This window comes from Mesocricetus auratus, unplaced genomic scaffold, assembly GCF_017639785.1.
Source record: "Mesocricetus auratus isolate SY011 unplaced genomic scaffold, BCM_Maur_2.0 Super-Scaffold_2245, whole genome shotgun sequence".
Classification (NCBI taxonomy): Eukaryota; Metazoa; Chordata; class Mammalia; order Rodentia; family Cricetidae; genus Mesocricetus; species Mesocricetus auratus.
This window is the reverse complement of record NW_024429180.1, coordinates 37316389-37460567: the sequence shown is the minus strand read 5'-3', so window position 1 is coordinate 37460567 and position 144179 is coordinate 37316389. Positions and strand designations below refer to the sequence as shown.

Genomic DNA, 144179 nt, shown 5'->3' with positions numbered 1-144179 from the left:
AACAACTTGCATATTAGTTCCATTTTCTTAGGCTATCTTTTCTATATTTTTAATCTGAGGTGATGTCTAGCCTTGATTTTAAGGTATGTTTCTTAGATACAACAGAAGGATGGACCCAGTTTCCACATACATTCTGTTAGTGTATTTGTCTGATGCTGTTGGAGATGAAAATGATGAAATGAATGTCTTGGAAAGGAGGGGGATGTGAAGGTCTTCAGCTAGCCTAACCGCTTCTCTTGCTGGGGTGGCCTGAAGTTCCCAGAAAGCCTGATAGAGTTGGTGGCTGAGAATTTAGGATAGTTTTGAAGATCAGCTGGAGTTAGGGGCTGAGAAGAAGGGGAGTTCTCAACATATGGTCAGATACAGTCTTGGGGAGGAAAATGAGGGAATGGGTTTGGGTAAGAGGAGGAAGAGGTGAAGATGTACATGTAGTGTACCTGCTCCCCAGACAGAAGTCCAGAAAGCACTTCCACAAAGTCCCAAATGTCCCAAAGCCATAATGTCCCAAAACACAAATTATATTAACAGCAAAATTGCACTTACCTGTGGAAAATTTCCCTTATTTCTAACTTGTTTATTTACTTATTTATACATTTTTATTTACTTACCAGTATGGTATGTATGTGAGTGTGAGTATGCATTGTTCTTTAGTGATAAGTGCTCCTTGCTTGTTGGCATATGAGCTTCCAGACAATTTCCCTGTCCTCTCCCCCCATTGTGCTACAGGGTGCTCAGGATACAGATGCACACTGTCACAGCTAACTTTTTACATAGATTCTGAGGGTGCAATCCTGGCTCATCAGGTTAGCATCGCTAGTGTTTTGACCAGTTGTCTACCTGCTCACTACAAACTTTATGTTCCTAATTTACATACCATCATCATAGAGATAAGGTTCTCAAACTTTTATTGTAGCTTTTGAACCTATATTTTTCTTAAATTGTTCCTCATATTTCGTGGAAAATATTGTAATAAGAAAAAAGTTCTACCAATTTAATATTTATATTTTCATGAAATAATTTGTTTAAAAATCTCCTGCTGTGACAAAGTTGAAATTCATTTAAGTATAATAACCAAAAGGTAGATACTTTTTGCCTTTCAATATTGTAAAGAAGGCATTATCATTCAATGAAGTATGTTAAGGGAATAGCTTCCTGAAAATTATTAAACATGTGAAAATAATAGATGAAATTTTAAATGTTAATGAATATAGTTATTAAAAAGCAGTGTTATTAGACACAAAAACATAAATTATAATGTTGACTGTTTTTAATTTTTAACTTCTTGAATTTACAAACTGTTGCTGAATTATTAATAAACCTCAAAGAAGACAATTGGTCCATGCACATTTAACTGTATTAAATTGTTAAAACATGTAATATTATCAGTGTAAACTTGAGACATAAGTATACATCAGTTAAAATAAGTACCCTACTTACAAAACATTCATTTTAAAATATATAATACTTTCATATTTTGCTATTTGTTCCATAAGTGGTTATAAATCGTCATATACATACATACATTCATAGACACACACATACACACACACACACATGAATATATCATTCTGGACAATTTCAGATTAGAATCTTGGAAACTGAATTTATATCTAGAAAGGTAATTGCCCTATTTCTGCAGTAACATTTCAAAATTATTTGCTTGTAGTCAACTGCTTAGGCTCTCATGGCAGAACACCATATACTTTGTGATTTAAGAAAAGAACACAATTTCCCAGGGATCTATAGACTAGAACACAATATGGAGGTGACAATTGTAGGGGTTTTAGACAGTAGAATCTGATATGGAGGAGCCAGTGTAAGTAGGGTCTCTTTCTACTAGACTTCTCATTGTCCTAAAAACAAAAACTTTTATCTCTTCATGTGGCAATTAATCTTATTGTTAGTCTGTCAAAGTTTAGAATAATTTAGGATACTGAAACACACTTCTGAGTGTGTCTGTAAAGGCATTTCTAGGGAGAACTGCTTAAAGGGAGAAGACATGCTTCCAATGAGGGCAGCAACATCAGTTGAACTGAACATCTAGACTAAATAAACAGGGTTGTGTAAAGAAGGAATACACATGGCTAGGAGACACTTTCAAAATGTCCAAAATTCTTTGCCATCAGGGAAATGCAGATTGATACTAGTTTAAAATTCCATGATTTTCTTTCTTTTTCTTTCTCATGCAAATTGTTTTCAAATGAAAATGAAGATTGCAGAATATCACTGGAATTATATAGTATTGCTTGAATGATGACTATTAAAGTAGTAGCTCTTCAGTGTCCCAATAATAATAATAATGATGATAATAATATAATAAATAATGATGTGCTGAAATGATGAAATAATTTCATTTAACATAAATATACACAGTGTATTCTAGTAATTAAAAAAGAAAAAATAAGTAATGGTTGCATGACAAGTAGACAAATCAGGAAATTAGATAATATACATACCAGAAACCTTTGGGGACCCATTGGTGACCACTAATACTCTGTTACATCAATAAGACTGATAAGAACCTAAAAATACTGAGAAGTGCTCAACCACAAGTAATAGTTACTATGAAGAATAAATCCTGGAGAGGGTAAAACTTCTCTCCGTATTGTGAAAAACCTCTACAAGGATGTCATAGATGTGGGAAAGTATATCTAAATAAAACAGGCTGGTCAATTTCCACAGAAATAACTAATTAAACATATATATATATATGTATTTAATATTCATGTAAAGTACACTATTAAGTGATACAAAACTAAATTTTCAAAAGTGAATTAAAGTTTAATTAGCTATCAGGTAAAGGACCTTCTAAGTTTGAACCTGTTCTATGTCAAGTCAAAAAACTGCATTTTCTTTGCACATCTGAGCAGTTTCATTACTGTATAGTTAACATGCAATTCTGCTGCAAATACTGTCTAAACACTGGCCTTTAGAAACACAACCTTAAAACAAATAAATTGAAAAAAATGAAATAAAACAGTACAAAGAAGGAAAATTCCTAAAGCGTGAAATACGTTTGTCACCAAATGAAACTTCCAGTTCTGGGAGTGAGTAACATTAAATAGTTGGACAAGGGGACCCCACAGGAACACCCCCAGCACCCCCTTTAAAACCATGTTATTGCCAATGATATTGGTTAATTTCCACAAATTAATGAAAAGATCTTATTGCTGAAGACAACACCTATACAACTAATTGAGCATGACGAATTAAGTTGGTGCCTACGTAGAGCCTGCACCACCTACTGACTAATGCTCACGGCACTGGAAGGTATTGTGCGCTTACTACAGAAGAAACATAAACAACAACCCTACTACAAACTCCTCTACCTACAAAGTGATCTGTCTGCAAGATATGCTGATGCAGTAGTGGCACAAAGATTTTGTGACTAAGTAACCAAATCGCATTGGATTTAAGGCTCACTCCATGATATGGAACCCATCCCTGGCACTGAACACTATGCCAAAAACTTGAAATTAGACAGGTCAAGGACCTAACTTAAAATCAATCACTCTTTCTCTACTAAAGGACTATAGCAATAAAAAGACTCCTAAAGGACAGTTATGTCAGTAGATCAGTGCCTCAGTAACCCATCATCAGAGAAGCTTCCTCCTGCAACAGATAAGAAATAGTACAGAGACCCACAAGTAGAAAATATGCAGGGAGTGAGACATCTTAGAACACTCAACCAAATGGGTTATCGCCATCATCAAATCCCTCACTTTGGGTCTCAGGAAATTCTGCAGAATAGGAGGCAAAAAGATGGGAAGATCCAGGATGACATCTTAGAAACAAGGGTTTCTAAATATAACAGGATTGATGAACATATTAACTCACAGAGACTGTGGAAGCATGCACCTGGTCTGAACAGCTAAGGTCCTCTGGGGTCACAGTATTGTGAGGAGAGGCAAATTCAAGCCTGCATCCATAACTCAGAAGAAATCTGCAACTGAAGTCCGCTTGTAAATGAAAAGTTACTTTTTACCTTCCAAAGGATTTTCACTAAGCGTACAAAACAGTTTTACTTAAGTCCAGGTCCCGTGCCCAATGGTAAATTACTAAATTTAAACAAATTCATTGGCATTTTTGAAAATTCTTTGTCTAATAATGCTTTTCCTAGGATTATTTTATTTTGTTACTTTTTTAGCCATCAAGATCCTTTATGTATATAGTACATAATGTGGTTTCTTGTCTAATGTTTCTACGGGACTTCTGCATGTAAGAACTTGTGTTTCTCTGTGTCTGGGGGTTTTTTTAGCTTTTTTCTTAGCTTTGTTTCTTCTCTTTATTTGTTTCTTTTGTCCTATCCTAGTACAGTTGTTTTTATTTTATCTAATTGTTTTTAGATACAAGTTTGTGTTTCAATGAGAGAGAGAAAGAGTGTACATTTGGTGAGGGGGATGTGGAAGATCTAGAATAGTTTCAGGGAGTATAAATAATAATCAGAAAATGCCATATTAAATTAAAATGTACCTCACATAAAAAAGAGATTGACACAATAAGAAAGAGTCTATGCTGAAAACATGATCCAATAAATGTAACACAAAGATGGATGGAAAAAAAGAACTATCCTTTATTTTTTATATTTAGAAGACTTTAGTATAGGATCAAAAAGTAATGAATATGTGATTCATGAAATGCTCTTAATTACATTAATATTCATTCCTTAAAAACACGAATATGAAAGTGCTATAGTACTTTCATTGACAATATTTTTAATTTCTTGGCTACATAATCTGAAATGTGAATTGATATGAATATTATACTATATTTAGCTGTCTATATACTGCCCTGCTTGTTGGTAGTTGAGGCAGAGAGAGAAGCTGGGAACAAAATATAAATTTTATAGAAAATTTACAAATAATATCATTAAACAAATATTAAATAGCTTAGGCTAAGAATGCTGAGCACTTACTTAAACGTCTCTTAGCCATTTTAGACTCCTTTACTGAGAATTCTCAATTTAGTTCTGAACCTCACTTTTTAATTGGGTCCTTTTGTGTTTTGGAGACTTGCTTCTTTGTAAATTTTTAAATCAGCCCTCTGTCAGATGTGGGGTTAGTGAATACCTTTTCCCATTGTGTTGGCTGCCTTTTTGTCTTGCTGACTGTGTCCTTTGCCTTACAGAAGCTTCTCAGTTTCAGGAGGTCCTATTTATTAATTGTCAATCTCAGTGTCTATACTATTGGTGTTATGTTCATGAAGTAGTCTCCTGTACTAATTCGTTCAAAGGTACCTCCCACTTTCTCTTCTAAGAGGTTCAGTGTGACTGGATTTCTGTTGAGGTCTTTGATCCATTTGGACTTAAGTTTTGTGCATGGCGATAGACATTGATCTATCTGGAGTCTTCTACATGCATGTATCCATTTCTGCCAGCACCATTTGTTGAAGATGCTTTTTTTTCCATTGTATAATTTTAGCTCCTTTGTCTAAGGTCAGGTGTTCATACATGTATGGGTTAATACCTGGGTGTTCAATTTGATTCCATTGGTCTACCTGTCTATTTTTGTGCCACTATCAAGCTGTTTTCAGGACTATAGCTCTATAGAAGAGCTTGAAGTCAGGGATGGTGATGCCTCTAGACATTGCTTTGTTGAACAGGGTTGTTTTAGCTATCTTGGGTCTTTTGTTTTTCTATATAAAGTTGAGAATCTTTCTTTCAAGTTCTGTGAAGAATTGTCTATTTTTGCATTAATGTTCATGAGGGATATTGTCCCAAATTTCTCTTTCTTAACTTTGTCTTTGTGTGACTTGGGTATCAAGGTTATTGAAGCCTTGTAAAAAGAGCTTGGAAATGATCCTTCTGCTTCTATTGTGTGGAATACTTTGAGGAGAATTGGTATAAGCTGTTCTTTGAAGTTCTAGTAGACTTCTGCATTGAGACCATCTAGTTCTGTTTTTCTTTTTTTTTTTTGGTTATGAGATTTTTGATGATTTCTTCTATTTCATTATGGGTTATATTTCTGTTTAAATTGCCTATCTGTTCTTGATTTAATTTTGGTAAGTGATACCTATCCAGAAACGTGTCCACTTCCTTTAAATTTTTGAATTTTGGGAAGTACAGGGTTTCAAAGTATGACCTGATGATTCTCTGGATTTCCTTACTGTCTGTTGTTATGTCCCCCTTTTCATTTCTGATTTTGTTAATTTTCATGTTTACACTCTGCTGTTTCATAATTTTGGATAAAGGTTTGTCTATCTTATTGATTTTCTCAAAGAACCAACTCTTTGTTATATTGATTCTTTGTATCGTTTTCCTACTTTCTACTTTATTGATTTCAGCCCTCAATTTGATTATTTCCTAGTGTCTACTCCTCTGGGGTGAGTTTGCTTCTTTTTGTTCTAGAGATTTCAGTTGTGCTGTTAATTTTCTAGTGTGACTATTCTCTAGTTTCTTCATATGGGCACTTAATGCTATGAACTTTCCTCTTAGCACTGCTTTCAAAGTGTTGCATAATTTTGGGTATGTTGAGTCTTCATTCTCATTGAATTCTATGAAGTCTTTAATTTCTAGAATGCTGGGGTGCATTGACTCCTGCCTAGATATGAACTGCAGTGGTAGTCCCCAGGTAAAAAAAAGGACAGTGTATTTTAATTATGTGTTTTACAAAACTAAAGGTGCATATACCAGTTACAGAGGCAAATCTTGTAAAGTACATTAGTTAATGATTAGACAATTTCAAATTTTAAAGTCTGAAAAAGCAGCTAATTTTTGCAATGGGGAACAATCTCCCTGACAGGGTTTTCATTTTCCTTATATAGTATAATCATCTCCATGATGCAGTTTCATAGTTAACCTTAGAGGAATTGAAACCAGTTATGTTTTTGCACCAGTATTTTTTTATAACTATTCATCACTTAGGGTTGATTGTTTTTAAGGTTGAATAAATGTAGCATGAGAAAAGGGTAAAAATATTTAAAACTAGTAATGAAGAAATGTCACTATTTTTGTGTTAATGCTCTTATCAATTTCTAATGTATCTTTGAACTATTGAGTTTCTGTCTTCCAGGCTTTAACTTTAGGCAGTACTAGACTCTGTCCAAAAATGGATGTAAAGGTAGCTGCCCTAAATTGAGTATGAAATTGTCCACACTGTATATATAAAATCAACCAAGTAGTTACAGGAGAGATTCATGAATTCACTTGTAAAAACCAAGACTGTCCCTTTGCATCCAAGTCATCAAAAAAATCAATCATTAGGAAAAGGAAAATAATGAAAATTACTGGCAGTCCTGAAATACTATGTCTTTACCAAGCACCTTAAGCATGCCCATACTTCACAGTTGCTCTCCTTTCTTCTGAACAAATGAACTAAAATTAAATATAAAAAGAAACTCAGACAGACATACAGAATATATCATACTGCACATGAAGTTCTTGAACTGAAATAACTTTAGAAATTTTTCTTGAGAAGATTGGTATACTAATGACTGCTTCCTTCATTTTCTTGCATGGAAGAACACTGAAATACCTATAAAATATTTGCTCTACATTATGTGGAAATGTCAAATATCAAATAGCACAGTCATATGTGCTGTAGTTTGTCTTTATTAAATTGTATTTCTGTAGCACTATGAAGTTGAAACCTCTCCTAAAGAAATGCTACAATAACAATTTGTACTCTAACTACAACAGGGAAATCATAATTCTTAAAGTAAATGGTTATAAAGCTGGCACTGCAGTTCGTGATTTTCAAAAACCTATCAGATATCTTAACTCCCCCAGATAACAAAAGAGCAACAACAACTACAAAAACTGGCTATGGAATGAAAATCCGAGTTAATCTCATTTAAGTATAAATGCTAACATCCCCTGTAGTCTGCTGTTGCTGAACGTTTTAGGAAGCTCTGTGACTGCCACTGTTGTAAAGTGGATGTACCCACTCAAAGCAGACTTTCTCTGCTGATTCTGCAAGTGCTGTATGTGGAATGGCAGGGATAAACACCATGAAAGCACAGCAGTATTTTAGAAGACAGAGTATTAATCAACCACCAGGGAACTCACCCTATATTAGACCCCCTGAGGATTCTGAAAGTATTTTCTGTAGTGTAATGCTAATGCCTCTGGCAGTCACAGGGTTTGAGTATGTTAAACTTGTCTGCAAGTTTCACTGAGTGGGAGTCAGGATGGTTTGAAATGAATGTGGCCATGTGTAGCTATTAGGAAGGTGTGAGTTCTCTTGGTTTTTCTACATTTATTTCCTCTGACAGAATCCTAGTTATGTCAAGTGTTTTAAGGGTTGGATAAGAAGGATTACCTGTTTCTGACAGTTGAATAAATGTAAATTTGCAAACAGAACTGGAAATGAAGAACAGCCAAAGATGCCACAATTGTCAGATTATTTTGTTATAAATTGGCTTTGACCATAGCCATGGTTTTTCTTTTATTTCCCTTTCATTGTCTTTTAATTTCTTAAATAACTCACTTTATTTTATCATCATTTAAGCTTCCACTCCTATACATGTCCTTCAGCTAGAGAAAAGTCTCTTAAAAATATTTTCACAAAAAGCTGTGCATTAAAATAGAAAGAGAATTTCACAATTTGAATATTTGCATTAAATTTGAAAAATTGAAGGTAGTTAAGATCATGTAATAATTTACTCAGTAAACCAACAGAACATTCTCTGCTGACTCATTCTTACACATGGCTTTTGTTTCTTTGTTTTAATCTATCTTACACTATGGAGATGGGTGCAAGATGGAAAGTATGAGTAGAAAATGCAGACAAGAAAAGGCTTCTTATTTATAGCAAAAGCAATTCCAAATGAATGAACATGCACAAACGTTAAACTGAATACAGGTTTGGTTCTTTCCAGCCCCTGCTTTTTAAAGGCTTCAATATCAAGATGTTGAAAAATAATATTATACTCAACAAATATGTAACAAAAAGAACAGACATGATAAGTATTTTTTAGGAACTACTGCATCAATATACAAGAAAATGGTAAATTAAATCCATGAAATCTGAAATCACATATGAATATTGAAAGGCACTGAACCCTAATCTAAGGGAACTCTCATTTAAATAACATAGTAGTCAACAATGCCTGGGCGTCTGAGCTTGGCACCATCACCAAAGCAAAGAAACTTTATTCTTTGACTGCAGGACTTCAGTGAACAGCATTATTACCAAGAAAAACAGTCCTCTAACCTTACTTTTTTGTGTTCTCTAAAAAGCACCGAGTCTTTTACCTTGGCCCTAAATTTGCTTTAAGCATTTCCTGTCTTATCTATCATTAACTAGGAGAGTGGCTTGTAGTTTTAAATCTAAGTACAAGATATCCAGCATACACTTTAACCAGCATTCAGTTTAGTGGATGAGAGGAGGGCAGTGCAGGCTGCCTCAGATGTCTTAATTAAGGTTCTTTAATGAATTAGCCAGGCATGTTCTGTTTTGCACAGTTACTGACGTGAGCTTAGAACTTTCCTGAGGGCACTGTGGAAGTAACTATTTTCAGTGTTCTTGGTTATTTGCTCATCCTCTGGTGTCCAAATCCAGGATTCTCTGACCAATATGTTTTATCATGGTCTGTAGTTATTTGGGAATAAAGTAAATAAAGTTATTCAAGTAAATTTACATGCAACAGAGAATATCTATATAGAAAATACATGATAACATTTAGTAAATTATCTCCTTATTGCTAGATTTGCATATGATGCAGCAATTTCTAGTTCCTAATATTATTCTCCTTAGGCATAAAAAAACTCAAATATTGTGTTGAAAATGTGAATTAAGTTTATATTTCATTGTGGTTGCTTGCAATAAAGAATCCTGAAAGGCTGAACAGTTGACACAAATTTAATGATAAATAAGAAAGCAGATAAAAATGCAACTCTATGTCCAATGTAAAAAAATAAACAAATAAACTCTCCTCTGTCCAGGAGTAAACCTTTGCCAATCTATAAAGCATAATCAGATGTTTTAAATTATCTGCACTGATGTTAACAATTGATCATGAGCAAAGAGTAAGACTTAAAATAACTCTATGATTAAAATTGCATTAGTGGATTGAAAATTGTCTTTGTTAAGTGTAGCCTATATACATACATAGATTATGGAATAAAAAGGATAGTTAGCTTCATTTTTTAGAAAATTCTAGTTTGACATTGTTCATTTTTTTCAGAAGACGAGGAAGAAATGAAACAAGTCTTATTAACTAGGATGAGAAAATGATTGATTGATTGCTTAATATTTAAACTGTTCTTCCATGTACACTAAATTAACTCCACTGATGATGATAGGGTAGCTGCCATGTATAACACTTAAACAGCATAAATAATGAATTATTACATTAGAATGAACTGCAGTATCATTATTGTTATTTGCTATTCATATGAATTATGCTAATGATGAGCAAGGGACATTTTAGGAAATTTAAATTGAAGCCCTTAAAATTAGGCAGTGCTTTTAGAATATTAAGTTATATACTAGAATATATAATTTACAAGATAAATGTTTTATAATGTATTATTTTGGAAGATTGTTTTAAATTCATAACCTCTACCATGTATTTTATGTATTATTAACATATTTTAACTTATTTGACACCAGTCATTGTGTGATGATTCATAAATGATGAAATAGACATTTTTATCTTTATCAATTTATAACATAAAAGATTACACAAACTGGTCCATTTTTTGACTCAATTCTGGCAAACTAGATATAGTCCTACTACCTGGAATAGTTTTGTGGATCTTCTCATCAAAATAGGCACTGAGATAGCTGGAGAGTCATTTTGTAAGTACTCAGATGTTCAACTCAACACTCTTATCTAAAGGTATATAAAACTGGTCAAGATATTCACAGAAGAGTAGGGCAGCTTAATTCATGTTTTACTGCATGTTATTTGCAACACAATCTGTTAGATGCTGTGGTATAACAAGGAATGCAATTGCGATCTTTGTCTCTCAAATCTTTAGATTTGAGGATCGACAGAATTGATATAAGACATTTTGAAAAAACATAAAAAATAAAATATGGGCCTGAACCAGCAGAGGACACATCTGCCCCACCCTCCACCCCACCCCTGACCTCTTGGTCTAGGCAGGGCACAATCACCCACAAGAACCATCATACCAAGTGCCACCTGTAGTTTGGTCCTGGCATGCAAGAGAAGAAAAGCAACATCTCTGCCTTACCTTGCTGTTGAGGTGGGCAGGACTCAAACAAGCTCCATCTATGAGTCAATCAGGAGTCCTGGCACCAGACAGTCTAGTGCCATTATTATGAGCTAGTACAGGGTGGGGAAATGGAAGAGAGAAAGAAGCAGAATGGCTCATGGGCTGGGGACAGATGCAGATAAGAAGAGGTGAGTGTGGTGCGGAACAGGCTGACCTGAATGGCGTGCTAATGACCCGAGTCCAAGGTGATGTCAGGGCCCCTTATATTGCCAAGGGCCAGGTCTTGATTTGAGACCCTGAATCAGACAAAAGGGCTTGTGTCGATGTCTGGAGCTATTGTGGCCACTGAGAACCGTGCAGAGGCCAGTAGTCTGAGTCACCATCTCGGGCCATTTTAATATCCTTGGGTCCCAAAGCCATGGGCAGACATGACAATCTTAGTGGCCTGAGAACTTGAGATCAGGAGAACTGACCCCCACCCCATCCCACCCCATATACTCGTATGTCCCCTACAACAAGTGGGAGGGAGTATGTTGCATCTTACCCGGGCAAACAGAAGAGCTGGCCCTGCTGCTAAGTGTGGGTGAGCTAGATATGAGGGCCTGAGAGCAGGAGCACAGGCCTTGCTCCTAGCCTAATGATATTCTACTATATCAGAGATTGGTGCTTAGTCCATATGTCATCAGAGAGGGTTCATGAAGCAACTGATATAAACAGATGCAGATTCACAGTCAAACATTACAGGATCTCTGGGAATCCTATAAGGAGGTGTGAATGGATTGTGGGAGCCAGATGGTTCAAGGACACCACAAGAAGACCCACAGAATCAACTAACCACGGCTCACAGAGACTGAACCATCAACCAGGGAGACTGCATGAGACTGACCTAGGCATTCTGCATATATGTCACAGCTGTGTAGCTTGGTCCTCTTGTGGTATTCCTTACAGTGGGAGCAGGGTCTGTCTATTACTCTTTTACTGGCATTTGAGACACTACTCCTCATGCTGGGTTGCCTTGCCCAAACTTAATACTTGGGAAAGTACTTATTTTTACTGCAACCTAATATGCTATGTTTGTGGCTATCCATGGGACACCTGTCCTTTCCTGAAAAATAAAACAGAGGAGGGGATTTGGGGGGATGGAAAAAGAGAAGGGTGAAGTAGAGGGAGGAACTTGGAGGAGAGGAGGGAAGGGATACTGGCTGGGATGGAAAAATAAGCACATTTAAAAATATTTAATCAATCTTCAATACCTGTATTATAGGTATTTGGTTTTATAAATTTTATAGATATTTTTAAATGAATTATTAGTTAATTTAGCAAAAAATGACAAAAACAACGAAAAGGCACAGAAAGGAATATATAAGATGAAGCACATATCATCCGATCAGGCCTTATTTCTCTCTTTGATTCTTCCTCACACTCACCCCTAGAGAAGCAAAAGCAGGTCTCGATGAATTAAGTTGGCATGTTTCTTCTAAAATGTTGTAGCAACACTCTTCTACATTTAATATACATTTATGGTAATAATCCTAAATGCAAAGTATACATTGTAAAGTACTAAATAACTACCTAATATTCAAGTCAAACTTCCATGCTGAGAAGTAATGTGATACAGATATATTTCTATTTATTCACAAATTCTAAAACAGGAGATAATACATAGAAATGAAATGATGAAACCTATTACACATAATATAGAGACTTCCAGAAATATCTACTGGATAAAATGAATGAAAGACTGAATTAATTCACAGCTTCTTTTTCTTTACAGCACCATCACCATCACTGAAGAGAGGTCACTAACAGATAGTAATGACATGAGACTTCCATCTTCTTGTTAGAATTGTGTGTGTGTGTGTGTGTGTGTGTACGTGAGCTATAAGACAGTGATTGACTTTGCATATCTTTCTTTATTGCTGTCTAACTCCTTTTTGTCAATGTCTCTTACTAAACTGGACATCAATGATTGGACAGTTGGCCCTCGTGTGCTCAATGATTGGACAGAAAGGCTGGCTAGTGAGCCCCTGAGGATCACCTGTCTCTACGCCATCCTACCACTGCCCAAGACTGAGTTTTCAGATATATACCTGCATGTTTAACTTTTCAAGTGGATGCTGGGGATCTGAAGTCAAGTAAGTGCTCATGCTTGCACAACAATCACTACATCTATTGAACCATCTCTCCAACATCTCTCCCCCTATTCATATCATCAGTAGAATCGGGACAAAAGTCAGGGTGTGGGCCTACAGGCAGCCTCTAAGTGTTAAAATCCTCAGATATACTACTTGCAAAGTATGAAATATTTGGACAAAGGTAAGTCTTAGTAATCCCATGCACCTGACATTTTCATGTTAGTATATTAAACACAAATGTCTTAAGTGCCATGGGTAAAGAGCAGAAGTTTGACCTGCTGCACCTAAACACACTCTTTGCCCACTAATCACTTCCTGAAGACCACTAGAGTTTTAAATTGGCCTTCACTTGAATCACTGACTCTGAAATATCAGTGACAGAAAGGTTGAGATCAAATTTTAATGAAGTTCAAATATAAAGTATTATAAATATTGCTTGTGAAACTTAATGTTTATACTAAGGAAATTTCATTAAAGATTTTATGTTCATTTGTAAAATTAATGAATACATTTTGCCAACAGCAAAGAGAAAAATATCTTCAATCCTGTTTTTTTATCACAGTTCTTTTCATGCTCTTGACTACAAATAGTTAATATTATTAAAGTCGGAATAATTTAAAATTTCTTAACTTACATTTTCAATTTATAAATTTGCCTCAGAAAATTGTGTTCATGATTTTATTTTAAACAACATTTAGTCTTTTATAACAGTCACATAATAGAGTGATTTAGAAAAATAAAACAATTGAGATAATTTGGTCAAATTAAAATACATACCATACATATAAAATCTAGGGCAAAGAGTTTTGAAGATATTGTCTATTTCTGTTTTCATTGTTGTGTCAAAATACCTGGAAAGACACAAAGGGATTAATTTAGATGAGAACTAGAGAAGAAACTGTCTGTAGTGGAAGCACAAGGCAACAGGAAGACTAGACTGTTGATCACACCACTTCCTCAGTCAAGAAGCAAGCATAAACAGAAAGTGGGATCATTCTGTAAAACTTTAAAGACAGCCATAGTGATCCACTATCTCACTAAGCCTCCACCTCCTAAAGCTTCCCCTAGCTATATAAACCGTGCCAATATCTGTCGCTGTAACAATAAACGGCACACTTGTTGAGGGTATAGGTAACTGTTTATTGTAGAAATTACTTACAAGAGAAAATGGGCAACCCAGAACCGGAAGTCGAAAAGAGAGCGAATGTGGTTCTTTCTGCTGCAGTCTTTTATAAGAACCTCTCCATACATGCCTCTAGCCAAGCCCAAAAGTGGGCCTGGCTAGCGGTGTAGTTCATCACCTTGTCTCTAGTCATGCCCAAAGGTGGTGTGGTTAGTGGCACGGTTCCGCCTTTTCGTTACCACATCCATATGTGCCTCTAGAACGCCATGTGGTTAATAGCGCAGTCCTCCTACAAATATCTGATTAGTAAACATTCAAATACATAAGCATATAGAGGGGGGCATTTCACATTCAAACACAGCAGTGATATTTCTGACTCAACATCTTTGACCAGAACTGATTTGAAGTCTTTCAGACTAATTTTACCCCATAAAGTGTACACGCATCTTTGTAGGGTACTGTTCATGGACAACTGCCACATTGCAGTACTTCATGACAAACGAGTCAACATATTCTAAGAAGTATCTTTCAAAGCCTGTCACTGTAAAAAGAAGTCAAGAATTTGTTCTTAATTACAGGATTTTGTATGTATTTCCAGATAATTAATGTTCAGAACATTATTATTTAACTAATGATTTCTGAAAATAGCAGATTTCAACATATAGCATAATGCTGTCCTTTCTTGGAGTCACAGAACACTAGAAAATCAACTGAATAAACTGCGTTTCTTGAACAGTTTTGAAAATAATCATTTTGAAAAGAACAAAATTGGGACACAGAGCAAAAAGACATTTTTATGCAGGACACTTTTGATCCATTAGCATTCTAGTTCTTGATCCTACTATTCTTAGACACTATGACCTTTTTATTTCCTATTCATCACATACATTGTATTGAATATAATATATTATGACTTAATTCAAATTCATTAAGCTGCACAATTAACTGTATAATTTAATGAATTTGTCTTCTCTCCATTTTTTTCCAAAAGATTCTCTGAGTTTTACAGATTAAAAGTAAAGTAAATGTCCTTGAAGAAGGTTCAGTAACTCGGCCTTAGTAAATATTATAAAAACAATAATTTCTTCATCAGTATGAGGAGCCAGCTGCAACAAGCCTGAAGAATATGAATTATATCTTGTCTGGGAGAAATGGAAAAGGTTAAAATTCATCATTTTAACTGATAGGCTCTCTACAGAAAAATAAGCAAGGCAAGGAATACCAAATGCTGTTTTAATTTTTAAGGTCTCCTAACTATATTTTCTAGGAGAAAAAATGGCTGAATTATTTGTATTGTAAACAAGATTTTTGTGGTAATCATTGATTTTAGGTTTAATTATCCTTAATGAGATATAGTTCTGAGTTGAAAAATGTATTCAATGAAGCAGTTTTGTGACTTTACTATTTTAAACACACTGTAACCTGTGAATAGCAGTTTTAACTCCTTCGTGACAAGTATACTGTGTTTCATGATTAGATTAGGCCTGAGTCTGCCCTTCTTGGGTCTTCCAAAATACAATTTCTGTCTCAATAATACAAAATCAATCAGAATAAAAGAATATTTTTCCCTTTTATTTTTCTTCGTGGGCAAGTGAAGAAAGTAGAAAAGGTGGCAGGCAGGCTATCAGCACTCCCTTGATTTCATTGGGAAAAAGGAGGGAAGTTCGTAGCCATAAAATTTGCTATTGACATAAATCATTTTCCTTAGTTTCTAAGTTTTACCTAACCATGCCAAGTCAGAGTTACTCTCATGGAATGCTATGAAATCATTCACCTTTACCTAGAAGGAAAGGTTCTCAGAGAAAGCCTTATACCAAACTATATGTTATCTACATATATCAGGGGCTAGAATCTAGCTACATTGCATGAGCATTCCAGAAAGCTTTTTTAAGCTCCTTTTTATTTGCTTAAATCTGTATTAGTATTGACTCTCTCCAGGGAAAAAATAATCAGTAGAATGGATATTTATTAAATATTAAAAGGGATGTATTAGATTACCTTACAAAACTACAATACTGATTGTCCAACAATGGCTGTCTCATATCCCAGAGGCCAAGAACCCAGTAGTTTCTCAATCCAAGAGACTTGATGTCTCAATAGTCCTAATCTGGAACTGAAGGTGGGAAGGATTTCTTGAGAGGTGTTCGTCTTCCTTCCATCCCAACTGGAACCCTAAGCTGAGTACTGATATTAATAAAATAATGCGGCAGGAGCAGTATCAGGTAGAAGAACAAGCCAGTCAGATTGAACTCAAACAAGCAAAAAGCAAACCTTTATGTGGGCTCCCACTGAAAGCAGTTGTCCGTTCACATTTAGGATGGGTCTTCCTACTTCAAATAATTTGTTCATGAAATTCACAGTCCACACAGCTTGAATATAGTTGATTCCAGATCTGGTCAGGTTGACAAATAACCTTAACTAATCAAAAGTCTACCTGCTCCTTGTCAATTTGGCTCAATTCTTATGATTACTCAATTTCTGAATAAAAACAATAACCATAACTGGCAAAGCTCTTCTTGGGAATATCCACAAACTGTTATACTAGCTTAGAATAAGAATCCAATATTCCTAAAAGTAGTTACAAAAAGGAGCAAGAATATCTTAAGGTACAATAATGAAAATAAGAGTTTGAAAACAGGGAACTTCAGACTGATGCCTGGGAACCCAGCATGGGACTGATCAAGAGCCCCTGAATGTGGGTGTCAGTGAGGAGGCCTAGGTAATCTATTGAGCCTTGGGTAGTAGATCAGTATTTATCCCAGGTATACAAATGGACTTTGGGCTCCCATCCAACAACGAGAGATGCACTCTCACCCTGGACTCTTGGGGGAGGGTCTAGGCCCTGCCCTGAATGAAATGACAGACTATGGACACCCCCATGGAGGGCCTCACCCTCCCTGGGGAAATGAGGGGATATTGGATAGATTGATGGGAGGGTGCGGGAGGAGGGGAGGGAAATGGAGAGGGACCTGGAATTGACATATGAAGCAACCTCGTTTCTAATTTAAATTTAAATTTAAAAATAAAATTAAGCCGGGTGTTGGTGGCACACGCCTTTAATCCCAGCACTCAGGAGGCAGAGGCAGGCGGATCTCTGTGAGTTTGAGACCAGCCTGGACTACCAAGCGAGTTCCAGGACAGCCTCCAAAGCCACAGAGAAACCCTGTCTCGAAAAACCAAAAAATAAATAAATAAATAAATAAATAAATAAATAAATAAATAAAAAGAAAACAGGGAACTTTTAAATATCGTGTCAAGTGTACCATGGAGAATCTGGTGGGGAAATTTAGGCAAATCAAAAGGGAGATGAGTAATTAAAAATTTCCTTCCACATGGGGATTTAGATTAAATGAGCATGGATGTGGATTTCTTTTGTGACGCAAGGGTTATGATCTAGTTTTTTTTTCAGTCATTTATTCTGTATATTAGTGATTGCAAGCCACAGAAAAAGAGCTTACATCATCAATTTAATACCAGATGAAAAACAAAATAGATTCCAATGGCCTGGGTAGGAAGTATTATGTTAAAGGTGCAAATGGATAGGTAATGATTGTATTCACAGATGAATACTGAGGAAAGGAACCAACACTTTGTCTATATTTACAAGGTTTACTGTACAAATTCATGTCTAACATTCATCTCCATTTTAGTTTCTTTTTCAAAAAATGTTTAAATTTTTTATTTGCTTAAATATTTTGTTCATTTTCCATCCCTTATATGTTATGCTATTAAAACAAATGTCATCTTATTAAAATACTAAGCAAAAAATATAATGGTCTACCAATATTCTTTCAATGTTAATTGCTTCATTATTATATGATGCTGATTTAAAATTTTGTTCATTAATGATAGAGCCGTCTTAGAATTTTGGTTGCCCTTTTGAATTTTCTCAAGCTTAACCTTAGGTAATTATTCTTGAAAGTGTAGTTGAGAGTACTAAAAGATAGAATCATTTTTACGTTGTCTAGCAGTAAGCATAAACTTTAATGTTAGGAGTGGTACAGCCCTTTTCTAAAAAGTATAATGCCAAGGTTTTGGTACCTACCAACAACAGTACTATCGACTATCTATATACCTGTCTGTCTGTCTGTCTCTCTGTCTATCACTTGTCTATCTATGCATTGGCATATATGTGCTATATATATGTAGATATGTAGATATATTAATCCATTGTATAATAATCTACCCTCAATTCATCCATATCACATATTTATCTGTCTATGAAAATGTGTAAATTATGATCACTCTAATATTATGACTTGTTCCTTAATTTTATACATCTTTCTTCACCTGGTATAATTAAATTTTGTTTAATTATATCATGGATATTTTAGCTTGGTACAGACTATATTCAGATATTCCATCTGAAAGTTTGGCAAGTGTTCGTTATAGTTCCAGCGTGTTTGCTCCTAAACCAGAGAAGACAGGGGCCAGGTTTGGACAATTTCCTCAGTAGTCTCTATATTCTCACCATAATGAACAATTCATTTCCTGTCTTTCATATAAAATCCTCATTGGATATGAAAATATTATAAAGCACAAGTTTAACACATTTGATAAGAAAGTTATAAATGCACATATGTCTGGAGATAACACAATCCTTCCTTTAAAATTTTGTGTTTAAATTTTTTTCAGTAACAGTAAAAGAGCCTCAGTTTCTAATATAAGTTAAGTGTTTACTGCTATTTCTGGAAATTATTTTCTTTAATACATTTGGGAAAATATAAAAATAAAATTAAAAATTTAAAGGACATTTTTATATGAAAAAGAGTTTATAGATTCCTGTAGGGATTACACCAGTTTAGTAAATTAGTGGTTATACATTCTCCTCCAAAAACTGTGATTTCACTGACACTGAGTAGTTAGCTGGATTTCCAGTACCAGGAATGGTTTCCCTCTTTTTGAGTGAGACTTAAATCCAATTAGAGAGCTGTTACCCACAAGGAAGTGTAGTCTTCACGCATCATCAAATAAAAATTCTCATTGCAGATGGAGACCACTACAAAACAAAACAACAACAACAAAAAATACAACCAAACAAAATGCAGAGTTCTGGAACCTTGTCCCAGTGGATACATCTAAAAACACTCTGGTATCTAAGTTTTCTGTGAGAATAGGTTTCCAAGTAGCATCAGAAGATGCACTCATAAAGTTTCACCAACACCACCCAAGCATGAGCCAGACTCTAAGAACTGTAGGCAACTGATGAAAGCTGGGAATGGGAAAGATGGTCTTTTCCCAAGGACAAAGATATCAATTGGTTGTATAGTGACAAATGGGAATCCCTGAATATATATATAAGTAACATATAGACCGAACAAGTATATTTTGGAATATATATATACATATGTATATTTGTGTGTAGGTATATAGGTATGAATTAATATTAGTTTAAAATCAGGCCATGCCACTAATTTCAAGGAAGGTGGGAAGGATATGTGTGAGTGTTTGGAGGGAGAAAAGGGAAACAACAGATATTTTAATAATTCATAATCTCAAATTTTTTCAAAGAAGAAGTTTTGCTACAACTATACCAGCACATTTTTAGCTAAATGGAGTCTACATGTGGTACAATGATGAGAAAATTAATTTCAACATGTTCCATTTTTCCGTGCTTCATATTATCTGTTCATACAATCAAGTGTTTTGAAATTCGTTTTGTTACTTCTATGTCTATACATTCAGCTCAGCTACATAGTGTCCACTGCTAATGAAGTCATGGGAATGGTGACATCTGTTTTCAGGCCAATTACTTTTATTCTTTTCACAGACCATAACCCTAACCTAAGACAAATTGCACTAAAATTAAATGTCTTCTCTTATAAGGGAGTCAGCATTGGGATATATGTGATTCTTTTGTCAACACTAAAGAAAATTTCAATATCCATGTTAGTGAAGATCTAGTAACTGCAGTATCTAAATGCTCGACTTATATAAATGCAGCATAACAGAATAAAATACACATTGGTACATAGCCATATATTTTCTCAGATTACGTTTTAGGAGAATTAGTTCACTGATATCAAAACAGTCTGAATCATTTTAATTTATTTTATTGTTTTAATGTAAATAACACTTGTATAAATTCTAGTCACAGAAATGAATGGCAGCTTTTACTCTTGATAAGTTACCTTTGCCATCTTAAAAAGTGTTAATTTCCATTTTATTCTCCATGACTCCACAAATGAAAACATTGTTTGAACTCCTGGGTCAGTTTCTCTTTAGCATTGAGTTTGATGGATGATCTCAAGCTTCAGCCATGGTGTGAGCTAGGTTTATGATTCCCACTGGGTGCAGAGTCTTTTAGAACAGCATGTATACCTTTCACCATTAGTTAGCCCCTAAAAGTGTGACTGCACATTTGAAAACACCTTATAAATCATCACAATTAACAACCTTCAAACTGCCCATCCAAAGCAACTGGCTTAACATGCCATCTGTTATTTTAACTTCAAAACCCTCTAGTCGATTTATCGAAGGCAGCCATTAACATGTGAAATGATGCTCCTTTTTAAGATGTGTGATGGGCTGATGCAGTAAAGCTTTTGTTTTAATTATCAACAATTTCTATGATGCAATATAATTTAGTGATACTCAGGGCTCTTTATAAATCAAAAGTAATCCAACTAAAACAGTAATTAATGTCAAATGATGAGTCACAAAAGACCCTATTTAATTAAAAAAGTTCTAATCTTTGATTACATCTCATCATTCATTCTACTGATTTCAAACTCTTGTCTGAAGAAAGGAATATAATTGGGGACATAGTCTATTGTCTCTCTAAAATAACACCTGAAAATGACATGAAATGGCTCTAGTGTGCTTAGAAGTTGCATATATTTCATTAGTTATTTTCTCCTTTGCCATTAAATTTAAGATCATTACTTTGATTGAGTAATATCTGAGGTGTGAAATAACAGATGAAATAAAATGCACTAAAAAGTCAGTCTATTATCAAAAATATTGTTTAAGCATTGTATTTCTTACAGGTGAATTTAAAGAATAATTGTATCCTTACAAACTCAGTAAAAATATCTGTCATTAAAAATGCAACATTGAGCCAGTTCATTATTATATATATTGGGCTTATACTTAGAAATGCTAGCTGGGTGTGGTGGCACATGCCTCTAATTCTAGCGCTTAGCTGACAGAGACTGGCAGATCCCTGTGTTCTCAAGGCCAACCTGGTCTACAGAGTGAGTCCTAGGACAGCCAGAGCTACACACATAAACCCTCTTTTGAAAATCCAAGTAATATTACTAAATAAGAAGAAAATTAAATAAATACTTTAAAACATTTTAATTGCATTTTTTAAAGTCAGTGGTGGTTCGTGCCTTTAATCTCAGCACTCAGGATGTGGAAGCAGGTGAATCTCTCAATTTGAAGCCAGCTAGATCTACAGAGAGGGTTCCAGGTCAGCCAGGAATACACAGAGAGATCTTGTCTTGAAAAATAAACTAACTAACTAAATAAATAAACACATTTTCCTTAAATATCATATTCCATTGTGTATAGGTTATACTACATATGAAGGCCACTATCTGGTTCCATTGTATTTATTTTAAGTCACTATGAGAATTTAATATTTAATTGAAAGAATGTTAAACTTAACCACCAAGAATGTCTTATTTTCAGTGGATTTTCAAGATTGGTATATTCCTAAATGGACATGACAGCAGAAACTTGTTGTGGTATTCCTGGAAGTCCATACTGTCATGTGGTATTCCGTGTTTCAGTGACAAGGGTCTAAACCAGACATGGTGCAGCAACATGACACTCAAATGTTAATGTTACTAACAGGAAGGTTAATACATTTTGTTAAGTCAGTGCAGCACACTCTGGAAATATCTTTTTTTATCCATAACGAACAATTTCAGCCTTATCTCAGTTACTGTTCTAGCCTCACCTGTTAATCTGACCACAATTTCAAGAGCAAAATAAAGACTTAAGAAAAGCTAGAGGAGAAGATTGACAGCACTCGTTCAATGCCATCTATTTCCTGTGTGAGTACTGGATGGGACATCATTGCCCATAATGTACCAAATAGATCATTCACTGTATTGTAATTTAAATGAAACACTTATGCAGCAAACATAAAAGAAAATGTCAGTAAAATAGAATAGGTAAATATTGCTTTTATACTGACTAAAACCACATGAAGTGCAAGTAAAACATTTTAACAGCAAATACATTTGGTTAATACAATTTAATGTCCCATGCACTGATTTTAATATTAAGATAAAGCTAATGAATACAGAAATAATGTTTTCCTCAATACATTTAAAATAAGAAAAGTACTTGATTAACTGATACAGCACATCTTTAAACATCTTAAACACAGCCTCAAGTCATTTGCATGTATGACTAAAGCACTGTGCTAAAATTGGTGGGTCTCAGTATTCAGTAACAAATGGAATTGACTTCACGAGGATAATTGAAACAATAAAACAAGTTAAAAGTCATATCACAATATAATTCTAATTTTTTATTTAATAATCAATATGAAATTAAGTTTTATTTGATCTAGCTATGTCCTTGTATTAGATATCCTTTTTTTGTCACTATATCTAGCTAACACAACAAAAATCTCTTGGAGGAGGAAAGGTTTATTGGGGTTCACCATTAGAATTGTTGCAATGCATCAAGACAAGGAAGACAGGGTAGCTGAAGCTTGTCTAGGATATGGCAATAGGAAGATGTTTTATCTGCTACATACCAGCTGGAACTCTAGTGACCCACCAGAGTCCACTCTGCCACCAAAACCCACCTTTCAGGGATCCACTTTCAGTGAGGTCTGACCCTCTATTTCTTCCATAGTTTCCAAATGGTGCCACTAACTTGGTGCAAAGTTTTCAAACACATGAGATTGTGGATGATAAGTACTTAATGCTAAACCATAATTGTCCTTCGTAATACTTTTTAAATTAAGTATTCTTATAAATCTTAAGTACTACAGTTAATTTTTATCTGCTGCTGTCTCTTCAATCTTAAATATGTCTGTGGTTGTTTATGATTTATTAAAGCTTGCCTGAAGGTTCAGAAAGCAAACTCAACCCCAGGGTATAGAGATCAGGCAGTGGTGGCACATACCTTTAATCCCAGAACTCGGGAGAAAAGCAGATGTATCTCTGAGTCCAAGACCATGTTGGGCTACCAGAGTGAATCAGAGCTCATGCCTTTATTCCTGAAAGACCCCTACCCAGGACCCCCTAGAAAAAGAAAATCAAGGCCAGGCCGTTGCCTAATGAAAGAAACCCAGACCAGGTGCCTCGCCCAGCTGGCAGGATGTCAAACAGGATCTGTGGTCACCAGAGCAGTCATGGGACCCGGATAATAATTGCTGAAGCATGCCAGGGTCTTTTATGTGGCAATACCAGGACACCTAGTCCTTGGCAACTACCCCTGCCCCCAGTTGTGTCTATGATCACCATAGTAGTCATGGGACCAGGATAATAATTGCTGAAGTGTGCCGGGGTCTTTCATAAAGTAATACCAGGAAACTTAGTCCGTGGGAACTACCCCTGCCCCCAAGATGAGCCAATGAAATGCCTGTTACTTATGTAACCATTAAAACTCCATAAATATTGTGCTCCCTGCAAGCCCGGTATGCTCTGCACCCGAGTTGCAGTAGCATCCAAAGGCGCCTGTGTACTCAATAAATCACCTCTTGCATTTGCAGCCAGTGGTTTGGCCCCGGATCTTGGGCAGAGGGTTCGGTTCAGTGCCCGGCACTTTGATGCCGAGGTCTTTCAATTCCCAGGATTTTAAAGGTATAATAGGTGGCATTCAGGTTGAGAGTTAGTCTCTAGCCACATTGAGGAGAGCATAGCAGTCTGACTGAATCCGAGGAGCAGTGAAGTTTGGAGCAATTTGAGGATTGCCCCTTTGGTCTGAGCTAAGGTAAGAGCTAGTAGCTGGCTGCTTTGCTTTTCTGATCTTCAGCTTGAAGCTTGAACCCAATATCATCCTCTCGGTCTTTTACTTAACATTCTACATATGTCCCTGATGTTTCTTTATTATTAAAAATGTTATTTTAAACAGTATTATTCCCTTACTTTTAGTTGCATGTATATATTTAGTCATAAGTATTCATTTTTATGCTGCTAATTAATTTCTTCCAAGTTCATCTCATTTTTATATTCTTCAAATGTATATGTCTTGAAATTTCAATATTTAAAAGTAAACCACTATTATTAATATATATATATATATCATATACAGTAAAAGAGTCAGTTGCACAGATGACAGTATATCTTTTGTAATATTTTACATCTTGCATGTCTATTCAAAAGAACAGTGCTCTAGTATAAAATGACATTGTCAGTGTTTCACTAGAGAGAAAATGAAATCTATAGAAATATTAGCATAGTATAATGTGTTTTATTGGACATTTCTTGTTACAAAAGGCAATGACTAGCACCAAGTATGGTGCATTGTGGGGACACCAGACCTTGAGCAGAGACCCACTTCCCCATCAGCCTGGGACCAGGCAGCTGTAAGACAATGTTTATTAAAAACATGTTTACTAAAAACAATGCAGTGCCCAGGGCAATAAGTTCCTGAAAAGGGCTGGCCCACGGGAACCGCCCTGACCTCGACCTTTTCCAAAGACTAACCGCCTCTTTCTAGCCACCCACCACCCCTCCAGCCAGGGGAGGAATAAAGGAGAGCCTTCTTTAGGAGCCTTCGGTGTTGTCAATCCCTGACTCCCTCCGCACATTCTTGGACACAGGCTGCGCAGTGGGCATGGCAGTGCATATACCTATAATCCCAGCTTTCAGGAGTTGAAGGCAGGCAGATATTTTTTAATTCAAGGGGGAATCTAGTATATACATTGAGTTCCAACAAAGGCTAAATATTGAGATGCTGTCAAAAAGAAAAAAGAAGCTATGAATAAAACACATTTTGAAAATACATTATTGGTAATTTATACTAAGACATTCAAATTGGGAATATAAAATAAATTATTAAGTTTATTCTTCACCCTAAAAAATTAGAAATATAGTTATAAAACAATTTTGTGACTTATAACAACATGGAAAAACCCAAACAGTGCTATAATTTAAAGTATTTTTTATTAAATAAGATTTCTTTTAGCAAATTCTCTCTACAAACTCTAGAAGCAGGCAAATATTCGTTAGTGCTTTGGAGTAAGTTAACTAGTTTAAGTGATAAATTTTGATCACATGTCTGTTATGTAGTCAGGCAAATGGGAATGTTAGCTTTATACATATCAAGTATTTCTCAAAAATAATGGGTAAAACTACACTTAAGATCATCAGGGAAATCATCAGTAGAAGTCACACAAGAAATGCCCTGCCCATTATGAAAAAGCATGTCAATTCCAGCAGCCAAAACTGGCAACAGAATTTTGCTGTTATTTGGTATATATTTTCTTCAAGAAGTGAGAATCCTAACCTTACATTTGACAAACATTGTGTAAAATGTCATGTGATATTTTGAATGTGTGTCTGTGTTCTTTTATAATTTTGTTCCTGTTGTCACACATTAAGAAGCAAACAACTCAGTAAATAAACAGAAGAAAATTATGAGTTATTCACAACTAAGCATATATGTCAGAAGTAAAACATTTTCAAATATATAAAACAATGGATAGATCAATGAAAATATCAACTAAGAAAACACATTTTTAAATCTTTAAAACACTCAACTATAAACAGGATGGTGAAGAGATTAGCCATTGCAAGCAAACTGGATTGGAGAGAAAGCTCAGTAGAAGAGTACTCCCTAGATCTGTTTTGGAGCCTGGGTAGAGTTCTCCGTCCTGAAAATAAACAAATGAGTATTTAGTATGTAAATTTCTGTGTCTTTTATGCTGTATCTTCTATCAAGATAACTTTACAGTTCTTATATTCTCACCTGTATTTGTAATGATTTAGTGACAAAATGATGAAAATTGTTTAGAATTTGTGAAAATTTCCCAATTATCTAATCCCCACAAATGTGGAAGGGGATATTAGGTGTTTTATTAGCAGTTGTGAGAAAATGTTTTTTGTTATGTTAGCTAATTTGTCATTAAAACTAAGCAAAGTCAGTAGACTCGCTATTACTCTGAATAGCTGAGTGCTGTCACAAGGTCATTAGAAAGCTGTAGGTCCCATAAGAATACCAATGATCTCTGGGCTGACAATGTTTTTCAAAGGGCCTAAGACAATTTAGTAAATATTCCAGCATCAGGCATGAGAAACTCACTTTTGTGTTGTTGTTTTGGTTGGCTCAAGACACTCTTAAAATATTATATGCTTTGGTTGCACCTGGAATGTGGATGGTAAATATCTATTGCTGAGGACACCAGTACTTTATACATAGGGCATATAGGCCCCTGAGCTGGAGATGACACACATATCTTTTCCCTAAGGAGTAGTTTTTACAGTACCAGAAGGTGCTAAGCAAGCTTCCAAAGGAGAGAAACAATAACCAGTTTTACTCAGCTATGATTCCAATGAGCCATGACAATGACCAGCATACACCCTAAGGGTGAAATGGTGGTATGCATAACCAGCAGCTCTGTAATTGGACTTAAGACCTACTCAACAGGAAAGACACCATGCCTGGTGCTGGAAACCTAGCCAAGAGCCTGGGCTAATGAAGTATGGAATTTAGAAAACAACCTTTGCCTCAACATTTGCCACCTGTTCAGGTGAGGGGAGCATGTTCCAGAGTCACGAAAATAGGTGAACTCACCCTGATGCCCACTGACTGCAGCACTTAGAAGACCGGACCCTGTACCTCATGGGGCAGCACAGAAGAGGTTACCCTGTTGATGGGGAGCACAGGAGATCTGCCCCCTGCAAAAGTGCATAGGAGATCTGACTCTACCCCTAATCTGCCATATGGTGGCTTGGGCAAAAAAGAGACCTCTCCCCTTCTCCACCTATCACTTCCTGTGGCTGGTGATAGAGCTGGTCCTATGGTCCTATGGGTGGGAAAATTGGCACTACACCTCTGTCTGAGCACGCTGGCCAGTGGTCTCAGAAGGTCCGTCCCTCACACTTCCTCATGCATGGGAGCCTCCACTCTAAGTGAATGCTTTCCTGTTGCATAAGATGGCAGTATTAGTAGGCAGGGTTAATTTGTATTTTATGTGATATTTTTATTCAGAATGAGTGTGAAACGTACTGGCAAACCTACACTGAAGCCCCATGTAAGCAAGCATCTATAAGGTAGCAGAGACTAGCGGCCTTGAACCAGACCAACAATCCATTGTAAGGAACACTTATAAGTAAATATGAACTCAGGGGTATACTGTGTGACTCACTGGGACACACTATAGCTTTCATGAGGAGATTTTTGTTTGTCTGTTTGTTGGCTGTACTTTTAAATGTTTTATTTTGGGGTGGGGCTGTAGGGACAGAGGGTGGAGGCAAGATGACAAGGATATGAGTGGCATCAAAGTTATGTGGAATCCACAAAGAATAAATAAAAAAATTAAAAAAAAGAAAAAAAGAACCTTCAACCACTGCTTTGCTAAACCAACCAGCAGAATCCCTAACTAAATTCTGAATATTTGTTGTTTTACCCAGAGCTAGTGTAGTCTTCATTCCTCATCAAGGAAAATTCCCTTTGCAATAGACAGAGACCATTACAGAAATCACAGCCAATCAAACAGTAGAGTTGTGGATCCTACTACCAGGGGATACATCTATACAAAAATTCCTACACCTAAAGCTCAGAAAATAGTGTGTAAAAAAGGGGTAGAATGTAGAAGACCAGGGATAGAATGACTCTAGGAGAGTCAACTGAATACATAACAGACAATTTTCAATTTGACACATGTGAAGAAATCTGTACTAGGAATTTTGTGTACTCTTCCCGCCAGGCACCTGAGTCCCATTGTCACTGTAGCCCCCAAATAACACATGAGACACTACATTAATTATGAAACTGTTGGCCATATGCTATGGTTTCTAATCAGCTAGCTCTGACTTAATTATTAACCCATAATTACTAATATATATTTTTATAAGGACTTATCTTTCTAAGGATGCCCTCCTGACACCTCCTTTCCTCCCAGGAGATCACATGGCGACCCTCTACTACTTACAACATTTCCCAGAATCCTCCTCGACACATAGTCCCACCTATCTTGCTTCATATTGACCAACATTGCTTTACTTATATATACATAGAAGGACTCCCCTGCCCCATAAGTGTACTACTACTCTTTAAAAAGAAAAACTAATAAGAAAACCTTTATAGGGTTAGGTGTAGTTTTAATCTTATTTATGTACAAAGGTAACTCTTAAGCTATTCAATATAACATACAGAGAAAACAACAATTTCTTGTACCTACAGGAATAAAGTTAAGAGGTTTAACAAATAAATTATTGGGCATGTTAAACTATAATTCATGTTAAAGTTGTAGCAATATTGGAAGTTATGCCTGCAAAGCTTCTCTAGCATGACTGCCTAGACATGAGTTGAGCAAGGGCATCAACAATAAATATGCTAACAAGGGTGGAGAAAAATCCAGGAGGACTTGATAATGCACAAAGAACTATAGTAAACCAAGCAATGCTGAGAACTGTACAAATAGTCTTCCCTAAGAAGAGCATGCCAATTGACTATCTAATACCAAATGGTTATGCCTTAAAGCATGCAATTACTATTATAAGGATTGACTGGAATATACATATTTGCTCATGTTGGTTGATTGCTCCGAGACTACCATGGAGCCAAGCTCCATTTGAAAGGCAAAGTCCACATTGAGCTGACTAAAATGGAACATTGAGTTCTCTGGCCAACTAAGAGAAGATAGAGAGGCACACAGAAAAGGAAGAGGAGGGGCCATTGGGTTACAACCTCTTTTAGATCCAGAAAATAGAGAGGGAGGATCATGTCTTGGTTGCTCTATGGGATTCTCAGGTTTAGTCCTTAATATTTATCCCCAAGTTTTATTTTTCAATAAATGATAAAACAAAATCTGGCATCTAACTTTAGGTTTTAAATCAAGCTCCAGGCGGGAAAACACCACAGCTGTGCCACCCCTTGCCAGATGGCTCTGTGGGCCTGGCACCAGCCTTGCTGGGCAGCATATACACCACACTGGATCCTACCCTCTCATACTAATGTCAGGGCAAACAGTCCTATCCCACCCTGTGTCCCAGCAGCATGGATTTCTAATACTTGCTTCTTTACATTAGCTCTACAGACAACTCACACCACTTCCCACACAGCACATGAGCAACCACATTTGCCTCCAGCCTGAATGTGAAATTAGCACAACTCAGAACAACTCACTCCCCCCTACACACACACACACACACACACACACACACACACACACACACACACACACAGTGCTGCCACACAGTGCTGCCACTACAGCTGGCTACCCAAACACCCACCCATCCCTCCCTATACTGTCAGCATCATCAGATGTGGTAAGACACTTGGGGATTTTTAGAGGAGGAATTAAGACATAAAAAATGGGAGGATGAGGAATCTTTCCCATGTTAACAATCCAAAACATCACAATGCAGGAAGTTAGGATCCTATATACTGATACTGTGAATTGCCTACAAATGGAAGAAAAAATAAGGGAATAAACAACTTAGCTGATATTAATATGCCAATTATAATTATTATCAGTTTGGTAATTCATATTTCATTCTTATAAATGGTTTAATAACTGTGCCAAATATGATAATTTAACTGATAAGATTCAAGTCTCAGAAAGACTTCCTAGTGAAAATAATAAAATGTTGACTGATATGCAATCCTCAGAAAGGCTTCCTAGTGAAAATAATAAAATTTTGACAGATGAGACACAGGTCTTAGAGAAACCTCCTAATAAAAATAACAAAAATAACCAGACACACACAGAGGAATTTATAGCAGAACCTACTGCACAATTGCATTATGAAACTGAAGAGGAACAGCCTAAGGTTATTTGAAAATGATTTATTCAGTTACCATACAAGAACAACCACCAGATGACAGGGATCCACAAGGATATGCAGAAACTTGCTGGAATCCTATCATAACACTAGATTTTTAGGTGACTTAAGGAGGCAATAATATCATATGATTCACATTCACCTTTTGTGAGACAATGTTAAATTCATGAACAACTAGGAACAGATTATTCCATAAGACTGAAAAGATTTAGTTACAGTGATATTGGAAGCTGGTCCTCTGTCACAGTGGAAAACATTGTGGAGAAGGGAAACTAGGGTCAGGATCATAGAACAAAGAAGTAGGACAGGGAGTATTGGAATTTCCCAAGATCAATCTCTTGATGAAGACCAATATGCAGAATTACAAAGAAGATTTCTATATTTGATTATCACAACATGACTCTGTGCCATACATAAATCCAAATGCTTGGGACGGGGTTGAAGAATTAGGAAAGAGGACTAAGTTATTTACTAAAATTACGCAAGAGTCAAAAGAAGCCTTCATTGATTTTTTACAAAGATTGACTTCAGCTGTAAACAGAATGATCCACAAGTTACACAAATATTTATTAAATTTTTTTGCTTTTGAAAATGCTAATTACACAAACATTTATTAAATTTTTTGCTTTTGAAAATGCTAATTCAAGATGCAAAAAAGGCAATTAGGCCTTTAAAGGTGAGATCAGCACATATAGATGAAGGGATCAGAAATACAGTAGATATTAAATCTCTTACTCATGATGATACCTAACTATGAGTGGTGATTTCCAAAAACTTTAAGAAAAATGAAAATGTTAGATGTTTTAATTGTGGTAAACAATGCCATCTAAAACGAGATTGTATGTAAGGCTCTTCTAGAAACAATGTTTCTTTCTAGAGATAATCCAACCAGAAGACCCCAGCCATTTAGAGTATGCTTAAGGTGTGGCAAATGTTAACATTGGACTAATGAAAGCAGATCCCTCAAGGACAGGCAAAATAACCTTTTGGCATCAGGAAATACCTAGAGGGGTCCCTCACTGGCTCCCATGTCAAATATGGTTGAATCATTCCCTGTCACCATAGGAGAAATCCCTCCATAGAGCAATTAAAGGGCATAATGCCTGTTGTGAAAAACCATTGTTCTGCATGACAGAACAACTTCAATAGATACAAAAAAAATTTCAGGAGGGACAACAAAATAAATATTTTGGACAATTTCTATAAATGATCAGAGACAAGAGCTTAAAATACATTGTAAATTACATTGAAATTGAGGGCCTAGTAGACAAAGGGAAGATGCAACAATAATTTCACTGAAATCATCCATCCACACTGGCATTTTAAGGAAGTAAATGTTCAGCTTCTAGCGATTCCAACTTTATCTCAGGCAAAACAGTGCAAGATAGGTCAAGTGTGTAGGGATAGAATAAGAGATAGGAAAATTAAATCTGTATGTGGTTAACATAGCAAGGAATTTATGAGAATGTGATTTGTTACAACAATGGAAAACACAGGCTAACATTCCTACAATATCAGAAACAAACCATAAACTAAAGGATGCTTCTGAGAGAACTATTAAAAGGTATTATCAAGACTGGTCACAGACTCTTCCAGTCTCACAACAGCTGATGATCTGTCAAAGGTACCCTAAAAACTGTTGACTGGCAAACCTGTCTGGGTGTAACAATGGTCTTTGACATCATTAAAATCCCAGGCATCAGCCTGGGAATTCAGCATGGGACTGATCAAGACCCCCTGAATGTGAGTGTCAGTGAGGAGGCCTACGTAATCTATTGAGCCTTGGGCAGTAGATCAGTACTCATCCCGAGTATACACACGGACTTTGGACTCCCATCCAACAATGTGAGATGCACTCTCACCCTGAACTCTTGGGGGAGGGTCTAGGCCCTGCCCTGTATGAAATGACAGACTATGGACACCCCTATGGAGGGCCTCACCCTCCCTGAGGAAATGAGGGGATAATGGGGGGATTGGGGGAAGGGCACGGGAGGAGAGGAGGGAAAGGGAGAGGGACCTGGAACTGACTTGTGAAGCATCCTTGTTTCTAATCTAAATTTAAACTGAAAAATAAATAAAAAAATTACAGGCATTAGAGTTGGTGGAACAGGAGCATTTAAATGCTCAACATATTGAAGAATTGGCTGATCCTTGGAATTCTCTTATATTTGTCATTAAAAAGAAATCTGGAGCCAGGTGCTGGTGGTACACCTTTAATCCCAGCACTCCAGAGGCAGAGGCAGGTGGATCTCTGTGAGTTTGAGGCCAGCCTGGTCTACAGAGTGAGTGCTAGGATAGGCTCCAAAGCTACACAGAGAAACCCTGTCTCAAAAAACAAAAAAAAACAAACAAAAAGAAAGAAATCTGAAAAATGGAGAATGTTAATGGATGTAAGAGCCATAAATTAGGTGACTCAGATAATGGGTACTTTAGAGCCTGGAATTCCCTTGCCTTCTACATTACATACAGTATGGATTATTATGGTGATTAATTTTTAAAAGCTGCTTTTTTTTTACTATACCTTTATAAGAAAAAGACAGAGAAAACTTTACCTTCACAGTAGTCACTTATAATAATTTCCAAACTGTTAAAAGATACTAGCAGGAAGTTCTTCCAAAGAGATGTTAAATGGCCCTACCTTGTGTCAATATTTTTTACAACAGGTGTTGGAAATAATTCATAAACAGTTTCCTCAATCTATGACTTAGCACTATACAAATGATATCTGATTAGCTGACTCAGATACAAATACCTTAGGGAAAAATGTTTGTAGAAGCAAAGAAAAATTGCCTTTTGCGGGATTATACAGTGCTTCTGAAAAAATAAAAAGAGGAGAGTCTATTAATTATCTAGAATATATGATAGGATTATTAAAAGTTCTACCACAAAAAGTCCAAATCTGGAAAGATCAATTATGAACATTTAATGATTTTCAACAATTTCTGGGATACAGTAACTGACTACAATCCTCAACTGGATTGACATCTCAAGAACTAAGTGCTTTTTTGAAAATTTTACAAGGTGATAAGGACTTAAGGAAAGTATCAGTTGGATTTGAGAGAGAATTGGCTTTGGTAAAAAAGAAACTACAGGATGCACATGTGGATCACTGGGATCAAGGGATTGATTGTATCTTCATCATACTACCTCTATGCATTCTCCTATAGGAATTTTTATGCAGAAAAAAGTAATATTTTAGAATGGATATTTTTGCCACATATTTTGCCACAGAGTAAAAAAATTAAAGATCTCTGTAGAAAAGGTTTCTATACTGATTCTGCAAAGAAATTTGAGACTTGTCGATTAACAGTAGAAATTGTAGTACCTTTTACTAATATTTCCTCACTGTTGACAAAATAATGAACATTGGCAAAAACTTACATTAATTTCTTTTTAGAGATTAGTAGCAAAAATCTAAGAAATCAAGAAACTTCAGTTTATAAGAACTAATTGACTCTTCCTCACATTGTGTGAAGAACACCAATTTATGGAGCCTCTACATTCCATATTGATGCATAGAAATCAAGAAAGGCAAGTTATAAGTTCAAAAGTTTGAATAAAGTGGCTCAAAGCCCTTATGATTCCATGGTGAGTGCCACAGGTATGGGTGTGGAGGGGGTGGATATATCTCACTATGAAAGTATAATACAGATATACCACACCATCCTACCAGACAAGCAGTTACAGAAAGATCTAACTTACTTTAAAAGATATGCTTAAGAACAGACAGGTGTATAAAGATCTCCAGAGATAGATTGTACAATGCTTTATTAACTTCAAAATTCTTATATTAATTTTTATAAATTTTATTTAAATTAGAAACAATTTTATTGTACATATCAATCCCAGTTCCTTCTCCCTCCCATCCTCCTGTCCCCCACCCTACTGACCCCCTCATCCCATTCCCCATCCACTACTCAAGGAGGGTGAGGTTTCCCATGAGGGATTATCAAAGTCTGTCAAGTCAGGGCCTAGGCCCTCTCCCATGAATCTAGGCTAAGAGAGTGTCTCTTCATGGGGAATGTTCTCCCTAAATCCATTCATGCAATAGGGATAAATACGGGTTCCACTACCAGAGACCTTATAGACTGCTCAGGCCTCCTAGCTGACACCCACCTTCAGGGGGCCTGGTTACATCCTATGCTGGTTCCCCAGCTATCAGTCTGGAATCCATGAGCTTCCACTTGATCAGGTCAGCTGTTTCTGTGGGTTTCCCCAGCATGACCTTGGCCCCTTTCATCATCACTCCTCCCTCTCTACAACTGGATTCCAGGAGCTTGCCTCAGTGCTTAGCTGTGGATCTCTGCTTCTGCTTCCATCAACTACTGGATGAAGGTTCTAGGATGGCATTTAAGGTAGTTAACATTCTCATTACAGGGGAAGGGAAGTTAAGGTGCATGAGTGTGGGCTGCCCAGGGCCCCAACTCCTGACATTCTCCTGCTTCCATCTTTGACTGAGAGGCCAGCATGGGACTGATCCTGACCCCCCCTGATTGTGGGTGTCAGTAAGGAGGACTCAGCAATCTATGGGCCTTGGATAGATCAGTATTTAGCCCTGGTGTACAAATGGAGTTTGGGAGCCCATTTCATATGGAGGGATGCTCTCTCATCCTGAACACATTGGGGAGGGTGTAGACCCTGCCTGGGATGATAAGACAGACTTTGAAGATTCCCCGTGGAAAGCCTCATCCTCCCTGGGGAGTGGAGGGGAGTGGGGTGGGGAGTTTGAAGATTGGTGGGGGGGTGGGGGAGGAGGGAAGGGTGAGGGAGCTGGAATTGACATGTTAAGCAAGTTTGTTTCTAATTTAAATAAAAAATAAAAATAAAACCCTTCTTTATTATTTAGACAAAAAGGAGGAAATGATGGAGATTTGTTTGAGTTGATTGCTCCAAGACCCCCATGGAGCTGATCTGGGTTAAGAGGGCAAAGTCCACATTCAGCTGACTAGTATGGAATATTGAGGTCTCTGGCTGACTAAGAGGAGAAGTAGAGGCACACAGGAAAGGAACAGGCTGAGTCAAAAGGTTGTGTGCCCTGTTGGATCTAGGAAGTATAGAGCGAGGATTGTGTCTCATTTGCTCTGTGGATTTCTCAGGTGTATTCCTTAATATTTATCCCTGAGTCCTTTTTTCCAGTGAACTATAAAAAATATACATAAAATATGTACCAAGAAATAATGAAAAGTGAGAGGTCATGAATTTGAAGGTGAGGTATATTGGAGCCTTTAGAGGGATGGAAGTGAAGGGGAAATGTTGTAATTATAATATAATCTCAAAAGGGAAAAGCAATTTTGAGTGCCAATGTTATCCAGGTACTTTATTATGCATCATAACTGTATAATGTATTTATTAATTATACTGTTGAATATATTTATTAATTATTCCACAGATGTGTGTTGCAGGGCCACATAAAATCATCTTTGTTCAGGTCTTATGTTGAAGGTATACGAAACCAAGTTAAAAATGTGACAGATTATTTCCAATTTGGCAAATGTGAAGACACCTGTGCCAATGAATTTTGTGGTCTACCACTCTTTAGCAAGAAAAATATTATTTTGTTGACTGTGGTTTTAATCTGACTGGAGTACATAGGTAACTCATGAGGTATTTAATAATTTGTTGTACCTATAGAAATAAAATAGGCAGTTTAACTACAACATACTAAATCATAAGTTCTTTATTCTACTCAAGGTGATTGTTTATTTACTCTCCATCTAATTATGAGAAATAAGAGAAATAGGCAAAAGCAGTCAGCTACTTAAGGTACTATAATTTTGAAGATCCAAACTATTTCAATAAATAATTGAAATAAATAATTGCCTGGGGTTAGAAGAGAAAACTCAAACAACAATAAAAGCAAAGATTGTCTATATAAAAAGCAGCAGCTTAAAAACAATTTAGGGTTTGGTGAAGAAAAGTGATTCTGTTTCTTTTGCATGATTTAACATGAACTGATATAATTGAGAAGTCACCCACTACACTGTCATTCAGACAAGCATTTATTGTTTATCAATAAATATGTTTGGTGTTATTTTTCAAAGTACAGCTATATGTGCCCAAGCTTTAAGAATATTTTAATGTATTCAACATTTATTATTTTATGTAAATTTAGTTGTAATTGTATTAAGTTTTTTGCTACACAAGTAAAATATCCTTATGTAACTGTTATATAAATTTCTTATCCAATTATTTTGCAAATAGACTCTATGGTCCGTATCCCTAAAGGGTGTCCAAATTCCAGTCACTGGAATAGTCTCATATGCTACATTGTGTAAGGAAAAAAAAATGAGTGTTTCGATTGTAACTAAGATTAAAGTCTTGAACTATCCCATTATTAAAATGGATTTAAAGTCATAATGGGAACTTTTAAAGCATAGTACTTTCTTGTACCTAAGGTCAATGACATTTGGAACAGAAGTAGATCGATTTCAGTCTTGAGAGAGAACAGATTTTTCTAGTTTAAGCATCCAAGATACCACAGATGCCTAGAAGGCAGTTGAAAAACTCTCCTCACTCTCTGGTCACCAATAAGTGAATTTAAGTAACAACATTGACTCATATCTATCCTGCTCTTAGTTTTAAACCTTACCTGTTAAGGAAATTAAATATCTTCTCTTAATCATTGCTCTTAGGGCCACTCAAGGTAGTTTTATTTTTTCTTTACAGATAATTCTACTTCTCTTAATTTTTAAGAGCTAACAGTTTTATATTAAGTATTTAGCATTGTTAGGATGAGGGATTTAGAAGCATAATCTATTTTGTAGGAGATAAGTTAGTGTATGTTACCCAAAGGAATTGTTCAGAAAATGTCACAAAGGGCCACACAAAACAGACAAATCAGACAGAACAAAGGTAATTGTCATCCTTTTGATGTTTGAACAGGAAGAACCACAAACAGGACCTAAGTGTACAAGCCAAGGTTCTAAAAAGGCTACCCCATTCTCTGATTGTGAGAACACAGTTGTGTTTTTTAGAGAGAATCATGAAGAAAAATGCATGTTACCCACAACAAAATAAATTGACTCCAAGTGACAGAGTTCCTGGGTTAGAGAAGAACATTGACTTATTCCATGGTTTACCTTAAGAATGTACTCACAAATGAAGCAAGAAGAGATTGAGATTTCAAGTGGTCTTGCTCTTCCCATCACACATCCATGCTGCCTACAAAGCTCCCATATCCTGCAGATGATAGGAGCCTCTTCTGGTGCGGATAGGTCATTCGGAATTTGGACAAATGCAGTCAACTGCATCTCATCTTGATCCTTGGCCAGAGAATAGGAACCACCCAAAGCAACACTGTAGAGTCCACCTAGAAATAGAATGTATACTTCCTTCAGAGTTCTTTAAATTCCATTATTAAAAGAGCATATCTATGTTAGTTTCCATATTTTATCTGAAATCCAATGAATTACTGTAGTTCACATGCCTGGACATGCTTTATTTCTCATCAGAACACTGGTGTTTAGTTTTTCATAGCTACACAGTTTTCTTACTCTTTTTCTGCCTTTAGAATTCTTGTCACTTAGTTCCATACTTTGGTGATAAAAAGCCTACAGTTGTCACTGCATTGGTTTCCCTTCTCATCTGCCTGTTTCTTCTCCTTTGCAGAAAGCACGTGAACATTACAATACTTTTTGATCATTCTTATAGGCTACCTCTGTTATTTTTAAGTCTCTATCATTCCCCAATTCTTTCTGCAACCAATCCCTTTCTCAGATTCATGAAGATTTGGTTGGCTGTGAACTATGTGATTAGTTGTGAATTATTAAGTGCAATTGAAAGGTTCAGTCATTATGCTGGCCTGCCCTGTTACCTAGCAGAATGTACTCAGGCAGCACTCTGACCAGCCCAGAGTTCCATGAGAACCAGTCTGCACGTAGGTGCAAAGGACCCCTTTAAAGGACTGACCCCAATCCGCTTACACTCTCTCTTACTATCATCTTCCTCGCTTCCTCTTGTCTTTCTCTCTGGTATCTTATCTCTCTCTCTCTCTCTCTCTCTCTCTCTCTCTCTCTCTCTCTCTCTCTCTCTCTCTCTCTCTCTCTCTCTCTCTCTCTCTCTCTCTCTTTCTCTCTCTCTCTCTCAGCTCTGCAAGGATTAGTTATCTCTCACCCCTTTTTTCCTTCCCTGTCTACCAATAAAATTCCACGTGGGACCGTTGACTCACAGTTCATGTCTCGTTACTGGGTAAACTTAGACATTTTAACAACAGTAGTCATACTATTTTTATCACCACTGATTTGGATTAACCATTTGAGACTAATGGAAACACCAGTGTGTACACAACTGAAGACAATTATTCCACATGTTCCTGTTTAAAACTATGTCAAATTATCAATATAAGAGTATTACATTCCTTCCTAGGGCCTGTAGCCTCCCTGACAAGGAATAATTTTTAATAGGTTTACAGTGTGAGTCATGAATTCTCTTTTGAAGCTGATTTCAAGCACAATCCGAGTATGTTTGGCTACCCTATAATTTTCATGCTACTATTTCATGAGTCACCACATCATTCCTGGAAGGTTGGCATTTTGTTTTATAAGACTCATTGTTGGCTAAAAAACTTGGAACTTTTTCTGTCCCAGAAGCCCTCATTGCACCTTCATGACTATGAAATCTACTTGTCAGGGAGAAAGCATACAGCTCAGTTCAAGTTTTGTTTTCTTATTTGTTTGTTTTGTTTTGTTTTCCACCATGGTGATTTACTATCTAGTTATGTTGAGAAACCAAGGGTGGTTTTTAAGAACCTGTTTTGTTTGAGGGCCTTTTGGAGCCTCTCTGGTCAACAAACCACATCAAGCTATCCTATTCTTTCTGCTATTGAACTACACCTACTATAGTACTAACTTGGTAGAATTGATGTTTTACATTTTTTTACACGTATTTTTTACATGCCAATCTCAATTCCTCACATCCTCTCCTTCCACTCCTCCCCCCTCCTATTTGCTCCACAGGGAGGGTAAGGCCTCCCCTAGGAAGTCTAATAATTCTGTCTCATCATCTAGTTTAGTCAGCACCAGGGTACCTCCCCACCCCCACACTCCTATGTCTAGGCTGGGCAAGGTTCCTTTCCATATAGAATGGGTTCCACTAAGTCAGTTTGTGCATTAGCGTTATATATTGGACCCACTGCCATTGGCCTCATACATTATCCCAGCCACACCATTGTCACCTATATTAAGGGAGTCAAGCTCTGTCTTACATTACTCTTCTTTCATCAACTCTAGATGCATATTCCACTTCTTCGCTATCCGTAGGATCATTCTGAAATATCACTTGTGGTGGTTAGACTTTATTCACTTTAGACAAACTGGAAATGCCTGAGACGAGTGAGCCACAACTGAGTAATGGCCACTATCAGATTGGCCCCTGAGCAGGTCTGTATGAGTGCATTTTCTTCATTCGTGGTTGATGTAGGATGGCCCAGCACACTGTGAGTGATACCAGCCATGGCCTTGTGATCTGTGCTGTAAAAAAGCAATCTGCACAAGCCACTGGGATTGGGCCAGTAAACTGAGTTCTTTTTATGGCCTCTGCTACAGTTTCTGCCTTCAGTTTCCTGAGAAGCTCCCTGCTGGGTTTCTTTGTTGGTGGGCGAACCCCCCTTTCTTCAGTCTTGTTTTGCTGCATGTTTTATCAGAGAAATTGGTGGCAGGAGTGGGTTTCTTCAGTAAGGGCACTCTTCCCTTCATTCCAGTACTGAGTAAAAGGCTCCTCCATACCTATGCTAATTCCCTTAACCATCTTCTCTTTTAGCACATGCCTAGGATTCAACATTGAAGTTCCTAGCGTTTCTTCTCTTTACATACTACACATTTGTGTTTCTTTTTGTCTGTTTCCTCTTTTCATTATAGACCTGTGTAAGTATCATCAGTAGTAAATTACATAGATTCAATATTAAGCTAACTTTACATGTCGTCCACAAAAAGGGAGGAAAACTGTGCACTAATTTTCAATTTAGCCTTAGACAAGTTTTTAGAAAGGACAGAAAGCAGCCAGATTCTTCGCAAAATATCACACAAATGGCCTCTAGTACAGTCGCTAATGAAGCCTTTCGAGCTGAACTTCCATATCCAACATTGTTCAGAGCATTGCTTTCATCTACAGTCATACTAGAAGGCCACGGGAATCTCTCCTTACAACATCCAACCACTTTTCAAGTCCAAAGTGCTAGACCCTTCCTCATTCCTCAAAAATTAGCATGGTCAGCTTCTTGTTTTGCTTTGCTTTTTTTTTTTTCTGCTTGTTTTTTGTTTTGTGTTTGTGTTTGTTTTGTTTTGGTTTTTTTGTTTTTTGTTTTTTGTTTTTTTGCAGAACAGTTGATTCCCTGGCACCAGCTTCTATATGAATGATTTTTCTTTTTTTCGGAAATGAATACCATGAGGAAGGCAAGTTGTAGATGAGTATATTCTGGATTATAATTCCAGAACAAGGAATCCATCATAACGAGAAATCATGGCAGCAAAAGTCAGGTTTCCAGAGCTGAGAAACCATATCTTTATCCACAAGCATACAGCAGAGAGAGTTACCTGGAACTCCAAACCCCACCACCAGCCACATATTTTCTCCATTATGGCTGTCCCACCTCTACAGAAAGCATCACCAATAAGGGACCCAGTGTTCAAATGCCTAAGCCAATGGGGGAAGTATCTTATTTAAATCACCACACTGCTTTTATTTTTTTAAAGATTTATTTCTATTGCTCTCTTAATTCTGCCTCATAAAAGAATATGTTTTAATCCCCCAATAACTGACCTTCAAAACATATTTTTTAAAATGATCCATGTAACGTTTTTATCATCACAGAACAAGTTAGCACCTTACCAGAATCTGGTAAGTTTTAAACAAAAATGAAGATACACTCCTCTGTCATACTTCATAGAACTACCAGGAAAATATGTACCCACCCTATTACTAAAACACCAGCCACTTTCTTTTTAATCTTTACAATGGAGATTAATATCTATTTTCCCTAGTCTTTCTCCCTTCTATTTCCCAAGGAAGTGTTTCTGGTGATTAAAGACTTGGTAACTATGTCTCTATCTATACTCTTTATACCTATAATCTTACATCACTGTCATCTCTTCAAGCACTGATGTTTCTTAACATAGTGATGGACAATTTTCTTTTCCTTTGTTTTAGTAGGAAGAGGTGAGATGAGAAAAAAAAAGAAATCATAACTATATTGTCACCTATTCGGTTTAAAATGAGGGGAAGGTCTTGGATGTTATTTGATGTTACATACATTTTCTCTGCATATAAATGGTTTAAAGTCAAGTGTTTAGGTTTTTCCTATTCCAAAAATGCAAAGTGCTTCGTAATCTACTGATCTGGATTTTGTGTATTAAAATGACTTCCATTCGTTTATTTTTTTCCTGAAGAATTTGGTAAATAATTTTAATAATTAGGCACAGTATGATAATATTTTAAATGTGTTTTCATATGCAAACCCCTACAAAATGTATACATTGAGTTTTCATGCACTCTGTTGATTCCTGGACATGTCCATGATACAAGAGTCTAGTTACAAATTTTAGAATATTGCCCCGCTTCATTTGTTCAAATGGTGAAACATGAAATAAACTTATAAATTTTCACAATTGATTATACTGTTTCCTGTGCACACTAGTTAGCAGAGCCCTTCTTCACTAACTCGACAGAATTATTCAATCCTTGTTTCACCTGTGTGAGGAAGAATGATCTCCATTTTTTCAACGGACGTGCTGCTATAGCTAGAAGCCCTGACTACGAAAGTGAAAAACCTGTGGGCTAGGCAAGCAGTTATGCCACTCACTTGTGTCACATGGCTTCTAATCAAATATATTTTCTACTGCTGAGCAAATTTCTGGTTCTAAACATGTGAAAATAAAAACCAAAATTTTAATACTTGATATATGCTTTGCCTAGTAGTATGCCGTATACATATCTTCTTCTATTAAGACTTTGATACAGCAAAGATTCTTTTTATTTACTTACTTACTGCCAATTGATTTGAGACCATGTCTTACTGGGTAGCCAACACTGGCCATGCTGTAAAAGTCATTGCAGACTTTCTGCCTCAGCCTCCTGAGTGACAGAATGATAGGTATACGATAGCATGCCTAATGTACAGATAGGCTTAGATAACTTCCCAAAACTGTAGCAATGTTTGCATATAATGAGTATGTTCATCAAGTATATGTGGCTTTTAGCGTTTGTGAAGATATCTGTACAATATCAATTAGAGATCTCCACCAATAATAAATTAGGAAAGGGTTCTGTAGCAGTCTGTGGATTCTTGAATGGGTGTTTGTCACAAAATTGTTTAATTACCATTGCTCTTATTGATAAGCTTTCAAGAGATTGTTAATTCATATTTGTACAAATGCCAGAGCTGTGCAATAAATGTTATTTTCCTTACATCTTTCATTTTTAAGGCCTTCTCTGATTCCTGTACCTTCAGGAAATGGAAAATAGATCACCCAGGCTCATCTAACTATAGTCAATATATTTCTAAATTTAATCTTTATCGTTTTGAGAAGAATTGCCAATATAGCTTTCTTTAATATGTTTACACTCAAACGTATAAATATTTTTATTATATTTACTATAATGACTATATTTACAAATGGCGTATCACGCTTCTGAACACCATTTTGTATAACACATAAAGATACCTCCCTAATTTTTTAAATCAAATTTGGACATAAAATCTTCAGGGCTTAGTTAAAATTGGAGGTCATTCCATTTCTATAGGATGGGTAATGATGGGTAATTTGTAGATGGTCCATGGCCTCTTCCCTGGATATCATCAGCTTTTCTCATTCAGAAAGGTGTCGACAATCTTGAAGCCTCTGAGTCCAGAGGCTCCAAAAAATAGATTTAACCTCAGTGATTTTTATTGATATTTCAATGCTTTGATTTCTTTTTTTAAACATGATTTCAAATATGACACTCAGGTAAACCCAAGGAGTATTTTCCTCATTGTGGACTTTCTTTTCAACAGGGAGAAGGCTCAACAGAGGTACTTCATGTAAAGCAAGAGTGTGCTATGTTCAGAGTTACAGACAGCAGCTGTTTGACAGCACTTGGTTTGCAACTGAAATCTTTCTAGCCTTTTAAAAGATGAAAGAAAATAATATGCATAGCTCACTAAAATTGGAATTTACATAAGGAGGCCATAATTACCTGAGTAGGACCTTGTCACAGGAATTTGGGAAGGTTAATGATTGTAACGGTAATTAAAATGCAGAGGATTTGTAGAACACTTATTTGTTTTCCATAGAGCTCAGCTACTTGTAGCATATTCTTCTCATTGATCTCTGTATGATGGCTGTTTAACAAGCAGGTTGAATGTCTCAGAATAATGGAGAGAAATGTGTGAGCCGTTAGCACCATTACTGATCACAAGCATCTAGTGCCGGCCTCACCTGCGAGGCAGGACCTCCTTTCTGTGACACAGCGTTTTGTAACATCTTTTCAGGTCACCACCGTAAAACTGACTCTGAGGAAAGAGTGCCACCTACTGAATTGAATTTCCCGGGTTGCTTCCAAGGGCTGATTTCCCAGCTTCAGTCAGAACTGCCCTAACATGTTTAATTCTAAAAAAATAGTAAGATTGTTGCGCAGTGCGTGAAATCATAATATCTTTTTTTCTCAGTGTCAACCAATTTAATGATCCAGCAGTCACATCTATAAATTAACTATTTCACTCAAAAGCTCTGCATTTTAAAGCGTAATATACCAATATTAAACAACTCTAATTTTCCTAGGCAGCAAATTTTCCAAGTACCCGAATGTCTCTCAGAGTGACCACAAGGGGGAGCCAGTATTTAACTTCTTATGGGGCAGGAGTGTTGAGATTATGGGATTAATGTATCTTGTTCTTTTTGGCCGGCAAGACAGAAAAGGACAAAGATATGCTGTTGGGAATTTATTGAGAAGAAAGTAATGCTACTTTTATGTTAATGCTAAATGTTAGCATATGGAACTTAACCTGATCCTCGTCATTATACACATTAATATCTTTAATATGGAATAAAAAAATTTAGGATTGCTCCACATCAAATACATTCATATGTTAATATACATTCTAAGGGTGGTTCAGCTTATCTGTTAACACATATGTACCTACATCCTCACATGCACAGTCACACGCACATATACACACATGCAGACCTTGAACACATGCAGACACACATGAAGAAAAAAAGACATTATATTCAGTAACATTTAATCATAATTGTTAAACAGAGAATTCTCACTTTAAACTCTGAACTAGCCACTGCAATTCAGAATATTTTCCCTGAGTTCCCTACTCGATTGTTGATTGTTAATTTATCAGCATTTTCTTCTGACTTGCAAATTTTAAATTTATTGAAAAATGTACACATGTCAATTGCATGCTTGCTTCATTCATTGTGAGAATTATTTCCTCACAGCTTCAGTTTGCAAGTCTTTATTGGCTTAACTCTCTAGCCACATTGTTAACATGCTGCAGTGAGGAGGGCACAGATATCTGAGTATTCTTTCATACTGAAGCATGCCATCACACAAGTATTATTTAGAAGAAATTTTAAATATGGAATTTTTACTGACTGACCCATATTACTTAATAGCAGTATTTCATAATTATAATAAAAATAGACAAAACTTATATTTAATTTGTATTAGTATTTTATGTAAGTTTCTTACACCTTTAGGATTCATTATATATGAGAGAATTCTTTTAAAGTATAAAGCATTTCATCTAAAGTGCAAAAATTACAGTTACTTTACATTGTTTATTTCAATTCATATTCATCACCAAGGAGTAAGACACTGAGTAGTGTCAGTTCATCAGTAGTTAAAAGTCAGCAAACACTCGAAAACAATACAAGATGGGAGGCATGCATATCTTTAAAAGATGAGGGATACTAGCAAAAGATGCAATACTTCATTTTTTTGAGAATTTAAATTTGATTGGGGTTTGGTTTTCTAATACCTGAACCTTCTGCTATTAGATTTAGTTTGAAATGTTTTGTACATATAAGATTTTGTCTACTTTTTATTAAAATTATGAAATACTGCTATTAAGTAATATGGTTCAGTCAGTAAAAATTCCATATTTAAAATTTCTTCTAAATAATACTTGTCTGATGACATGCTACATTATGAAAGAAACCAGATAGTGAAATGATAATGACAAAAATGTAAAAAGTAATTTTTATTCATGTCAATAGTGGATGCATAGAAAGTAGCACCTTTCTTTTCTTCTTAAGAGATATATAGTATTAAACTGAAAATTATAGCAAAACAGGATAAGTAACAGGAAACTGCTATAACAGCAACAAACTATTGAACATAAATATCTTTAGCACATAAATATGCATTTTTAAACAGTGTCTCTGAGCCAAAATTAAATAAATTGTACAAAATCTCACGAAGTTGTATTTTAAGGTTTTTCCATTAATACTGTGAAGTCAATACTGAATGACATAGCAGAATTTGCTACTCTTTGCTAGTCTGTAAAATCAACATGTGATACTTCTATTTGAAATCATTCCAACACATCATTTGATGTACCTTTACACTCAACTTCCCTACACTGTTTTTGTTGATTAATCAAATGTTAAGTCATTTGCACACTCTCCCATAGACTCTAAAGGAGCACACAAGATCTTTAGATGGTCAGTGTATGTGCATTTCAAGACAGAAGATGAATCATTTGTTTAGAACTCAATCTGGTTTGAAATTACAAATAGTGGTTATCAACTAAGCTATTCTTAAGAAATCTGATATTGTTTTGCTATGTAGACATCATTATTGTCTCCTAAACTCCTTATCATGGTGCCATATATGACATGTTAATTCATCTCTTTTTTCCTAATTGAGATCACTATTTCAAGAACAGTTCATTAAAAATCTTAAATAAGCATGCTGTGAACACAAAATAAACATGAGGGAAGGAAAAAGATAAACTCTGAAAACCATGAAAAAAAATTTTAAGTTAAATGTGATCATCACAAAGGATCAAAACCAAGCCGAACTGGAAGTGAGGGCTCAGTCAGTCCCATTTCCGGTTTAGAAATAAGTTATAGATAATAAAGATAAAAGTCAGATAACGAGCAGTATTCAATAACCATGTTCAATTCTAGAGGTACATGAAACATAACATGCTTCCTGTGTTTCTTTTTTTCTTGGCAGATGCCCTAAGGCATTCACCATATGCAGGTAGTTCTTACAGCAAACACTAGGGGGAGGTGTGGCATAATTACTCCCAAGGGGTATGGCAGCAGAGGTATGTTTCTGAGGATATATTTTTCACCTCATGAAGTACTTAGGCATTGTGTTTCTAGTCCTCCTTCAAATGCACAGATTTATGTTAAATTAAACCTAATCGATACACCATAATAACCTTCCTTGATAGTTTTTATAGTTTTGTTTTTGTGTTAATAGTGAAATTCATTTCTATATAATTAAAAATGATTTTAGAATGGTCATTTTGAAAGGGTAAGTCACAATGTACCTGAGGACACAGCTAAGAGTTACAATTCTTCTTTAGCTTTGGGAAGCTCTGGTGTTTATCCTTAGGACAGGCCAGAGCGAGGGGAGGCAGAAGTAAAAATAAAGATTGATAGGTGAATGTCTGAATGTGTGATCACTACTCTTTAAGGTAGTTCTGCTTTTAGAGAACTGAAGCCTCAAATTCCAAAGTATGTGCTTTCGACCCACATCACTTAACCCCAGAGACATAAAAGTTGGGCTGTACAGGGCTAGGTGGTTAAAAGACCGCTAGGGAAAGAAGCCTAGGTTTTGGCAAGGTTGAGGCCCCTGTTTAGTAAAAACATATACATACCTATTTAGAAAGGACAAGACAGGAGCATTTTAGAATTGGAAGGTCTCACAAAAAAAAAGAGCTTCTCTTTGAATTTTTGAGCTATTGGTCTCCCTAGGGAGTGGTGAATTTGGAAAGAGACCAGACTGCAAAATCAGAGTATAGGTTATCTCCTTGAAGCTCCGGGAAATTAATAGCGCCTCTACCTGAATCTTTAAGCAATTATCTCCAAAACAGCTCTAGAACTTTCTTGTAACTAGTCTGGATTTGATTTTCTTTGAAATCCTGAATGATTCATGTTACAGACTTGCACGTTAGTCATTCACAATTTATAAATGGCAACTTAACTTCAGTATTTATGAATTACAATCAATACTCTAGCAATCAAAACACTCACCTTCTCGATTTCAATGAATCAGTTTCCTCTTTGCAGACTGCTAGATCACAGGCAACCGGTCTTGACTTGTGGACATTTGTGATAGACGCTTAGGCAAAAGCGTGTTTGGCGACTGTTGGGTTGGTGGAGACTAGGGATTTAGAGCCAGGTGTGTGTGTGTGTGTGTGTGTGTGTGTGTGTGTGTGTGTGTGTGTGTTTATACTTACAGAACAGGAATCTTTGAATCATTGATCTCCTACTGATGTGAGTCCTTGCCTAACAGTTCAGCTTTTATACACAGAGATTTTGTAAATATTATCAATGACTACTTAGTTTGGAAAAATATAATATTGCTATTTGGAAGTTTAGTAAAGTGAACAGAGGTGAACCAGACAATAAAGCTATTGGGTGTCGAGGGATGCTGGAGTGCACTGAATGTGGATTATGATAGGAGATGGCTGAAGGGTAGAGCCCCAAATACTATTCAGCAGATTCCAGTTTCATGAAGCTGCAAAACATGTCTTAAGAGAGGCTTTTTCCTCCGAGGAGGCACTGCCTGTCTCCTCACCGGCGTCGGCTTTTCTTCTGAAACACTTTCATAATCAAGTGACTTTCCTTGCATGGGTGCCTGGGGACAGCGGGGATTTCTCTGAGGATGAGGAAAGTTACATATTGATTGCTGTTGCTTGCGGCGTGTTTGCTCCCTCCCTAGGTAGCTGGCACAGTAGGCTCTCCAGCACTGGACTTCACAGGCACTCACTGAAGTGTACGTACACACACACACACACACACACACACACACACACAGCCGCACACGCGCGTGCGCACACACACACTCGGCACCCCCTTCAGTGCACGAGAAGCCAGGAAATCTGCAACTCCCTCAGTCTGTGTGTGTGTGTGTCTGTGCGTGTGAGTGTGTGTGCGCGCGTGTGTGTGAGCTGGCGACGTGAGTTCGAATGTGTGTGAACAGAAATGCACCAGGAAGACCGCAGCTCCCTCACTGTCCAAAGTATGCCGTGGTTCTCAAGCCTGGCCCGTGCCTTCCGATCCCCAAATAAAATCGAGCCGCCGTCAAACTTTTTGTCTCTCTCTCTCTAGAGAAAGACAGGCCAGCTGCCTCGCCCTGGAGCCGAGGACCCCGACGAGCCACGGCTCGGTTCCCGGGCGCCGTGACCGAGCGCGGGCTCCCCTGGCTGCATAGCTCTCGGGTCGGACTCGGCTCGTCAATGACTCTAAAGCGCTGGGGCTGCTGGCCCCGCCCCCTCGCCCGTTTCTCCACCTCCCATTGGGCGTGGGCCGAGAGGGCAGGGCCTGGATCCCCACGCGGATTGGCTGGCCGAGAATCAGTATCAATGTTTAAGCGGCGGCGTGAGGTGAATAGAGTCAGTCAGCAAGAGACGCTGGGGAGAGAATCCGGACTGCGAGCCCGGCGGCTGCCGCAGCGGCGGAGGGCAGCCCGGAGACGCTACTCCAACTGTTGAATTGAATTTTCCACCTTCCATTTCCTCCGCGCCTGGGCTGGCGGAGATGGATTTATTCGGTTTGAGATCTGCACGGCTTTCTCAGGCTTTGGGGTGATTCTGACAGGCACCAGACTGAAAGAGACCACCCGTGACAGAAAAAAAAATAAATAAGGAGGAATTTTTTAAAAGAAAAAAGAAAAAAAACCCTCCACAACAGACTGCACAATTAGCTATGCACACCGATGCTGGACTTTGTGAATAGAGACCACTTGGGAGGAAAATCTTGAACTGTGATCTTGGGCTAAGCTGTGAATCATTCCTGGAAACGTGCAATTTCCCCCCTCCTAAGACTGAGAGATCTGGGGACATCTCACGCCTAGCCAAGTGGAAAGGTTTTCTTTCTTTTTTTTTTGAAAAAAATAAACAAATCAATATTTCGTAAGCAAAGCAGACGCCTTGTTTTGCAGAGCCTCGGACTCCGGCCGAAAGAGGTAGAGTAAAAGTGCTGCTGGCTTCAGCTTTGCCTTCCTCCCCCACTCTCTTTTTCTCGCTTTCTGCCCCCTCTCCATGAACCCAGCTTTTTTTTTTTTTTTTTGAATTTTTTTTTCCTATTGAGTGAGTCAGAGAAAGCGTTAGGAAGAAGCCGCAACTAATGTCTGTGAAGGGAGGACCGTCAGGGGAGAGTGAATACGATTCGTTCCGCTGCTTCTGACTCATCCCGCAGATCAGAGCACCTGCATTTCTGGATGTGTCATTCCCGTAGACCCAGGCGCCTGGAGAAGCAGAAATGATGTGTAGATCAAGCTGTGCCTAACCTCCCCTGGGTGGTGGAGGTAGTTTCCCCGGGTGGGCGCCCTGGCAGAACCCTGGTGGCCGCAGCTCCTAGCCCTCTTCCCTCCCCAAGTCGACGAGAGACCGTGAGAGCCAGGCTGCAGAATTGCAACACGCCAGACCTTGATGCTTTCCATCCACCCTACTCCTCCTGTTTAAAATCAGAACAGTAAGAAGAACAAGGGGGAGAAAGCCTGGACTTTATTTTCTTCAAATATTCACCACTCTTTTTCCTCGCCAAGGTTTTCCTTGCTAGATGAAAAGGACTGGGAGGCTGGGCCACTGGAAGGAGATGCTGAATAGAAAGAAAAGAGCCACTTGACAGCCCAGCCCTGTGAATGCAGAGACTGTTTCCCTTCTAGCGAGAGACAGGGCGAGTGTGTGTGCTAGGACTGGGAGGGTGGCTTCCCCCTCCTTTCCGTGCTGCCCTCCCCTCCCCCTTCAAATCTGCACGTCTAACCATGAGTTGCCTGTTGATTTCCTTTCGCCTGGCAAGAGAAGCAAACTGGAATTAAACTGCGTGGAGAGAAGTCCTTGTTTGCAGGAAGAGGATGGGATGGTAGTGGCGGCTCCCGGCTTGGCTTGGCGTAGATACACCAGAGTGTTCTACGAACCGAGGCGGAGATAGATCTCTATATTTTCTCCTCCCAATAGGCTCTCAGCGCAAATGCTGATCAGGCTGTGGCTTTTTTGATTTGGGGGGAGAGCCTTCTCCGAAGAAGAGAGGGAGGAGCCTGGTAGGGGGAGGAAACTACAAATCGGGACACTAGGGGTTTTTTTGCGCTGCATTTCCTCCCCTCCCTTTGGCTGCTCGGAAAGGAGAGAAAGAAAAAAAAGAAAAGAAAAAAAGACTTGGCTCGGAGATGCAGTCCGCTGCCGCCGCCGCTGCCTAAGCCAGCAATGCAAGATTAGATCTTTAAATGCAGCAATACACTGCCTGAAAGCCGAGCATCCTGCATAACGAGCAGACATTTCTCCGTGTTCCAGGGAAGCCTCACATATGTATCTGTGACTCTTTTCTTCGTCCCTACTCATTCCCATCCATTTCATCACCGAATACGAGTAACTAAGGATTCCACTTTCCGATCTGCCTGGAGACACACCTCCCCAAGCCCTCCCCCACCCGATTCGAAGAGTATTCTGTAGGCTGCCGGAGGGAGTGGATTTTGCAGCGCCTAGCGGGAGCGAGGAAAACCCACCAATTCTTCAGCTCATTATCATCTCTCCCAGACTCTATTTCCTTCTTATCGCCAGCCTCATCGCGCAAGTTTGAGCCATCTGAAGTCCAGGCGGAAGAGACAAAGCCTTGGGCTCGCCCTCAGCCGCAGGGAGCCGCCGCCTTCTCCGAGCTGCTGCAGCTTCCCTGCGCGGCTGCTTCTCACCCAGTGCGAATGCTGTAGATCAACAGGTTCGGGCAACTTGAGCGGAATAAGGAGAGACTGACTGGTGCCGCAGCCCGGGTGCGGAGGGAAGGAAGGACTCACAGACTTGTGGCTCGCTCTGAGCTCTGACGCTCCGCCCCGGTTCCAGACTGGCGCGCACCCACCAGCTCGCACCTCCAGTCCGGCTGCTCCTGCTCCCACCCCACCGGTCTGGGATGTACCTTTCCATCTGTTGCTGCTTTCTCCTGTGGGCCCCTGCCCTGACACTCAAAAACCTCAACTACTCAGTGCCAGAGGAGCAAGGGGCTGGCACGGTAATAGGCAACATAGGCAAGGATGCCCGGCTGCAACCAGGGCTTCCGTCGGCTGAGCGCGGTAGCGGCAGCGGGCGAAGCAAGTCGGGCAGCTACCGGGTGCTGGAGAACTCCGCACCGCACCTGCTGGACGTGGACGCCGACAGCGGGCTCCTCTACACCAAGCAGCGCATCGACCGTGAGTCCTTGTGCCGCCACAATGCCAAGTGCCAGCTATCCCTAGAGGTGTTCGCTAATGACAAGGAGATCTGCATGATCAAGGTAGAGATACAGGACATCAATGACAACGCTCCCTCTTTCCCCTCGGATCAGATCGAAATGGACATCTCAGAGAACGCGGCACCCGGCACCCGCTTCCCCCTTACTAGCGCACACGACCCAGACGCTGGCGAGAACGGGCTCCGCACCTATCTGCTCACCCGCGATGATCACGGCCTCTTTGCACTGGACGTCAAGTCCCGCGGCGACGGTACCAAGTTCCCTGAGCTGGTCATCCAAAAAGCACTGGACCACGAACTGCAGAACCATCACACTCTGGTGCTGACAGCCCTGGATGGCGGTGAGCCTCCTCGCTCCGCCACGGTGCAGATCAATGTGAAGGTGGTCGATTCCAATGACAACAGTCCAGTCTTCGAGGCTCCGTCATACTTGGTGGAACTGCCCGAGAACGCACCCCTGGGCACAGTGGTCATTGATCTGAACGCCACCGATGCTGATGAAGGTCCCAATGGGGAAGTGCTCTACTCCTTCAGCAGCTATATGCCCGACCGCGTGCGGGAGCTCTTCTCCATTGATCCCAAAACTGGCCTGATCCGCGTTAAGGGTAACTTGGACTATGAGGAGAATGGCATGTTGGAGATCGACGTGCAGGCCAGAGACCTAGGACCTAACCCAATTCCAGCCCACTGCAAGGTCACAGTCAAGCTTATAGACCGCAACGACAACGCGCCGTCCATTGGTTTCGTCTCCGTGCGCCAGGGGGCGCTGAGCGAGGCCGCCCCGCCTGGCACAGTCATCGCCCTGGTTCGGGTCACTGACCGAGACTCAGGCAAGAATGGGCAGCTTCAGTGTCGGGTACTGGGTGGAGGAGGGACTGGCGGTGGAGGTGGCCTGGGGGGACCCGGCTCCGTCCCCTTCAAGCTTGAAGAGAACTATGACAACTTCTACACGGTGGTTACTGACCGTCCGCTGGACCGCGAGACACAGGACGAGTACAACGTGACAATTGTGGCCCGGGACGGGGGCTCCCCTCCACTCAACTCCACCAAGTCGTTCGCTGTCAAGATACTGGATGAGAATGACAACCCGCCTCGCTTCACCAAAGGGCTATATGTTCTTCAAGTCCATGAGAACAACATTCCGGGAGAATACCTCGGTTCAGTGCTTGCTCAAGATCCCGACCTCGGCCAAAATGGGACAGTGTCCTACTCCATTCTTCCCTCGCACATTGGCGACGTGTCCATCTACACCTATGTGTCCGTGAACCCCACTAACGGAGCCATATACGCCCTGCGCTCCTTTAACTATGAACAAACGAAGGCTTTTGAGTTCAAGGTGTTGGCTAAGGACTCGGGGGCGCCAGCGCACTTGGAGAGTAACGCCACGGTGAGGGTGACTGTGTTAGACGTGAATGACAACGCTCCAGTGATTGTGCTCCCCACTCTACAGAACGACACAGCTGAGCTGCAGGTCCCGAGAAACGCCGGCCTGGGCTACCTGGTAAGCACCGTGCGCGCCCTGGACAGCGACTTTGGAGAGAGTGGACGCCTCACGTATGAGATTGTGGATGGGAACGACGACCACCTGTTTGAGATCGACCCATCCAGCGGCGAAATCCGCACGCTGCACCCCTTCTGGGAGGATGTGACCCCCGTGGTGGAGCTAGTAGTGAAGGTGACTGATCATGGCAAGCCCACCCTGTCCGCGGTGGCCAAACTCATCATTCGTTCAGTGAGTGGCTCTCTGCCTGAGGGAGTACCACGAGTGAATGGTGAGCAGCACCACTGGGACATGTCGCTGCCTCTCATAGTGACTCTGAGCACGATTTCCATCATCCTCCTAGCGGCCATGATCACCATAGCTGTCAAGTGCAAACGCGAAAACAAGGAGATTCGCACTTACAACTGCCGCATCGCCGAGTACAGCCACCCACAGCTAGGCGGGGGGAAGGGCAAGAAGAAGAAAATCAACAAAAACGATATCATGCTGGTGCAGAGCGAGGTGGAGGAGAGGAACGCCATGAACGTCATGAACGTGGTGAGCAGTCCCTCCCTGGCCACCTCCCCCATGTACTTCGACTACCAAACCCGTCTGCCCCTCAGCTCGCCCCGGTCAGAGGTGATGTATCTTAAGCCAGCCTCCAACAACCTGACTGTCCCACAGGGGCACGCAGGCTGCCATACCAGCTTCACCGGACAAGGGACTAATTCGAGCGAGACCCCTGCCACTCGGATGTCCATAATTCAGGTAGGAGACTTTTAGGGTAAAGGGGAATTCATTTGAAAGCTGTTGGCCATGCTGTCCTGAGACCTTTGGATAGCTGAAAGCCACATGGTCAGCATAATGTGTGTGGGGTGGGAAGTAGTTAACTTAAAATGTTTCATTTTTTTGTCCCAGTGTGCACACCATTTCACTATTCAGAACCCCTCTTGTGTAAATAGTTTTAAACGCATGCCTTACTTCTATAGCATTTTTCAAAGTTTGTTTTATTTACAGATTTTAAAATGATAGCAACAGTCAACATTTAAACTTTATTCTATCTGTAGGACTACATTTATTTCCGCAACAGGATTCCTACAGTAGAACAAAAAACTAATTCTCTTAATGAGTTTTATTCCATTAAAAACTTTTATATGGATATGAAATTTATATGCCAAATTGAAGCTTACTTCTTGAGTACACAATAGTCACCAAGTCAATACTGTGATTCAGTCTGAACAAGTTTCACCCCCTGAGAAATTGAAAGTGGCTTAGGGATATGAGCCCCATTTATTCCTTAACTAAACTTTCAGCTGAAGCTTTGGAACTGTACATCATATGCTAAAGTGCTTTTTACAGGTTAGTCGTAGTGATCAGGACAAATCTTTGAAAGGAATTTCTTTAGTCCTCAGACTTCCCTATGAGTTTCCTATAGTGACTAGGGAATTAACAGTCTACTCCAAAGAGTCCTAAGGTCATTTTTATGCTACTGATGACAGGGGATGAAGTTGTACTGATCCCAGATTAGTTTTTTGGACCCTGAATATTTTCAGGATATTTACATATATTGTTAACATAAAATCAATGTCAAAAGAATAGACATTGACTCTTTAAAAAAATGACTGTGCTGTGATGTCCTAGTCACCATCTGGTTTACTTTATTCATTACTGAGTTGTATCACAAAAAATAAATTCTTGGTTATTGTAATATTCACAACATGTGCAGTTACAAAGACCCCAAATGAGAAACTCTTGAAATTTGCAATTCAGCATAACCAAAAGTGACAACTGAGGTAGAAGTAAAAGTCTCCTGCCCATATTATGTGTTGGAAAGCTTGACACAGCAAGCTTTGTCCAAATAGAGTGCTGAACCTTTAATAGAAACCATTTAATAGAAACCTGTTAGTAGAAACCATCGATGTCCTAATATTTAATAGAAGGTATTGCCCATGACAGCACAGTGAACCATACTCATCAAGTATAATGCTATTGAAGTACCAAACCCCACCTTTATAGTATCCACTGCCTATGAGTAATAATGTAATCATAGATTTAAAGTTTACATAAAACATGAAAGAAATTCTCAACTATAAAACCTTGGCTTCTAAGAATGCCTTCCTCTAATTGTGTGAAATTGATATTCATAATCTCTGATATCTCTACAGAGAGAATTATGATAAAATGTTGATTGATAGATATGATATAGTCATTTTGGAATTGTAAATATTTTGTATACCTTTTCTATATTTATGCCACTGGCAAGGTTATCACAAAGGGCTAATACTTAATCATTTACCTTTAAAGTTCTGTGAGTTGAATTCTCATCTAGCTTCCAGAATTAAAATAAATTATAAAATAAGTTGGTAAGTTAAAATTTTCAGCAAGTTTGGTTTCATAGTCAGAGTAGGAAATACCCCTAAATAGAAATATCTAAAGCTTTGAAGGGATGAGGTACTCATACTGTGTTAATAACATTTCCCTTGAAGCTGGTCATTGGTTATGGATGATAAGTTGGCTCCTCCTTAACAGTAAAACTCATGAAAAGAGAATCACAATTACTACCCAACCCCTCACACACTTTAAGCAGAAAATAAAAGTCTGTCTTGGTAGTCCTTTATTTCTAAAAATTTAATCTATTCAACCAAAGTCCAAAATGAATTTAGGTTTGAGTTAATTTTTTCCCAAAGTGTCTCAGTTTCCAACGTTATTTCTATCTTAAAAATATTTCAACCTAAGCTGCTAACAGGTTTTCCCCACCATGGTTTTGTAATCCTTTATAGGATGAGTTATAAAATCCTGATAGATGAATCTCTTTGGAAATGTACCATACTGATATTTATAATTGAAACCCATAATAAATTAGCTAGGTGCTACCCTCCCCTTTTCTCAACAATTGTGTTGCAAACACATTGCACTGAAGGGGAGTGATGAAAGTCTGTAGGAATGCCATAATCTTATATCAAACTCATTTTTTAGCATGTGCATAATTTACCCTGAAAAGTAAATATGATACTAATTTTACATCTCTTTCTAAAGGTAGACTCTTATTCCACCAAATCAAGTTGGATCAACAGCTAGTAGCTCTGTTTCATCTTTATTTTCCAGTATCCTGCATGGTGTTTTGAAAGTGCATAGTATCCACTTGTAAACGGGTTAAACAAACTGTCATAACTGTGTTGCAATACCCTTATACAATAAGGTGATATGAAATATAGGAACTTTGTGACTGGAAGCCTCACATTACAGCTAAAGTAAAAACTGGTTTCAGCCTGAAAGCATTTTGATCTCCGGAACTAAGGTTTCTGCTTGCAGCTTTTGTTTCTTCATAGGTGTATGTACATTTATTAACAAAGATTTGTGGAAAGATTTTATTTTTATTAAATTTTGTGAATTTGTACAAACAAAATCAGGCTATAAAGTATTTAAACATAGATATTCATAACAGCACAAAATTACAGTACCACATTAAAGTTACAGTGTATAAGTATATATTTTAAGGTATAGAAGTTGTATTGAATAATAGGAACACAGATTTTTAGTAGGTAAGGTAGAGTCTGGTATAAATGAAGCATCATTTTCCATTACAGATATTTCTATGTATATTATTTTATGTGGTGATGTAAAATATAACATTAGCATAGAGATCCTTACCAAGTCTGAGGCATAACTGTTAACCCTGATTTTCTAAGGACAAGCCCACACTTGTAAGATCAGCCTCAGGAAGGTGAAGGCAGGAGATCAGTCAGTAGTAAGTGCAGTGTCATTCTTGGTTACACAGAGAATTTGAAGCCCTCTTGAGATACATGAGCCCTGCCTACAGAAAACAAGACAAAAGAGGAAGTAAAGTCTTCCAGATTTCTCAACAGGTGTTTTCAGTGAAGTCCTCACTGAAAAGGGAGAATTCAGGGACATCTTTTGTGATGATAGGGTTTCCTGTTTTTTGTCTTGTTTCATTTTGTTTTAAATATCTGCACTCTCCCACAGTACCTACTGCAGTCAGTTTAAATATATTCTCATAGGAGAAAGTGCATTAACCCAGCAAAAGATTTCCTAAAATAAGATTTTAAAAATGTATAGTTTTACAAACCAATAGCAACAACAACAAAAAAGAATCATGTCCATTCACTTCAGAGTCCTCATGTAAAAAAACATAAAATTCTTTTGAAATCTGTAAGTGGGGATTACAACACAATTATAGAAAATGTTAAATAAGCACAATATATTGGAAACATAAGCAAAGTAAATAAGGATATATATGCTGAGTGCCTTGAACTGGCCCTAACGTGAAAAATAGAGATTGAATTGCAAAGGAGCAAGTTGCCATGTATAAAGAGTTAACTCTATTTTAGAAAAGGAAGTTTAAGTGTCTTTAATAATGACATCATCCACTGTCTGTCTTCATTTCCACTTCTCTAACACAGGAGATTCTTGACTGTAGAATCCTGTTCATATGCGTTTCCAACACCACACGTGATCTTCAGTAGTTTGTATTCCCTTAATAATTTCAGCTACCAGATGCACAGCCTAAGTATGTTTTTGTGTCACATCAAATTTTCAAGATATTTGCTACACTTTTTATGCTACAAAGCTATCACTTCCTTAACTCACGCACTCATCGCTCTTCATAAAGTATATAATCCTTACTTATGAGGATTATGTTGGCTCGAGCAGGAAAGGGATGCCACTGTCACATATTGCATGCCTCCTGAGATATTTTGCAGTTTTCCTAGTCCCCTCAAAGATTGCTCAAAACATAGGAGGATTAATTTCTACTTTAGCTTAATGAGTATACACTATCAAACATTTTTATTATGCATTGAAAATACATGAAGTATTAAACAATCTATAATTTAACCAAGAATTAGGTGTTTGAAATTTCTTGTAGGAGGTTTTAAACTTTTTATAGAGTTCTAAACGTTTTGCTAATGTTCCTATCAAAAGCCTAATATTATTCTTAGCTATATGTGCTTCTGTGGATATTTGGCCTCCAAGGCAAACCTGTATGTATTTCTCTATTTCACAACATAGGGAAAATTGCTATAAAACTAGGAGTCATGTAATTTTATTTTTAATATCAGGTGCCATAAGTTCTTCATGAAGTAAGAAGATTATTACTTGCTAGCCTCCTGATTTCAAAATTTTCCAAATGACAGGCAGGTGATTCTTGATCACCCTCACATTGAGATGAAAATCTGTTAGGTTTTAATTGACTGCGTCACCAATTCAATTTTTTTAAAATTTATATCACTTGTGTGGTGAGTTACGTTATTTAAATCTATAGTACTATGTATACACTTAGATGAAAGATTTTGAAATTGTATTCTTAGCACCCTTTCTTATGTAAAATTGTATGTCATCAGAGAAAAAACGTCCTCAAATTCTAACCTCAGCTTTTCAAATTTATTTAGAAAAAAGTTAAATTCCTTAAAACAGAAAACATCGACTGATTATATTGCTCAGTCACTGAAATTTCTGTCTACTAAGTGATTGTTAGAACAGTTGATGTTTAATTCACATGTTTAAAATGCCTAGAAATAGCTTCATGAGTGAGTTTGAAATAATTACTCCCACACTGACCCCAAACTATCATCTTAGTTAAAAAAATTATTCATGTTTTAATAGGAGTACCTCCAATTTGGGGAGGGCGTGAATGTTTGATGTTGTTTTTAAGTGTAATTTCTTACAATATCATGAGACAGCCCTATTTTCAGGTCTGAGATTTAAAATTTCTCTCTGTGAATACTACTCATATAATATATCACAACAGAAATTCTTATAGAAATACAGTGTTTATGAGCTAATAAAATATGTAGAAATAAAGTTTTGGGAAAAGTAGCTATGTGTATACCTATGTATTTATTATCCGTGCAGGTGGATATTTTCATTACCAAATATGTATGTAAACATATGAACACAAATATCTCATTTTATGGGTTTTTAATTCAAAGCAATTCACCTGTAAAAAACAAATCATACCTGTGTTTTTCTTTGAAAATATGTTAAACATAATAATTAAAGATTACTCTGGGTTAAGGAAAGTCAAAACAAAAGTCAGACAAATGTTTGGTACTTTGGGGACTGGTGGGATGGCTGGAAATGTTAAAAACATATGGTGTAAGGTTGATGATGAAAGACCATGAGGAAAAAGTCTCTACAGCTGGGCTCAGGGCAGTGAGGAAATGAACCTAACTCCCTGAAGCAGGGAAGTCTTGCAATATACTCAATAGTGGGTACATTCTTACAAATGCACCTTCTAATTATGAGATTAGTCATTGCTCTAGAATGTATTCCCCTAGGTAATATGTCTGTTTAATAAATCCCACAGGGCATTACCTTAAAGTCATATTTTAGTAAAGCATTAGTGAAGTGATTTCATTGGATTAAATTCCTTCAACCACTAATGTATAATTGTTGGTGAATAGCATACAGTTCATTTTTTACTTATCATTTCGAAGATAACATGACTTCTGCCACCCACTTACAAGATGCTTTCGAAGTTCATCAGACCTACACTAATCTATTGTCAACCTACTTTAGTAAAGGAGACTTTGACATGAATTCCCCATCAATGGCAGCATACAGTATTTTACAGCAAGTCATAGCTTTCACTGCTAGCTTTGACAGTGATGTATTGCTATCCTTTGGTCTCTGGAAATAAATCATCTATAATAAAGAAGTCTTTAATGGCATCAGCACTCTCACTGTGACTAAGCAGAAATATGCTCCTGCTTCATTGTTACTGCAGAGGAATCAGATCAGTATTTTTAAGGTGTAGCATAAAAGAAAAAACTCACAGCAAGATATAAATGCGAGTTGTGGCTTTTTTGGGAGGCATATTTTACTTACATGCCTTGTATTATAATAGACTCTGAAATTGTTTTCAGGCAGTGTTTAAGAGAATCTGTTGATATTCATGTAACACAGTATTGTTTCTCTTTTCTAGTCACAGTAACATTCTGATTGCTAGTATTTGTAGACCATGCTCTGGATCTACTGCAGGCAGCTTTACTGTAGTGAAATGGTTCTTTTGGTTCATTGAACATCTAGCTGAATATTATTGGCACATTTGATTATATTTATCCAAAAAATAAGGAAGATATACAGTATAATTTTGGTAAAATGAATCATGACAATAAAAGACTATTTAAGTTAACAAGCTTGGTGATAAAAGAATAAATACAGTTTGGAGAAATGAAACTTTTTATGTAACTAATCTATAGGAATAGACTTTGGTCTGGTTAGAGGAATGGAACATATTAAAATACTTTAATGATATTAAAGATACATTTTACTCAGGCATTTTGAAATATTTGATGACAAATGTTATCTTATTTTCCTTAAAATTAAATTCTATGAAATAGCCTCATCAACAATATTAATATTATATAAAATTGGTATGATAAAGATAATATAATTTAAAAGATCCTGCTTGTTTCAAAAAATGCTCTGCATAAACAATATTTAATACCCTTAAACTTGTACTGCCTTTATTGAGTTGTAATTATTGGAACACTTTAAAGGGACCATTGAAAGGACAAGGACAATTTCTTGTTTATTTCCTTTATCAGCTAAAAGCAGTCTTTGTAGAGTTTAAAAGCCAAATTTTTAAAATTAATTTCAAGTTTCAAAGGTATATATTCAAAATTGCTTATAGATATTTACTGCTATATTCAAACATTAGTTTTATACCTATAAATTATGATAGTATATGGGTGCTAATTTTATAGTCTGATTGGTCCCAGTGTTATTTCAACAGCATTCATGTTTTAAGGTAATAGAACTTGAGAACTTACTAAATAACTCATGCCCTTTATATAACTATGATGCTTCATACATATGTCTTTCATCTTTATTTTCATATAATATTTTTAAACATGGCTAGTATGTATTCAGTTATATTATTTCTGACTGAACTCTTAATAACCATATGGATACATACAATTTTAATATCCTCCAGTGAAACTATTCAGAAAGCTAAAGTTTGTATCATACTTTTAATTTTGTATTCTTGTACAAAATGGAAATGTACACTTATTTAACTGCTTAAAGGATTCAGGTATCATAACGCTTTCTTCTTGTTATAATCAAAATCTAAACTGTGGCTTTAGAAAATTCCTAAACTTGTTCTTATATTGTTAGTATTCTTGTCTGTTTTGAAATCTTGATACTATAGGTTTTTCTCCCTTAATATATAACACAGTTTTTCAAACCATAGTTCGCAACACAAATACCTTTGCTACAGCTGTTTGCATTTAAAACAACTTATTTTATTACAATACATTAAGATTAATTTATGACTGAATATTATTGTATGACTGAATGTTATTTTATTTTTTGCAGCAGCAGAAAAGTTGGGGATAGAATTAAGCTGCTTTTCATATAGAAAATAAATAACTTAAACACATGAACAAAGTGGCACTTGGTGTTTCTTACCTGTGCTTTTATTTCAGTAGATGATATAACAATGAGAAATCAGAATATTTGAGAAGTCAGTTGCCTATGAACTTACCAACAATTTACTAAAAAAACTATTTTCTCTTCTCTGTTTTGAAAGAGAGTGGAATTGGCTTTTATGAAAAGGAGTTATTTTTTTAACCCAAGCCTGACAGTTCCTTAGTGATACATATTTTCATAACTATTAGTCACAAAAATATTCTGACGACTTTGAAAATGAGTTACCTTGATTTCCGTAGTTAAATTGTGAAGAATAGGCTAATATATAATATAAATGTTAGTACTCTCTTTCTTCAGACACACTGGCCCTACTTTCCAGCTGATTTTTCAATCTTTCATATACTCTACGAAAGCTTGCCCAAGATAAACTTGTTGCACCAAGAACAAACATTAGAGGAATCGTTAAGTCACCAGGAAAAGGAAAATTCAGTTCCCCATCTTTATTATCATTTCCATTGTGCCTAAATAAAGGATTACAGAAAAAAATTAACTCCAAACACCTTCATGGAAAAATATTTGGTTGTTTGCATTAGTTTATTATCACTCGTTTACATGAGCTTGCATTGTAATATCAACCTCCCGCCTTTAGTAATCATATTGCCTCATATTGTATTTTGACCTCATTATTTCAAAACTCTGTCATTTCAGAATTCAAGTTTGAATATATACTTGACTTCTACTGGGCATACAATGTGTGGCATGCCTCTGTAATCTCAGAAATCAGTCTAATTCCTCTATGGATTTAACTTATATTTCAAATAATGTGTAGAATTGTTGAGAGCAGATATGTATGAAAGCAGCAAGCAGTTCAATATCAGCTCATGGACTGAAGTAAACATCTCTAACCTTGTACTTTTAATGATGGTGCATCTTTCTTAGTAGTCATTAGCAGTGCTCAGGTCCTGACCTTTGGAGAAATACTGTAATTTATCCCTAGATGATAATAAATTTACAAAAATAAATGATCCATTTAAAGAAACCAACACTCAGTGCAATTTTTACGTTATTACCAGATGCCTGCTCTGAGATGTCATCTTGATATCGGATGAGCCTGGTACCAAATGTATGAATAGTGAAAAACGAAGGAAAGATGAAGAGTACATTTAAGACTTTTTTCTTTCTGATTTTGAGCAATGAACTTTTCATTTTTTAAAAAATAATCAACACAATTACACAGTAATTTGGGATAGAATACATGCCCAGTTCCCCATCTCCAAACCCAATTTGTTACCACCTGTGGCTATTTCTATTAAAAAAAAGAAACATAATTACTCTGAGTCTCAGCAGTCTTAGAGTAAATTTTTGCAATTACAATACCTCCCTTGGGCAGATGTGTGAAAATGGTAGATTAATTCCTGCCAGGATCTTTCTCTTCCTTGTGTGATTTTAGGTTTGGCGTCTACTTCTTATTAGAGTGAGTGTTTGCTCTGGGTAAAGGTCGTGTCAGTGTTTCTGTAGTAAATCTCCAGAAATAAAGATCCACAAATCAGTCATTAAATTCTGCCCTAGGCAAGAACGCTGACATGTAACAACCCAGGGACAGAGTGGATAATATTTTCCATTACTGTCCTCTGTGGCCCAAGTTAAGTTTGAAGTGAAATAGTGAGAAGATTCTGCTGTCGTGAACAACAGAATGAAACTGTGTCTAAGTGAGTAGAAGCCGTGGTAGTAATTTTGTTTTATGCTTACTCCCAAAGCTACCTGAAGCTTCAGAGTTTAAGAGACTGATAATAAAGATATTAGGACTCAAGTACTAACAGCTTCTTTCTTTCTGTCCATCTCGTTCCTGCTGATGTGGTACCACTGCATAAACTCTATTCTTGATATAAACATCTAATTAATCTACACACAGCTTAGTAAACTCTTTAAATTTCAACAGTCTTAAATGTCTGGATCACTGTTTCAACTATATAATACTAGCATTCAATTAATTTATCTTCTTTAGGTAGAATACTTAAAGAGACGTACTACATCTATATTTTTAGTTGCTTTATTTGATAGAGCCAATACAGTATGTGATATATAATATATATTTAAAATATGCATTCTTAGCCGGGCGTTGGTGGCACACACCTTTGATCCCAGAACTCCGGAGGCAAAGGCAGGTGGATCTCTGTGAGTTTAAGGCCAGCCTGGTCTACAGAGTGAGTTCCAGGACAGGCCCCAAAGTAATACAGAGAAACCCTGTCTCAGAAAACCAAAAAAAAATGCATTCTTTACTTAAGTTTCCAGTGATCACCAATCATATATATACTAAAGCTTGAACTATGTCCAGTATAAAATATGTGTGTGCATATATACATATGAAGACAAATTATATATAGGGATACATGTGAAATTAGTGGCCTCTTGATAAATAATTTGATGAAATATATTTTGACAATTTTCCATAGAGAAAAATAGGTGTTCCAAGTTTGCAACTTTTATTACCATTAATCTTAGTATTTCTTCATACTGTATATAGTATACATACATACACATGCACATGTGTATAGCATTCAAAGAGACAATAGTGTTGACTGTCACTTATTTTAAATATTTCTTATTCTTTCCTATGGCTTACATAGCATTGCAATTATGCCAGTTTCATATGTATTTACAAAAGTTGTCTCATCTAGCTATAATAAATCAATAAACTGAAATAATCATTTTGCTTATATTTTGAGGTACATACACACAAATACTTTCCTAAGTAAATTTTAAAGAAGATGAAGTAATGGTTAAACCATAAACATCCATTTGTATTTGTTGAAGTATAATTTTTATGGTTTATTACTTTGCTATATGATGTATGTTATTTGTAACTCTAATAGAAAATTATATCGAAAATATCAAATATGTATAAAATAAACTTACAAAATTGTTCACAAAATTTCAGATTCTGTTTTGACTATGTAGGTGCTGGTGAAAATTTTGCGTTTTCTTAAAGCATTTATAGTAATATCATGCTGCCTATTTCATATTGTTATTTAACTTGCAGTTACAACCTACACTTATTTTATTCATAATCATTAATTAAAGGAAAAATAGTAAAATAGTTTTAAAGTAAATTTAAAATCTTTACTTTTATGCTATTTTAAAATTGTTATCCATCTGAGTTCTTTATGCAAATTATAAGGGGGCCTGAAAGAATGAAGATGCAAGAAAATTGAAATTTCAAATCATATTAAAAGTTCATTCAGGTCTGAGGGTATAGTTTAGTGGTAGAATAGTTTCCTAGCATGCAAGAACCTTGGTATAACCTCTACAAATGAAAAAAAAATTGTCATGTGTTCATACTCCAACCAGAGTATGTAGGATAGAGAGTAAAACAAATTAATATAAAGGAACCTGTAATTATAATTATAAATGTTTATGATTTACTTTAAAAATCATACAGATGACAGATACTTTTTGAAAGATTAAATTAATAGTTTTAAATACTGAGTGCGGTGAGCTTGCAGATAGTGAACTCTCACTGTTGACATTTATGTACACACTCATCTAAACATTATGATTCAAGCCTATCTATTAATTCATACTTTAACATTGGTCTTTTGCAAGAAAGGCACATTGACAACCATCCTACTGAATGCAGACAATGCAGATGGATGACTGCCAGGATGGCTGTTTTCTTTGTTTTTCTAAAAGGACTGATGCAGGTATTCTACCGAACACTGCTGACCAGAAACTGGGCCTGTCATAATCTCTCCACATTTTATTCATTTCTTTCTTTATATGTCTTTTCCTTAAGACATCTTACATATATATGCATCCTGTTTTTAAAGAATATAGCTGAGGCACCTTTTATATCTGTAAATTCTAAATGATTTAGAGAACACTGAAAATTTTGCAAGAACATGCTTTTAAGCATTTGTGAACTCTTTCATGAGATACATATGCTTAAGAGCTGTGCTCTTTAAATATTTGAAACTGTCATTTAAAACACCTGTGTGGAGCATGCCTGCAATCTTACTACTTGGACGTCAGAAGCAAGAACAGTCCAAGGTGTAGGCCAGGCTGAGCTACATAGTCAGACCCTGTCTCAGACAGCCAGTGTCTGGAAACAGGCCTTAGTAAGTAGTACAGCACATTTCTACCATGTCCTTGAGTTTGATATCTAGCACCATGAAAAAAAGTACATATTAATGACATGGATGTAAGAAAGTATTACTTTTGCCTTTTCCCAAAACAACCTACCTGTTCTCATCTTTTCCATGTTGGCCTTTTTTTCTATGACTTTCTGGTGGAAAGTACATAGATCTTATGTACATATTAAAGTTCCTTGTATATTTAAATCTATGGGGATGTTTTCTATTTGAAATCCACATATAAGTGGTGACAAAACATGATGGCATTTATCACCAAAGTAACTGAATTATGTTTGTACCTGGTATTGATTTAGCTGACTTTTCAGTGTAGAGAGTAATATGAACTGACTGAATTAAGTAGTTTAATGTATTTCCTTTTGAAAATACACTTGAGTAGACAAGAAGATTTGGAATATCAATTAAAATGAACTTTCTCCCTATTTTTTAAGTCTGGGATCGAGTACACATTTTTAAAAACAAAGTATTGGTTTTCTTTTATATGAAATCGATGAAAGAAACATTACAATACAAATCCTCTTTTTATCCTTCAGTCAGGGATGGGCACTAAAAGGTACAGTGAAGACACACCCATGAAACCTGTCACATCTAAAAAATCAGGAAATCACATTACATTTTGCTTTTTAGTCAACGTTTCTTTTTACAGCTATGCATCTCAGTTCACACCTAGCATTTCATACATGGTATAACAAAAGGAGATTCACTTTAAATTTAGTCAAACATTTCTTACTTTTTAACTTAAAATTTCCCATTGGGTTTCAGTACATGTAAATTTGGTGTTTATATGAAATACTTAGGATTTTAATGTGGAAATTAAATTTTCAAGGAAATGTTGGTTATTTTAGAATATGTAGTCTGGTTTTTGGATTTCAGGATGGATAATGACACACAGGAAGAGTGAGAGAAGGAAAGGTCTGGAAATACACTGATTTGGGAAGTGGAGTACCATTTCACTAGGATAATTGCAATAGCCCATCATCTTGTTAGGACATTAGGGTACAATCAACATGGTGCATGAAAGCATTGAAAATCCAATCTCTAGCTTTCATTGCACCCATCTGCTCCCAGGCAATGTCATTAGAAATTTGAGCCCACGACCTTTAGCTTCCACTTTGGATTCAAAGCTGGTGTTTTCACGTTGTACATGTGAAGAAAATTTGGTGAGCAGTCCACCCTGAACATTTCTAACCTAATTACCTTTTTGAAAAATAGCAAAACTGAAATCAAGCTTAATGGCCTGGTGTGGATTTGACGAGATTCAACGAAGTCTTTCAATCTTGAGTCCAGTTAAAGCAGCTGATGCTCTACATCATTAAGGTCTCTATTAACGAGGGACTGCTTAACTTGTGACTGGTAGTTTGTGACACACCTCTACTTCTCATTAATTATTCTCTGACACCATGGCATCCTTAACTTATGCTTACTACATCTAACTATACAACTAAGGTTGCCTGCTAAAGCCTATTTAAAAAGCCAGTGCATCTATTTAGTATTTCAGGTAGTTTTGAAATTTTACTTTCACTTGGCATGCTTTTTTTATCAACTTAAGTATGACAGTACATAACTTTCTAGATTACTTTTGTGTAGTCACTTAGAAGAGAGAAGCATGATAAAACTATGTGCCTATCATAAGAAGCAAATTATCCAAATTGATGAAGATTTCTTTTCAACATTCATGTGCTGCTTTCTCAATGAAATCCATGTAACTTGGAAAAGACTCATGATTAGACAGGGCTTTTGTTTTTCTCATCCCATGAGATCAAATTTCTGAAATATTTATATAGTGGCAATCCAGATGTACACAGTTTAACCTTATAATCCCATGTCACAGCTTTTCTAAATACATAGAAACTTGTTAAGTTAGAGGCTGATTGTTTTGGCAACCTTTCCCCAATAACAGGATTCAGATACTCCTTATTTACAAGCCTCTGCTGTTAATATAATCCAGTATATTAAATCACAGGGAAACTGAAACAGGAGCTTCTATCCAAAGGCTAATTGACAGGGAAGCTTTTTCTAAAGCTTTTTAATTTGGTTTTTATTGACTGCATAATATCAAGGAAACATATATTGTAAGTGAATGTTCTAAATATTTTGGTTGTCATGCTACTGCCATTTTAGGTTGAAGTACTTATTGCTCACATCTCTTGTACTTTTATCATAATCTTGATATAAGCCACATAAGACCAGGCATCTGCTCTTTAAAATATCCCTTTCAGCATCCTTTCAATTGCAAAGCTTACTGCCATTTGACATGTGGCAGTATTTTAAGTGCACTCATCTGGGTTTTTTAAATGAATAGAGGCAATGCAAAGTAATGTAATAATGTGTCATGATTTTCATTATGCTTATTTATTGGTTCTGCAATAATGGAAAACAAGCTTATTGTTATGCTTTTAGCTTGAGCTATTATGCACTATAGTCCTCATGCTCCATTTTTGTATTTCTGTGATTTTTGTCTCTTCAAGGAAATATGTTTCAGGATTCTTAAACTTAATTAGGGAATGCACTTCATTTGGTTTTTTATTTTCTATATTAAATGTATAGTATTTACAAACTGTTTATACTTGAAACATCACATGTACTTCAAGAGAGAGAAAAACCTTATATTTCAACCTGAATAGGACACTTAAAACCTCTTACCACTAAGGTCCTATTATATAACTGTTGATGGAAAATGGAACAGGTTTCATTTACATTTTTAATTACCTTTAACTTGCTAATCTGACATTGCCATTGCTAACATTTCATTATATAAATCTACAATTTCTTTTCAACTACAAAACCCACAGAACTCAAATCTAAATAGATTTAAGATTATTTGTATTTTTTAATTGATTCTTCTTATTGTGAATTAGCATTTCTTCTGCTGAGAGATTATTACTATGTTGACTATTGAGATGTTGCACCAGTTCTTGATGGGATGAAAAAATATGTAGCTATAGCTCCAAACATTTAAAATGTGAAAGCGTTATAGGACTTAGACATGGCCTAATACAAGGATTTTGGGAAGAGAAAAATTTCTGCATTAAATATATGCACAAATGCACTGTGTTTCTCTTATAGTTATATGAATATGATACTGATTTCTTTCGGTGTTGATAGCGCAGTTTTATGTTGTCTCTCAGTGAGGGAATTCTGGGTCAGTCAATGGATATGATTCATTTCATCAGTTACTCTCCATAGACAGACTGTTTACAATGAAGTTCTATTCCCATGATTCCTCCTTTAAAAAAATACAGCTCTTAGGTCCAAACATAGGTGCTTCCTTATTGATGATTTATTTTTTGCTTTCTTATGTAATATAACAAGTTTTCTATTCTTATGGTGAATATAGCAATTAAAATTAAATGGTAATTCATAATATGAAACACATGATTAATAGTAACTAGTATTAAGGAAACATTAACACATATCACCCTTATTCTCAAAAATAATGAAATATTTTAGAGTAGCAAAACATTAAGAAAGAATTATGTATTCATAATTCATAAAAAACGATATTTCAGGTGACCTAAACCCTAGCAACCATATAAGAGAAAATCAATAATTCACTTCATATAAGAATTTTATTTAAGAACAAATGACTATTTAAATAATATACTGAAATGGTGTGTTGTATTGCAAATTGTCATTTTACGTTCCCTAAGCCATCTTTTGCACTCTTTGTTTTGTTTAATAGACATTTTGGGATATTGACTAATTTTTTAGACCACATTGTTAAACTTTCATTCCAGATTTTTAAATTTCTTTATTTAAAATTAAATTTTGAAGGGGAAAGATGCAAGTTTCCTTAATAAATTGTTTTTTGTTGTTGTTTTCCCGTTTTTTGGTTTTTCGAGACAGGGTTTCTCTGTGCCTTTGGAGGCTATCCTGGAACTAGCTCTTGTAGACCATGCTGACCTTGAACTCATGGAGACCCACCTGCCTCTGCCTCCCGAGTGCTGGGATTAAAGGCGTGAGCCACCAACGCCCAGCTGTTGTTGTTTTTTAAACAGTGAGGCCTTGAGGGATTAGAAGGTTCACAACATGTCACAACAGACATTTCTGAAAAAGAATTATAAAACAGTGAATATTGAAAGTATCAGTATAGGGAATAGAAAATTACTCAGTGGGTAAAGCGCTTGCTGCTCAAGCATGTAGACCTTATGTCTACCCAGTACCTAGGTAGAATGCCATGTGTGACACTTCCTGGGTACCTGTTATCCCAATGCCTTTCAGACAGACACGGGATAGTTGATGGTTCAGTGAATGAACTTCTCTGGAAAATACAATGTGTAGAGTTATTGAAGAAGGCACTTAGCTTAGCATGCCAGGTTTAGCACAGAGACGTGTGTGCTTGCACAAAAACACGTATATACATTCACTCAACAATCAAATTTAAAAATAAATATAAGTGCTTATGATTGCATTTACCATCCACATTCCTTTTCTTATTAATAAATTGAATTTAGAAAGTTACCCACATAAATACAAGAAACTCACATGATGTAATATTCAGAGTTTTTATTCTATTTAGTGAATTATATTGAAGAGCATATTTGATCAGAATTCCATGCAGTGTGGATGAATGGTGCTATGAATGATTACTCCTTAGTTCCTGAACCTCAGTTTGATTTGGAGGAAAATTCTTTATATCACATACACACAGTACATTGAGATTTCCAGAACTGGTGTAGAACTCAGGGTCATGGCTTCCTTTCTTTATCTTGCCATGCATAGTAGAAATACTTCCTAGCCAGGCACTCCAGAAAAAGTCTGTGCCTCTCATATTTAACCACAGAGTTGCCTATGGTTCTTTCTTTCTTACCCAAACTGACCCATACATTCTCATGTTTTTATTTGTGCTTAATCAAAGATAACTATTATAGGAGCAAAGCCACTGTGTACTCTGTAGCCTGGCACTGGAATAATTGGCTAACAATTATCACTGGGATAATAATCATAAGTTCATAAAACACAATAACAGTGATTAAATATGAAAGACGGAACAGAATAGTCAGTGTAATACACATAAAACTCAAATGAGTCATGTGTATCCTGAGTAAAAATTAAGAATTAAAAGAAATTTTGATTTACATTATTTACAGTATCTTTCAATCAACTCCACAGATATTATTTCCCCCTTTCAAAAAGTAAAATGTGTGTCCCTATTGTTGCTCTAGGTGAGGGTGAGTGGAAATCCAAAGAACACACCATGGGTATGAGACAGCACATTCTTTGAAGTAACAGAGCTGAGAGTAGTGTCACTGGGGGAAAAAACACAAAAACCCAGTTACTTACTCTTATCATAAGAGTTCTCCAGAGGAATTTGTAATATACTCCAGGAAGCCTGGTGTGTCTAAGTGCATCTCATTTTCAGGTGTTCCCATGGTGGTACTATTTGTACAGTTTTAAGTACTTTGGAATTGAACATAAACATGCTACAAATCACAGAACACTGGGTTCCAATTTAATAATATGAGCAGTATTTTCAGTCAGGTGCTTTGTAAAATGGAGACACTGTGAGCAACATCTATCTCTTAGAAAGGAAAAAAGTGATTGATTTTTATTTTTTTAGGCTATAACCTGGTTAAAATAGTGCAAATATCAACATTACTTATGGTTTCTAAGTACAGAAACAATGGTAAATGCTTAAATCATGTAATTAAGAATTCAGATATATCTGAGGCATATTTTTCTTTAGAAGCTAGATGCTTTGGAAGAAAGCAGTCCCTCTTAAGAACTCTGTTCTATTGCTGAAGCACAAAGTAGCCATGGGCATCTTGGGATTACATGGAAATGGCTTAGGATAGAATTTTGCTTTTAAAAACACAAACAGAGCCGGGCAGTAGTGGCATATGCCTTTAATTCCAGAATTTGGGAGGCAGAAGCAGGCAGATTTCTGTGAGTTCGAGGCCAGCCTGGTCTACAAGAGCTTGTTCAGGACAGGCTCCAAAACAATAGAGAGAAACCCTGTGTCGAAAAACAAAACAAAAAACCCCACAAACAGCCATGGGTCAAAGGCAGTTGTAAGGCATTAATGACTCAACAAATTTCAGGTTTTTGTTTGTTCATTTTAAGTTATGTATGTATTATAAATTATGCCATATGAAATCTTGACAGTTTTTAACAAAGTGAAACTAGCATCTTAAAATTCCAAACCAGAGTTCAATCTACTGTTTTATTAAGTAGCTGTCATCACGTCAGGCCAGTTCTTCCCTTAGAGGAAGAAATTTCTTGGAATTAAAAGAGCCAGGCAAAGTAAAACTTACACATGCTTAGAACTGTTTATTTCAGTGACACTGTGATAAAGAGAAAAGATACTTCTATTTATTGTTTTCCTTCACAATATCAATATTAGTAAAGAACCTTTATTTGATTTTAATTTTGTTTACTCTTTATAATTATATTAAATTTCATACTTACTATTACAGTGCATGGAAAAATGATGTCTTAGTAATCCAATACTATCATGTGAGCACTTGGCAATTTGTTAAAATCTGGAAATATTCCTTGATTTGTCATTTTCTTTTCTGAAGAAAATCCCACCATTACTTGTACATTTTATCACCAGTTTCCACAATTGCATCTTAAATTACTCTTGTTTTGAAGCAGGAATTTGATAAAATGGATTAACATTTTGGAAATTCAAAATTCTACATCACTTGTGGGATTTATTTCGCTTATCAGAAAGATTACCTTTGAAACCCATCACAAAGGCAGAAGACTTTAGATTACTCCTAAGTATCTTCTAGCCATGGTAAAATGCATTGACCAAGGATGGGTTGGCTAACTTGTTTATACTTATCAATAATGAATTCCCTATGCTTACAGAGAGTTAGAAGAAGGAATATAAACAGAAATCCATGTACCAAGTTTACATCAAGTTTCCTCACTTTAAATTTTTTATTTAACCAAGAATTGGAATTTACATATAAAACTGATAGCATGAATTAATGATACAAAATTACAAAAAACACAGAATTCTTCCTTTTACTTCTTGTTCTCATTTACAAAATGCACCCATATCAAAACAATGATTGACCTTATCTTTTGATGGATTGCTTAATATTTTGAATCATAAGACTATTGAACCACATTTAATAGAAAAGTATTACATTTGTAACACTTTTAACTTCAGTATCTTTACAAAATAAGCAGATTAAATTGGCTTTTCTTTTACTTATATTTGTGCTTGGGAATTTTACATAAATATTGGTTACATATAATGTCTTAAACTTCTTTTGCATTTCTAAGATGAGTCTTAGAATTGCCTGTGCTGACAATTTATTGTAATATAATGTTGGTAGGTAATCATACGGTTAATCCTAATGCATGCATTTGAGTATTTGATAATAAATGGCCACTATAGTCCTTTCACGTTACTGGTCAGAGGAAAACAATCTAGCTATTAGAATTTTGTATATATGTGTATATGTATTCAATATATTAAAATAAATTTAACATGAAAATGTAGAAGAATAAAAGCACAGGCACTTTTTAGGGATGGTAATAGTATTATTTTGCTTAGTATATAACAGTTACTTTTAAAAAGACCTTTAAAGCAGGTTACATTAATTTCTCATTAACTTATTTCTAAAAACATTGAGATGGCTCAATATTTCCCATCCTTATCTGAGAGAAACAGCATAAAACTGGAGAGTCATGGCAAGTCCTGCCAAGTGTCACTGCTTGGAAAGGAATTGGGTAGATGACAGGCCACTCTGTGGCAGTCCCTTAGCAGCAGTTTCTCTGTTAAAAATGAATGTGGACAATAACTCCAGTGTGTCTACTCTGGCAATTGAGATGAATGAATAATAAACACCCAATAATACTGTTTCGTAGATCCCAGCATAAGACAGAGCACTGTTAATCCACCACTGCCAAATGTACAAAAATACAACAGAAAGAGACACTGAAACTCAGTACCACAAGGTTTGATATGTCTTCATGATTCTTAAGTGAGTTAAACTACTAAAAACTGGTTTGAATTTATAATTTAGTTTATAAAAATGTTTCTTATCAAATACCTTCAAATTAATAAATTCTGATTTTAAAGGAATGTTCATCTTTCAAAAGATTCAGCACCCACAGTGGTGTTAAGTGAAATAATATTATTGATTTATCTCCTTCACTTTTCTCTTCCTATCTCTGCACGCACTGACACCACTGGGCGAAGCCTTTTCCAGAATTGCAGTAACTTTCTATTTGATATATATAATGCTTGAGTTCTTAGTACTGCAGCCTGAGTTGTAGAGAACTCAGTTTGGGTGTCACTTCTAGAAGAAACCATCCTTCATTACTCTTTAGAGAGATGGACAGAAAGCAGGCAGGGAAGAAACCAGTCTCCAGAGACAAAAAGTCATCTGCCTGAGAAATAACAAAAGGCAGGAAAGAAAAAACTCTGAACTTCCCCTGCCACCTGTACTGCAATCACAAAGGAGGAGGAAGGGCTTTGGAGTGTATTGAATGGAGGTCAGAGGTGTTAGAAGAGCAACCACTAAATATGATTCTATATAAATCATCCAGTAACAGCACATCTAGCATTTCATGGTGTACCTGGGTCCCTGGGTTTCAGGACTCAGCTGAGCCAACACATATAGGGAATGAGTTGAATTTTCTGCATTGTATTTGTCTTTCGATAGCAAAATAGTACTCATTTTACCTTTTGGTTGTTTCAATTTTACTCTTGTCAAGGATGATTTTCTTGAAGGTTTATAAATTGCATAATTAAATTCTGGCACCTAAGTTATTAAAGTTATCAGTGTCATTTACAGAAGTTAACATTTGCCAAGGATTTTAATATAGTGTCAGTCGCCTTAAAATAGTCTAAGTCATACTCATTGAGTGGTAGATGGAAAATTCTTTTACAGGATATAACCATTCCTGTTTTCTTATTTTAAAGACACTTTAAAGACACAGGCTTTTGCTTAGCATTGTAAGAGTACCCAGTGTTTTATTATTCCTTTAGTAAGACAACACAAATGTCTACTACACCATACTTGTATAAAATGTATTATTCTGAAAACCACTGATAAATGTAGTTATTGCTGTACCTCATGCATTTTAGGAATCCAAAGCCATGGGTGCTGTCAGATAACTTTATAAGTAGTGGTTTAAAATGCCTTTGCCTACTTGAGCTCTGTAGAAAGAATCGCACTATATATTCTGTTGAAGGCAAAGCTATCAGAAGGAAAGTCTGTATGAAAACACTGAAAATGAATTATTTCCCTCTTAACACTCCCTGGTGTTTAATCTGCTACAAAAAGAATGCTTGTTAGCAGTGTGCCAAGCAAAGCCTTTGAATTAAAGGAAGCATTAAACTTGTTTTGTTTTCAAACCCCTGGCATCAATTTGTACAATCAACCTTGTGTCCCTGATTCGAAGAAATTTTTCAAACTTTTCCTGCCTTGTGCCTGAATCCTGAGCATCTAAATTTAACTGTAAGTCAAGTGCGATTTAGTAGTGTGCAGAAAGCCCGTGACTTTTAGCAAACACGTGCATGTGTTACCTCATCCCCCAATTAGTTTGTAAAATAAGTTGATTTCTTTATCATATTAACACACAGTGAAAAATATACTTTTGTTTTTACTCACTGTTTCATTTTCTGTATCCAGAGGTCTAAATGGACAGTCAACTCCTCTGTATATCTCAGAATACAGAAAACAGTGGAGATGTCGATCTTTCCCAAGCAATCAATAAGTAAAAACCTAATTCCATTAAATTGTTAGAAATAGTCCCTGTAGATACAAACATGGTAATTCTTATATTTGTACAGAAACACTTGAATTAGATGAACAAAAACAATTTCAAAAAAGTAGCCTTACTATGGAGTCACACTGCTATATTGAAACTATACTAATCAGGACACTGCAGCATTATTCCAAGAATGAAAACAAAGATCAATGGAGCAAACGATACTGCTCAAAAGTCTGCCTGCACAAATATGGCAAATAGATTTTTTGACAGAAATGCATATCTGAAGAAATGAACCATGATCAACACTTCACAGTTTATACACACATATGCAAACATACTCACACACACACACACACACACAAAAAACCTCACAGAGACAGAGACAGAGACTGAATCGCAGATCTGAATGTAAAGCATTAAACTATGAACTCCATAGAAAAACCAGAATTTTCAGATGTTACTGAAGTAAGATCCAGAGACGATAGAAAAGAACTTTGTTAAATTATAATTGTTTTGCTAATAATGTTTGATAAGACACATAAAGATAGGCTGCTGATTTGGGGAATACCATATATTATAATGAGCTATCAGAATTAAATATGAGGTAATACAAAGATTTGAACAATCCATTCATGCACATAAAATGTAAATAGTATAATTACCAAAAAGAGGGTTCTACTTAAATTCAACCTAAGCATTACTCCATGACCCCTTTATCAAAAAAAATGTTTAACAATAATTAACAAATTTATTTTACACTCTTTTGAGAATACAAAAAATATATAGCTATTCTGGAGAAAAGTATGGTAATTTCTTATGAAATTGAACATATTTTTTAATTCCTAAAATTTCTGCATCCAGATTTTCCCCTCAAAGATTAATATTATAGTCACAAATATTTGCAAGTGAGTATACATAGAAACTTTTCTCTCAAACTGGAGTCAAGCTAGATATCATTCAGGTAAATAAACAGCTATATATATATAAAACGAAAAATCTTTCATTTTTAATTTGTGTGTGTGTTTGTGTGTATGTGTACATACACGGCCCAGTTTGTGTGTTGGAAAGGGGACAACTTGGAGCACTCATTTCTACCCTTTCCCCAATTTTGTTCTAGTAGCTCATGCTTTAGGCAGCATTTTTATCTACTGAGCCATCTTGATGTCCTGAAATATTGGTTTCTATTAATAAATGACTTACAAATGCAATAAATTAGCTTGCACCAAAAGATCTGGTTTCCCCAATTTGTAAACCATTTGATGCTATTTGTAAGATGTCAAAATTATTATAACATATAATTGTAATGGAGACATACTGAGTACCCATCAGGTGTTAAAGGTGAATAGAAGAGGCCAGAAAGAACAAGAGTGATGCACAGCTTACTTGCTGTACTGTTTCTTGCTTGGAACTACAGATGATTAAGAATTCATAGAACTAGATGCCCCACAAACATTTATATTACAGCATACTAAGTAAGAAGTGAGTGATCATGGCTGGCCAAAGCATATCTTGCATGATTGCCTGTATCCATTTTCTGCAGAGGTACATTATTTGAATACACATTCTCAGTGCAGAGTATTTCTACTTTTGCCTTCTAAAAAGATAATGAGTCAAATGTTAAAATCTGTGAAGAGAGCCCATATTCATTTGGACAGAAGACAAGTGTGACACATGAAGATCAATCTAGCGACATGAGCAAATCAAACATCTCCAAGATACTTACCTTTAGGCCCAGTAAAGAGGCAGTACCCATCTTAAATGGAAAACAGACAGGGCTGAAGCATGGAACACTGGGAGCCATCTTAGGAAGGGGGGCATTTTCCAAGTGAATATTGCCTTTTAAAGTTGTCTTTACTTTTGGAAATATTTAGTAGCATACGCTTGCAAAAATTTAAAGGATAGTTAATGTAAATACCCGAGGGGTATTGTACATGCAGAATATTGTCAAAATCATTTTGTATCTTTGACAGTGTTATCAGGCTAATGCTCTCTAGAGTGCATGGCTGTATGTTTTACATAACAACACGTGTAGAGACTTCTTAGATAAATGATAAAATTTCCAGTGTAACATTTTAGTAATTTTAATCCTATTTGTAACATGGCAATGAAGGAAATAATAATAAGATGAAATTATAAGCTATTCTTTTATTCTGTAAAGTACTTGTAGGGTAAATAAAGATAAATGTCCCACTGTTTGATTGTAATTTGTAATCAATATTTAAAAAACTGTCAGAATACTTGAGATATGCCCCTGCAAAAGGAAGAGAGAAGAATTGTAGGAGCTTTGGAAAGCTGGGTTCCGTAGGAAACTTGTCACCATTATTCACACAATTTAAGTAAATATTTCTGAAAGGAAATATGTGATTGTTGTAATCTCACACTGGTCATTAAATATAAAACAATATTCACCATGCCTCATTAGCCAGAAAAATTATGTTATTAACCACAATGGTTAGCCTTTCCTACTAAAAGGATGATTTTGATAGCCCAGGCAGCTTGGTAATTTCTGGACACCTTTTGAGGGACATGATGACCATGAGTTGGAAACTATTGGTATTTTCTTGATGTGCTCTTACCTTCCCTTTTTCTTTACCAGATGGAAGACCTGTGAACCTAAGTCCATTCCTCAGGTCAAGGGTTAATTTCATGTCACTAGTGCACATTTAGCTCAGATCATAGGTTGTACAAAAACTATCTAGCCTTCAGCAATCCAAAAATAACAGTACCTGAAATAAGAAACAGAATTTCATGGTTATAATGTAAATGGAAAAATAAAACTCATATTGGGCCAAAAATCAAATAAAAACAATGCTAAAGTGGCAGAATTTCTGGGATTTAGTAAAGACATCATAAAAATGTAAAGATTAAAAAATGTAAAAGCAGACACCCACAGCTAAGCTCTGAGCCTAATTCCTGGAATTCAGTTGCAGAGAAGGAGGACTGATAAGCAAAGGGGTCAAGACCAGGCTGGGGGAAACCACAAAAACAGTTGACTGGAACAAGGTGGAACTCATGGACTCCAGACTGACAGCTGGGGAACGAGCATAGGACCGAAGCAGGCCACCTGAGCATGGATGTCAGTTAGGAGATCTGGGTAGTCTATGTGGCCTCTGGTGGTGGATCAGTATTTATCTTTAGTGTATGAATGAACTTTGGAAGCCCAATCCCCATAGAGGGATACTCTCTCAGCCTAGACACATGGGAGAGGGCCTAGGCCCTGGCTCAAGTGATATGACAGATTTTGATGGTCCCCCATGGAAGGCCTCACCTCCCTGGAGAGCAGAAAGGAGATGGGATGGGGGGATAGGTGAGGGACATGGGAGGGTGGGAGGGAGAGAGAAATGGGATTGGTATGTAAAATAATATTGTTTCTAATTTAAATAACAATGCAAAAGCATAATGAAGCTAAGTCCCCACTTAAATGTTGTACTCTATCTTCTGTTCCTCGCCTTAATCTCAACCCTAAAGGAGAAAAAGAGATATAGAAGTATCTGTGAGGAAATAAAAAGGTGGATTTTTTTTTTTTACAGAATCCAATGTCTCTTCTGACTTGCAACAGGCATGTATGTGGCAAAACCGTCCCATACCTAAAATAAAATAAATAAGTGAGGAGGTTTCCAGAAGTATGCTCATCTGCCCATTTAGATCTCAAATTCATATTATCACTTTTTCAGTACTCCACATATATATCAAACAAGTACTTTAAATGTGGATTTCTTTAATTAATATCATAGGATCCTACAAGTAAATTGTTTAAAATTTGGTTGTGAATATTCCATTATAGAATCAAGAGATATGATATATGATGATTTTTTGTGATATTCTTGGATAAAGACACCTGGCATAATTCATTTATTAATTTTAGAAATTTACTTTATCTAATGCTTTACTTTCTTTTAACTAAACATAAATATAGCATGTAAATATGACATTGCCTGAAAACATTTTATATATTTCCAATTTGTATGTCCTTTATTCATATCATGTGTCTTACTGAATTTGACAGGACTTTGAGTTTAGGGATAACCAGGAGATGTGAGAATGGGTCTCCTTGTCTGAGAGAGAAGCTTTCAAACTCTCACCATTTTATATATGCATGTCTAAAAAGGACATGGTATATTCATATATTAAATCCATGTTAGGAATACAACATATAATATATTTGCTATTTTATCATAATATATTGATAATTTTATACATTAATTTTAATTGTTATATAATTACATATTTGTTAATTCATTTATTCATGAGTTAAATATTATTTTACTAATGTAGCAGATTGTCATAGTTTCTAAATTATTGTACTTGAGAAGTTTTTACACACTTTCTGAGAATTTTTATAATTAATGTTGATTATTTGTTGGTTTCAGAACTTCCATTTATTCTATTCTAAAAAAGTCAAGTCTTTCCTCCTGCTTATGATCTACTTTATGTTCACATCTAAGGTATATGAAAATGACATAACATATATTCTTTCACAAATATGATGTTGCTCATTTCAACCAGCATGACTAGGTCTTACTGTGTACACTTTTAGGCTCTTTCAATTACTTGTTTTAATTTTAATTTAGGAGTTGTGCTTCATAATGCAAGTAGGATAAGCATGTCTCAGAAGGTGGTACAATATAGGAATAGCTTATTAATTATTGTCACTGATACAAATACTTCTGTGAACATGACTTGTTAATGCCATGTACTTTGGTAAGTACTGGTGGAGAAAGGAAGACAAATCATCAAGGAAGAATTTCATTTCTGCAAAACTTAAGTATTTGATTGCTTACTGTATTGATTTGTTTGCTTATCACAAAAGTAAAGAATTTCCAACTTTTTTGTCACAAAATAATAAAATAACCATATCAAAACAAAAAGAGCAAGTCACATTCAGTATCTCATTAGTTGAGATCTTCTTTGTTATGAGAAAATACTGACTCTGCAGAAAGCTAAAAAGTTGTAAAGGTCTGATCTCATTTTTGTTCTCTTCCAGTTAAAATTTAAGATGCATCCTTGCAAAAATCAGAGCTCAATTTTTAAAGTACAGTCCTATATATTATCTGGAAGAGATTCTCTGTCTCCATTTAATAAAAGATGCTGATATTTCTGAATTCCATTTACATTTATTTTACAGGAAAATACTGTTATTTCATAGTCAGAAAATGGTAAATGAATTTTCAGATGTCCCTGAGAATGAGTGTGTGTGTGTGTGTTTATGTATATATACTTAGCACAAATTAGTTATATGTTTGCAAAAAGCCAAATGGTTACTCTGTGCTAATTACTCAGGAACTAATAACTAATACAGTCTCTTGCTTTCCAAGTTACTTTAATGAATAAGTAGATGATACATTTGACACTTGTTAGTGATAAAATTATAAGTTTTTATTTTTGCAGTTTTTAAAGCTCTGGGATCATAAGCTATGCATTCTCTGTCTTGTGTTCCTTCCATTCCCTCTATCTTTCATTCCCTCTATCCTTCATAGAAACTTTGGTTTCTGTTTTCCCTTTCTGTGTAGTTCTCTAGCTTGTCCTTTCTGCTTTTGTCTTTTTTCTTGTTCTTTCCCTCACCAAATCACTTTTCCCTCCCCTCCTTTTGTTTCTTTACTTTCCTCTAAACAAATGTAGTTAGCAGTACTTATGTTTTGTGTTCACACATACTAATGCATACATTTATGCATATCTCTTACAATCTTTATCTAGGGAGAATGTACTTTACCAACATGCATGGATTTTCAGAAACTGTCCTTAGGATGAGAGTGGAAAAGTTTCCTCGGTCTTCATCCTTATGTATCCCTGAACAGAATCATGCTTAAGAAGCTTCGCCTGATTAAAACCGTGGAGTCATAATACTATTTATAGTGCCACCAAAATTTCTAACTAACTTCCTATTTCACTTTACTTTTTTACTTTATTCCTAACATACTGGACTCTGTTATTCAAAAGTATTATGAAATAATTATATTTGGCTTTTTTCCCCTGGCAGTAATCATGAACTGGATACAGATTGTCACCATCTTAAATGACAAAATATATTTTGTAAAGTTTGTAGATACTATTAGAATTAGCCAGTACATTTGTGAGCATTGTGCCATGTATTTAGTTTAGCCCTATTTGTTTTGCTGAGAGACCAAGTTTTCACTGAAGTTGATAGTTTGTCATTATGGGACTTTAAACAAGATATTCCACTTAATGCAGATTCAGGTACTTGATGATGAAAACTACAGGTTTCCAACTGTTCGCTAAACACTGTTGGGCTAAAACATGAATCCACACAGTTCACCTAATCTCTCATATAGCTTGATAAAGGTCACCATGCCTACAAAATAATATGATTGCAGATTAAGAAATCTGTGAGGGTATTTTTGTAATCTCAGTCTTTTAGGCAAGCAAACTTGTATATTTTCATCAATTTTCCTCGACCCTTTTTATTTTACCAGTAGCATTTTCCAAAGACAAATAAATTCAACGATTACATAGAAAGCAGAAACAAAAACAAAAATAAAAAACCCTACCATTTTTAAATAGCCTTATTTATAAAGAAAGCACACATTTCGCTGCACTAAGCCTTACCTTGGCCCTCTTGTTTCACGGATTGCATGCTCCGCATGTCTGATACTTGTACGCTGGCTGGTCTTGTACTAACCCATAGCTGCTCCATCATAACTGTGTGATATGAAGGAATGCAGAAAACAGGGGAAGCGTTGTTACTGAGTCAGCTGCACGAAGAAGTAACGTGTGTGAATGTACAGTATAGGGAAATCTATGAAAGATCCAGTCTATTTCTCCCAAAAGGCTCTGTTCCAAGATACAAGGAGAATTCAGTCCTTGTTGGCAGACCTCCACGCCAGTTTGAAAGCAGTAAAAACGACAAGACAGTCTTCTCAATGTCTTTACTCTTAATACTTAAGTAACTTTAAAATTTTCTTATTTCACTCTATCTTAAAGACTCAGAAATGGATATCCATTTCCAATGGATTGTTTGCATATAGGTTTTGTATATGGGATGTAATTAAGAATGAACTAGAAATGAATTCAACCATTCATGACATGCTTGTATCTGTTCCCAGTAACGTTTTCAGGAAAGGCCATCTATCTTTTAGTGGAGTAGATGATTTTATATGATATTACATCAGGAAGGGCAGAGAAACCGTAAGATGATGCAACTATGATAAAAAATGAGTGTTATTAAATAATTCACACTTTTAATATGAAGAAATTATGCCATTTTCCCACTCCTCCCACAAATATTCAATCTTAGTATCTGTGTAATGAAACAACACAGATAGTGTTATCCATCCTGGTACTAATGGATAATGCCAGTTATGACAGGTTCATTGTTTACTTTAACAGGTAATTTGTGGACCGGAATCATTTAATTGTTCTGAGTACATAATTACATGTCAGCAATTTCCAATTTAATTAAAATGTACAAATCTGAAGATTAAGGGAATTTTTGAATTATTAATCATTTTTCCACTAGGAAATCTTGTTGCTCTGCAGGAGATTTGTCCAGTGTACAACTATACGTATTTTTTTCCTTCTCGTTCACAGACAGACAATTTTCCCGCAGAGCCCAATTACATGGGCAGCAGGCAGCAGTTTGTTCAAAGGTAAGGCCTATTAAATAACTTTCTCGGCTTCCCCATTTGCATTCGTGTCAAAATTCCTTTGCAAGAGACTACACTCCAGGTTTAAACTGGTAGAGACAACACTTTCTCCTCTTTTTCTTTATATGTATTTCAGTAGCTCCACGTTTAAGGACCCAGAAAGAGCCAGCCTGAGAGACAGTGGGCACGGGGACAGTGATCAGGCTGACAGTGACCAAGACACTAACAAAGGCTCCTGCTGTGACATGTCTGTTAGGGAGGCACTCAAGATGAAAACTACTTCAACTAAAAGTCAACCACTTGAACAAGGTGAGTGACATCTTCCGGTGCTTACCAAGAGTAATGCTTAAGTCATCTGCATAAACCTATCAGCCCTAGCAATGCTGTTTGTCACAGTGGACTAGACCGCTGATAATATATCGGAGAAAACCCACTGTGATCCTAGACAACAAAGCTTTTCCTTATCACAGCCACAATGCCCTTGGAGCTTCTTAAAAGGGGAGCTTACCTCTACCCACTAGGTTTTGATTTTATGGATGTTTCCTAACCTTGCCTAATTAGGGTTTGACTAACAAGGAAAATTTGGAATGCACCAGGTTAATATTTAGGAACATTATGCTATTGTTTACATTACTAAAGTTGAAAAACAATTTTAGATGAGAAAACTTGGTACAGATTTTATATTTCTTATCCATGTTGTTTTATTTTTAGCTTTGATTGTAATTTCAAAATAGATTTTGAAGAATGTGATAATAGCTGAGAGACTCTGCCATTCTGAATTTACATCTTTATGTTCTCATAGATAGCAAATAATCATAAACTGGTTTATACTGATACAGATGAAAAAGAAATATAAGGTAATATTTTTAGGATATTTGGTATAACTTCATACTAATGTTGATGTTTTAGTTATTTCAGTCACTATGACTTGTTCAAGAGATCAAATTTTAATAGTAGGAATATATATGAGCAAATATGTATTTTTCTATAGAACCTTGTCTCAAAATGGTAGATTTTGTTCCTGTGGCCATTTTGATTAATGCCGTTTGCTTTGCTGAGATATCAAGCCATCATGAATAAGTAAGTTAGTGCCTGAGTTGTTGTCTGCTGAGGCAGGGAAGGAAATTGAAGTACCTGGTATGCACTGTTTGATCATGAGTCACCCACTTTCCTTAGTTAAGTATTACCAATTTCATTTTGTCGCATTTACAAATAGCTATCGCTCCCACATTTAAGGAAAGCATGTACTATCTAATGCATGCCAGTTGTAAACAATGAAGGCAGTACTTGAAGATAAATAGTATAGGACGTCAAAAATATGTTTCAGAGCCTACCTTTTAATCTGTGTTTCATACATTTTCCATGATGAGCAATTTACTCAGAAGAAATTGGAAATGTTGATCAAGTATATTACTATTTTCTTGGTCTACATATTCTGGTAATTTATTTGTAAAGTATTATGACAGGTAGTGCCACAAATACTTCAGTGAAAATGTGTAGAAGACAACTTTCTTTACTGATGATGACAGCCATGTCCAAGTAATGGTCTTATGTAGAGTTCAAATATTAAATCCTAATTTCCAGTCCACCCAACAATTTCTTAAGAAAACTAGAATATAAATTAAATACTTACTCCCTATTTGTCTTGAATAATTTGTAACTTTATGTGATTTGAGTTAAAAATCAGCCCCATATTGTGTTTTATATTTTGTGTCATTTCTTTTGGATTATTTTCCTGTTTAAAAGATGTCTCTTTAGAAAAAATAATGTTTTATTTCTTAATTATAACATCTCAAACTCATAAATGAAAAGCAATTCCAAAAACATTCCTCACACTTTCAATGAAAATAATGATTTTATTTTGGAGAAGATGACTTGGACATCTTGAGATATTCTTTTATTAATTTAAATGCTACTTTTCCCTCCACTTTGGTGGAGATGGGTTTTTTTTTCTTCCACTTGTTCTGCTCCTGATAGGTCTGTATTTCTGCTGCCATCAGCTTAATAATACCAAATGCAGAACACTAGTATGCATTGCCATTATTTTAGTTAAGAATACTTGAAAGGATTCAGCAGCTAATTGAAGGTGTGATGTACTGTACTGCAGCTGATGATAGCTTCAAGGATTTTATGTTAATACAACTTCCAGAAGAAATAAGCTATTTTAGTTTGCTTTACTGTGTTAAAAACTTCTTAAAGAATGTACTTATGTTTTTTTTATTTTGACTGAATTTTGTACCCTCCTTCTTCATTTGTAAGGTATATTATTCATGTGTCCCTTTCAACCTTTATCAAATAATGTAGCTACATAAAAGTTTGAAAGCAAAAATAGATGACAGATAAATAATTAGACAACTAACCTTTCAAAACAAGCTAGTAAAAGCTTAGTAGCAGATCTATTTAGTAAGAAAAGTAATACTTTTATAATTCTCAGTAAACTATTTTTATGAATAATGGCAAGAAATTGAGCAAGACATTATTTTCCTTTCATTGGTTAATATATTTTAGAATAAAAAGACTTACATTAAGTGCCAATTAAATACATATAATGCTGTTTTTACAAAGATGAACACATATGGCTTTATTAATAATAAATATCTTTCAAGAGCTTTTGAAGCAAATTTAAATTTATGCTTCAGAATACTAATCACACTTTAACTTCTTTAAAGAAGTATTTTACTTTTGAATTTCAATCCATTAGAAGTCCTATAAATGTCTTCAATGTTAACAATAATGTTATCATCACAAACAATGTATCAACACTAACTAAAATAGAGTCAATTTGTTTGATTTCTAAATAGTAAATGGATGTCTTTACAAACACTTGGCAGTCACTTCCTTGCCTAATGTTAAGTTTTGAATTTTCCAAAGATAAACAGTACTTGTGATCTTTTCAGGACTCACTGATGCCAAGCTAGCAGAATAGAATTTTGTTTTGCAATTGTATTGGCAGCCTGCGCCAGAGGTGGCAGGGTCCACATCACAGAATCTACAGCCTTGTTATTAGGAGTCCATTCATCTGTGCCAGGTTTCCAGTAACTCTTCTGCTTCCTGGATGCTATTAAGTTGACATTTCTCACAGTTCGTTATCGAAGTCATTTCTACAGGTTTGTCTTGCTATATGGGTATTCTAATCTTTCTCTACAAATAGGGACCTTGTCTTCTTATATTTCAGTGTATTAAAACAGACATCACAATAGAATCCTTGGTCAAAATCCAATTATTAAAATTTCACAGAGAATAAAAAATGAAATGTCAAATGCCTTCATTTGCTACAGTTAGTTCAATTGGCCAAGCTAAATTGTGTCAATAATTGACTTTCCTCTTCCTAAAGAATATTCTAAAATCTTCAGAAACTAAAGTTAGTGTTTGTCATCTGTTTCAGTCAGTATTTGAGTTTTCCTTGCGGGCTCTATAATCAAAGTACACTTAGTCTATCTTAAGTAATTTGTCTTTTTTATTATTCCCCAGTATCCTGGAGACTGTTTCCCATCCTATCAAATCACCTACCCTAGTTTCCAGAATATACCCGTATTTCCACTGTATTGTTAATTATACCTGAGAAGAAGACAATTTAGGAAGACATTAACAACTTGTCCTTTGCCATAGAGGGCTAGTAAGGGAAGCTGTAGTGGAAATGAGAGAAGTTTAGGCTCTTGCTCATCTAGGCAAGCACAGAGTCCAAACTCAGATTTGGGTAGATTATTGAACCAGAGGATTAGTAGTGGAATCCATACTTGATCTACTTTCAAAAATCTCTCAATTGAGGCATTTTAGTGAGGCCAACAATCCTGTATTCTCAAGTTTTATGTATTCTGGTCTGCGTTATGGGTTCTGTAGTTCTGACTCACAGTGAGACCCCTCTTAAGGTTTTCTTAAGCCTTAACATGGGTGCAGAAGCAAATCCACTTCCACACAGCAAGAAGAGATGAGGGCCTAGTTCATCCTCTTTGCAGCCCTTTGCCAATGTACAATCCTAATAAAACAAATGGTGCTGTAAGCTCATTAACAGAAAATTCATCTTAGGGAGGAAACTGAAAATAATTGTCTTATGAGAAGAGTAAAAAGGAAATGTTGAATATTTAATGCTAGGAAAAAGTCATGCACAAAATTTCAGAGACATTACTTCCTCATAGTTCACATAAGCAGTGTTTAAAAAATTGCATTATTTGTCAAGACTTGCAAGGACTTTGTATTTATGTGATCCTCCTATCCTCCAGCATGTCGGTACTGGAAGTGCCACACTACTTAGCTGCTTTCTCGTGATTTCTGCATTCACCTGATCTTCTGTTTTGGAAAAAAAAAATCAGCATACTGTGAACGTTACTGTTCTAGCTATGCTGTAGTTCAGTTAACAAAGTTTCAGTGGATCCCATGTTTTCAGTGAAGACATCTGCTTCTATTACCCAGCAGCAGATACCATACAGACAGATTTTATTCTCTTGTACTTTTTGCTTACTCTAAACACCACTATGAGGAGTGGAATGTTTCATGATAAGTGAAATATCATTTTGTGAATTTCTTCCTTTAATGAATGTAAAAATATACAAAAATAACTTTTCCTAAAAAAAAATCCACTCACAAATTTTAATCCAGTACTTCTCTAATCCACTGCCTTAGAATGATTACACTTCTCAAACAGCCCAGCAAATGCAAAAGGGTACTTTATATGTTTTTTATTCTTTTATTAATATTCAGTATGATTTTTGAAATTAAGGGCATGTCTTTAAACTACAAATATTCAGAATAAATTTTACCTTATCTGTCAATTAAATAGAAATATTTTTTGCTAATTTAATAGTTATAAAACTGCCCCCCAATTTTGTATGTTTTTCACATTGATAACATAACTTTTTTATAGAGGTGTTCTGATTTTTAGCCAAAGTGATAGTATCAGCCATTAAGGTTAGGAGAAAGCTGTCATTAATCCTGATTTTTATAAGAAGGCAGATTCTCTAGTAACCAGGAAGTAGCAGAGGTGATAGTACTTTCAGTTTTATATGTTTCCAGGCTGCATTCTTTCTATTCTATGCTGTTATTTTATTAACACATAACTGATACTTCAGTTCCCATAGGCATATCAGGTCTCTATAGGACCTTCTATTTCTTATGAATCTTAAGATTTAAGTAGTGAACTCTTACAATTTGATTGTGGATTTTAGAACATATAGTGTATGAAACTTCCAAAAGATAATGAAATATATTGTTCTAGATGTAGTTACTGATAATACTGTACTATGTCTCACTAAAAACTAGGAGTGTGTACACTTCTTGCTGTGCCCAATATCTATACTTTTCTCAACTTTTGGTCCATGATGTATAGGAGCACAGAGGAATGATGGATGTAGAGAAATTTTCATGGATTTTTTGCTCACTCATTCTGTTAGCAAAGAATAACTTTGTTAATGACTACAAAAATGAATTAAAGTCCACACTGGATCCTCAAAATGTTTCCTTATTGAAGAGAATCTGGCATATAAACTATGATATCAGAGAAGTGTGATTTATTTCCACATGACTAATATAATTTTGGGAGGAAAATCCAGCCCAGATTAAAGACCCTGAAGATTTCTGGAGAGGAAGACATCTGAGCAAATCCTTCTGTTAACCTGGCAGAGTGAAATTGCAGGAAGGGAGGTGACAGGACACTCTCAGAAGCACAGATGATATCAAGCAATGTGTGAAAAGTTGCTTTTAGGAGCAGGTGGGTAGGGAAGTGTGAGTAGGAATGGCAGATGTGAGACTGGGGAGGTGGCTGGAAGCCCAGTGAAGTGACACATGATGGAGGATTGCTGGATCACCAGGAGGTAACGGTTCAAACTTTCATTTTACAGATATTTTTCTTTATGGTGATGTCTTGGGAGACAGGATGGAAGGGAAAAGAGAGTTTGGGCAGCGGTGAGGTAGAAAGAGTGAACACATAGAAAGAATTTTGTTCCTGTGTTAGAGCCATAGCAGATTATTGTTTAATTTTTGGAACCTAAAAGCTTCATAAACCAAAAATTTCTGTAAATGATCAATGCTTATTTTAATATGAGTAAATAGTAATTAGATGAGACTATCATTCAGCGTTACAACAGTACCACATAAACATAGATAAATAAGTAAATAAATAGATAAATACTGATTTCAGACTTTATAATTAGCCTTTCTACAGCAGGAAGGTATTTTAAATTAAGTAAGTTGTTTAAGCTTATGAGTATAACATCTGGAACTTAGAAGGCAATGATTCAGGTTGCTAAAGTGATGAAGAAAAAGTGAATTTAAAGGAAAATGCTTCCATTGGACATGTTGGTTTAGAAACATTTGAGATACTGACATGGAATTATCAGTGCAAACTTCTAAAAATTTCATTTGATTATCAGAGAGGTCAAGATATATAAACAGGAAGTCATTTGTATAGCTTATATGTAAATCCAGGTAACTTGATAAGAATTTCATTGAAAAAGAAACATGGGCAAGACTAGAATCCACAGAAGTCAATATTTTAAAGTTCAGAAGACATAGAATCCAATAATCATTTTCCTAGGTAAGGAAATTATTATACATGCTCTGAGGGAACCCAACATCTGGGGACAACTACTCAAATTACTAAACTATAGCCTAGAGTTTTCAGATTTGACAATTAAATACAATTGGTCGTCAAGTTAAATCAATACATTAGTGAGGCAATGCTGTTTTGTTCCAAAATAAAATCATACTGATACGGTTACATTTTATGGCTCACAAACTAAATCTGAACCCAGTTTGAAATGTGTGATTTGGCATCCCTGGCTTAATGGGCACCAATTATGCTCTCTTTTGAAGAAAGGGACAATCACTGAAATACTATATTCTGAATTTTTAGCACCTCTGCTTTTTTGTGTGCACTATGTACCCAGAACTACTCTAGTTGCTACGATGCCTTCTTGTGTAGAATTACTGAGTTTCTGGTTTGTGTCGGTCACTCTTCCAAACAGTAAGAACTGAGAGAATGAAGCAAGTACTCCAGCCCACATAGAAACTTGTCTCCTGTGAAGATATTTCTATGTCAATCCTCTGACATTGTGGAACCTCTAGTATAATGAGAAGAACAGAAATTCAGTACTTAACAGAATATGATAAATAAGGATTGCAATTCGAGAATTGTAAAGCTTGCAAAATGTGGGTACACTACACTAACAATTGTTTAATATAATTCAGAAATGATAAAATTTGGGCTAAAATTTAATAGAGGAACATGACTTTTACTCTAAGAGGTAATATAAACTCTACAAGTAACATAAACAGTCATTGTGTACACAAAGTACATCCAATCTTGAGGGATAATGAATAGTTTGGTGCATTTAAAGGAGAATGGACAGGAAGAAAGGATTATCAGTCACAACAGGAAGTAAAAGGTCACTAAGGAAGGGGATGGGTGGGTAGGAAACCACATTGTCATAATGGCTAAAAATAGTAAGGAAGAAACAATGTGAGACACTAGGAAACTCCTGCAAAATGAGGTTCAAAGAGCAGCTTTCCTCTGGAAAGTGACAAGTCACATTTGATTTCCAAACCACAGCACGACAGAATTTTAACAATAAGTAAACAAACAAACTAATAAATAAAGAGATGCTTCAGTTTGTGCCATAAAACTGGGGCCAGAAATCAGAGACAGAATGTCTGCCTGCTTGCAAAGACAGCAAATATTAGGCAAGGCAGGTCAGGGTGGTGGGGAAGCACAGTGCATATGGAATGGAAACTAGGAAAGAAAATCCCACGGTGTAAAATAGTTTGTTGATTGGGAGTGAATGAAACGGTATGCAATGATGTAAGAGCTCTAATAAGAAGGACACATATGAAGCCCTGGATCAGAGAAAAAATACTCGCTGAAACATAATAGGGTTTAAAAAAAACTGTCTTTAACTGAGAGAAAGAAGAGACAAATTTGGCAAGATGGATGTGGAGGTAAAAGAAAATACTGTTCATAATAGGTGATTCTAGATCTTTCCTATAATGTCTAAGTCAGAGATGACCTTATTTCACTCTACTTCAACTTCAAGAAACATTTGTTATATAAATGACACCCAGATATGTGAAGACCCAGAAATAATCAGGAAATTACAAAATAGTCTGCGAAGAGGCACTCATCTGTCAAAAGAGGTGGCTACTCGACTGTACTTGGTAAAAAGTAAATGTTGGAAACTTCGATACTTCAAGTCAAGTATATTAATAACAGCACACAAAACTCATTTGACTTTCATTTTTTCAATCTCCTGTCTTAGAAAAATTTAAGAACTGGTGTCATGATATATCTTATAATAAGGTAGGTTTTGGAAATAAGAATTTTTCATAGCTGTGAAAATGATGTGTTTAGTATACATATTATTAAACATTGAGACCACAACCTGTGGCAACATAGCAAATCAAATACATTTGTTTGTAAAGAAAAGTTCAAGTTTTCACAGTAAATGAGGTGAATAAGTAACAGAAATACTAATTCTAGTCAGTTTTCATCTCACAAGCGTATTTTTATTTATAAATGGGTGTAAGGAATATATGCACTTGTAGTGAGTTTATGGGTTACATACACAGTCTTTTCTTCCTTAAATTCTCGATAACCTGTTATAATAGTGAGCACTGTAGAGTCAGTTTAATGAAAAATCATCTTCTCCAGCGTAATTATTATAGATATTGTCCTGTGAAACCATAGTAGTCTATAGAGTTGAGACAGTTGTGATCAGCTTGGACTCAATAAAGGAAAAACAATCTGTTACTTTTTCATAGTTTTTGGTTTTGTTTTGTTTTGGTTTTGGTTTTAGTTTTTTGAGACAGGGTTTCTCTGTGGCTTTGGAGGCTGTGCTGGAACTAGCTCCTGTAGACCAGGATGCCTCCAGAGTGCTGGGATTAAAGGCGTGCGCCAGCACATCTCTCTGTGGTAGGCATATGATAATATTAGCCATCAAAATGGCTTAGCTACAGGATCATTTAGAGTAAAGCAGGTAGGAATTGCAGGTCAGTAACAATAGCATATACACTGAAATTACTTTTTAAAACAAGATATATACTTTATGGAAATTGATTTACCTCCTCTGGCGTTTCTTTTCTTTGAGGTTTGAAAATTTGTACAGGAGAAAGACATCGGTGCTGTTATTTTGGTCTGGGTCCTGAGTCATTTCCTTCCTAAATTCAATTGTTTTGCTTGTTTACTATATACTACATAGGACTCTTTATATAGAGAGAGTTGAAATTTTACTCCTATATGTTAACATTACTTAAAGAAGAGCTGATGTCAAGAAAAGCTCTGAAGAACTTGAATGTATTATGCAGAACAATTTCATGAAACATATAAGTGTTACTTAATACTGCTAAGAATAGTATAAACTATATTGAATCTTAAGGAAATTTCATTCAGACTTTTAAGGTGGTTTCTATATGGGAATTTTGTTCAGGGCTTATCTTATAAAATTTAAATAGTATATCTATAAATTAACATACTACATAATGCTATATAATTCATGTAGATGCTATGCTGATAATCAATCCACAAAGTCCATAGGATACCAAGATTCTATTCACCTAACTATTTACACACACACACACACATATATACATACATACACACACACACAAACATACACACACACACATATATATGAAATGAATAGAGAATATATTTAGAAAAATAGATGAATTTTAGTAGGGTCTTGAATGTGGAGTATAACTAAGAGATAAAAAGTTAGTTGACTGTTTGCGAGTGGAATAATCATACCATCAAAGAAAGATTTGGCAAATGGTAGTATATAGCCTAGGAATGGCAAAAAAAAGCATACACGATTTCACTGAACTGTGGAGTGCAGAGACAGCTTAGAGCAGAAGAACTGTTGTCTTATTGCAGAAAAGTTTCATTGCCTTATTTTGAAATATAAGCCTGATTTTATTAGTAGTTAAAACTTTATTTTGAGATTTTAGTCTTAGAACTGATCTGTTAATGACAGACCAGAGCATGTTTGACAAGGAAGAGTCCCATGGCCAAAGAGACAACACAATAGCTTAAAAAAGTGAAGAGCTATTAATACTTCTCTTTCAGTATCTAGACCAGTTGTGGTGTACAAGAGTTTCCTTTTGTACAATCAGTATAACTCCTAAGAAATATTATATACTGGTTGATACATTGTTGATAATATTCAAAGTTTATATTTTCATTTTATTTCTTCTATTACACAAATGATATTTGCAGCTTAAATATATATAGATATATACTTTAGTGTAGACCAGGCTAGCCTATGACTGTAAAAAGACCCACCTGCTTGTACTTCTTGACTTTGAAAAAGCATATACCACTAGCATATACCAACTAGGCACTTAAATACAGTTTTCATGAAACTTTTGAAGGATTCTAAGTGTAATATTTTTAAACTTTTTCAGACATCATAGTCTAGTAATAACAAGTAATTGAAAAGGAAAAATGCAAACAGAACATATATTTGGAGCATCTGCTGTGAAATACTTCACAAACAACCTTTAAACTAATATGTCATGCAGATGTGGCTGCAAAGGTGCTTTGTATACTAAAATTCCAAGGACAAGAGAGCCTGGCCTGGGTCATTGCCCTTAGCAGAGCCTCAGTTCTTCTGTGATATGAAGACTTCATAATTTCTTTTTGTCCTAGTTACTTATTTACCAATTTCAATAGTAACATGAAAGGCACATTTGGAAGGCAGTAAGTGAAAATAGGCTATGGCACTTTAAAAATAATTACAACTGATTTATTTCTGCCAACATGTGCAGATTTATGAAGGGTATTTTCATATTATCTATAGCCATCTGATTAAACTCGGGTCATTGTACTCACCACCATTACCATTATTACTATTCAATTATTTGCTTAATACAAAGTACAAGGCTTCAAGCTTCTAGTTTTTGCTTGTTCCTCTGTTTCTGTGAACTGTCTTCCAATGCAGAACCTCTTAGATTTACATGGATGATACTTCTAATTTGAGGGCAATAAGTAAAGTCTGTTTTAAAAATACCACATATCAGCCGGGCGGTGGTGGTGCACTCCTTTAATCCCAGCACTCGGGAGGCAGAGGCAGGCGGATCTCTGTGAGTTCGAGGCCAGGCTGGACCGACAGCCTCCAAAACAATACAGAGAAACCTTGTCTCGTAAAACCAAAAAAAAAATACCACATATCCTAGGTTTTTTCATTAGCAGTAATATTAAGACTAATAAACTGCTCACATATCTGTTTTATAAATAAATTTTTATAAATAGTAAACTCAGGAAATGGGAGACTGAAGCAGTGTGATTTGCAGCTTAAATTCCAACATGGGCCACATCCACAGATAAAGTCTCAAAAAATGAAACAAAAGAATCAACGGTATTAAACAATAAACAGAAAATTAGAAAGTAAAGACATAATGTACTGTACATTTCCTAAAGAATCAGAGATGGTCATGTTTTGAGACTGTGCTAATTATTTTATCAGGCAGTTGAATAGTGTTGTTTGGCAAAAATAATAAACCTAGAACATCAGTGATGTAATACAAATGGGTAAGAGAAATGAGAATGTAAAAATGTTCACAATCTATTTCACTGAAGCATGTGCCTGCCTTTAAACTAATGTGACTGAACATCCTCAGAATACAATGAGTTATTTTGCCTTTGGGTGTGTGTAAAGTAACTTCTATAAAGTATATTCAAAACAGTTATATTATATGTACTATAAAATATATACAAACAAGCAGGTAAAAAATTGACATATTCCAAAGAACAGTTGACCAAACTGATATTAAAAAGACTGGACAAATCAGCAAAAGAAAGCCCATCCCAAGAATCAACACAATAGAAAATCTTCAGTAAGTGTCTGATAAATATATCAGGGTACTCAGAAGTAGGACTTCATATTACTAGACCCAGAAAACATATTTGCAATGCAATAACCAGATTTTTGGTAGCCATATTGGTATGGTCATTTGTTTTTTAAAAATACTATTGGTTTTAAAATTGATCGGTTTATGTAGAGTGTATCACGTATACATCCTGATTTTACAATCAGTTTGTGTGCATCTTTCTAGAGCAAATAGAGGTGTGATGAAAATAATGGTGGAAAAGTAAATGATTTGCCAAAATGGTAAACATCACTAAGAAAGAAATAGTCAGAAATTCTTCACTTAATGAATAGTTCCTAAAGAGAAGGCTAAATGTACCTCTTCATGTCATGATGTGACATCTCCTGGAGTTCGAGAAGAATATGTACTTTAAATAAAAAGGTTAAAGACGATCTCTCCAGAGGCCAGAGTTTTTGTGTCTTCTTCTTGGGAATTTACTGAGAACAGCAGCACTACTATCTTTGTGAAATCCCTTGGATAGCATATTGAGGTTTTTAAAAGCTAGGCATTCCAAACTCCAGTTAACTTAGCTTTTATAATGATTGACTATTAAGGATATTCTGTGTCTTATGCTTTCACACATATGCACAATATTTTTGATGCATATATATTTGTCATTGAACTTCAAATGTGAAACTCTTTAAAAGATTTATAAGTTTATAATTCACAAGCATTCACAGAGGAGAATTGTGGTGCATAGACTGTGTTTCAGATCACTAGAAACTTGTTCTTGAAGCTGCAAAATGTATAAACAAATATATAATAATGTATTTTCACATAAACCCCCTGGCATGAGACTAATCAAATGCATTATTTATCATCTTAATTATTTGCAATCACATGCTAATATTTTATTAAACACCAATTTATAAATAAAGTTTTAAAAATAAGGGGAAAACAGCTCTGGGAAAAAGCTATAGTCTAGCAAATCATTTTATGCCATTAGTACTTGTTATGCATTTTACAGAGAGAATTTTTGTACTTCCCTTAATTAGTTTGAGAAATGTTGAGTTGTAAATATAATATATGCTTTCATTTCAGTAAATTTGTTACTTATCCTTCCCCGGTTCATTTGAAAGCTCAGTACATTTGTTAGTGTTTTCATTCTGAATAGATAGCTCTTATTTTCTTCAGAGGAAACAGAGATTTGTCTAATGTCAGTTCAATGATGTCAAACCACTCAAATTCACGTTAATAATGCAACAATGTCATTAATACTACCTTGGGGGTGTTTATCTGCATCATGAATAATTTTAACAAGAAGTCAGATTATCACATGCTTTGATTCAATGCCATAATGAAAGTCAACTTGAGTCAGCATTGTGTCACTTCATAAATCTTCATGATTGTCAAAGATGAATAGATAGAAGTCAATATACATCCATTACTTAGGAAGCTAGATTTTTTTCCTTCATACTAATAGTGTTTCATATAATTTTGTTTGTGTTTTTGTATACATTGTCTGTTTCGATATTGAAAAAGAGAAAAATATCTAGAAATAATTATGTTTAAAGACAAAATTTTCTAATTTTTCAGTGCATTGAGTCAATTCTTTTACCTTCTCAAGTGTGGTTTGCAATAAGGGATTCCACAGCTATTTTTCAACAAATAGGTGGACAAGGCACTAATGATAATAATGCCATAAGTAAGGCTAATCTCTGCCTTTTTCTTGCTCATTTTTCCAGTTGGTATTTTTGATATTTGAAGCTTTTAGAACATAGTGCTTGGTTTCTCACTGTGTTAGAGATACACACAAAACTTTAAAATATAAAACATACAGAAAACAAAACACTTGAACCTACTATGTGAATGGCAGTAAACGATGAGAGTTGATGGTAAACAAAGAGTAGGACAATGAATGAATGGGAGAATGCTCAGAGTGGCTAGGTGGATGGTATATTTTTTCTATCACATCTTCTCAGATTTTCTACAAATATAAAACTATTCCACATCAAAAGGTATATTGAAAACTGAAACCAAATTGTTTAGAATTTTGTTTTTTAACTTAAGATTCTAAACATTTTAATAATCAGTAGATCATTACTGAAAATCTGCAAGGATAGCAAAATTAAAGGTGTTGACATGTATGAAGATGCTTTTTATCACTGCACAAATAAATTTGGGAGGCAACTATCTTATAAAGGCATCATTTTAAGACAAAAGTCTCATATAAAGTGATGTAGATAAGAAGGTATAGGGTAGTTATTGTGAACAGGAAGCTATACAATAGAAACCCACAAGATAACTAACAAAGATAAATGTATGAAGGAGGAGTGGTGAGAGTTGTTGAAAGTGACTGAGAACTCTTTCAGGGTGTGGGCTCATGTCACAGAAAATTAACAGTAACTGGAGCCAGAAAGCCAGTCATGTCAAGGTCCTTTTATCTTGAACTTGAGGAATGAATTTAACAGGAAAAGTGAGGTTTTAGGGGGTCTATTACAGGTTCACAGTTGAGAGCTTCAAGTAAAGCTAGGAGAGCCCTTGTATAGCAAGAATGAGTCCCATAAAAAGATTGCTGTCAAGGTCTCCATCCAGGAATTAATGAGACTTTAGTGGCTTGGGCAAGGGGTGGGAGGAGCATGTCAGTTCAGCTGTCCCATCCAGAAGCAGGTGTCACATGCTTTAGCCTCATTTACACCATCATGATTGTATGCAGACAACTGTGCTCTTTGTTGTCTAACAGAAGACTGATAGCAAGACACCAGACTTGGAGCCAGAAAGACTAAACACTTCTAACATTTCTGGCTTCCAGCCAGGACAAGACCAAGGACATATCCGGATTTTGGCTTAGGACAAGAATCAGAACTGCTCATTCTGGAGGTCACTGTCACTAAAACTGTCTCTCCGGTTTTTATCTCCGGTTCTCATCAACAATATTTGACAAGCTTTTGGTTATGAAGTTATAGGAGAGAAGTGTCTGGATAATTTAGAGAGGAAATTTGGGACATGATGAACTGGATTTGGAATTGGGAAATAACATATTATCTTCAGCTTAGAATATACAGTCCCTGATTGGTTTAAAGAAGATAGGCTAAAAGAAGATGCATTTAGATTTTCAAGGCTAAGGAAAGCTCAACTTATTCCAAGAATGTTCTATGATTAGACAATTTAAAACTTCAGAAGTGATCAAGGAACTTTGGACCTGGATGTCACTTTTTTACAGTTTTTCTGTTTACAATAATGGGACTATTATTTAAAACAGTATTTTATTATGAATGTATAGTGAGCCACATCAGCTCAATGCTAGGCTGTCATTCCATCAGAAGTCTCTATCAAACATCTCAAACACTATTGCTGCAATAATGTAAAGTAGAATATGTTTAAAGTTTGAGTTGATGGGAGAGAATGGAATTTTAGGGAGTCAGCTTTTATTTTACATTCATTTGCAGTTTAACTTTTTATTAAAAGCAATTTTTGAGTTTTGCATTTTTTAAGCGGAAAGTAAATTGCTTCTGAAACATGTACAGAAGGTTAAATGGTTTTAATGTTGAGATTAGGTAGTGACCAACTTCAGAGAGAGAGCTGATGCCATTTGTGTGTATGAAAAAAATCCAATAAATGGAGATTTGAAATGTTCTAATTAGAAGTTCCTAATAAACGAAACAGTCCCAGGTACTGTTAACCTTTTATTTTATAAACTGGAGTAGATTTTTAGGATCATCCTTTTTCACTTTTATTCCTTTAATTGATAAATTAAAAGTGTTCGTGCATAGGACATACCATACAATGATTTGGTATGTGCCTCATGGTATAATGTTTAAGTATAAGCACATCTATTATCTATCTCCTAAGATAGTTACTGGTATTTTTTGTATGTGGTAATTTCATGACTCCTGTTATACATTTTATGAAACATACAGTGTATTATCATCATCACCAATATCCGTTTTGGTTGATACAATCCTCTAGCATATATCTTCTATCTAAGTTACTACCCACTCATCAACCTGTACCCTAAGCTTGACAACTTCCAATAACTGTTTTTCCTACCCTCTTAGTTCATTAAAGAAGCTGATACTTTGCTCAAAAAAATCCAGTGGCGGTATTGAAAGAAAAGATGTGAAGAATGTCTTTGGAAAACAAAGCATTAAAAATACACTTTCATTCATATATTATTGACTTCTACCACATCTTTCATTCAGACTCAGTGAAGTACAGCTTACAACATCCTTAGTAAAATGGATAAAAGAGTTAGTTGCAAGACTTTCATGATAGCTGGAATCTTGTCAGGGTATCTATAAACCAACTGCAGAGATGGGGTGAATTTATATCATTCATACTACAGTGAGATACAAACATTTTGGAAATTTAGAGACTAGGTCTTCCTCATCAGCTTATGAAAGCTAAAGAATGAAAGGAAGGGAATGAGTTCTGGATCCACAAGCTCTACGGGGAGTTGCAGGGAGAAAGCAGGACCAGTGTGCTTCCCAATTGTCAAACTACAAACCAAAACAGTCCCCCTCGACTTTGACAGTGTAAGATTGAAGTGGAAGATGTACAGAAAGGAAAATGAATTGTGTGTAACCACAGGGAAAGTGAGATGTGTGTGATTCCTGCTTATACTTTAAGTGAAAATGTTTGCAATTTGCTTTTTATTCTTGTTCCCCAGAAGGAATCATCTAGATGAGGCTTATTTCTCAATAGGTATTTTTATTGCATACTTTGAATGCAATTATACACATCCCAATTCTATATGATTCTATATGTAAAATACATATTTACACGCATAGAGTATAATGAATTTTTCATATATGCACATAGGGAGTCATTCATAATACACAATCTGTATTTTTTCTTTACAATTAATGTTGCATTCTGAATAAATCCTTCATTCATTAATCTTATGCAATTTAGTATTCAAAACTGTGACAGAACAAATCTTCGTTGAACCATGCTTCAATTCTTTTTTAAAAAATGCATGTTTATTTTATAATTACTGCTTATAAACACTGGGCTACTCCAGTTACATTTGTAAATAATATACTTCTAATGATATCTTTTACAATAATACTTTTTATTTCCACAAGATTAGATACTTAGAAATAATTGGTGTTTCAAAAAATATGATTATTAAGGTTCTTGACAAAAACAAAAACTTCACAGGAATCTAAAATTTCTCAAAATTTTCACATACAAAATTAGGCCAGTAAACTAAAAATAATTAGAAATAGATATATTAGAATTCAAAAATCATGCATTAAAATAATTATTTCAGACACTTATTTTAAACATCTTCAAGCTGGATAGTTTCTGTTGTCTTCATTATTTGGGAAAAAGGTGTTTCTTACTAATTATATTATATTATTGCAATGCAATGAAAATCTAGAGCATCCTGACTAGAGGGCTTTTATGCAGCAAGAATATAAGAGCTCATTTGTTAAGTTCAAGATTTAGACACAGTGGTTAATGAAACCTTAAAACTATTACAAAAATATTCAGAAGCAGATATACCTTATATAATCAAATTATATAAATGAAACTAAATAGGATAGACAAAATTTAACACACTCATGAATTGCTAACATGTAAAATTGTTTAGTGTGTACCTGGGATCATGGAATATGACATTTGAGAAAGACATGAAAATTCTGATAGAGAGAGTGATATAACAATGACCCATAAACACAAAATTTTATTGTAGCACTTATATTTGTGATATTAGTCATGTCCCCTTTAACTATTCCTTGGACAGTTTTCACAGTGATCCAAGCACAATGTGTATACTAATTGCATTATGCCAGCTTTACTGCATGCCCTTCATTTGACACAATAACTGCATAACCTTTAAAAATTCTATCCCTGGTGGCTTTTAAATGCAGTATCAACATTTTGGCAGAAGCATTTTGCAGCCATTTAATTTACATGCATTTGAGTTAAAAACTACATCCCCCGAAAAAATGTCTGCAGCATATGTTTTCATCTAATATCTCACTGGAAGTTTCATTATCTCAGAAGTCTTGGTTTATTACTTTTCAATCCATTAGTCAGTTTATCTCCAAAAATCAAATATGAAATAATGAGAGATAGATATTTAACTGTTTCAACCAAAATAATATTACTTAATAAGATAAAAGACTAGGGAAATGAGGAAATCTATTCATTCATTTGAACGAACATCAAGTATTAATCTGCAGCTTTGTATTTCTAGAAGGAGGATGATCATGTGTAATTTATTGTCTTCAATAGCACATTTATTTGATGGTGAAAAGAATGCTGTTAGTATTGCAATGTAGTTCATATTTCAGGACAAGTCTTGACAATTGTCAGCCAAAAACATAAATATTTTTAAGATAAAGGGGTAATTAGTGAATCATAGTTAAGCCTAACTAGAGCAGAAAAAAATATGAGCTGAAAAAACAAATATTATTTTGTGTTTCTCTAATGATTATTTTAAATATAAAATCTTTAAGAATTCTTAAAATTTTAATTTTTAAAAATAATGCAAGGCATGTTTGTTATTCATAGACTTATGTGTATACATCATTTAAAAGTTTTATAGCTTTAAAATTATCATTATGTATTTTCATTGTGTATTTAGTAGAAGTGAGAAAGTTCAAAGGTAATCTTTATGAAAGAAGATTATTTAATTTTGAACTCACTGATTACAAAGCCTATATATGGTAAATGCTTGCTACATATAATGAAGCATATTGTGCTATATATCTTACCTTTTCTTGAATAATTACATTATTTTGATATGAACTGATATTTTTTAATTCAAGACAAGTCTATGTTTGAGTGTAGATAAAACTGTCTTTCTATTTTGAAAGTACAGTTGAGCTTATTAAATTTTAACACAAGTAAACCAATTTAAGATGACTTACGGTTTAATAAATGCCAACGAGAACAGGAAGTTAAAAGGCTTATAAAACTCAGAAAGATAATTTTAACTTGATAATGTTTCATGGTGCAGTCAAAAACATTTTCTCTTTATCATCTGTTCTCTGGTATACAGACGTTGATAGTTAGCATTTTCATGCACTGAGTAACAGTTTCATGCCTGTTACTAAATTGTTTGCTATGTAATGAATAAGGAAATGAGGAATATTAAATTTTCCATTCATTCCCAGAAAGCATAGTGATAATTTTAAATGATCTCTATATAAGCTGATACCATTTCTGAAAAAAATGGCTTACCAACTAATATTTCATCTGAATTCTTTCTATAAGGTAAAATGTTCTTAACTTAAGGAGGGTGATAGTAGTGATCTATTCACGCAAGACATTTAAACTTTTCTATTAAAGTGAGTTAAAGATACACTATAAAACAGTCCAGCTACTTCTTTAGAAACTTGCGTGTTCTAATATATAAAAGCTACATCTACATTGTGGAATTTTTTTTTAATTTTAAATAGCTTGTTTTACATGTCAATCCCAGTTCCCTCTCCCTCCCCTCCTCCCGCACTTCCCTTCCACCCTCCCTCCCACCCTATTGCCAAATCCTTCCACATAGGGGATGTCTAGAGTCTATCATTTTACTCTTGGTAGGGTCAAGGCACTCCCCTAAGAGTCCAGGCTGAGAGAGCATCTCTCTTTGTGCTATAGGCACATGAAGACAGATTGTATACCAGGGATAGACACTGATCCACAGCTCAGAGCCCTATAGGTTGTCCAGGCCTTCTCACTGACACTCACATTTGGGGGGTCCAGATCAGTCCCATTCTGGCCTCCCCACTGTCGGTCTGGGGTCCAAGAGCACTCCCCTGTTCAGATCAGCTGTCTCTGCTGGTTTTGCCAGCCCATTCTTTGCCAATTTGCTCATCATTCCTCTCTCTCTGTCACTGGGTTCCTTGGGTTCAGTTCAGTGCTTAGTTGTGTGTTTGCCTCTGCTTCCATCAGTCCCAGGATGAAGGCTCCCGGATAGTTATAGACATCAAGTTCATTATCAGGAATGGGCATTCGAGGTGGTCCTTCCACTATTGCTTAGCTTGCCAATTGATGTTATACCTTTAGATCACTCGAGGTCACTCTGGTGCCTGATCTGTCTTCGATCCTATGATTCCCTCTTCCCCCTATTCTACCCCCACCCCATCAACTTCCTGTTCCCCCATGACAACTCCCTTCCTCTTTACCCCCTCTATTCTTCCCAGGTCCCACTACCCCCCCCTAGCCCTGTTCCCCATCCATTCAGAGGATCTTGTCTCCATCCTCTTCTCTTGGGTACTATGCATATTTGCATATCTTTTAGGTTCTTTCCTGTTTCCCAGACTCTATCTGTGGAAGTGCAGACTGGCACTATCCTGATCCATATCTAAAATCCATATATGAGTGAGTACATACCATGTTTGTCTTTTTGCGACTGGGTTACCTCACTCAGGATGGTTTCTTCCAGTGCTATCCATTTCCCTGCGAATTTAAAGATTCCATTGTTTTTTTCTGCTGAGTAATACTCCATTGTGTAAATGTACCACATTTTCTCTATCCACTCTTCAGTTGAGGGGCATCTAGGTTGCTTCCAGGTTCTGGCTATTACAAACAATGCTGCTATGAACATAGTGGAGCAGATGCCCTTGTTGTATGAACCTGCCTCATTTGGATAAATGCCTAAGAGTGGAATTGCTGGGTCTAGTGGTAGATTAATTCCCATTTTCCTGAGGAATCTCCATACTGATTTCCAAAGAGGCTGTATGAGTTGGCATTCCCACCAGCAGTGGAGGAGTGTTCCTCTCTCTCCACATCCCCTCCAGCATAAATTGTCTTTGGTGTTTTTGATTCTAGCCATTCTGACAGGAGTAAGATGGTATCTCAGAGTTGTTTTGATTTGCATTTCCCTGATGGCTAAGGATGTTGAGCACTTTCTTAAGTGTCTCTTGGCCATTTTAGCCTCCTCTACTGAGAATTCTCTATATAGCTCTGTACCCCACCTTTCAAGTGGATCCTTTGGTGTTTTGGAGACTTGTTTCTTGAGTTCTTTGTAAAGTTTGGAGATTAGCCCTCTGTCAGATGTAGGGTTAGTGAATATCTTTTCCCATTCTGTGGCCTGCCTTTTTGTCTTTTTGATTGTGTCCTTTGCCTTACAGAAGCTTTTTAGTTTCAGAAGGTCCCATTTGTTAATTGTCGATCTCAGTGCCTGTGCCACTGGTGTTATGTTTAGGAAGTGGTCTCCTGTACCAACTCGTTGAAGAGTATCTCCCACTTTCTCTTCTAAAAGTTTCAGTGTGGCTGGATGTATGTTGAGATCTTTGATCCATTTGGACTTAAGTTTTGTACAAGGTGATAAACATGGATCTATCTGCAGTCTTCTGCATACCACTACCCAGTTATGCCAGCACCATTTGTTGAAGATGCTTTCCTTTTTCCACTGTACAGTTTTAGCTTCTTTGTCAAAAATCAGGTGTTCATAGGTGTGTGGGTTAAAATTAGGGCTTTCGATTCGGTTCCATTGGTCTACCTGCCTATCTTTGTGCCAATACCAAGCTGTTTTCAGGACTACAGCTCTATAATACATTGTGGAATTTTAAAATTTGTTTCACATCTTTTATCGCGATGTAGCTCTAAATACAAATGAAAAGGCACAATGTCAAGTTCAGAATTGAAGACGAAAGCCAAGTTAGCTTGTATTTTAGTCATCTTTCACTAATACAGCTTTTTTTAAATTCAAGAAAAGTCTATGTTTGAGTGTAGATAAAACAGTGTCCTTTCAAGCCTTCCTTCTTAAAATGGAAGAAGAAATTCCTCATTTAATAAACTAAATCACACAGTCAAAGTTACTATAGACACAGGTTCTGCTCTGCCTGGTCTCGCAGCCATTTAGAGAAACTTATATTAATTATTAAACTATTTGACTGATGGCTCAGGCTCTTATTGGCTAACTCTCTTAATTATTAACCCATAACGATTAATCTATGTATTTCTTCATGGCCTTATCCTCCCAGAGAAGGTTCTAGCATATTACTCCTTCAGCTCCTGCCTCTCTAGGCTTCTCTCTCTCCTCTACCCAGACTTCTCATCTGGTAGCCCTGCATACACTTCCTGCCTGGCTACTGAACAAGCACCCCCGTCAAGTTACTATTTCCACTAAAAACAAATTATATCAACATCTAGAAACCTCATTTAATAATGAAATCAACATAGTATATTTTGAATTTAGAGTTATCTGAGCTTACATTATGATCAAATTATTTTATGTTAATTTCTATGATAAACAGACCTTAGGAGGGTCAAGGATTTCTGTAGTTGAAAAAAATAATGACACAACTCTTACAGCTTTCCCATAGCTCAAAAATAATTTATTGTGAGACAGTTGGATTGTGGTGATGATTATAGACTACTGACCTCAAGATTGGTGAAGTCACTAGCATTTGACCCCCAGGTCTCCAGCTTTCAAATACTAAGCACCTAAGTGTTAAGGAAAGGTACACACTCCAATGTACATACATATTTTCCTAGTAGATATTATATACCATTATAACTTGAAATAGTATGTGAGGTAGAAGAATTAATAAAGAAAATGATATATTCTCTGATGTTTTATAGGCATATCAATAATTAAAATTCTGCATAATTTCTCTAATTCAAGTGTTCAATTTTGGAAATTAGATATATTATGTATCCATATATCTTCATGTACTATTTTTAAGGTTCAATATGTTATTGTGGGAATAACACATGGGCCAGAATGAGAGTAAATTGCATATAAAATATTTGTAAAATCGAGGGAAATCAAATTATGTGAGCCCTTTTTATTTCAAATATGATGGTAAGGAAATACAGTTATTCAATGAGTATTTATTAATTTAAAAATTTTTCTGCTATAACAGAACATCATTTGATGAGGAGTTAAACAATTACACAGCATTTTATTTCAGTCAAACAACCATTTACTTAGATTGAAAAAGGATTTTTGTGTTATTTTTCTCTTCATATATCTATATATACTTATATAGATATATATACACACACATATATATCTGCGGTTTTGAAGTGCATGTTACTAGAAAAACAATATAAATATTTAAATAATTTTTCTTTAATTTTTTGAACTTAAAGATTTTAGAGTGTAATTCTTCCTATATAACAATGTAAGTTGCATCTTCAGAGACTATAGGCAAAATATGTACAAGGATAATTCCAATTCGTAAATTGTGGATACATAACAATCAGAAAGAGTACTGCAGCAATGAATGAGGTATATTTTAGAGAAATTACTTGAAGAATAACATAATAAACTTAGAAATATGTGTTGGATATTTTGTATATATATCAGGCATGAAGAAATATTGCTGACATTGTACAAAAGCTCTGAGCCTAAGCCATAAAATTATTTAAAATATTTTGGTAAGGAAGTACATATCTCCCAACTCGCTGAATATATAGGCATCTGCTACTGTGCCTAGCCTTGATATTTATATTTCCATATTGTTCCAATTGCATAAAAACTAAATTATTTTTAGCTTGATGCTACTAAAGTCATATAATTGTCAAGACGTGAGCACCAGAGACAACCAAATCACTTCACACATGAGAATCTTGAGCTGTTCTCTTGGTCAAAAGAGATATGTTATGTTATGTTTTGTTTTGTTTTGTTTGTGCTAAGATGCCCAGTGGAGAGATCATACTTTGTAATATTTTTTAGATATAATGTAATTGTTACCACAGCTGTCTTATGTCAGCAATATCTCACAGGGTTACTATAAAGAGAATGGTTTAAATCCCCTGAATATTCAATATGCAGAGATTTTTTGAGAATGGAGGCTTTCTGCCCCTTCTTATATATAGAAATTTCTTCTATAAGTTAAATGTTCACAAACAGTAAGATAAAATTGAGTTTAAGGCCAGTGTTAATTTTCAAAATTTAGCCTGAGTGGATTCATTTAACACACTTCTCAGTCTTCAAAATACAGTATACAAAGGTAAATTATATATATATATATATATATGTATATATATATGTGTGTGTGTGTGTTTGTACATTTTGGATACACACACATATTTCACATTCTCTGTAAGTAAAATCTTTTCTCATGAAGACATCATTTAATGTTTTTTAATTTCAACCTTTGCCTTTCTATTTTCATGCAAACTATAAAAACATTTATGGTATGCCATAATGTGACTGTTCCATTTGATGGTCTATTTTTTTCCTAGTCCTCAGAGAGGTCCTATGTAGGCCACTGCCTGGTGTACAGATAGATGTATCCTTCTGGAGTTTATTAATCAAAGGTCTGAATCCTGTGGCAACTCCTGTGTGCCCAGGAAGCTGGGTCAGGATGTTTTCATAATTCCCCAGTGAGGACTAGCAAGATATTGAGCTTCTGTACTGCATAGACTTTAATGTTTTCTATTGTACAAGCCTCCTCACTGCTGCAGGATACCTTCTAAGTAGATTTTCTTCTGTTATAGTAAGCAAAAGCACCCGACAATATTTGGGAGTCTTCTACTTCCTGAAAAGGAAAAGGGATAAATTGCATTTCCCTTTGTAAATAATTTAAAATCAAAAGTGTGGAGAAGGGAAGTGTTGACTGCCTCCTTCCTTTTATGGAGATTATGCTATCAACGGGTGATATCATGTAGGTTGATAAACATTGCATAAATAATTTTCAAAAAGAACAGAAAGAGTCATATGTGGTTTGTAAGTTATCACCTCACATGTAACATTTTGAGATGCACTTGTCAGCTCAGACATGCTACCAAAACCATGATTCCATAGAAATCCAGTCAGGATAAAACTGAGACTAAAGCTAAATGCCGGGAAGAAAACAGAAGTCAAGGAAAAAATGGAAACACTGTCAAGAGAGAGGGAGGAGTAGAAAAGGAAGAAGAGAAGCAAGGAATTTTTTTCTAAAGATAATCTGTGTTTTCATTAGAAATTAAAAAAATTACTTTAATTATTTCAGAGGGAATCAAACATTAATTTATTATATAGTGATAATGAATCCTTTCCTTAAAAATGATGCGTTTTTTAATAAACCTATTTTGAGTTAGAAAGTTGTGGTGAATTAAAACCTGTGGACCCTGGGATGTAAAACAACCTAAAGCTTCCCAAGTGTCTGATTCCTCTCAGGCCCACTAAGTATTTGCTGTTCCCTCCCAGATAAAATCTACTGTAATGTAGAGGTTAACCCCTTGTTGGTAAAGCCATGGAGATCACTGGGCATTCTACAGAACTCAGCCTCCACTGCTCTTGACTTTTTAATAGAACAGTAGATAACAGAGCAGAAAACACAAATTCTCACTAATCTCATAAAGTGCTGAAGCATAGCAAAGTTCTTTATGTATTTAGACTTAGGACCATTTGTATAATCCAGGTCCAATATCAATTTTAACTTCTCTCATGATTAAGTTCAAGTCTATTGCTATAGTACAGCAGTAGGTAACCTATGTAACTCTGTAAAGTAGATGCTGATATAAAAGCTGTTGCTGATAAGAAGGAATACAGGCTGATATTTTGCACTTTATCCATAACTACTACCATGTCTTTCCAATCATTTATTTTTAATTTTTGATAGACAACATTTAGACAATAGCCAATATACAACACACAGAAAATACAGGGTATCATGGTGGTTAATAACAAAACAACAAAAACTTGCAAGAGGAATATTATGTAGATATTTATTTTTTGGTAGCCAAATTGTACTCCTCTTATGTGTTCAAAAAGGGACTTAAAATGCTATATAAATGTACCGAATTACAGAAAGGATATTTAAAGAAAATGATTGAGTACCAAAACACAAAAAGAAAAGATCTTTTAAAAACAGAAAATGTAGTTATTTCTGATGGAAATACAGACTTACACTTTTTGAAAACAGCAGTTCAAAGAAAATAACTACTGATTTTAAATGTCTTTCAGTTAATAGTTAGCAACTTCTCTGGAAATATATCCTGTAAAAAATTATCATATTTCACAGTGTTAGCAGCGAATTAAGCATATTTTTTCATTAACACCAGATAAAGATGTTAATGATTCTCTTTCTCAGCAAGACACCTGATTTTATACATCTTGGATATTGACAATAGAAATTATAAAATAATTATACATCGAAAAATCACAATGAATTTAATATTAAAGCCATTTCCCCTCTCTTTAAATTGTGGAGAAACCCTTGATGTATTTGTCTGTTAAAAGGAGGGAGTCAAACATGAAGGCTAACAGCAGGAATGTGGACTCATGTTTCTTCTATAGCTGGTTCACTGGAACTAAGCAAACTGATAGTTGCCCACTTAGTTTATCCTAAGTTTTGGATTATTTTAGATTTTTAAGTAGGCTTGAAGAAGTTATTAAACTATTGTTTCAAGTGTGATCATTTGTCTTTCCTAATGCAAAAATTTGGTAAAGATAATCTATGCATTGTTAGACCTGGTTACATTTTTATGTCACTCTCTTCACTGAATTTCACAGAGAAGTAAGGGACGAGTTCATGAATTGATGCTGTTTCCACTATTTCTTGCCCATGATTATAAGAAATATCCTCTATTTACTGATGAAATTGATAATTTTAGTATAGGTATCAATGTAAGAGAGGCTGAATTAGAAATTTTTCATATGATTGCCTCATACTAGAAAATTAAAATGAATTTTTCTCCTTGCTGGCACATGTTATTTAAGAGTCATGCTAATATGTTTTAGATATTATTGAATAATGCACATATCAAACAATGTGTTGATTTTGCCTGAAAAGCTAAATATTGAGAAGGTAACTGACGATACATACAGCATAAACATTTTTCCAGACACACTGTTTTCTAGTTAAGCCTGTATTTCATGTTTCTACCAAAAATTAATTGAAAACCCCTGTTTCAATATTATGCTCCCTGGATAAGAATGGATCTGTTTACAACATTTATATAGAATACATGAGTGGGAATATGATCACCAGTTTGCCAAAGTAGGCTATTTTTGAAAAAACATGGTAGGCTATGAATACTGAAATGCAGTAAAATCCTTTAACATCTTTCAGCTTCAAGCAAACTGACTATGTTGAGGATGAAAAAAAATTTGGACTAGGGTAAAAATCCACAGAACACGAATTCCTATTCTGGTGACAGTATGTGACATAAATTTAAACTGCATATGTTGTCAAATAGACTGGAATTCTGATTCCTGTTTTCATTTTTTAAAAAATTGTATTAAGACATTTTAGCATCCTATCTATTCTTCTGTAGTTTCTGTAGGAGAGCATGCAATTGTGGTACACATGACTTTGTAACTGATATAAAGTAATAGGATGTTTGGGTGTGACATTGCACACAGATATTTTATCAAGTATAATTTTTAAATTTGTCACACTGTGTGTTGTCCTAAATAAAAACATTCTGCAATGACTGGATTTGTGGCCTATGTACACACACATACACATGCATGCACACAAACACTCACCTATAAAGAGGCTGTTAGAAGGATGTGGTGAATGTAAACTGCTTTGTTATTAACTACTGATTTATTCTTTATGTGCTGATCTTAAACACAATTCCTGGAGAATATTCTAGGTGTATAACTATCCTCTTTAGCATATGGGAAAAGTGATACCAAATAGTCTATCATGGTATTTTCAGTTTAAAGGAAAAATCAGAGGTCAAATATCAGCTTTCAGAATCATACCATATTAGTCTTATCTTCCTGGAAAACTGATATTATGAATTTTTGACAGATTCCCATGTTTGTGTTACTGAAAAACACAAAAAAGCACATAATAGTTTTGATAATTTCAATCACATACTTTGAATCCCATATTAAAGTGAATTTACCTATTCTGCAGAAATCAGTGAACACTGAAACCCACTCAGATGACCCCCACATACTCTCTTCCATTCTGATGTGGATGAATTTAAGCCATAAATATATTAAAAGCAGGGATGGTGCTATGCACATAAATAAAGCTGGCTTTTGAAGCTTAAAAATCAAAAGAGCAGTCACAAATATGCATGAGGAAAAACGAAGAAAAACATTAGCATCATTTAGACCATCAGAATAACACATCAGTGAACTATTACAGGTATAAAATTAAAAGAAAAAATAGGCAATTATACTAGCCTTGACATCTCTGCCCCCAACTCAGATTCAGTTACATGTAAACAGAACTCGATCTTGACAACTGCTTAGCTCCAGGCAAAGATCTGAAGTATTAGAGATAATGGCAGAATTATTAGATTAGCTGTTGCCAGGATCTTTCAGTGTCCTAGATAATTACTAGCTGTGGTAAATCTGAATGACTTCAGTCTGTGTTACTGTTATGTGTTTGCATTCCCTTGAAGGCATTGATGTTGTGTCAAAGAGACATTTGGAAGTTTATATAAACTTCCATTATGTTCTATTGATTTTTGTTTTTAAAGTTTGTGCATATAAAACAATCTATACCTCTGTTTTCTCTTTTCTGAATTATGAGTGGGGGAGATGGAAGAATCTAATAATTTTCTGTCTTTATATCATATTCTCTCAGCTCTTTCTGTAATTTTGATTATTGATCTGTCTTTCTTTGATTACTCAGTGTGTGCCATAGGAATTCTATTCCCCATTTGCACATTGTATTTTCCTTTTCATTTCAAGTGTTTAATTTCAGTCTCTTTGCATATTTAATGTTTTCATTCTGGATCTAACGCCTTTTTCTCATCTTTAATATTTGCTATGCTTTACTTCCTTAGCTATTGATTAGATTCATTAAGTCACAGTATAAGTGCTACATTTTATAATTTTAAAGGTTTTTAAAAAATATATGATAAACAATATTTTATATTGTTATTTATATCATTTTTTGTATATGTGGGTCACCTTTTTTACCCATAAAAATCAATAAAGATTTTTCGTATTTTCTCTGTGTACCAAGATGGAAACATTAGTCAAGGCATTTGAAATTGTTTTCAATTTTAAAAAGTTATGATTTCATTTTGTTGTCCATAATATTGAGATTAATAGTCTCAAATGAAACTTGGTTTTTAAATGACGTTTTCTTGTCAAAGAATGGTGGGTAACAAGCATTATCTTTGTTTGCCTTATCATGTTTTACAAGTTATCTCTAACTCCTGACATTTCACTGGTTAGGACAAAACCTTATGTACTCAACTTGTTCTAGATGACTGCATCAGAGTTAAACAAAAGGGAATCTGTACAGGTTGATAGTGGGTAGAGAAGAAAAACTTGAGAATAAGTTTTGTTGTGGCAAGAACAGACCTGAACTTCGATGTATTTTTAAATTAATTTTTCTTTAAATTAAAAACAAACTTATTTTATAAACCAATCCCAGTTCCCTCTTCCTCCCATCCTCCCATTTCCCCTCCATCCCCCCATCCCAAAGCCATCCACTATTCAGGGAATGTGAGGCCTCCCATGGGGGATCATCAAAGCCTGTCACATCATTTGTGGCAGGGCCTAGAACCTCCCCTTGTATCTATGCTGAGAGAATATCCCTACATAAGTACTGGGCTCTCAAAGCCCATTCTTGAACTAGGAATAAATACTGGTTCCACTGTCAGAGGCCCCATATACTGCCCAAGTCCCCCAAATGACACCTGCATTCAGGGGTCCTGGTTCAGTCTTATGCTGGTAACTCAGCTGTCATTCTGGGGTCATTGTGCTCCCACTTTGTCAGGTCGGCTGTTTTACTGGGTTTCTCCAGAATGATCTTGACCCCTTTGCTCATCCCTCCTCCTTCTGTACAACTAGATTCCAGAAGTTTTGATCAGTGCTTAGCTGTGAATATCTATTTCTGCTTCCATCAGCTACTGGATGAAGGCTCTATGATGACATTTAAAGTAGTCATCAATCTCATTATAGGGGCGGTAGCCTCTCCACTATTTCTTAGATTCTTAGTTGGGGTCATCCTTTTGGATTCCTGGAGATTTTCCTAGTGCCAGGTTTCTCATCAAGACCATAATGGCTCTCTCTATTAAAGTATATCTTTCCTTGCTCTCCTTCTCTGTTATTCTCCCAAATCAGTCTTCCTGATCTCTCATGCTTATCTGAAAAATAGACATTCTATTTAATGACATCAAAAGTGGCCTTTCCTAGATAAACTAGAGACAATCTCACACTCCCTTTGAGATTCAAATAAACAATAGCTTCAAGAGAAGAGGTTTAGATGTCTATATGTGTTTTCAGAAACTGGAAAGGCTAGACTGTAGAAATGAATATTTCCCAAATCTCTTTTGTTTGGAGCTATGTCGATATTAATCAAGTGTGTGTGAAAATATAAAATGAATCCGTAACTGCAAATATTATTCTTTGTGTGAGAAATCCATTGCTCCTGAAGTAGCTAGACTGGGTCAGCTCAGTTCAAACAATTCTGAAGATATAAGTTGATCCCAGATGTTCAATTAAAAAATAAATAAGATGTCCTTTTTTGTTTTACCATTTCACTGAATCTTAATAAATGATATGTAGATGATGTGCTCAATACACCTCCTTCATTAGTATTTCTCAGAACTGAGGTCTGGTGGAACACATTTTTTAACTCAAATATAGCCTACTAAAATTTTCGAAAGACAACATGTTTTGTCATGTTTTATACTTTACCAAATTTCACTTTCATAGTATTAATCTGTTTCCTCCTCCCTACTTTCTGCTCCATATATTATAGAGGAAGAGTGGATTAGGCATTCTCATATTAGAAATGGGCACACATTCTAAACCTCCTCAATTTAGAAAGTTTGGGTGGCCCTTGTCAAATGTATTGCTTTCTTTTCACTAATTTTTTCAATTAAAAAAATTGCTTCATTCTTTCTCTCAATAATTTTACGAAAGAAAATGCACAAGAAATGTGTCTCTGTAAATAGTTTCCTGTCAGAAAATAGTGACTCAATGGTTAAGAGAATTTGCTGCTCTTGAGGAGTCCCAGTTCAATTCATAGCACCTGTGTAGTGACTCATACCCACCTGAGACTTCAGTTCTAGGGGACACTGATGCCTTTTTCTGGACTCCAAATCCTCCAGGCACCTACATGATGGGCTGACATGCATATATCATAAAGATAAACACTCATACATACAAAATGAACATAAATATCTTTAGGAAAGAAAATAGAAAATCAGGATGACATGATAAATGACATTTCATATCTAAGTCCATTCATTACAGATATGAGGCAGAGATAATAAAAGTGCCATATATATTCCAACTTCCCTTCATTATAAATTATCCACCACACAAAAACTATGTGTATTGTATATTGTAAGCTTACAGGAAATGAGCAATATAATACTAAGCATTTTAATAAACAACAATAACAAAATTAAAACTAGCTTCACAAAACAAGTGATTGCACAAATGGCCCACATTCAGCTAGAGTTTGTCTGAATTACATTGTGCTTTCATTGACATGCCAACCTTACTGTAGCATGGTAACTTAATACTGGATTTCACTAACTTCCAACCTGAGGGCTTTGCACAGATGGATGCACTTTGTCTTCAAGACAAGCAAATGAGAATGAATTTCCCCATTTTATAGATGAGAAAATGAAGCAAGAGAGAGCTTTGGGGATTCCATCAAGAACATATTCCATCAAGTAAAATGTTGAACCTAGTTAAATTCAATCTGCCTTTCACGCATGCTGCTGCTGAATTGTATTTATTCAGAACTGTTAAAAATATAAGTCCCAGGGTTGAACATCTGAGCTGAAATACAGAAGGTAGCTAAAGTCTCGAGCCCCCTTTACATACTGCAAAAAGTCAATGGCATTAAATGCATTAAATGCATCCTTGATCTTTGAGTGGCTCATGTACAGCAAACAGAAAGCCCTATGTGGTCCAAATATGAATGATCCACATGCATCATATGTGCATGATCATGGACCAGATATATAAATGATCTATGTGGATCAAATATAAATGATCCACATGCATCAAATTTAAGTAACCTTCATCAACCAACTATAAAGACTCATTTGTATCAAATATAACAGACACATCTGCATTAATTATAAATGAGGCACATGGACCCATAAAAGGATGAAGGATGGTTGTTGTTTTTTTTTTTTTTTTTTTTTTTGCTCTATGTGTCCTTCCCTTGGTGTTGGCAGCCATTTTACAACGTGGGAAGAAGAAAAATCTATTAGAAATGGAACAGCTAGAGATACTACAGGCTCCGCTGTGATGTCGGGCTTTTTGTCTCTTTCCCTACAGAATTGTGTATGCTAACATGTGCACGGATATACATGTGTTCTACTCTGTCTCCATTTTTTAATCTCCAGTTTACTTCTACTACAGTTTCATATGTGGGAGAATCAACCCACTTTTGAAATGCTCACCTTTCTTAAAGACAAATATTTGTTGGCTAAGAACTTTCCTGAAAGTTTAAGAGAGGCAGATTATTTCTTTTTTATTACTTTTTATTATTTTATTTATTTATTTATTTATTTTTTGGTTTTTACGAGACAGGGTTTCTCTGTATTGTTTTGGAGGCTGTCGGTCCAGCCCAGCCTCGAACTCACAGAGATCCACCTGCCTCTGCCTCTGCCTCCTGAGTGCTGGGATTAAAGGTGTGAGCCACCACCGCCCGGCATTATTTTTTATTTTTAAAACAGTCGTACTTTACACAACAATCCCAGTTCTCTCTTCCTCCTGTGCATTTGCTCCCCCAGCTTTTCCCCACCCCACCCACCATCCACTCCTCAGAGAGGGTGAGACTTCCCATGAGATTCAACAAAGTCTGTCCCATCCCTTGAGTCAGGACCATGACATTCCCTGCTGTATCTAGGCTGAGAGACTATCCCTCCATAGCCAGTTCATGCACTAGGGATAAATACTGATTACACTGCTTGTGGCCCTACAAAATGCCCAAGCTTCCCCCCTCCCAACTTACGCACATGTTCAGAGGGCCTAGTTTAGTCTTGTGCAGATTATTTCTTTGATATGGCTGTCAACGTTAAAAATAAAAGTTGAGAATGTAATTTAATCAGTGTGCTTTTAGGCCCCACATTATAATAACTATGTGCTGGTTGACTGAAAACTTGCAGTCTTAATGGGTGGATTCCACAGTTCTAAGGTCAGGCTAATTAAACCCAGGTGATGGTTCCTAATTGTGAAAGAAAAGAAAATTCAGTTTAGGGCACAGATAAACAGTGTTAAGTAGAGAAATAAGAAGGGGAGAGAAATGTATTCTAGACTTCATAAAAGTGTTTCACCCACCTTCAGAGAATCACATGCGTGTCTGAGAAGTAAGAGTTTAATAGTTCTCTACCTTTTCTCATATTGTATTTTCCTCTCTGTTATTAGGACTTACTTAACTATCTTGAGCTTGTTAGTATTCTAATTTAACCATGGACTGAACTGGCAATGCTTTTGGGTTGTTTTTTCTTTTGGTTTGGATTTGGAGTCAGGGTTTCCCTGCGTAGCACATGCTGGATGTCTAGGAACTCACTTTGTAGACTAGGCTGGCCTCAAATTCACAAAAATCTAACTGCCTCTGCCTTTCGGTACTGGGATTAAAGGAATGTACCACCAAGATCCTGCCTTACCATACTTTTATGAACTCATCTATAAACTTACTTAACATTCACATCTTACATAGTAAAATATATTTTATTTGTACTAAGATACATTTAAGTTACCAAAGTGAAATAATTAACAGGTTCCAGGAAAGAATTCTTTTGTAATTATTGGATACTTTGTTGGAAGACATTGCTGGCTACACAGCCTCCCCATGGCCTGGCAGTTTTTCTCAATAAGCCCCACAATGTGGAACACCCACCTTCCACTTGAACTTCCTGCCTCCACCTGGAGAATTTCCCTTACCTGGAGAACGTCCCTGAGCTTGGAGGACTGACCTTATCTAAAAGCTGTCTCTACAACAGAATCCTGACCCATCTTAGCTTCACCCTTGGCACAGATCCTTGCTGAGGATGCTTGTTAGGCACTCTGCTCTATGACCCTACTGCCACATACTAAAGCTTTTGATGGGAGTGTGCCACTTCATGCAACATAGGGTTTGTTCCCAGGCTTCACAATCCTATATAGTCACTATACTCTGGAATAAAGTGGAGCAATTCCCTGAAATCCGTCTCCCTGCGGGCCGGTCTCCATTCATGCCCATAGGCCAGCAAAGCTTTCTGGTGCCCCCTCTGCCTCTTTCTGATCTCTACCTGGTAGCCAGCAGGCCCAGACGGAAAGAGGATACCTATCAAATCTATATGTTTGACTACGTAGCTGAGCAGTGTTTGCTTTCTGTCTATTGCTATTGTTGTACAGTAATAGAGAGTCAGATAAGATTTGCTTCTGATCTTGTTGGATATATTTATACCTATAGATACCTGCTCACTGACTTCAAGACTAAATGAGTGAGAATTTAGTTATATATATATTCCTAGCCTCTGAAATTTAATAACAGCCCAATGTGAACTTATAACATTTTGTTTTGACGTAAAAGCGAAAGGATTTTAGTGATTTCTTCCTACTGTGTAGCCATTGTCAAGTATAATAATGGTGTCATGACTTTTGTGTCTTCCTGACTTTCTGGAAAACATAACAGATAATGAAATCTGATCTGATCACTAAAGCAGCCTAGTGGGCCAAAAACATTCTGTAGAAAACCAAAAATTTATCAAACATTTTCCCTTTGATTATAGTTACTATAATGTTCAATGCTTTTTTAAATCACAATAGACAAATACTAAGAATAGTTTTAATAGCTGTTCTTCAATGTAAAACATGGCCCCAATAATGCAATCCATATTAACCAGCTGCTATAGCAAAGATGTGGACTGATTCCTAAGAAAACATTATTCGAAATGAAGTTGCAGGGGTAACTTACTGTACTACAATAAAATGGGCTTTGAGTTGTCACATAAGGAAACTGGTATCACATGGGAGAAATGTGCCATTCTGAGCAGTATCATTAAACACAAATTTACATTTTATGGGATCCTTGTATTAAATTCTATTAGTGGGACACTAGAGATTAACCAGCAGCCAAGAGAGCTTACTTGCAGAGGACCAGGGTTAAATTTCCAGTTAGCAAATGATGTCTCATAACTGCCAGCAACTACAATACCCGAAGTTCTGACAATATCCTACTCTGGTGTCTCCAGGTTGTTGTATCCCAATGGTTCACACAACTTGCACAAGCACATACACATAATAATAAATTAATAAATAAATTTCTAAAACACCATTGGTTCAATCACTTTAATGAGTGTTATAAAACTTGGGAGACTGAAATTGATTATCACTCTGTCTTTGCACTTAATAGTACAGGTGAATATTGTACCTAAATTAATTATAAAATAATATACTTGATTCCATTTTACAACAGACTGGAAAGACTTTACTCAATTTTCAACGTTAAATGTATTCCTTAACAATCTCATATATATTTGTGAAGTATTCTGGTTTCCGTAATCCACAACCTCTCTTATTTCCCCTCCTACATTCAGCAGCACCATCCTTACAGATCCCCTTCCGGCTTTCCTATAATACTGTTTTGCTTAAAACTTTCAGTTTTGATATTCCATCTTCTTCCTTCACATGTACAGCATCTACTCAAGTACAGCATATTTGAGAAAAATCTATAGTAATATATTTGGAAATACACTAAAAAAGAAATAGACTACATAATAAACTAGCTTATTGGGGGTTATTGGATCATTTTTAAGGAAACAACATTTTCCATACAAAACAGGATGAACTCACGTAGGAATCCACTGAGACTGTGACAGAATGCACCAGACCTTAAGTCAGATAAAACCCTAGCATGGAGAAGGAGCAGTGGGACAAAGAACCATGCCAAGCTAAGAATGTATTTGCAATTCATAGATGTTTTGAGAGGAAAAAAATCACCTTTGTCAATGGAGTGATACTGTATATTTCAACTATACTGTAGGCCAGGAGACACACTCAGGAGTAGTTAGCCAATAAAGAATGGACTCCACAGTCTTTTCGGTTCTTTTGTCCTTCTGTTTTTGTTTTTAAATGGTAAACAAGATCATGAAGTTCAATGGGTAGGAGGCCAGGATCTGGGAGGAGGTGATGGCTGGAAAGAATATTACAAAAAATATACTGTATAAATCCTTTGAGGTTAAATGTTTTGATGATGATGATAGTAAAACCATTCATACATAAATGTTACAAATTTCGTTTAATAATAAAGGGTAAAGAAACACAGTAAGTAATGTTGCCCTTTCTTGTGGAACTCCAAATGTGCTGTGATGCCCATAATATTAAAACACAATAACAGACAAAAAATTCTCAACAGTTTTAGAAAATAGCAAAAGCAGCTAATTGTACACATTTTGAGAAATAACTCTACCTTGCCTCCTTGACTTTTACTGGGGTTGCACCTCCTGACTCTATCCTAAAGTTAACCATAGGTGTGACCATTAGCTTAATTCACCTGACTTACTGTTCATCCGTGCTAAGCAGCATTATGAGACCTGTAACCAAGGATTTCCCCTGTGTCAACTGGCTCACAGGGTGCTGTGTCGTCCAGAGAACACACGCATCATTATCTAAAAGATAATGAAAGTATAGAGAAACTAGCATGTATTCATTCTCCATTCTCATAAAGTCAAAGAATCCTAAATTGAATGATCCACATATTTAAGATTATCTGAAATTCAAGGTGTTTTTAGATTTCATGGGAAAAAAGATTCTCTGGATGCTCTATCAAATCTTGTGGTACAATTGTCAGCAGAATGTATTCTTAACTCTTTGACCAAATGATTTAGGACTCATTGCATGGAAAACAAAGAAACAACTTACTTTTAACTCTGCAGTACCTAATTTTTCATTTGAACTAATTGTCCTTTTCCCCTCTTGATATTTTTGCTCATTGTTTCTTTTATGACTTGTTTTTTGAATATGCAGTATTAGTTTGCAACGGCTGCTGTAATAAGTTACTGGTGACTGTGTAGCTTTAAACAACAGTTTGTATGATCTCACAGATACAGAGACTACACACAAAACATTAAGGATTGAATTTATATCATGTTTTTGCAGGCAGTCTTCCTTGTTTCTTTCTAGTTTCATTGTTTCCTTGTTTCTGGTTGTTACAAGTAGTACCAGAAGCACTTCTAATGTCTAGCACCAGGGTCCCATTTAGATCTCCCTGCCTGTTTCTATGTCCCTGCTTTATCTTTGTACAACAATCTTTGTATTAGACCAACTGTAATTCAGTATGACTTCATCTTAGTGAATTTCATCCTCAAAGATCCTATTCATAAATAATTTCCTGTGGGCTAATACTAAATGGAAATGAATTCGGAACGCATTGTGCAGCCATAAACTTATTGAACTTGCTAATTAAAGTTTGTCTATTCTTTGTATGGCTCTACTATCATTTTAAAACTACTATCATTTTAAAACTATACAGTGGTTAAGTTATATCTAAAATGCATTAGATGTTTATTGGTGGGTCATCGGTTAGAAAAGCAAGTTCATTTATTGGTTGATAGAATAAAAAATATAAGGAAACTGAATCATATGCAGAAATGTCACTATCTAATAACAGTTAACATTAATGAATGTCACACATTAATGAATCTGTTTGTGATAAGAACTAATGTCCTTACTGAATTTTAAAGTGACCATTTTAATGAGGATACTTAGAGATAGTTTGTATTCTGTAGTATCTGTGTTTTATTTTCTCTGATGAATATTACATTTACACATGTTCATGAGGCAGACCTTCTCAGGTGTTCCATCTGTTGTTGGAATTGTGCTTTTAAAAGTAGGAGAAAACTACATAAATTAAAAGGGAAGCTGCCAGGAGGTGGAGAAGAAAGAAACATGTGTAGGGCAATAGCAAAAGAATGCTTGAGCTCTTAGTAAGTACCCAATCTGCTTTACCTCAGAATCTGCATATTCTCATTCCAGGGGAGGTGCAGTAATAGTTGTAGAATCTGTCATGAAGCTAAGAAAATGAGATTGTTTAAAAAATGAAGTTACCTTTGCTCATCAGCAGTCATTTATTTTTACTGTGCTTTTTGTTTCTGGCAGTACTCTTGGGCAGCAGTTGATTCCGCATGGTCATTGCACATTTCAGTAATACAAATGCAAAATGAAGTGATCTTTCTTTTTTTCTTTATTCTAGGAAGTAGATCAATTATACATGCCTGTGATATATCTAAGTCAGAGGCTCATAAAATGAAAAGCAAAAATATGTTGTATTTCCCTAAATGTGTATTGTTACTCTTCTCGTTTAACTGAAAGTTACACTCAAAATATATACATATGTAATTTAGTACAACTGTTATTGTAGTATTAGAATATATATTTTAGATGAAAGATAATTGTTACAATATAAAGTGCATATTGAAAGCTATACATGAATAAATTTTTATATATTTCAGAATACAAATGGATATATTGATAGATAACCATTACTAAAGTAAATACACTCTTAAATATTAATTGATCCCTAAAAAGTAATTTATGCATAATATATTATTTGGATTTGAGGCAATCTACATTTAAAGCTAACCTTGATCTGTGGGTTTGATAGAAAATAGTTTTGGACTTTACTTTGGGTTATTTACTTGTTTACATCTTCTGTTCACTCAGGTAGAAATGCATTTAGCTGAAAAAATGAACGTATCAACATACAAATAAGGGTTTCATTGACAGAGAGCCTGGCAGTTACTTAGCACTATTTCCATCTTATTTAAATTGAAATCTCCTTTAGAGTAATTTTTCATGGGAAGATTCTGTTTTATGTAACAGGAATTATCAGGGACCATAGCTCTTTGGAATTGATTATTCTCTGGAATTTAATTTTGAAAAATCAGATTGGTAAGGAAGGATTCGTGATTCAGTTGGCCCATTTTTGTCCCACTTGGTCTTTCTATTTGTTAACTAAAAATATTTTATCTTTCAAGCATTCCCGACTTTGCTTTCCTTTGCTATCCTCACCCTACACACCATCACTACTAGACTTCAGTCTGTTGATCCGCCTCCTCCAGGTGAGCATTTTCTTCATCTGCTAGCTTTCTTCTCTGTGATCCGAATTTTACTTGTGAGATGATGGCATTCCTGTGACTGGGCATTTGCCATGCAGAAATATGGATCTTAAGTCTTTAAAGGAAAAACAGTAGTGATTTGCTCCTACTTCTGCATCAGCCCGACTAGTATTTCACGAAGAGTTGTGTATGTGGAGTCAAAGTGAGAATATCCATATTGTGTGAAATCAGAGTTTCTGTTGCTTAGTATACTTAAATGAGTTTAGCAGGTCATCGACAAGTATTTTATATGTGAAGTCCATCAGTTGTACTGATTTTACATTGTAGACAGTATAGATTTTGACAAATGAAAATTTGATGCACTGTAGTGGCCAGTACAGCAAAGAGAGACTTGGCTATTACACACATTATAGGTGCAGAGTGAAGGACTTCATGGTCACAGTCTGAAGAACTCTGCTTTGCCAGAGAAACTAGGTTCCCAAATTCTTGTGTCTTTGTGGACAACCAGTTGCTTGTCATCTTAGATAAGGTCTTTTTATAGACTACTTTAAAATGTCTTTACACATCACTCTAATGTGAATTCCTAGAGGCAAGGCAGAATCCAATTTATATGAACTTTAATAGCTGGTAGAGCACAACATCACATTCCTCTGAAGTGGAGGCCATTTGTCACAATATTACAATCTCTAAGCAAGGCCTGGATGTGATACCAGTAATCTGAGCACAGTGAGGTTTGGTGTAGCTGGGCCAGCTGAAAAGGAGGAAGGAGAATGGGGAGAAGTCTTAGTTCACCAGTGTGTGTGTGGGTGTGTGTGTGTTTGTGTTTGGATTTTTGTTGTCTCAGTACTGAATCATTAGTTTAAACTCTACATATGGGAAGGCCTAGTCATTGGAGAAAATGGTTATATCAGGCTGTTGCTAAGTTGAAAAAATATAAAAGTATATTCTGGCAACTTATAAATCACTGTTATATTTATTGGTGTTGCTTTATTTATGCCAGAAATAGAGTTGTTTGCCTTATTTCCTGCATGGAAATGAATGGAAATTGGAGATGAAATGTAAAGGAAAAAGTGGGTAACATTTAGTGTGAAAAATTATTCTTGTCTCTGATTCAGAGATTTTAAGTTACAGTGTGTTCATATCCTCACTTAATACATAGTCTATATCAAATCTTCATTTATTCCTTAAATAATTTCTTTTAAATAATTCCTCAAAGAATTGTGATTTATTTTAACTGTTTGAAAAGAAGGGTTTTATTTTTAATTTAGTACAAATTATTTTTAAAGGTAATATATGCCAAAAATATTCTTAGCTTTCATAGTATAAATTCCATACTCTGTTTCTTTTGTGTTTTATATACATTTTTGTCTTGATTTGACATCCACTTTCTGTGCAAGTGCATATCATCTGTGTTATCGGGTACATAGCCACATAGTCAAAGACATAGATGTATTTTGCATGACCACTGATGAATTTGAATTTCTGAGGTGACTATGAACTGTGATCCAGCACCAAGAAACCCCAAACTGTAGTTAGACTGAACAAGCTTTACTTCTATAGCCCCAGGTTAGTGCTAGATTTTTGCCTTAAGGAAAGACCCCTTTCATTCCTTTCCATTTGGCATAGTAATGTTACCATGTTTACAGAGTGTGCACATGTATGCATGTGTGTCTTATACTTGAAGGCAATTTTTGGTGATATCTGTGTGGCAAATTGAAAGTTATCCTATCATTTCAAATATTTGCAGTGTGTTGTTGAAAGTATCAAGATCATCAACATAGTGAAGCTTGCAAATATCATCCATTAACAACTATTATGTAACAAAACTTCAGTTAAGCACACAGTTATGGAGGTTTACTGAACTTAATCCTTTCCTAACATCTACATGTCTATTATAACAAAAAAATCATACATCATAAAATCATTTATTCCACATTATAAAAGAGTTAAAATAGAAGCACTTTGCAGATGAAAATATCTACTGTCTTATGAATAAAGCATTTATGTAGGTACAATTGTCCATCAGTATTAAAGGGTTTTAGAGTTACACTCTCAACCAGCAAGGTAACATATGTTCTGAAGAAGACTGTATCTGAATTCAATATGCACATATTTTCCTGTCATTATTAACTATATAAATTAGAATCACTATTTATAAAGTATTTACAGATTCTTAGATGTCTAAAGTAACCTAGAGATGATTCAAGTAGCAGGTGGATATGTATAAGTTCTATCATATGACCCCATTTTATACAAGAGACTGAGAAATGACAAATTTGGCTTTTTAAAGGGCATTCCAGTCACCCCCATGGATAAGAAGCAAGAAATCTACCACTCTTTCTGTGCTGTAGGCAACGAGGAAATAAGTCACGTTTATAAACATTTTAAAGCAAATAATGCATCATTTATTTTTTAAAAATATATGAAAGTATAGTTATTTTCAATAATAAAATATGCTTACTCAGTAAATAAAGGAAAGTGGGCAAGAAGTTTCTCTCTACCAACTACTCTTAGCCTAATGTCATTTCCCAGTTTTCAGTAATACTACAAACACCTAGATTTGTGACTTTTATGTGCATATACATTTACATAAATTCAATAAACAACCACTGAACAGTTTGCTAGAATCTACCAAATACAATAGTCAAAATTGTATTTAGTTTAAAGGTGAGCCTAGGGATTTTATTTGGAACAATTATAGGCGCTAAGGAATATACATACCTAAAGCTTATGAAGTAAGGCAATGATGAATTTTAGTTGAGAGTAGACTGCTACTCAAACTTGTTACCTTCTTTGAGCAGAAATTCTGTGATTCCATCTCTGTGCTCAGTAGTTTTCCATATTCTGACTTTTGTGATGTTATTTCTAAAATAATATTAGGATTTAGTTAAGAGATTTTTACAGTTTTATGGCATGGCAAGGAGATTCGCTTAAGGCCCAGGCATTATGCGTGTTACTTTTCAATAATATACTATTGTTTCCCTCTATAATATACTGAATAGATGTCTTTCTACTGGAGATTGGAGACAGGGAGGGAGCGAGATAGGGAAATTAACATTAAAATATAGGAATTTCTTTTCTTGTGCCTAAAGCTTTATGTCAGCCTGACTATGGAGCACTTTTAACACTGTATAGTTGCAATGACTTGCCCTTTTGGTGAGTACCAAGGAAATTAAAAAAAAAGACAGTTACTTGAGATCAGTTTGGCAAGTAAAACAGATCACCCATTCTTAAGATTGAGCATGCAGTTTTACAGGAGGAAAAACTCAAGTCCCACATGCTTGAATTAGCAAAGAACATCCTAATGAATTCTCCCCATGAGGTCAATATGAATTTGTTTTTTAAAATTAGATTTAGATTACAAGTCTGAAACTTAAATATGTTCTCATGTCGTTTTGAATTTGTTTTCCTTGTACTACTACTCAGGGGAAATATGTTTCCCTTTAATCATCTCTTCTTTGTTCTGGATGTGGTTGATTATCAGTTAAATCACAAGTGCTCTCTCAGATAGGGACATGCTTAAAATCCCACTGCAGAAAACTTCTGATGTGTGAGCTGAATTACATATGGAATTGTTATAGGCGTTTAGCCCTTGGTTGGTTACACAGTACCGCAACCTGCTGGGCCACATCTCTTGGCTTTCTGAGTTTCCTGACCTTTGTTTCTCAGCCTTTTCATCCCTTCAGTGGATTTTAATGATTACAGAATATTAAATATGTTACTAGAAAAATGGCTTGTCTTTGCCAGTAAAATCCATTACAAGAAACATTTCAGTATATTTACTCTAGAACATGGAAATTGAATCTATTGATTTTGCTTAAATTTTCATTCTTGGGATGACCCAACCGTGCATTGAAAACGTCTGTTTCCAATAAAATGAAAGCATACTTACAGGTACTAACAACAGATGATTTCAGGAAAGATTTCCAAGAACACAGGAAAGTTTTATGTATCTCCCCTCTTTTTTTTAAACAGTTCTTTTAATTTTAGTATTTTTTTTATTCTAGTGGTAGGGGTAATGGTAGTGTAAGCTAGCCAGTGATACGTGACTTGTTTTAATAAAAATAAGATGAAATTTTTGAGATTCAAACTTCACTGTCTCACTCTGAATTAACCTTTAGATACTATTCATTTTGACACTTTCTTAGAAAGATTTCCCTTAAGACAATGAAATTTAATGAAAATACTTATTTTGTATAATTTCTATGGGTTGTCAAAGTGAAAACGCACATGGAAACACACCCACAGACAATGCTTCATTTCACATTTTATCCTTAATAGGGGTAGAGATGAATTCTTTTTATACACACACACACACACACACACACACACACACATGCTTTAAAAATACTGATGTAAGCAGTGCACCTACCTGCTCACTTGGAATTATATCCATCTCAGTCAGCAACTAAAATCTTACCTGTCTCTGTTTCCTTTAGGGTGTCATTGAAAAATAATCTAAACAATTAAAATCTTTCTTAAAAATCCATCCTCTATAACAGCCATCTTCTGTTGAAAGGTGTTGATTGGTTCCTAAATACTAAGCAAAAGATTAGCTACCTTTGACTTAACTCTTTTTCTAAGGATGCTAAGTGTGACATTGATTCTGTTTACTTGTTTCTAGAAATTGAAAGCAAAGACGTGCTAGAAATGCGCTGAACAACAGGATTTAAATTGGTAAATAGATGTACTTCCCCAAAGAAATCAGATAGCAGGCATGAGAGAGACACTAATAAGACTATCTTGCTTGCTGCTTACAGAGTTTGGCTTAATGGGCATGTTTTTATTGACCTTCCTTACAGGATTACCACTTTGCTAGGAAGATGACTCGAATCTTAAATGTATTCATCCATGTCATCAAAAATGGTGCCATTATCAGAGATAAGGTTAGCTTACAGAGGCAATAAGGGCATAAGGAAAGCATCCTCTGGGAAGACAAAGAATAGTAGCATATTTACATAGTCTCTGTTCTGGAGTTCACACAATTATTTAAGTTGCTAGAATTTAAATCTGGTGTTGTAAACTTAACAGCTTTTGCTAGCTATTGCATACCAGAGCATAGGCTTCACACTGCATGTAAATTAGGTTCTTCTGGAAACATCTTAACTCTTTCAGGACCCCACAATTATGAAGACATTAATTTCTAAGTAGATAGCAACTTTCCCATAGAATGTGAAATACAAAGGCAGCAAAGGTCAAACAAAAGATAAGCCGGCTCAATTTACCCAAAACTGCCACAGAAGATAGAAGAATAAAAGGACAGTAAGAGAAACCTAGGAGAGGAAAAAGAAACCCATACATATCAAAGTATGATCCTTCCAGATAATCACTAATTCTATAATTTAAATATAGATTTTGATTTCAATAGCAGTCTCATTGATTATTCAAACCTACAAATTTAAGTGGATAATATTGCCAGACAAGATTTCTCTATTTAATCATTGAAAATTGATATCTTTAGGTCTTGGGAATGTTATACAAACATGATACATTAACAAATGGGTCTGATATTCCTCTAAGCATTGCATAAATCATAGGAACTGAAAGCTACTATGTAAAACTTGTAAGTTCTACAAACTGACATTACAAGCACAGAAACAAATGATTTTAAATTATGTAAAATATCTGTTCCTATTGTAGCCCACTAACAAACTTTGAAAACTTTTAAAATTAACTTTCCTTCCTACTGCAGTCTCTTGTGCTCATTTAGAAATGTATACTGAATTCTGTCAAGGTATGGTGAACTGAAAAGTATGTATTCTACATGCTTCCTCGAGGGCCATAATCGTTGCTTAAGGCAAACAGGTTAAACATAAAAAAAGTATTTGGGGACAATGATGGGCTATGCAATTATTATTGGAAAAAATCATTACATTTTCATTATCTGAAACTGAAATACTTATATTGAGATATTTTAATTACTTATTCCTGATTATTTAAATTATATGCATTATTAGAAAGACGTCTGACATTTATACTGTACCTTATTTGAGATTATTCTTCCTCTTATAGATACTTTATTTTCTGAAAGCAGGATTTACTTCATACATGTAATCACATCTATGAAAGCTGGTTGATTTTGATGAAAAGTTAGATGGAAAGACAGAAGTTGGAATAGGAAGTGGAAGCATTTATCTAGAGCATGATTGCAATCTATATTGGATTTATCCTGAAAAGAAAAAAATGTTATTTGAACCTAAAGATTTTAATACTGAGTTTAAATTAGGAGAGGTAGAGTAAAACAGAATCTGAATATTTGGGAACAGAATGACCATGCCTGAGGACAGTTTTGGGAACGGTGATTCATGGAGCTGTCAGAGATGGAAAGATGTGAGATGCAAGCCTTTTAAAAAGCATGCTGATTTAGATAATACCATCCCTTTAATGCATCTAAATATTGTAGGTCTATAAATGGTGTTCAACATCTTCCCCATTAAGGACTCAGATAATTCAAATCTTACAAGACACATGTTCTGGTGTTCAAACACCTTTGTGCTGCATTGTCTGCTGCCCTGAGTCAATAATCCCACTCAGAACTTTTCTATTCTCTCTCCAGGTGCTAGCTAATTTCACCAACACAGTTATTTGATTTTATTTTTTTGTTATTGTTTGGTTATTCAGCATAATTCTTAAACTGATCAAGCTAGTCTCTCATAGATCTTTGAAAGGTACATTTCTATGTGGTTATTGTTTTTGTTTCTACTTCTTCTTTACCTGGTACACATTCTCCCTAAACTCCATTTCAGTGCTATTCATCTTTTGAATTGAAGATCAAATAGCATCTTTTGTATAAATTCCTTCATGGTCTTATCTTCTAAACCATTCTCCAGATTTCTGCACCTTGGCATTACAGTTCAAAATGTAATTGTTCATGAATCATTTCCTTTATGCAGAATTCAAATCTACTACACACTTTCTTGTAATTTAAGCTCCTTGGGGACTGGTTAAAATGTCACAAATTTGTGAATTTAAAAGTGGTTCATTTGCCATAAACCACTACCTGTTATAACACCTAGTCACAAAGTAGTTGCTTAATGCATCTATACATAATGAATCATTAAGCACACACTCTTTAAAGAAATTGGAGAAGCACACAGAGCTTACAGAACCTCTATACTGAAACACTGGGATTGCATTGTTTTACTTTGGTGGTTCTGCAACAGGCCTTTTCTCCAAGCATAGGCAAACCAGTGTTACTGTACAACACTAACTCTGAGAGCCAGTTCCGCTAAAGGTGTCTGTTAGGAAAGAGATGGCAACATTTAGCTGTGCCTTCACATCCAGACATCTGCTCGTGCCCCAGGTGATAGCTGTGCCTACATAACAGGACTAAGGGAGGAGGGCAACTAAATTTTAAATGATAATCTCAGAGAGGTATGCCGTGGGACACACTTATATTTGTGCCATAAATTTCCACCGTGTGCTTTAGAATCTCATTGTTTTATATACCAAGTGCTTCGAAATCAAATTTCCTTATATTGTTTTGTACTTGTTCCGTAACATAAATTTCATTTCAATTTATCTCAGCTTTTCTTCATCTCTGGGCACTTGCTATGCATTATCAATATATATTCCAAAAAGGCCACTCTGATAGGCATTTTATTATGTCCAAGGGGTCACAGACACTTAAAATCATCCCTGAAGGTGAGCAGGTGCACTGAATAGTAAGTGCTACTGCTCCAAGCAGCTCCAAATACCCCGCTGTGATTGGATTCACTTGAATGCTATAGGCCAGTGGTTTCTAGTATCTGAATGCATCCACGGCAATACATTTTGAAGCATTGTGCAATGCAGGTGCACGCTTGAGGATTGGTACCTCAGTGCTGCCATGCTTTGACTATTTGATGATATTATAATAACCTTCTTTTCAAAATGTGCTTTCGGCTGATCTAAAGCAGATAGAAAAGCATCTCACAACTAAAATAAAGTCTTGAAGTTGAGTTGGCTGTGCATTCAAAGAAACTACAAGTGCTTCTATCAATGTATTTTTTAGTGTGAATTATTTGTCTAAATTCTTATAGTTTAAGAATAATTATTAGAGAATAATTAAATTCATTGTTTCTAATATTAAGAACTTTCCCCATGAATTTCCTGCAGTGTGAACAGGTACCTTCTCTAATGAGTATATGTAACAAGATATTTTATTTCTTACATCAAAATTAAAAGCAAGGTAACATCCCATCTCCAACTATAAACAATATAGCTCCCTGTGCTCACATGAGAAATATAAGAAATAATAAGCATCAGAATAAAAGTTTGTCTTGCTAAGTAGGTGACTGGTTTTCCTACATCATAGTTTTCCATCACCATTCTCCCCTTCACTTGCATAATTTACACACCACGTTTTTTTAAAGGTGGTTAAAATGAAGCAGGCGAGTTGTGGGAGTCCTTATTAAGAAAAACCTTACGTATAATATAACTGTATTATCAGAATATTCATTTCTCCTATACTGAAAATGAAAAGAATATCTTTAAGGCAACATATCTTTACTTCACAATTTTCCAGAAAAATATTGAAAGTGAAACCTGTATTCCATTCATAGACAGGAAGGCTGAAACCAGAGTTTTTTAATCAAATATTCTAGTAAATGGGGTCACATAAGTTATAACTGGATTTAATTTCTATGCATGTATACAGTTAAGATTTCAGTTGTTTGTAATGACTCACATTGCCACCACAAGCTCTACGGATTTGTAGAATGGCAAATGGAAGTAAATGAATAATAACACAACCAAAAAAGGAAGAAAAAAGACACCATTTACGTTAGAGAAGTGTCATTTCACAGGATGTTGCAAGCTATAACCACTTAGTGAGAGAAAACCTGCTTCATTAGGTTTGCTGAACTGTATTCTAACAAGATTCCTAACTTGGCAGTGATACTTCTTTCCTAATATGTAAGAATATATTTGAAGAAATCGCAGTGTATTTGCTGTTAGAAAAGCATGTACACCCTGCCATGTGCATTTATGTATATGTACTGAAGAAGGAAAAGAGAAACATTGGGGTGGTGTATGAAACTGTATGTCCTGATTTGCATTCAAAGACCTTGTTTTGTCAAGGTTTGTAAGGAGATGAGAATCTGAGATGGACACTGTGTTTAGATTCTACAAGTTACTCTAAAGAGTATTATGTTAGCTGGAAATATAGATCAATGTGTATTTCACTTTCCAGACAGCTAATAGGTGCTATGGAAGCTTACATTGCTGAAATAAGGTAAATTAGAAGTGAAAAAAAGTAAAATGAAAATACAAATATACTTCCATTTATAGAGTGATCTGCTTGGAAACAACTCTAATTTTAAGTTGTTCTAAGAAACACTACCAACAACTGCTGTAATAGAACAGCACTATGCCTATTTAAAGCTGTTTACAAAACAGAAATACTAAACGTCTTGTTGGTAGTCACAAGACACAGAATAGTACTAAATAACTGTTCCCACGGCCACAGCAGTGTAGAACTTCCTCACTGATACCCCGAATTATAGACACGATTTCAAACACACACACAAACACACACACACGTGTATGTGTGTGCCAAAGAATGTGCCAAAGAATGTGTGTGTGTGTGTGTTATGTGTGTGTGTGTGATCAGTGATACACTGAACACATGTGCAAGCTCTGATGCTGGAAACTGTGTTTTCTCATATATAGAACATGAAATCTTTGGAGATGGCAAGTAAATCTGAAAGTAAGATCAGGGAATTCTTTGACATTCTCTACTACTACTTCCCTAAGTGGTAACAAGTTAGTTGCTAAGTACTTTTTCCCAGGTGTGCTGTCTACAAGGGAGTAAGTTTAAACCCGTGATTTGTGATAAGCTTCTGACTGAGAACAAGACAGAAAAGATTAATGAAATAGATCTGCTATGAGTTAAGATGTTTTTGGCTAAATTCATCAGGTTTCCCTTATAGTGAACAAATATACCCACATGAACGTGGCATATCAGAGCATCACCTGAGTTTTGAAAAATACCTGTTTGACAAAGGCTCACTTTTCTTTGCTATACCTTGATAGCTCCAATGTCTTGACTTTTAGTTTTAATGTTCACAGTAGTTTCCTACACCTTTCACTGATCGTCAGAATGGTTAACAATGTCTTGTGATGTAATGGCATTCCAAGATTAAATTCTTAATAGAAAATGCTAAATAATACTGTTCTTTTCCCTGAGACTGCTAAAAGTTGAATTATTTAAGTGAGTGGTATTTATCTATGAAAGTATAAAGTTAAATATGGTTGTTATTGATCTAATCACTGATTTCACACTCTTAGCTATGCAACAAAGGTGATTGTTGAAATGTCATATAATGGTCTTTCATTACATATCTGTGTATCTATCCATCTTTCTTTCTCTTTTTATTTTTTAGACATGATCTTACTATGTGGCCAGACTAAAAGACTGAACTTGCTGTCTTGAGTGCAGTGCATATATATTCATACATACATACATACATACATACATACATACATACATACATACATGAAGTATGTGTAATACAGAGTCCCAGTCCAGATTTGGACTGAAATTCAGAATTTTCCCACCTCACTGTTCCAATTCATAAAGTTATAGGCATCTACCACCATATTTAGTTGAAAATGAATCTAAATACCAAGTAAATGTTTAGAACTATTTGTCATGAGGCGTTTCCTCGTATTAGATACATAAGAGATTATTGTCAATGTTCAAAATTGTATTGTTCGTTTGTTTGTTTTGTTATTGTTGTTGTTTTGTCAGTTTCTGTCACATGTACTCTTTTAGGGCTCATCTATCTTTCCTAGAATGATCATATTCTTTGAAAGGGTGACCACATTGTATTGTAGCAAATATGACAATAAACGTGAGTTATTTCTAGGTGATCTTAAATTAGAAGGTAAATTGGATCAGATAAATCTGTTGTGAGATCTTCTGCCCAAGGCTTCTCAACTTGTATAATACAAATGCCAAATCTATATCAATAAAAATAATGTGCATCTTCTCTAATGTTGTAGTTTTATTATTCCACATGTCTTTTCTTGGATCATTCTTTCTAAGACACAGAGAACAAATTGATTATTTTCTTTTATAGCTGTAATGGCTGACAGAATACTCTGCATGACTTTCTTTAATATACAAACTTAGCTTATTTGAGATTTAAAATATATATGATAGATGGTGCATCTGTACCCATCCTCCTAGCAGATGCAACCATGTTTTAAATGTACACCTTCATAACATCCCTCTGTGTCTTTATATTCCTCTATCACTTGTCTGCCTTACCTCTCTCCTTTCCTAACCACTTTGCTTTCTTTCTCATCCCACCTTTTTCTTCTTCCTTCTATACATCCATTTGATATTAACTTTCCTTACTTTCAATTGATTCAATTTGGCTAGTACATTCTTTCTAGCTAATTAGTCCCTGAACATAACCGTGTCTCTTTTATTTGTATAACTCCCTATTTGTATATTTGTTTATGTTATTTCAGTAAGGTTCTACTCATAAATTCTTATTTGAACTGTGTCAGTCATCGTTTGCTTTGTGCTGATAGCTTCTGCTGTTTATACAAAAATGCCATTCGATTTTCCTCACTGGCTGTGAATTACTGGCGTCAAAATTATGGTCTAATCAGAAGGCGAATAGCTTGTAATGTATCACAATCAATACTCAAAATTTACTCACATGAATGTGACATAAAGGAGTCAAAGAAAAAGCTGCGATGTGCAGTGATAAAACACAGTCATTGTATGTTTTTGGTAGGTTCAAATTCAGGGTCGGTTCACATTTTCTTAAACCTGTATTAGTCTCCCTCTTTCTCTGGCCCTAAACCCATGTTGAGTTCATTCAGTGCAGCTTAGTTAAGTATCTGAAATGGAAGTCCAGTCAATATTGAAATATAAAACCATGTCAGAAAATTTCAAAAAGAGTGTATTAGTTTTAAATCATTTTAAGATAAATTGCCTAGCTCTAAATGATATAAAAGATTAAACAAAGTCATACGATAGCCATTCAGATTAGGTAACAGAAATGCCTGATGTTGAACCATGGAGACAATAAAAATACATTTTAATCTCAGTTCTTATTTAAATATGTAATAAAGCATCCTACAATGTTCTGGGGTTCCAGGTTCTTCTCAAATAAATCTTATTTCTCTTAGCAGGCATCCAGTCTGAGACTGTATTACTCTATTGGTGCGCAATGAACACTGCTCCTCAAGATTCCTGCCTGCTTAACATAGTAAATTTAAAAGATAGTACTATGTTTATTCCAAGGAAAATACCTCTTTAAAATGGTGACTTAAATTAGATATAAATAAAGAAAATACATTAAAAATGCTGTGAAATATCACAATATTTTTTCTTGTCAATGTGTCACTCTGATATTTGTTAAAATCATAATTATTTCATGGATCAAATTTCTTATGGTAAAAAATGTTAGAGGGTATGTTTGGTTGATTGATAAATTCTCTGGGCTTTGAATATATGATCAAATGTTTTGTGTGACTTTGGAACGCTACCATACAAATTATTTTAAATTTGCTATTTCCTGTGTCAAATGTATTGTTTGTAGACTTGTCTTTACTTTCAGAACACACCATTTGTTTGTAGGGAATCATCCAGCATCAATTAAAAGGCAATCCCAAGGGCTCCTACATGTGTAGGGAATTCTACTCCCATCTCATAGAGGTAAATTGTAAATACCCTCTTCTGGTAGAAGTCCCTGATATAAAATGCATTGTTAAACAATAGGGAAGCAATCATTCATAGAGGGAACAGCTAAGAAGATGTAATTCAAAGATAGGGCTGAAAATGTTGGGGCCAATAGGAAGTTAATAGCTACCATCACAGCAAAGGCATTTTGCTTCATGTTTCCTCTTCAGCATCTCTGAAGTAGTAAATTCTCCATTCTTCTATTGGCAAGAGAGAGAAGTGAAAGTTCTCACAGAAAACATTATTTATGGTAGGAAACCATAAAGTGTCATTATGCTGAACTATACCATTTTCACCTGCTTATACCAAAAACAAAAACTTAAAGTGTAGGAAATTGATAATAAGATCCACATGCATATATAACAGAACAGGAAAGTGCCCCTTTGACAAACTTATTCATAATACACTCTGATAGAAACAGAAATTCCATTTGCCACTCTCAGTCGGGAAAAAGGCAGCTTAGAATGGAACGCTTTTATTTCATGAATGTCACCAAAATATCGTTTATAAATAAAATATTTTAAAAGCAGCATAGAATTTATTATGGAAATCTGTGATCCTCTCTTACCTGTTATTTGATTTAACAAACGAATCCTGACCATCTTTCTTGGCGCTCACTGTTTCCAGGACAGGCTACACAGAACAAAGACGAAGTTCCCCAGGGAATTAGGTTACAGTGATGCTGTCTTCCACTGAGAATCATTCTCCAGTGACCACTTTTTACTTCTTCCCAGGCTAGGGGAATTCGTTAATATCTGGAGAATAGACTTAAATAAAACTATTGTCTCAACCAGCAGGTTTATGCAACCATCCTGAAATTTTTTAATTATTGTTTTCTTTTCCTTTTTAATTAAGAGACCAAAGGTCAAGCAAGCCCACTGAGACAGCTGATCACAGCATCAAGTAGAAATGTCAAAGAAACTAACGATTAGATGTGTTGTTCTCTCTTGTTTTGCAGAACCGGAAGAGTGCATTAACTGCACAGATGAATGCCGAGTGCTTGGTCATTCTGATAGGTGTTGGATGCCACAGTTCCCTGCAGCCAATCAGGCTGAAAACGCAGATTACCGCACAAATCTCTTTGTACCCACAGTTGAAGCTAATGTTGAGACTGAGACTTATGAGACTGTGAACCCCACTGGGAAAAAGACTTTTTGTACATTTGGAAAAGACAAGCGAGAGCACACTATTCTCATTGCCAATGTGAAACCTTATTTAAAAGCCAAACGTGCCCTGAGCCCTCTCCTCCAAGAGGTCCCCTCAGCATCTAGCAGCCCTACCAAGGCATGCATTGAGCCTTGCGCCTCGACAAAAGGCTCCCTGGATGGCTGTGAAGCAAAACCAGGGGCTCTAGCTGAAGCAAGCAGTTCCTACCTGCCCAGTGACAGTCAGTATCTGTCACCCAGTAAGCAACCAAGAGACCCTTCCTTCCTGGCTTCTGATCAGATGGCGAGAGTCTTTGCGGATGTTCACTCCAGAGCCAGCCGGGATTCCAGCGAGATGGGAGCCGTGCTGGAGCATCTCGATCACCCCAACAGAGATCTGGGCAGAGAATCCGTGGATGCAGAAGAAGTTGTGAGAGAGATTGATAAGCTCTTGCAGGACTGCCGTGGAAATGACCCTGTAGCTGTGAGAAAGTGAGGGGGGAAAGGCATTGGCGTTTTCTTGTCTCTTTGATTTCAAAATGATTCCTCCCTGTGACACCCCATTTTACAGGGATGGAAAAGGACCAATGCTGCTTTAAGGCTTTTAGTGAACATCTGAAGTGCCCACAAGTATGTTCTTTTCACTGCTGTTTCTTTTACAGAAATAACAATGGTTTTGACCAAACTTATATTAGGACAGAATTATTGACACTTATGGAGAAACGAGAAAAGAGGGAGAGAAGAAAATGGAGAGAAGAAAAAGGAAGATGAGGAGACACGTTACCTTTTGACAATCTGTTAGCAAGGTATACAGCGTGAGACTTAAAGTATTTCTGATAACTCTAAGACTGTCCTGCGAGATCGATGCTGACTTAACTGTTTACCTATAAACCCCATACAAAGCAGGGTCATATTTGTTATCTGTGGTGGATTTCTAGCTGACATCACAGGCTTCTACTGAAAGTCCTGAAAAGACCTTGTAGTAGTCCAAGCTACACCAAACATTAACACATATTTGTGGTAAACATTTCTGTATAAAGTACCTGCCAAGCATAGAAACACAAAGACCATTCCATATCATTAGTCATAAAGCAAAATATATATATATATATATAATAATGACAAAACAGAAAAAAATACAACAAAAACCTTTGGTCATTTGTAAGACACCTCATGTCGTATAAAAGTTCAATGTAAAAAGATATAGTCTGTGTTGTCCTGAACACATGTAGACCTATTCATGTCATTAAAGAAGAAAATGTGAAGACTTAAAAAATGTCTACTCGGCATTTTAGTGTCCAACAAAGATATAAATGGTGATGAATTTGTTTTACATTTGAACAATTATAAATTATGGGTTATCCTTGAATGGTAATATTGAGAGATTAACATGACTAAAATGTTTTATTCATTTTTGGACACTAAAATAGCTTAGGAAGTGAAAAAGAGGTCTTAGACATAACAAATCACATGACCATTTAAATGTGCAGATGTAAGAAGATTCAATGTGTTTACATCAAATGACATATTTTTATTGATTTATTGCAGATTCCGTGCATATGAGCCAAATTGTTGAGTGTATAAGAGCTATATTGTGTATTTTATTAAATTAATATATAGTTGTGTTGCAAAAATATTTGGGCTTATATTGTAAATGGCAAGTGTTGCCTCGGTAGCTGTCGAACTCTATGAGTTTTGTTTTTTCCTGCTTCCTTTTCCCCATGGAGTGTGGGAAGCAGTGCCTCAGAGCAAAGTCTCTTGTTTAATGTATAGTCTACCAAGTACTACAGTACATAATTCTGTTCAAAATGTGTTTGAGTGAGCTAATGGAGCTAACTGAAAGGTCAAAAGAATACATCTGTCAGTCATGGTTCTGTGCAAGTCCTTGTAGAAGCTTTGATTAAAGTCATGCTAAATCATAAGAATTACATTTGTACCAATACCTGAAAAATTCTTTACCATGTTTTCAACAACATAAAGCTCTGCCTATGTAGATATCATAACATTGATTGGTTCTCAAAAGTATCTTCAGTGGTTCAGGTGTGTGTACACATCATATTGCTAAACATGTTTTAATGCATGTGTAGTACCAATGCTGGTTACATGCATTGCGTACTGTGTTTCAAGAGGTCTAGGTCTTAACAAAATTTGTTTTCCTTTCTCTCTGTGCTCTTCTGCCTCCTTTATTGCTGTCCTTTGAGAACAATACCCTTTATCCCATCACTTGGTTGCACCTTTTCTCATGATATTTAGCAAGTTTCCAACTTACTTCCTACTTAAGCTAAGACAACTCTAATTTCAGGAATTGGGAAAAATAAAATTAGCACTCACAGAAGTAGTAGCAGATGGAGAAATGCCTTGATTGACATTTTCCTTCAGCATTTAAATTTTGTTTTTGGCATTTAACAGCTTCATGGCAAACAGTTTGAGCCCATACCTTGGAAAACGTGGTGCTGAGTTAAATAAAGGCTGTTTGTGCACTGGAGCAGAAAAAAAAGATTATTTACAAACTGGGAGAGAATTTTGTGCCTTCTTTTCTGGCCACCAAGCCAGTGTAGAAACAGCATAAATGTCATAAAATCCTTATACTAAAAACAAAAGGAAAAGAAAAACAAACATTGAACTAAATGAAGTTTTGTAATTTAAAAATATCTGCCGGAAATATTTCCATCATTTCACGAAAGTTTTAGTTTGTATCTCACTAGCAAAATTGCTTTGGGTGTAAGAATAGGTGACTTCCATCAGCCTTATCTTCCCAAGAACTGCATTTGGTTCTTTGTAACAACCTTTCCACAGCTCTACTCTAGATTTTTGTTATCTGTAAAAATTTAAATTAGAAAAGAAAGGATCTTGTACATGTGAAACCAAATTGACACTATATTTTGTCCAACTTATGTGTCTACAATGTGTTGTCTCTGTTCTATGATGTTACTTTTTCCAGGAGACTACAAAATGACTTAGCTTGATAGATAGTTGAAAGTTGATGGAAAACTGTTTCCTCCTAGTCTTTCCAAGTTTTGCCTGTCTCTCGCTATTTAGAAAACCACTTAGTAAAATCTAAACAAGTGTGCAATTGAATTCAACACAAAGAATAAGCTTATTTTTTAAAACTTCTTAATTCTAGGTAACTGGTTGTTCAATGCATTGTGTCTGATGACACTGAAACACCACATGAGTTGCAGAATTGATTGTGCCAATATGTGAGGAATTGACTCAAAGCTGCCACCAGTGATTTACTAGTGTTAGCTGTTTAATACTTTATCTGTATTTAGTAGTGATTATTTATTTACAAGTTGGTGGTAGTTCAAGTCAGAACTCTGAGCTTTTATAGTTGAGGGAATCTTGCTTTTACTCATCTCCCTGGGACCTGCCTTTATCACAGAACTCTGGTGCTTGGCTTCCAAGAAAGCCTTTGTGATGCCAAAATCATACCTTTGGGGAACAATGTCTCTAATGGGTGGTACATAATCAGTAGAGTTGAAGGGGTTTTTGGAATTAGAATGCTTCACACACACACACACACACACACACACACACACACACGATGGAATACAATGTCTTTTAACTCTTTAAAGCTATTCAAATAGAGGAAAATAGATTTTGGAAAATTTTAGTTAAAGGACTCAAAATACTAAAAAGTGCTTAATGGTGAGCTTCAAAAAAATCTTCAGTAATGAAATCATTTCACCATCTGTTAATAATAAAAATGTTTTCATTGAAGTTCCAAATAGTAAAAGTTAGTGTTATACTATATCAAAAGAAATATTGCAGAGAAATACCTTATGTAATCCTAATGAAGGTTTACACATTGTTTCTTTACCCAACAAATCTGTCCCTATTGCAAGCAACATAAAAATAATTGGACCCTGTTCCGTAGAATTAGGGGGTGAGAAATTAATTGTCCATTTCCCTAAATAAACTGAACTCTTGTAAAACATGACTTTCCTTTTAAGGATGTAGGCACTGTTCAAATAAAGAAAATGGCACCATAAAAAATAGTAGTCATGTAGGAATGAACAGTACCCTTTATGAAAACCAGGTTAAAAGCTGTTTGTTGTATAATGGAGTGGAAGTTGTTGGGGTCAACAAATAGACTAAGGACTGCCATAATATATACCTACTCATTATTGTTTAATTACATTCTTTTGACAAGAGACAGCATTTATCAGAGCATTAATTCCATGAGAGTTTTGGCTATCAAGATGTGTTGATTTGAAACATAATTGAATGAGACCTGATTAAAGTCTGACTCTCCTGGCCCCAATGTTTTGCAGGTAAGCTATTTCCATTTATCAGTCCCATCACTTCATAAGGTTCTTCCTGCACCAAGTGATTGGTGAACAAGGACAACAACAACAAAAGCAGCATACGTTGTATGGATTTATCTCAACACTATTGTTTAATGGCTGTGTTTCATGTGACCTGTCTGGAAAATGAGGACTCTGAATAAAAAGCTATTACTAATAGTGGTATTGCCTTCCCTTGAGTTCATTAATACAGAAGTGATGCATTCCACACTGCACACCACAAAGGACCCTAGTCGTAATTATTTTGGAAAAACAAGTATGGTATTGAAATTGTCTTTGCTAATTATCTGCTTTTCCATAAAATGAGATTAAAAAATTACTTAATAATATCTGCCATTAGTTTCTAACAGGAGTGAATTAACATTCTTTCAAATACCTTGCATAAATGGGTTAGTCAGATAATTACCATGAAACCATGACCTATGGATTCTTGTACCTTTCATTCCGTGTAACAATAATTTGAAATAAGATCCTGAAACTACTCAGACAAGTCGCTTCATAAAACTCCCACTGTCTCATAGGAATGCGGAAGGCATCTGCTTGTAAGAACCTTTAAAGTAAGTACATGCTTATTTAAACATTTGAAAATTATAAAACTCTCTTACCATCTCAGGATACCTTTGTTGAACTTATATCATGTGTTTGCCTGACTAGTTAATATGCCCCAGTATTACATTGTGATAGCTGGGTGGTGCCTGGGTTGCAGTCAGGTGATAAAAACAATTGGGCAAGTTTTAATACGCCCAGTTCTTCACAAAGTGCTTTGGATTACTTCTGGTACTCCTGAGTTACCTCAGACACCCCGTGTTCTTGCTAACTCACAACAGATGACAACTTACAGTTCTCACCCACATAGTACTTTTTCCTCACAGGCAATTTTGTTTTAGTTTTATGACATCATCAACAATTTTTAATTAGACTTATTAGCACATATTAAATAATTCCCTGTCCACACTTTGAGTAATTTATATGTTTGACTTTTTGCTTCGTTGAACATTAAGCTAGATGCTAGTAGCTACAGAAAGGTTCTAAGGGACAGAGAAGCACCAAGACAACTATATTTTGCTTGCAGAATATCTACAGTCTGTAACTTAGTGATATCTATGAACATAGGAATTGACCCACTCTTTCATAAGACTAGCAAATATCTTTAACCTAGTCTTCTGTTCACTACTTTAAAGTGTAGGAGGAGACTAACATACCTCACTGCTCATTCAGTCATGTGAATTATGTGACCAAGTTTGAAAGAGAATGGAATCATTCAGGTGAAGACACTTAGGAGGAGATCATGAGCACAGCTTACAGGAACATTTTAGTATATGTCAATGTAATGCCAGCCTCAGAAATTACACCTACTTTTGAAGATGGTAGCACAAAACTGTGGATCATTTAAGCTGACTCATCACACATTGACTTAAAAATATATTACTAGAGTTATATTTTGAGCATCATAACCTATTTTTATTATGAGATACTTAAAGTTTGTAGGTTCTAAAATCACATAACTTACTCAAAGTTGTACAACATTTTAAAAAGAGGTAAATACAAATTTTGAACTTCGTTCCATTTTTTTATCTTGTATTTTGTTTATGCAATTGGAATTTGGAGTAGTTTATATGAAAAGTATCCTTATTTCATGGTTTACTGTGGCACTTTGACCAATGAGCAAAACAATTACATAAACTTATTTGATACAAGTAAATTCTGGTTCAAAAAGACTTTCTATGTTGCAAATCTTTATACAATTAAGAGATTTACTTGGAGCTCTGAAGCAGCAAAACACATCTAAGGACAGCTAGCTAAGATGCCTGCACTTAGAAATAGATATCTAATTTGAGGGCTTAGTGCAGATTTTCTCAATTCTAAAATCTCGTAGCATTTTATAACTTCTCTAGAATGTTCAATTTATCATTGGAAAACTTTTTTTACAAATTATGCTAATATAAGTTTCCTCTTAATTCTCCTGTATCTTTGTTATGTTGATGGCTCCTAAATTTTTTGTGAATAATTTGAAAATGCATTCTCCAAGAAAATAAAACAAACAAACAAACTAAGAAAAAAATCCAGACATTGGGATACCCCTAAGCATCACGCTTGTCTTGTGCTAAGCCTGGTGGTGCGTGTTTGTCACCACGATACTTAGGAAGTTGAGGAATGAGACTGAGGAAGTAGGATCAGGAGTTTCAAGCAGTCCTGAAAGGTGTGTGTGTGTGTGTGTGTGTGTGTGTGTGTGTGTGTGTGTGTGTTGGGGTACTGTTTGATGGTAGAATATTGAATTGTGTCTGTCTTAATATTATCCTCTTTTTTTCTTTGTCATTTATTTTTTCCAAGTCCTATATTACAGGTACAAAATAGAATTAAAAGAAGAAAAGCATATTTTTCTAGAATTAGACTTACAAAACAATTGTAGAAGACATCAGAACAAATGCTATTGATAGTTGGTTGTTATCTTTCGAAGTGTTACAAAACTTGTGTGTGATTATCTCTACCTAGTCCCAAATGATAAAAAAAATCAGTTTTCTGGTGAATTTAATATGCATTCACTTGGAAACAATCATGCAGATGTGCATTTAATTATGTTAAATCATGAAATTTGTATATGCTTAGTCAATATTATCATTAATCTATTTCTTAGAAATGATTCACTAAACTCTAATAATATTAAAGCTATATATACATACGTATAAGTGGATGTAAATCCAATAATTTTGAAAGCGATTAGCTTAAAATAAAGGACAAATCAAGCAATTCCAATAGAGCTAAATAATGCCAAATGTATTTGAACTTGAGTTTCTTCTTTCACTCTGTTTAGTCATTATGGGACTCTTCAGAAGTCAGATAGAAAGACAGCAATACCATCAGAGTCAGTTTCATTGTAGTTCACTAAAATTGAGGCTGATTTGATTCTCATTAATCAATTAACTTTCATTTACTCTCTCCCACAAAACTCACAGAATACCCATCTTTATCTCAAGAAGACCAATTATACTAATGCCCCTATACTGCTGATTTATTACTATATATTTTTGAAATCTAAATTAAAGTGGAACAGATGTGATATTCATTAATCAGTTAAATAGTTGAGTACTAACTGTCTAACAATTCTTAAATTATATTTTGAAACCATTTTTTCTTGCTTCTACATTTTAAAGTGTATTAGATATAAAGTTTATGTTAAGAGAGATTGGAGATTTTAATTTTTTTTTAAAAATATGATTCATACCAATTGCATTTTGTGATACATGAATGTCCTGTAGAATTTGTATACTCTTTTTTTTTATTATTGTGGTTTTTTTTTTAATATTTTTTATTTTCCATTTTAAATTTAGATAAGAAACAAGGTTGCTTCACAAGTCAGTACGAGGTCCCTCTCCCTTTCCCTCCCCTCCTCCCGTGCCCTCCCCGCATCCCCCCCCCCCCCCGTTATCCCCTCATTCCCCCAGGGAGGGTGAGGCCCTCCACGGGGGTGTCCATAGTCTGTCATTTCATATAGGGCAGGGCCTAGACCCTTTCCCAAGAGTTCAGGGTGAGAGTGCACCTCACATTGTTCTATGGGAGTCCAAAGTCCTTGTGTATACTTGGTATGGGTACTGATCTGCTGCCCAAGGCTCAATAGATTACCTAGGCCTCCTCACTGACACCCAGATTCAGGGGGTCTTGATCAGTCCCATGCTGATGCCTGGGATTCTAGAGTTAACCTTTGTCTGGTCAGCTGTTTCTGGGGGTTAAACCAGCCCAGTCTTAATCCCTTTGATCATCAGTCCTCCCTCTCTGATACTGGCTTTCTTGAGTTCAGCTCAGTACTTAACCAGCCACTAAATGTAGTTTCTGTTTCCCAGACTCTCTGGCCATAGGATTGTAGGCTGGCACTCCCCAGATCTATGTCTACTCTTTTTAAGGGATTATCTTCTTTTCACCTTCATTTCAAAGATCTATTAGATAAATGTTATGTTATCTTTTTCATCTATTCATTAAAATAACTTTTATAAGTCCATGTTAGCAAATTAATTGTGGAGCTACTAAAGACTCATCTTATGATTATAGCAAGTGAAAATTTCCCATTCCAATTTATACACCTACAATTCTTTTGAAACTCCCACAAAGAGTGTTAAGATTGACAAATGCATAATGATTTCTAACAGGAAGTACACAAAGTGAAAGTAGGTCAGGAATAAGAGTTTTTACAAAAAACAATGTGTAGTGTTGCTGAGTACTTCATTGGAAATCTGAATAATGATCTTACTCTATTATCACCAAATCCTATGTATTAGGTAATCCTCTTATTAAGATCTCATGATGTTAAATGTTTGACACTGATGGGAGAAAAGATCATCTGAGAGTATTATGATTGCTCATCCTACGCATTTCCTTAAACATCTTCAT

At 35.7% G+C, this 144179-nt stretch overlaps 1 protein-coding gene and 1 long non-coding RNA gene across 4 annotated transcripts; one reads left to right on the top strand and one right to left on the bottom strand.

The window, feature by feature from the left end:
* Positions 1-24743: 24743 nt before the first annotated feature.
* LOC110341028 lies at positions 24744-48869 on the bottom strand. Its single transcript, XR_002382906.2, has 3 exons — positions 47496-48869; positions 37400-37612; positions 24744-26168 (listed from the first exon to the last, which is right to left on the bottom strand). It is a non-coding gene; the product is annotated as an uncharacterized LOC110341028 (long non-coding RNA).
* Positions 48870-48892: 23 nt separating this feature from the next.
* On the top strand, positions 48893-139955 carry Pcdh17 (protocadherin 17). 3 transcript variants are annotated; one of them, XM_021227663.2, is made up of 5 exons: positions 48893-53933; positions 82934-82992; positions 83129-83298; positions 121582-121665; positions 135303-139955. In XM_021227663.2, the coding sequence occupies exons 1-5, from the start codon at positions 51369-51371 to the stop codon at positions 135983-135985; spliced, it is 3561 nt and encodes a 1186-aa protein (XP_021083322.1). In that variant the 5' UTR covers positions 48893-51368; the 3' UTR covers positions 135986-139955. The 3 variants fall into 3 exon arrangements, with proteins under 3 accessions (XP_021083322.1, XP_012969532.1, XP_005070980.1); XM_013114078.3 differs by having other exon boundaries at positions 48894-53933; positions 83126-83298; XM_005070923.4 differs by lacking the exon at positions 121582-121665 and having other exon boundaries at positions 48896-53933; positions 83126-83298.
* Positions 139956-144179: the final 4224 nt, after the last annotated feature.

Coding starts and splice junctions, on each gene's coding strand:
- Pcdh17 (XM_013114078.3), top strand. CDS start 51,369: ATGTACCTTTCCATCTGTTGCTGCTTTCTCCTGTGGGCCCCTGCCCTG. Junction 53,934..82,933: donor CTCGGATGTCCATAATTCAG/GTAGGAGACTTT, acceptor TCTCGTTCACAG/ACAGACAATTTTCCCGCAGA. Junction 83,299..121,581: donor AAGTCAACCACTTGAACAAG/GTGAGTGACATC, acceptor TTATCTTTCAAG/CATTCCCGACTTTGCTTTCC.